Genomic DNA, 122,783 nt, shown 5'->3' with positions numbered 1-122,783 from the left:
GGTCTAATTTGCATCCACGCAAGTGTTGGTGTAAATTCATGGTGAGTTACAGGTGTGTCCACTTGAGTAAAAACATTCCTGTAACTGCACAGTCCTGCTCATGTAGCTCTTTATAGAAGCTGTTTTGTGATACACCCCAGGTAAATGTATTATATTATACTTTACATGGACTACAAGCCCTTCTTTTATACAGTCTATTCCAGTGGTCAAAATGGAAATTTAGAAGTGGTGGTATGGAAAATGTAGAGAAATGGAATTTGATCATTTTATAATAAAGGCAGCAGGAGAACTGGCTGTAGGACATACCACAGTGCAGTGAATCAGAAGTCAACCCAATATTTCCACCTACATGTACGTAGGTGTGGGTCAAGGGGGGGGGGGCAAGGGGACCTAGCCACACCACCCAAAACTGAATTTTTAGTTTTGATGGTTATTCTTTAAATGAACGCTTTCATGTGCTACTTATTTACATGCTATTATATAATTAAGAATACTGAGCTGTCACTGAGTGCTGCCACACGCCCAGTGGCCATCGGCACTGCCTTATATAACAATTACAGTTAGAGGGGATCTCTTATCTATAGAAATATACATTATGGCTTTATCCCATACTCCTTTTCTTCAGACTCACAGAGTGGAAAAAAGCCGACTGCTGGCTGAGCTCTATCAATTATGTATTGCAATATAGCAAGCACATTGTTACAGTACAACAATTGTAGATGTACATGTTGGCTGCACAGCTACCAAGATGATGGTTTCAAGGCTAAATCCTCTGAACTTATTAATAACAATGCATCAATGGAGAATATACCCTGTCTTGTAACATGCTGCCATCTGTTCACTACACTGACAGTGCTATAGTGTGAAGACAAACCATTGAAGTTCTCACCATCATTACCTTAGTTATGTAACACAAGAGAAGCGTGACTGGTATAAACAACTGTGGAATATATCCTTATTTTTGGTGAGTGATTTCAGAGCTTGACAACAATACTTATTTATTTCACTATGGTGTCTGTTTTATAGCATCAGTTGTACATGCCATAGAGAGACTAAATTATGAGTTATATTTACCATTAGATGGGGATAGCGCTGCTAAACGTAGTGGTGGAAAATCTTCTCTCGTCTCAACTTACCAATAACATTTTGCAGAGAGGATGAGTGATACTGGCTGGCATTGGTAGGAGGAGTCATTAGAGCATTTGCGCATGCATGACCCGACTTTGCTGCACATTGGAACTGGAAGCTGGGACTTCGCCACAAGGACCCAATGATAACTACTGATGGTGATAGCTGCCTCTGGCAGTAGACTTTGATAAATAGGGAGAAACTCTATCTTCTCTCTTTAACAAATAGTCCCCTATTGTATACACAATTTCACACCATACCCAAAGCTCCTCAGTCCTCTATCTTGGTGCAGAAATAACTTATTCCACCACAATACACCTTGGGACGAGTTGTTCACAGATGCTGGGACATCTACAGTGTTGTCAGGTCAGTTGGCCCATATCGCAGCGTTTGGCCCCAAACCAAACCCAATAACAACGTGATCCTAATAGATCAAATTATTATCCGATATGTTGGTAAAGGTGACCCCATCGATGCTGGAAGCGACACTCTGCCTGAGCTGGGGAATGAATATGGAGAGCACTAGCTGGTCCATTGTGCAATATGATGTAGCACATGCCCTTGTGTTTCAAACTCCCATTGTCCCATAGATTGTAAGCTTGCAAGCAGGGTTCTCTTACCTCTCTGTCTGTATGTATTACCCTGTATTGTCTTATTAATGTTTGTTCCCAATTGTAAAGCGCTACGGAATTTGCTGGCGCTATATAAATAAATGTTGATGATGATGATGATGATGATGATGATGATGATGATGATGATCACTAGTCTAATGACAGTGCTTGTAATAGTGATCATGGTTGAATTACTTGTATAACTTCATGGCATAAAGTGATGTAAGTAAAGTTGTGGCCATCTGTCCTTCACCACAAAACTAGTATTAGGCTCTCTTTTCTCCCCTCTTTCTCCATTCTACCCCCAGCTCTCTTTTCTTCCCACTTTCTCCATTCTATCCCCAAACTCACTCCGTTCTACCCCCGGCTCTCTATTTTCTCCAAACTCACTCCATTCTACCCCAGCTCTTTTCTCCCCACTTTCTCCATTCTACCCCAGCTCTCTCTTTTCTCCAAGCTCACTCCATTCTACCCCCAGCGCTCTCTTTTCTCCAAACTCACTCCATTCTACCCCAGCTCTTTTCTCACCACTTTCTCCATTCTACCCCAGCTCTCTCTTTTCTCCCCACTTTCTCCATTCTACCCCCAGCTCTCTCTTTTCTCCAAGCTCACTCCATTCTACCTCCAGCTCTCTCTTTTCTCCCCACTTTCTCCATTCTACCCCCAGCGCTCTCTTTTCTCCAAACTCACTCCATTCTACCCCAGCTCTTTTCTCACCACTTTCTCCATTCTACCCCAGCTCTCTCTTTTCTCCCCACTTTCTCCATTCTACCCCCAGCTCTCTCTTTTCTCCAAGCTCACTCCATTCTACCTCCAGCTCTCTCTTTTCTCCCCACTTTCTCCATTCTACCCCCAGCTCTCTCTTTTCTCCAAGCTCACTCCATTCTATCCCCAGCTCTCTCTTTTCTCCAAGCTCACTCCATTCTATCCCCAGCTCTCTCTTTTCTCCAAACTCACTCCATTCTACCCCCAGCGCTCTCTTTTCTCCAAGCTCACTCCATTCTATCCCCAGCTCTCTCTTTTCTCCAAACTCACTCCATTCTACCCCAGCTCTTTTCTCACCACTTTCTCCATTCTACCTAAGCTCTCTTTTCTCCCCACTTTCTCCATTCTACCCCCAGCTCTCTCTTTTCTCCAAGCTCACTCCATTCTACCTCCAGCTCTCTCTTTTCTCCCCACTTTCTCCATTCTACCCCCAGCTCTCTCTTTTCTCTTTTCTACTCCCAGCTCTCTCTTTTCTCCAAACTCACTCCATTCTACCCCCAGCGCTCTCTTTTCTCCAAGCTCACTCCATTCTATCCCCAGCTCTCTCTTTTCTCCAAACTCACTCCATTCTACCCCAGCTCTTTTCTCACCACTTTCTCCATTCTACCTAAGCTCTCTTTTCTCCCCACTTTCTCCATTCTACCCCCAGCTCTCTCTTTTCTCCAAGCTCACTCCATTCTACCTCCAGCTCTCTCTTTTCTCCCCACTTTCTCCATTCTACCCCCAGCTCTCTCTTTTCTCTTTTCTACTCCCAGCTCTCTCTTTTCTCCAAGCTCACTCCATTCTCCCTCCAGCTCTGTTTTCTCCCCACGTTCTCCATTCTACCCCCAGCTCTCTCTTTTCTCCAAACTCCCTTCTACCCCCAGCTCTCTCTTTTCTCCAAATTCACTCCATTCTACCCCCAGCATTCTTTTCTCCCACTCTCCATTCTATGACCAGCACTTTTTTCCCCCACTATCTCCATTCTACCCCAGTGCTCTCTTTTCTCTCACTCTGTCCATTCTACCCCAGCGCTCTCTTTTCTCCCCTCTTTCTCCATTCTACCCCCAGCTCTCTCTTTTCTCCAAATTCACTCCATTCTACCCCCAGCATTCTTTTCTCCCACTCTCCATTCTATGACCAGCACTTTTTCCACCCACTATCTCCATTCTACCCCAGTGCTCTCTTTTCTCCCACTCTGTCCATTCTACCCCAGCGCTCTCTTTTCTCCCCATTTTACCCCAGCTCTCTCTTTTCGCCCCACTTTCTCCATTCTACCCCCAGCTCTCTCTTTTCTACAAACTCACTCCATTCTACCACCAGCTCTCTTTTCTTCCCACTTTCTCCATTCTACCCCAGCTCTCTTTTCTCCCCACTTTCTCCATTTTACCCCCAGCTCTCTCTTTTCTCCAAACTCACTCCGTTCTACCCCCTGCTCTCTATTTTCTCCAAACTCCATTCTACCCCAGCTCTCTTCTCCAAATTCACTCCATTCTACCCACAGCATTCTCTTTTCTTCCACGCTCTCCATTCTACCCCCAGAACTCTCTTTTCTCCCGCTCTCCATTGTATGACCAGCACTCTTTTTCCCCCACTATCTCCATTCTACCCCAGTGCTCTTTTCTCCCACTCTGTCCATTCTACCCCAGCGCTCTTTTCTCCCACTCTCTCCATTCTACCCCAGTGCTTTCTTTTCTCCCACTCTGTCCATTCTAACCCCAGCTCTCTCTTTTCTCCAAACTCACTCCATTCTACCCCGGCTCTCTCTTTTCTCCCCATTGTCTCCATTCTACCCCCAGCTCTCTCTTTTTTCCCGCTAGCGCTGGTTTAGATTTTGCACAGCAATGGCTCATTACTAATGTCTGCACTGGGGCCCCCTACAGATGGAACAGACACGTACTTACCACTTATCAGTTACAGTTCCCACAGGCTGCAGTTAATTATGCATATGCTATTAGTGTAAAAGTATTTGTACATTAAATCATTCCTTCATTTCTGCCTGAAGCATAACGTCTTGTAGGCCAAGCCATTAGCCTTTTGTGACAGTCTGCAGTGATTTGTCTACTTCATTCTCCCTATAGTGCAGTTCTGCAGGAGACCTTGGCACATTATTACCAAAAGCTAATAGGGGATGTTTTGTATCCAGACATATGACATCAGCAGTGTGACCACTTTACTGGTTGTCGTCTCCATGGTATTTCAAGATACACTGTCAGATGGATGTTTAAAGCCGGGAGCAACAGAGGGAACTAAAGGTTCTGAATAAATCACTCCCTTCACAGCCAAAATAGCATTCTGTAGTATTTTATTTTGCACGGGAAGGGCTGTATATTACATAAATACCATTACACTATACCCTGTCATTATGAGACTTTATTTTACCAATATTCAAAGACATCAACCAGGAGAGGATTAAAAGTAGGGACATGTATATATGTTGGATCTCACCAGGACTGTTCAAGGACGGGAAGGCGATTAGGATTCGACTTCACCCCCCAAGATGCCTGGAGCAGAAGAGAGGAGGTAGGCAGCAATCTAGTCTTCCATCTACCAGTTTTGGATATTGGCAACACACTCTTAAGGCTAAGACCAATATAAACTATTTATCAACCACCGATGAGGTTAAAATTCCTGGAAAACTGCAGTTTTACGTGGATTATCACATTATCTAGTAATGAGGCAATTTATTATCATAGAATTACAGCAGATACCGGAGATATCTATTGCGGTCCCAGCCTCATACTTAGCAAATCCAGAACCCAAAGGTGTCTCTGAAATTCAGAGCTTGACCCCTACAGCTATCGCCATCTGTAGATGGCATTAGCCGTTCCAGTCTATTGGGAAGAGCATCGCAGGGCAGGGATCTTCAGAACCCTCCACAGCAGGCATCATGCTCCTCCTCATCACAAATTCTGCACTAGCCATTAGAACCTGTAAGTACAGTGGTAGCGTTTACCATGACTTTACTATTAACTATTCGGTACTATCAGAGCTGCTGTCCCAGCTGAACAAGGTGACTAAATAGGAGCGTTAGATCCTTTCTTATCAATGATGATTAACATGAAGAAAACATTATGGATCCTAAATAGCCCCCTAAGATTGTCCCAACCCCTCCTCTGCTTTGTAGGTCACTATTGAAGTCACTGGCGCAGAATACTCTGGCATGTCCCCTGAAGTCACATCCTCATGACGAAACGCGTTGGTGCCACTCCTCCAACTTACTACATGCGTTTGAGCGTGGAACTAACGCTGGTTTAAGATACACGCTGTCGAGCCCCCCCACCTTTTTATCATCAGAATTCAGAACACATGTCAAAGAAGTTTTGTGGTTTTCTAGAATCAGCAAAACACCTGGAGAATGCTGGCAACATCATTACTTCATTCAAATTAGGTAGTGATTTCGTATATATTAATCCACAGATGTTATCCAAGACAACAACCGCAATCTGGATGAAAGTCAATATTGAATAGAGTCAATAGTGTTGGAGATCAATGACTGATCATTTGGACTAATCTTTACAGACACTGCATTTGTTCCAATTGAGAGATGCAATCAGTTCGCACAATACTCTGTCACATACACTAATGTGCAGTAATTATTTAAAGTATTTATGTTATTAGTCTATAAATTGTTTGGCAAATAGCATAGCGCTGAATCTAATCTCACACAATGTCCCTCTGCTGCTCACACTAAAGTCCTGTCATCTGGATGGAGGACATCAGTCTTATGCAGGTATGTGGTTCAAACAGGACAGGTAGTTAATGCTGCCACTGTCCCTGTATGGCAAGTTCAGTAAATACTGGAGAAAAAAACATATTTCTAATCACACAAAAAAAAAGAGGAGTAAATGTTCTCCAGGACAAACCATGTTACAATGCAAGGTGTGCAAATTAGTTTATTATTTTACGCATAAGTTAAATACTGGCTGTTTTTTCATGTAGCACACAAATACTTGATAGTTTTATTTTTATACTGAAATTTAAAGTTAATCTAGGACATGCCCTACCCCAACTATAAATCTGTCCCCCCATTTTAAATTTACCTCCCCCTCCAATGCAACATGGTACTGCCCAGGTGCAAAGTTACTCCTCTTTTATGCTGTGCTCTCCTTAATGACTCCAGCCCATATGTGTTTATTCGGCAAACTCCATCAGGGGTGTGAGTGACCGCACCATACAATATGCTTTAATAGTTAAATGCCGTGCATAATCAAATGTGGACAGGGTTTGAGGGGTGTGTTAGGGGGCAAGACTAGAAGAGAAAAAATTGGAACATCAACCGGAATAGAGAGATTTTTGACACTGAAAGCACTGTAAGGAAATGACTGCCATCCTATTGACATTACATCGGAAGTGTAAGGATATATGTTTCAGGATTGTATAAGAAGTGTATATTACATTGTAAACTAGAGACTTTAATATATCCCCATTCACATTAGCCATCTACATATTATAATCCGGTAGACACAAAAGCAGTTGTGTTGCTCAGTTTACATGTGATCAGTTTTCTGGTAACATAGGTAGCAAAATACTTAAAGATTTGTACTACTATATGTAATTAAGTTTTTGAAGCATTGTAGGCAGCGCCAGACCTTCATCGTCATTCATACTGTGTCTACATTATTTGGTGAAGGAGGGGGTGGGGGACATTCCCCTGGACAAGGGTCTGAAGGAAGCAGCCTAGGAAAGTTCTTCTGTATCTAAAAGCACTAATCCCACTTGTATTATTATTACAATAATATACCAGCCAGGGGCCAATCTTGATTACATTGCAGTCATGCATTTAATATTTACACGATTGATTCAGTAATCCTCAAATGGTTCAAACCAGTGTGTCAGGACATGTTTTTGTATCATATCAGACTTAGGGATTCATTTTTGACCCCAGCATTAAACATTACTATGCCAGCCCGGCACTGGGAGCCACAGCATTGATTCCCCTCCCTTCTGGTCACCGACAGCCTAACAGTAAGAAAGTGCCAAGCTCATGCTCATATTGCTTTCTCCCAGCTGAGATCCAGCAGAGCCGGAGAGGCTTCAGCTGGACCCCACTGCAATAGACCAGTATTGCCATGCTGAGATGATGTTGAGTGCCAGTAATTAGGCTAATACCAGAGAAATCACCAGGTTTAACTCATTAAGGGAAAAAAAAAAAAAAAAAGGGTGAAAGACTTTTTGGCTGTGTTTTCCACCAGCATTTTGGCCATTGACTTAATGCATTTCAAGAGGTTACGGTCTGTAGGAATAAAAACCGCCTCAAAGAAAATTAAAATTATGTAATTTGACGACGTGAACTATATTTCCATTGCAAATTAATTTTTTTTAGTCAGTATTGCATTGTTTGGTTTACCAATATTTGTTCATGATTAAGGTGTACAGTACACAACACTGGCGTGTCACCATGTATCACAACATCAAAGAGATTGCCCAAGTATCACCTTGTGAGGAACAACCAGCCCAGTTTGCTCTTTAGGAACAACAGCTAGTGGGGGAATGCTAAGACTCCCAACTGCCCCTGTTCACTGTTTGTCGGGCCCTCGGTGGTGGACCTCAACTTCCCCATCCCTCCCTTCATTCCCCGCTTTTCCTTAAGATTTCAATACATAGCCTCACAGCACACAGGCTTGAGTGTTTATAGTTTACTTCTGCAACTTTACTTTACTGATGGCAAGGAAGCTGCTGCTTATTTCCTGTGGAATTATTCATGTATGTACCGAACGTCTGATGGATGGGTTATTTTTATTTTATACTTAAGTTAAATAGATGCCGGACATTGTGATGTTACCAGGCTTATGTGTAGTTCTTTGCCCGCTCACTGCTAGCTGGTGAACCCAAATGCAGCCTTTTGTCTTGGCTACCAGAACCTCTAGGAGTTCGAAATCACTGTATGCATCTATTATATATACACATACATACACAGAAATAATAAGTATAGGTAACAAAAGCCATGGGGGTTACCACACAGTCTACTACTTCACCCTACCCCAAAGGGGTTATATTCATTGTTCCCTTGGAGCACTGTCCTGAGCACTAAGCCACAGTATTTACTCCTATGCAGGTAAAACAGGGACCAAGTCCAATGTACTCCTGCTTTTGGTAGGTATAGAGCAGCCAAGCCAGAGCAGACTTCCACAAACTGAATGACCATCCTACTAATCTTCGTTTCTACATATTAGTCAAGTCCCAGGTGGTACTAATAAAGGTTAAGCCTAGGACCTCTCGTCAGTAAGAATGCCAGTGGGACTTACCCATATTTCTTAAATATTGTCACGGGTTTACCGTATTTCACATGTTCTGAGAATATAATATTTATATTAATTAGTTGTTAAAATAAGCCGCCTTCTCATATCCATGATAGTATTGAAAACTCAACTTTATTGGCCTTTTTGCAAATTCAAAACAGGTTTAATATAAATGTCCATGACTTTTAAAATAGTTAAAAAAAAAAAAGTCACTGGATTCAAGCTCACTACAAAAGGAATCTGGGGGTGGACTACTTCCTTCTTGGATCCTTTCTACATTATCTTTGATCACACAAAGGTGGTACCTCACCCTGGTACAACTAAATTCTCACTCCTAAAATCAACTAAATACATTTCAGAGTCAGTGCACCTAGGAAACAGTAAAAATACTCTCCTATTGTTGAGATAAAGACTTAACTCTAACTGGCATCATGTATGAACAGTGTTAAAAAAACTAGTCACACTAATACAGACTTCACCCGACTCCCCCTAAACTGCATAAAATTCAGACTGATAAATCTAAACTCTGCTGAAGAATTGTGGGAGTGTCCGGTAATTAAACCACTATGGTCTGTTCCAAGTCATTGGTAAGGATTTTGCACTAACTCCCGACCTAGCTCTACTTCATCACTTCTCCCCCAGAGATCCCCGCACAGAAGTTCAGGTCATGTCCCGATAGTGACCAGAATGGTAATTGCTCACCAGTGGACAGACCCTAACCTACCTCAAACCACTAAAACAGCTGAAGTGCAAAAAAAAGTTTTGAAATGGACTTTCACCTGCAAATATTCTACATCTGTTTCTTGCCCCTTACGCAAGTAGCACAACTGGCATGTATTCAGCACGGGGTGCTAGACCAACACCAACGTGATTGCTTACAATTGGTCCATAAATAATATACCACTATAATCTGCTCTAGGTGCTGTTGCACACTACTACTACTGTATATTCCCCTGTTAATTAGCTAGATTGAAACTTAAGCATCCATCTTTGTTCTCCAACATGTATCCTATTCTTGGAAAGTGTCTTGCAATGTTATTATCTGCTGTATTTCCACGTTATCTTTTCTCAAGTCCCCCACGCCCCATCCCTTATTTTTCTGAATCCCCTATACCATGTTTAAAATAAAAAATTTAATACGTAAAAAAAAAAACTGTCCCAATTGATCTGCGTGGTAATGGCTAAGATGGGCAGATTTTACTGAATATACTTCAACTAGGGTGAGACAGTGTCAAAAGCCCAAGAAGAAGTTAACTCTTGAAGGGGACAATGACAATCTGCATTTGAGAATAAAATTATGCCCGAGGGTAATGAGCAACATTGTTGGGACCCCTTATCTTCATACCATAAGAAGCCAGAGAGACTGGGGCAGAGACAGAAGCACCAAATCGACCTCTTAATAAGCTCCATCAATTGGGCAATGACAAATGCTGGGTTCCCCCGTGATCCTCAGCACCACATATCATGAGAACCAAAAGGAAGCATAGGCGGACTCCATAACCCTTGGGATATTTTTGGTAACAGTACTGGCTGGGGATTATGTACCAGACTGATATAGCAGAAAACTGAAAAGTGCCTTCAATCCATTTGTAGTGTGTGCCTAACAAAAGCAGGAAGACACTAGGCTAGACCACTGTCTTGCTGGCAGGTATGAGCCATTGCACTGTGTCCATCAGATCATACCCCAGGTATTAGCACCATTAGTTTGTATCTAGTCCACTGTATTCATTGACTGTTAAATTGTTTTGAGAGTTCTAGCTCTGCTTGTTAGTTAACCAGTGGTAAAGAAGTATTTTCATACACAAATATCTGAATATATATTTAAGAAAGTTTCACATGCCCCAATACCATGGATGTGATAAGTGGAAAGGTAGCCCTGTCAGTGCTTACTGGCGCGGGTTGATTAACTTTAGCCGAGTAGGCTGAGGCATGACAAACTTTCCATGCCTAATAGCAACATGCCATTTAAGTTCTGGGATCAGGCAATACAGAGGCTCATTTCCACAAGCATTCACCACTTGCGGTTACGTCGAGCTGAACATTTAATACAAACTAGTCAGCCGATTCTTAGCCCAGTGCTTGGTCTCTGTTCAAACTACAGTACAAGCACCAAAGACCACAGCACTGGGATCATGGGTGTAAGCTTAGTCAGCAGAGACGTGGTGAGGATATCAATGTAAAGTTGATGGAAAACCCTAATGTGAAGGAGCCTTTAGCCTAGGTAGCTGTGTATATACAGCAATACAATTTTATCTTGCTACTTTATTTACTGTGATTCACCAATTGTTTCAGATCCCCACTTTCCATTTCCTAGAAATCATGAGACCTGCTCACTGTATAGTCTTCATGGACACAGTTACTTAGGTGTTGTAGTTGCTATTGGTGACTGGACAATCCATGCAACAGTGTTCTCCTACAGCCATAGAAGTGTCTAGGTGATGAGTGGCCATTCACCAGGTAGTAAAAACATTGTACAGTGAACCATTAGACTCTTGTTCCAAGAGCTGTTTGAGGAGTGTAGGTGTGAGACATTGATGCTTTGATTTGTCCATTTTATATTTTGTAGTTCAATTTAAAAGTATATGTTGAGGATTATCTCCCCCCACAAATGTTTTTTTTTATATATAAAGTATGGCTTGTACAAACTGAACTTTTTTTTTTTTGGGGGAGGGGGGGGGGGGGGGAAATAATCCTCAACATATCCTTTAAATTGAACTAAAAAATATAAAGTGGACAAAGCAATTGACTCTTTGTGGTTAGTATTGTATCAATTAAGCAATACAATATTCTTATGTTTTGTGTCCAAGGCTGTTCTTTTCAGAATTCAGCTGGAAAGAGTCAAAGGTTGACATGGTTTGAACAGATGTATTCTTAGTGCAGAAGGACAATCTTATCTACCTACAGGTTTAAAAGAACAATGAGAAAGGTCAAGCTAAATAAAGTGTAATGACATTTGCGATCCCAACAATTATAACAATGTTGGTTTATGTAGTTTCTTTATCTCAAGGTAGACAATGTTTAATAGAAACTTCTTCACCATATTAGCAAACAGTAAATAAGGTTATAGATCACATTGTGTAACAGATGCTGTTAGAAGTGTAGACAAGTACAAGCTTTTATATATTTTCTCTGCTTGAGAGGTGTCCACATCGGATGTGAATGGAATAAAGACTTCATACTTCAAAAAACTTGGGATATAATGATAAAGCAAAAAGTATTTTGAAACTGAGCAATAAAAGTAAAAACAATTGAAATCAATACCACAAAAAAAAAAAAAAATAGCACAACACCATGCACTCAAGTCAGTGCCATGTATGACCGATTCTAAAAACAGTCCTTGTTATTTTTGCATAGACTGCTACACTGCATGCAGACTAGTTATGGGCCAACCACGAAGTTTACCCATTGCTTAGAGTGCAGGCAGCAATTCTGCAGGCCAAAATAAGCAGTCTATAAATTCATTAGGAACTAGTGTCACCAGTGAGACACAAGGAAAGGTCTTGACTTGTGTGTGCACAAGCAACAGATACAACTTCCTGTTCACTAAATGATCACAAATACAAAGTGAGGATTAAAAGCAGAATTTTATTGTTATCGTTAAGAGCAAAGTACTGTAGTCGTGCACAACAAAAAAAAAAAAAAACAACAACTTTAATTTTAGAAAAAAAAATTAAGACAAGATTTGGTTAACTGGAAGCAAACCAATTGGAATGGCCTTTGGTAGGTGAACCAGTTAGCAACCCAATGAAGCATCTCAGAACTAACCCAATCTCAGGACAACAATTGAAAACACTTAGACACTGAGGGAGAAGGGACAAGACCTCGCTAATCGGGAACCAACTTTTGCTGAAAGTGGATAAATAGAACCAGTACAAAGTTTTAGTGAGTCGACTAACAAGTAGTGGTTGCTTCTAAAGTAGAATAGATTTAGGTCTTTCCGGCAGATACATTTAATGGCGTTTTGCCATTTGAACGTGGCTTTTGCGTTTTATCATTGAAATATTTTCTTTTTACAACCTGGAAAATTCTCAATATGAGTATAGGGATTGTTAGGGAAGGGAATTAGAGGCTACTGAATTTACTCATCTGGATGCTCCATTAGGTCTCCTGCCCTCCCAAGCCATCTCAGAGATCCCTTACAACAGTTTAAGGTAAGGGTAACAAATGTAAACAAATACAGGGGGGGGACATGACAGCAAACAGGAGCATGTGGCATTAAAGCAGCCCTCCCAGGGCAGGGGATGGACCTAGACAAACTTGATATTAGCAGCTGTCTCCAAAATGAATATGGAATTTAAAAAAAAAAGTGCCAAGTTCACAACAGAGCTGCTCTCCAGCACGCCTGACCACCCCATCCCCGCTTTCCCCTTAATATGACCCAATGCACCCGTTCACACTTTGCCCCATCAGTGCCACAGGGGTTAATATGGCCATTGCATAAACTTGGAACCAGCTAAGCAAGACCCCCAAACCATAGCTGACCTGACCCCCTCAGTCACATGGGGAGAGGCTGTACATTAGACACGCACACAGAGGGTAAGGAGGGGGGTTTGGAATCAGGACAAGGGGGAAACAGTGGGTGGCAGATTAAGGCACAGACACATGGTAAGGGCTGCCTGGAATGTGCTCATCTCCCCACTTGACAACCAGGATGTAGTCCCCCTTGTCCTTCAGGAGGTACGTAACGTTGTACAGCCGGTTACCAAGATGCTTCACCACAATCTCTTCACATGGGGTTTTTGGTCCATGAACCCCAACAAGCAGCATATTGTTACCTGATTAAAAAAAATAATGAAAAATAATTAACCTTTGACTACACCCAGAGGACTACAGTACACTGCCAAACAGACAATGGGAGAGAGCTCTCCTGATTCACTGACCTCCAAGGCATATTCTACAAAACATGAACATGTGATATTTGACACCAAATTCAGAAACCATTCAGCAGATTCTCAAGTTTCCAAAAAAGAGTTTGGTAGTGAATTGTAAAGTTCTTAAATATACTATAACTACTATAGTCTATTCATACAAATTAACCAACACTTGAAGTAGTCACATATGTAAGTCTATACCCACTACCGCAAGCGCTTTCTCTGTTGACTTAAGGGAACTCACCAGCTTTGCTGCAGTCTACCGTGAAAGAGTTCTTCTGACCAACAAAGGCTTTGTTCAGACCAAGACCCTTGGCGACTACTTTACTTGCATCGGATGACACCCTAGGGAGAGCTCCTTGTTGGGTGAAGGCTTCTGATTTTGTGACAGAGTCCACAAAGACGGAGGATGACTCGTGGAGACTGTGGCTTGTCACCAGACGAGGCCCTGCAGAAACGAGACAAAATGGTGGAAGCTGTTAAAGGGCAGGGTCTTTAAAAAATATTGTAATACCGGGCAATGCTCCATTGGTCACTAACCAACACCAATGATACCTGGAATATGAATTACAAAAGTGCTAAAGCAGAAAACCAGTGGTCGGAGAGTTGCCAGAAAACGCGCATGTTGTAAGCGTTCACTCACCAGTGACCTTTGCTTTGAATGGGCTCCCAACAATGTGATAAGGACCTCCGTATTTTATGGAGATTAGATAGCTCCCAGGGGCCATTGGTTTGTATGTGACTTTGTAGCCCTCTGCACACTCTTGGCAATCCATTTGGACTTTTGAAGGTCCATCAATTGTGACAGTCAGAGCCCCAGCACCAGCATTTGTGGTGTTCACAATAAACTCTGCAGCATTTCCTGGGATGGGAGGATAAACAAAAAAGTTAAAAGATTAAGGATTCAACATTTAGGTTTCAGTATCACTTGCAGAGCAATTCTACAATAATTAAGGTCTAACATGTTTTAGGATGAAAGGATAACAGAGCAATCATAAGCTTACCAGTGGTGCCACCTTCTAACCCTGCCCCATATGCAGACACCATTCCAGGGTCTCCAGCCTGCCCTGGCTCTCCAACACGAATTTTAAAGGGACTACCAGGGATGTGGGAGCCATTGAACTTCACATCAACTAGATATAAGCCATTCTCACGGGGAATGAAACGCACAGCATATTTATCTGAAATAAAGAGATTGTACATAGCATCCAAAGTGAATAGGTCTTCAAAAAAGAAAAAAGAAAACCTGGTCAATTCATGTTAATCAATAAAACTATTCAATCACAAGGAGGACAACCAAAGGTCAAGAATGCACAATCAGAAAACTGGCCAATTTAGTCTCTCGATGTGCCCGATTGAACAGAGGGGTGGAGTGGAGCTTCTATTAATTATTCTGCTATCTAAACAGTATGGGAGAAAAATAAAACAAATATAATAGGTCCAGGTCTGGATTCCGTGCAGATATTGGGGATATCCAGTATTATGTCTAACCAACAAGCAGAGTGGGGAGACAAGCTTTCTCCAGAAAATGCAGTTATCCATCTTTTAGGTTCCGACGTTTGACTGCCTGCACAACTGTGCCCTTCCCCATAGGATAATTTAATATCAACGAGTAAAGGAGGCAATACCAAGACCATCCTATCCCACAAATGTCAGTGCTGCAAGACCCATGCTGTGGTTTGCCTGGTTACACTAGAAAGCTGTAGAGTAGGAATATTATTGCTTCATACCACAAATACAATAGTCCTTTCTATAGCCAACAAGAGTTTCTCCTATGATTACACACGGCTGCCTTAATGCTTCCAGCTTGTCCATTCATGGTTTCTAAAGTGATGGTCAGTGACATTCAATCCCACATAACTTGCGATTTAATTACACAAAATAAAGCCAAGAACCTTTTAAATCATGCCTCTGATACATGTGCCCAACGTGTTTTACCTACACTTCCCCACTAGTGGTCAGAGATTAAATTTAATGTGCAAAGCTCAGGCACCTAGAATAGATCACTATCTACTATCTCTCCCCTGCGTCTCTCTCTGTCCACCCCTCCCCTTAGATTGTACGCTCCTCTGAGCAGGGCCATCTCTCCTCCTGTTTCCACCACTTCTAACTCTGCTCTCCAGCTACTTAGCCCTCCTCCTCAAAGGTCCTCCACCCCACGTCCACTTTCGCTCCCTCCTCCCCCCTGGGGGGGTCTCCCTGTCTTCCGGGCCCCCCTTCTTGGGCCCCGTCGTTTTCGGATCCTCCCTCCCCCGCCCTCTCTAGCTGTGCATTGAGCGTACTGAGTTGCTGTGTTTACTGTACTGTGCTGTCTCCCATTGTATTGTGATTTTGTTTGTCTCTGTACGGCGCTGCGGATGCCTTGTAGCGCCTTATAAAATAATAATAATATATTTTCCCCATCTTCAGTAAAACACGCTCACCTTCATCGATCTCCGTCACACAGCACTCCTCCAATGCCCCCGACGGGCTGTGAACTTTGGCATCTAGAACTCCTTTGGCACCATTAAGACTTACTGCAAAAGAGGCTGGCTGATTGACCTTTAACCCTGACTCCTAAAAGCACATTAGATGGTTTAGAAACACTGCAATGAGGCACTAATACAAGCATCGCATAATGAACGTGCATGGCCTTCACAGGCTTCATACCTACCTGCCCCGGCTTGGTTTAATGAGGGAGAGGACCATCTTGAAGGAGAACCTGGCTGTGGCTTACGGTTTGTGCAAAGGAAGTAACAGCAGATGACAGCTCTATGATCCTATGGTCCAAGTATTGCAGAAGATGATTGACTGAATCAGGCTTCTACTGCTTCAGTTCCTTAATTACCACAGTCTAAGTGCAGGGCAGCAATAAATACTGCTTTCTAGCCAATAGAGAAACTACCATTCCAGATTATTATTGTCTGGTCTCATGTTCCAAATTAGGGGGGTATTGTAGAGTCAATTATGAAAAGCATGAATAAATCTTTTATCAATCATGTGCAGGTTTGTAAACTCTGCACATGCATTTTTCGCCAAGGTCAGGTGGCTGAGATTTGGTTCAGTCAACCATTATGGTACATTCCAGGTAGCGGATGAAATGATTGTTTGCAGTTAAGGGTGAAGAGATGGAAGAAAAGCAGGACACTGAATGCAGAGGTCAGAGTTTCCGTTCACACACCACAAGCCAGAACCACGGTTCAGATCCTTTATCCTTTCCCTCTTTAAACACTGGCAGGTTTTACTGCAGGAGTTCCGGTCCTGTTAGAAGCCTTTAAGAAAGACACGAGAAAAACACATGGAGAGCCTCCTGAGTCAGCTGGGAAACTCATTGCTGTTCCTGGATTAGACTGGTCCGTGAGAACCATTCCCTCTAGATGGCAGCAGTACTACTGCAATCAGTGAGTGAATGACTGGCGGATGCATTATTGTCAGCTATGCTCAGATCTCTTTAGAAATGTTAAAGCCATTTAGGAACTTTAACATGTAGCTTATGAATGGAACCAGCATTTTACTCTGCGGTGAAGTTTACTAGAATAACCACAGTACATGTAACCAATACATGCAAGACTGTGCCACAGCACGCCCTGGAGTTCGCTTTTACACACAATGGGTCAGGGTAATTGAAGGGAAGGGGGGATTCTTGTCAGCTGCTCAGGAGACAGATTCTCTGCCCAGCCATTGAGGGCATAGGTTTTTCCCAGTGCCTCACCTGAAGACTAGAAACAGTGAGTCTGCGAGCGTCGTCCGATGGAGATCCCACGGGAACCACAAATGGACTGTCTGGTATGTGCTCATCATTAAACTTCACAGAGACTTCATAATCTCCTACAAGAGAGCAGAGGAGAGAGGTTCAGCACAGAATGCAATTTCTACAGCTTGTTTAGAAGAGGACAACCTTTCTGGTACTTGCACAAACAGAGGTCTTTTTATACCATGTTCTAAGGTAGGATTTGTCAAGAGAAAAGCTTTAATTTATGGTGACCTAACCTAAAACAGCATGGCTAACAAAACGTTGAGAATCTGTACATTATAAGTACTTTGTATATACACAAACATACCAGGCTCCTGGACGATGTAGGACACCCCACAAGACCCATCTTTCCTGTCCTCAAATGCAATTTCTGCTTTGCTGGGTCCTTCCACTGCAATGGACAGACCTCCAGCACCAGCCTCTCTGGTCCAGATACTAAACTCCGCTGGGGAAGAAGATAAAGTACAGTCACAGCAAGTCACATGTAAACAGGGAAGCAGCTTACCAGACTTTAGTCATTCCTCCGAAGCTACAATGCTTAACCACTGATGGGCAAACTACACGTGGTATTCACTAGTAGCAGCGACCTGGCATAGCCCTTGTTTAGGGTGCCATAAATTATGCCTGGTATTGCCAGTTTCATTATAAACACTATAGCACAGAGGAACCAAAAGGTACCATTTAGCAAGTGTGGAACTTGGACTGATGTGCGCCATGGCTTTTTAGCACACTTGTGACGCCCACGATTTTCTGCACCAACGTGGTGTCTTTGATGCATCATAATAACCACCATGCAAGTCTGCACATGACCTTTAACAACCTGGTTCTAGAGTAGCATAGATGCATTTTATTGGTTTGGGAAGCTTCTGTACCTGGGGTTCCAACCTCTGCTTTCTCCAAGCCAGGTCCACCAGCTCGTACTTTGTGCGCTCCGCCTTCACCAAGGGGTCCTACTGTGAACTGGAAGGGGCTTCCTGGCACGTGCTGGCCCTTGTACTTGACACTGACCGTGTGAACGCCCATCTCCGTAGGGACAAATCTGATGCAATAGGTGTTGTTCTCGCCCTCCATTATTTCGGCGGCGTGAGTTTTGCCAGATGGGCTTGTGACCTGTGCAGTCATGTCGTGAATGCCGATTTCTGCAGTGGGGAGAAAAAAAAAAAAAAAAAAAAAAAAAAAAAAAAAAAAAAAGCCATCTTAATGAACAGCGCCAACTCCTACGCAGAGAGCGCAAGTATAGATTTTTGTGACCTGAAATTAGATCCCTGAACATTTTAGTGCTCAATACCCAGAAACTCAGTTCATGAGTAACTGAATTGTTGAACCTGGGAAAAGAACGTCAGAACGAAAGTAATGTAAAGCTCACGTTTACTCTTAAGTTGCAAGAACGCCCTTATGCAGGCCCATTGGTAAAGATTACATGGTGATCTGTGGCACTAGTGTTCGTTTCAACAGAACGCCAACGGTGAGCAGATTTAAGACCATACTAATTTGAAGGGGACAAGACACCGGCAACAAGGACTTCTGTCTGCTAGGATAAGTGTACAGTCCAAGAATCCTTTTGGGGCGACGCTGCACAAATACTGATTCGATATATGCACAGAGCTAATCAAGATGACCAACCAAACCCACATAAGCAAAGTAAACATCAGAGCACTGTAGCCATACGATTTAATGGCAAGAAAAATGTAAACTGAACAATGCAATAGTGAGTAAGATATGTTGTGCTGCCTTGAACAGACGTCAATACATTCCCAAGTCTTACATTATACCATAACACTAGAGCGTAAAACAAAAAGGCAGTAGGCAAACGTCTACAGAGACCTAGGGCTATATTTACTAAGCTGGGGGTTTGAAAAAGTGGGGATGTTGCCTATAGCAACCAATCAGATTCTAGCTGTCATTTATTTAGTACCTTCTACAAAATGACAGCTAGAATCTGATTGGTTGCTATAGGCAACATCCCCACTTTTTCAAACCCGCAGCTTAGTAAATCTAGCCCCTAGAATCTTTCTAGGCAAAACATGTATGAGGTGTAAATTACTTCTATCCAGTCAATTCATGCCACACCGTGCACAATGCTTTAGCAGCCAGCACATCCTAGTACAACAGTTTGCACCTGAGCTCAGCGACCTCATGCCTCTGGCCATAGAGGTCTACCTAGGAGTTTGACTTTTTCTGGCGGAGCTCTCCCAGACCTCTAGCATCAGATGATAGATTCTAATGAAAACTGTTCACATCTAGGCTGGTTAAATGGTCATTATGACCATAGGATCAGGTAGGCAACATTACAAGAATCATTAGCTATAAAACCCCTTTCAGAGCAATCTACCGTCACATCCCAGGACGCAGCAGACAAGTCTTTAGAGACGCATGTGCCAGAGTGGAAAGAGGACATTGTACACCTTTGGTTCTCTGCCAGGACGATGACGCCTCACAAACTTTTGCTTACATGAAAGTCTCCTGGCCTCAGCAAATAGAAGGAAAGCCTCCATTTGAATGTAATTTTGAGTCCTTACTTACCAGGTATTTTCAGGCTGAGGTCACACTGACTGCCGATGTTTGCAACAGACGGTGCAGTGCGTCTGCGTGTGATACTCTCCTTCATCCTTCCTTCACCTGTGACCTTGACCGAGAAGGGACTGCCTATAGAACATAAAGCTTAGTGTTACATAACCATGTCCTACTGCAGCAAGGGACAGCAATATAACTCCAAACACTTCTGATACAGGGTTTGTTTTTGTTTTTTTAACCGCTAGTCATTTAAACCGATAAGTTTATTACAGCCTACAAAGTTCAATACACAAAGATATACCTGGCACATGCTGGTCAGCAAACTTTATATTTATGATGTAGTTTCCAGGCTCTGTTGGACAGTAGGTCACTTTGCACGTTCCGTCTTCCAAGTCCTCCGTGTTAATATCCACTTTGCTGGGACCCTCAATGGACAGGCTGAGGCCACCGTAACCTGAAGAGGACATTCAAAGTCATCACATGCAGAGTCTAGTACAGGCTTCGCCAAACTGTAGCTCACCAGGTGTTGAGACTACAAGCCCCAACATACCCTGTAAGTTACTTAATGGCAAAGCATGCTGGGGCTCGTAGTGTCAACACCTGGAGAGCCACAGGTTGTCCAGGCCTGGACTAGTCCTTAGTCTACATCTTTATTATAAAACTATAGTGAAGTTGAACCACCTCATTGCTACAGTACTATAAAACAAAAGTTTAATAGCACATCATTTTTAGGGTGCTGACACACTGAACACCTACATTTTATGTATAGGATTTAACCTGTGATTAAAAGTTAAAGCTCCATTTAAAACAAAAACTATGACAACATTTATCAGTTTCCTCCACCAGTTCGTTATTGCAATAGTATTTCAGGTACTCTGTACAGTATTCCTCTAATACAAGTTCAAAAATAGTATTTGGCAAGGATTCTGCATTATCAGCTTCCATGTTCATTAGATAAACATTACTGACCTCAGCTCTGGCTGTTATCAAGCTCAGTAAGCCCTAAGCCACTTACGGTTTGATAAACTCCATGTATTATTGCACCTTTATCACAGTTTGAGGGCATGACAATTTAGTCCTAAGCCAACGTTTCATGAAGTTATCATTTATTTATATAGCGCCACTAATTCCACATTGCTGTACAAAGAACTCATTCACATCAGTCGTTGCCCCATTCAAGCTTACAATCTAAATTCCCTACCACACACATCGTCCGAGAGAGACCAAGGTCAATCTAATAGCAGCAAATTAACCTACTAGTATGTTTTTGGAATGTGGGAGGAAACCGGAGCACCCAGAGGAAACACACGAAAACACGCAGAGAACATACAAACTCCACACAAGCAAGGCCATGGTTGGGAATCAAACTCAATACATTTGATATTTAGAAGTTCTTACCAGCTTCTCTAGTGTCTATGATGAACTGTGAGGGCTCAAATGTTCGACCTTCTGTCAGACCCTCGCCAGAGACCACCACTCGACTGGCATCGCCAATCTCCGACTGGCTGATCATGACAGTGATGGGGCTGTTGGGGATATGTAGGCCATTCTTCTTGATGCTGACTATATGCTCTCCAGTCTCCTTGGGCACAAAAGATATACCTACAGAGAAACAGAGGAAAGGAGTGAACTAATCCGCGACAGTCATGCAGTCTTTATATTACCTAGATAAACTTCTTACCAATATGTCCATTTCGGAGCCTCTTAAGCAGGCATGGTTCTTCCCTTCCAGAAGGAGAGGTCACAGTGGCAGTCAACTGGCTCAAGTCAGTTTCTGTGATGTTTAGAGGTATATCGGCAGCAGATCCGACCTTCAGCTGGGACATACGCATGGTTTCGTCCCCTGAGAGTCAACAGTGATTGACATTAAGTTACTTTTCCATGGCAAGGAACAAAGCAAGATACTTGTATAGTGGCATTTTTGCCTGGAGGAACGTCTACCTGTGATTTTGGCAACAAAAGGACTGCCTGGGATGTGCTTGTTGTTGTACTTGACAAGGATATTGTAGTCTCCCGGAAGGACGGGGAGATAGGACACTGTACATGTCCCATCCTGGTTATCAGTACAGCTGATATCTGCTTTAGAAGGACCCTCGATGGCCAACGACAGACCACCTAGGTGACAAACATCTGTCAAGTCACAGTCGTAGCGCTTTCAGGACACTGCCCAATTGTTTGTTCTACTCACCTTCACCAGCATCCTTGGTGTTCACTGTAAACACAGCCGGCTTATTCACCGTGCCATGAATTAATCCTGGGCCGTAGGCAGTAACGTGGCCACTGTTCACATAATCCACGTAGAACTGCAGGGGGCTCCCTGGAAGTCAAGTAAAGGATGTTAACAAACCAAGCCATCAGTCCGGCACTCATCAGTATAGTTTAACTGAAGTTACTCAAAAAGTTTCTAGAGTTGTTTGGAAAGATCTTTGCCTAGTTCTACCAAAATTAAGTTGCATGTAGGACCTTCGTTCCCTATAAAGGTGCATCATTAGGTGTCTTAAACTTCCCACACGTGTGACATGAGCCCAACAACTACTCCATAGATTTGTGGATCCTGCTGCTTCCACTCTGTGATGCAAACAGCTTGGCCGCACATCAGAACAGAAAGTCCCACAAAACCATGTGTAGCAGCAAGGTAACAGTGTCCATTCCTTTACGCCTTCCTCTTAGGGGTGAAGCATCACCCACTGTCTATCCACCCACACTACAGAAGGGAAATGTAACTTATTAGGAGTTGCAGTATGGAAGCAGCTAATAAAGTAGAATCACATGAGTGAAGTGACAAGTGGTCACATTGACAGTCTGCCCTCACCTGGTCCTTTGTATAAATGTAACAAATACAACTTCTATACCTTCAAACCACCTCTACCGTTTATTTCACTGGCATTTAAATATTTAAGACCTTGATGGACAAGTCCTAGAAGGATTACCTGGAATGTGCATGCCGTCATACTTAATATCCATCTCATGAAGCCCGGCTTCTGTTGGTGCATATCTAACAGTGACTGTCCCGTCTTTGTTGTCTGTGATATCAGGCTTTGCCACTTTCCCAGAAGGCATGCGGACCTCTCCTAAACGGCACACAATCATTTACAAGAACTTTACAAACCGAAAATAAAACTATGAACGGATATGGAACATATTAAGCATCTTAAGTCAGGGGTCTGAGAGTGAACAGCAATTCTATGGCAAATACTTATACCTGTGATCTCTCCTTTTTTAATAGTGAAGGGAATAACCAAGTCAAAAGGTCTTAATCCTGCAACATCCAGTCCGTTCACTCCCATTACAGGGCGATCGGTAGCCTAAAAACAGAGATAAACCGCAAATGAGCAAGACAGTCCCAACGTTGGGAATGGGACAAATGGAAAAGGTGAAGAGGACATGCTTTATTGGGAGACAAATCCAGACTCCAATGCAAGTTCACTGCCAGAAGATCTCCAGGCTGAATTTTATCATGGTCATATTTTTAAGAGGGAATAACCCAGTACCTATACTATTCGTGATGCCGGTGTGGGGTTATATAGCTGTAGCAAGTTGTTCCGAGACCAAAAGGTAAATTCATCAAGCTGTGGAATTGAAAATAAAAAATTAAAATTGGTGTTGCCTACAGCAACCAGTTTCTAGCTGTCCTTTTGTAGAATGTACTCAATACATAACTAGAATCTGATTGGTTGCTAGGGGGAAACATATCCATATTTTCAAACCCACAACTTGAAGAATTTACCCCAGAATAGAAGTTCTAAAAACCCCATACAATAGTATGAAGTCCCCAAGTATTTCAATACAACATACATTTACTACATAAGAGGTAATGTAGATGGGAGGTCATCAATCTTGGTACATAGACATTCGCCCTGTAAAGAACCGTGATTCAATACCCGGGACCCACAAAGTTTAGCTTTGTTGACAAGCCGAAGCCCGTAAAAAAACAAAACAAAAAAACAAAACCAGATACTAGTGTTGGTGTGGCAAGACCATTTGGTGAACCAGCAGTGGAGTTTAGGATTAGAAACAGATGTAAAAACATTGCATGAAAACAAGTAAGTCTTTGCAGTTAGTTTATCCACAAATATGGCAAACCTGGAAACATGAATTCTGCAAGAGACCATTTGACATTTCTGAACAAATGGAAAATGGATGAGACCGACAAGCAGAGATACAGGATTAAATCCTTCCCGCCACCCACGTGGGGTGGCTGGCTGGAAAAATCGGACAGATGGAAAGGGCTTAATGGGAAGATGTTGGTAGGGATGAGAATGGGAAGGTATGGCAAACATCGGGAACTTACAGAGCAGACAGAGGTATGAGCCCAGCATTATAACCCCCCCACCCCACCCACTGCTACACAAGTTTAAAGGCCAGTGGAGACTGAGGAAAAGTCCATCTCTGGACCACTAAGAGCAGGGAAGGAAAGCTCCTTGGAATTCATTTGGTGTTGGATCACAGCAGAAGCAGAGACGTAGAAGTGAAGCATTTACGCCAAACTGTTCAGCTAGGTTAGGCCTGTTCCCAGCAACATGAAGAGTTTTGTTTTGTGCAACACTGCGGTGGGCATTGCAAGTGTTGTCAGTGTGATGGCACATGCAAAAAAAAAAAAAAAAAAAAAAAGCCACCCACAAGCAAAAAGCACTTTATGTGTAAAACTATAAGGAAAGCGAAGTGCACTGTATCTGACCCCATTTAACGCTGTGTATGCCAAGCACCCCCCTCCCCAACCGACTAGACCTCCCAGTGCAAGTACTTCTAAGACGAGGTGGTAAAGCTTTGAGCAGCAGGTAGTATGTTTTGCCAGTACTGAATTCCAGAACTCCTTCCCCTGCCCTTAGTGCCCCAGATAGGTTTTGTCCTCTATGAATGATACAGTTACTGTTCGAGGCAAGGTACCCAGGGTTGCTGCATGCCCGGGTATGCGTAAGGTGGGGCTAACTGCTGCTGAACCATCTGCTGTGGCATCATTTGCTCGCCGTCCAGAGCCTGCGTTGGGAGGTGTAAGCACATTAGTTATATTATACAACCTAGAAATCATTACGATACAGGCGGATGGTATGAAGATCTACAGAATATTGCAGCCACACATCCTATGTGTTTTGCAATAGTCCTACAATATCAGAGTCTTTAGGAAGTGATAAAAAAGCAAAATGAGTTCTATTTTAGATTGCAGTGCGAGGGCTTCTATCCGATTGTTAAACTGTTGCCTTGGCAGCTGTCAATCACGCCTATTTAAGGCTCATCTGGGTGTAGCTCACAAGCAAGACCTTGCCTTGATTTAAGCCCCCCACCCGATAACTGCATTTAATGGTGTTTGTAGCATACAGGTCAGTGTACACTGGGGTGCATGCTTAAATATGAACCAATACCGCATATTTTCATTTTGCTAGATCCAGATCTGCATTGTTAAGGACAAGCGCTGACAACAGTCTTTGTTTTGCATACATATAGGGCATTTATATTGCCATAAGGCTAGTATAATATGAGAATGACAGAGCGCAGGCTTTTGTCTGTTTTTAACAATGCTAAAGCCTGTGCGAACAGTTAGACTGTTCATGCTCCTTTATCATGCATGGGTAAGGAAGGCCAATCACCACCGTGGCCAACACTGATTAACAGGATAGAGAGTCTCTACAATGAAATGTAATTATCACTTTACAACACGGCAGGAAATTAGAAGTGATTTATTGCACCAATTAATAGGTTTGCAATTGATGCTTCCAATACAATAATCTATGTCCACAGTTCCTGTTTAATGAATGGTGACATTTGTCTCAATTTCAGGTTTGGTTTGCAAAAAAACCTACATTGCTTACACAATATTTTATCCAAAGCCAAAATCAAACATTGCATATAAAAGATTTATGGTAGAACCTCTACTTACCGTAACTTGGAATGGGCTGTTTGGGATGTGCTCCCCTCCGAATCGTACACAGATGACATATTTGCCAGGCTGAGGGGCAGTGTAGAAGATATCAAAAGTTCCATCTTCATTCTCCACTACATCTACATCTACCTCTGTGCCATCTGGTGTGCACACTGTACATGTCACTTTACCCTTCCCGGCTGCTTTGGCATCAACTGTTATAACCGTCTGTTCACCAATCTGGATAGTGGGTCCAATGCCCGCACCTGTGAGGAGCCAAGATTAGGGAAGAGAATGGGGCACAATGGAAAGGCCGTTAGGTTGTGAGAACAATCTAAGACTCGCAGTTACTTAACCAAACGCTTCAGCATTCACAGCCAAATGCCCCTCTGTCCTAATGGATTCAGTTTTCAGGAAATTTTTAGTCACATTCGGCAATTATGGTATCTGGTGCACAGTAAGGAAGTGGAATACAAGGCAGAGTGTTGTGCAACAATTAGCCCTGGTAGAAAGCTACAAAATCTTAAACTCCACATTTGATTGCCTAGAGACCAACAGATAAATGGAATTAAACCAAGTAGGTTCAATACATGGAAATCGACAACAAAATTAAGTCAATGAGCTCAATTCTGAGGCATGTTTACGTCAGTAAAAGCTTTACGTGCTGAAAGTAATTCTGTAGGCCAACTTGGTCTACTAAACTGTGACCTTTACCCACATTCGCTACCGAAATTAACAGAAGCCGAATTCGACTTTATATTGTAGCCTGAAAGTTTCGAGTGTGGAAGCAGAGGTAGCAGGTGTATCTCAAATAGTGACAGAAGGGAACGTCCAACTTCCCTTCACTACAACCAGAGACATGGTCACCAACATGATAACTCCCATGGTATTGCTTGTTGGATGGTTAAAAGTGCAAAGTCCACAATTTTAAGTTAACTAGGAGATTTCTGGGAAATTAAAAACATAAGAGGAAATACCTCAGAAATAGCATGAATAAGATACCTACTCTAGTTGGTGAAAGGGAAAATTAAAAATCAGTGTAGATCATGAAGCGTGTGGCAAATTTAAAAAGAAATGTAAAATGCTGAAGAGCAGAAACTCACTTCTCTATTGTGGGGGTCTTTCTATGTAGGAGAGGGTCCCTAGAACAGACTAGCAAAAGACATTTCCAAAATTTGTGCCCTAACCGTGAAGCAGTGTAAAAATTTCCTGAAGGACTGATTTCCATAAGAACATAATTGCTCAAAAGCAGCAGAAAGAGTGAAAAGGGTGAAGAGCCAGGTGGAATTAGAGCTGCAGCTAAATTTCAAAGAAAGATGGTTGTAGAGGAGCCATACAAAGCAGGCATGCAGTAACAAAAATAAGGGGAAGTGGTGCAACAAACCCCACCCCTATACATGGCCTGTCCAACCTGCGGCCCTCCAGATGTTGTGAAACTACAAGTCCCAGCATGCCCTTCCAGCTATCAACTGGTTGTTTCACAGCAAAGCATGCTGGGGCTTGTAGTTTCACAACATCTGGAGGGCCGCAGGTTGGACAGGCCTGGCCTATAGCTTCGTGTGTTAGGAAGTGTGGTCTAGTAATTGATTGCAGAGACCGGCTGCAGCCAAAGGAAGAACTGGGTACCTAAGTTTAGGTTCAATAAGAAAGTGACGTTCCAACTGGGCCAAACGATTTCACATTCTAGAACAATGGCTAACCAGTGCTGTTCACCATTTATAGCAAAGGATACATTTATATGTTAGACCACCGAATACTTCAGTGGTCTACTATGGCGGTTTGACTTTTTTTTTTAGTTAAATACATCATTCCAAATTCACCTGTCTATAAAAATGCTTATGTTGGGCACAAATCTCACAGGCAATAGCAGCAAGTAAGTCAGATATCGCCAAGTATGAATTGGGCAGGTCGGAATCTAACCAGTCTTGGACCAAAGAGGTCCAAGGCTTCAACAGCCCAATCAGTTGGTTACCTACCATCAGAACCACCACATTGCCAGTTTTAGTCTCAGAGATTTAAAGGTAAATCCCACTTAGTGGGATTTTTTGTACATAACTCCATAAGGTCTATTTCAGAAACAGATGTTTCTCTATAAATTCCAGTAGCCATGTATCCAGAACTTGCCTGCGCTGAAAGTGCCTGCCCTCCAAGTGGCCTTCCTGCAGTCCAACTGATAAGGCCTTGTAATTGGGGGACAATTACTAAGCCTTAATATAACCCCCCACCCCTCCCTAAAAGACTGACGCTTCAGGACAGGCAATATCTATATACGCCCACTACCTGTGATAAAGCTAGGGCTTTAAATGGCAACCAGTGAAATACAAGTCTTGGAGGGAAGCAAAAACACAAAAACACCATCCCACCAAAAAATAATGACTTGCACAAGTGCAGTTACACCACCACCCACATGCTGCTTGCAATGAAATAAAGCCAAAGGGGGCAGGGGGGGGGGGGGATGCTGGACTGGGAATACGCATGTAGTGTAGACACCCACCAGAATAAATTATGGTACACTAGGGGAATTGCACCAAGCATTTCAGAAGTCTTGCTGTTATGATGGAACAATAGCAACGTCATGCCTTAGAGATGTAGTAAGAGCAAAACAAACCTCAGCCCATTCCCCATATCTATATGATCGATTGGGTGTTCACAGCTGTTATAGAACCTGATATAACTACAAAATTCTATTCATCTTTAACCTCCTTAACTTCCGTTAGTTTGGTTCAGGTTTTTAAATAGACTATAAAAAGTTGGCAAAAAAAAAATAAAATATAAAAATAAAATGTAAAAAAAACAAAAAAAACAAAACACACCCAAAACAAACTAAAAAGTGTAAAATCCCCAAAGATAGCACAGTCACTGCACCTTGACTAAAATCAAACATGCAGTACAGAGTGCTTTATACTATGAACAGTTTAAATTGGCACACTTAGGGAAAGTGATTCCAGGCCAGAGATCAAATAGGCAGCACCACTACTTTCATAACAGCTGTAAAAACCCAGATAACAGCACCGACTGCCAGAGAGGCCAGCAAAATGCATTACAAACTTGAGGGAGAGAGGTAGACAAGAGCAGCAAGCGGCTTACCTAGCCCGTGACCTCCGATTGACACTGAGGTGAAAGGGCAAAGAGCAAGGAAAGGTCATGTGAGACAAGGTGACATTGTGAGGGCAAAGTGCATAACAATAAACATCAGCAGAGATAACTTTACATCATGACATGTTATGCCATAAACCGTGTGCAGCGTTGGGAAGTGTGGACGTAAAAAGCAGTGATGAGAGCAAGTCTTACAGGCATTCCACGCTCTACCCTGCACTACTCAAAGCTTTACAAAGTTGTACACAGTGAAAGCACCAACATATTCTAGGATGTTCGCTTGTTGAACTGTAGAACCTGACAAAGCCGCCAAACAGCTTAATGTCTGCCTGGCTAACCGTACACGGTGTTGAGTCTCACACAGTAGTTGGAGTATTCAGCGGATAAAACCCAACTGTCCACAAAATTGGTCAGATCAGTTTACGCTCCGTCAGAAAAAGTGGACACATGGACTTCTTAATCTATGGACTTTCAGAAGAGTGTGAACATCTTACACAACCAAGCAACCCAAAGACCACTTACCGGTCACTGTGCATTTGCTGGCATCGCCTGTTGGCACTGCACGGATGCGATAAGGTGAATATGGGATCTCATCACCCCCATACTTAATGAGAATAGTATAGCGCCCAGTCATATCAGGCACGTAGGACACTGTATAGGTACCATCTTGATTGTCACGAATAGAAGCCTTCTTGGGTTTACCCTCAGGATCCTGGAACACACCAAAAATGTATTTTTGTAATTGCTACAAAAGCATTAAGTGGCCATCTTCGTTAATGCAATGAACACAGACACTACAAGTTTGGTGATCAAGGAACAGACTGATAACCAATTTGGCTGTTTAGGATCCAAAGCTGCATAATAAACTAGACGATACATGAATCAGTATTGTGATCACAAGACGACTTACGGTGATCTGCACGGCCAGGAGACCTTCTCCAGCATCCTTGGCATCAATCGTAAATTCCACAGGCAGACTTGCAGGAACACCAGTAGTATTTAATCCTGGACCACTGGCCTTTACCTTACTGGCATCATGAGTGGGCAAAACTTTAACTTTAAATGGACTGAAAACAAACAGAGCAACACAGAACATTATATGTGCACCAGCCGCTTAATCTACCACCCAATCCCAATGCATGCAAACAGTGATCTATATTCCCACAAAAACCAGATTATGTCTTCTTGCTCGATACTGTATAACTGGCATGGTTTGTCAATTTGCAGTTTTCTGATTACGAACCTTCGTGGCACTTCCTCATCGCCATATAGTACAGCAATGTTGTATGGTCCCTCACGACTAGGTACATAATTGACAGTCTGAACTCCATCTCCATTATCCACAATGTCCACCGGTTCTACAATACCTAGGAGGAAGCCAAAGAAACCCAAGTGTATAGAACAGATTATAAAATAAACTAGGCAATTTATAGCGATGGGAAACATTTCAGTAGCAACTCACCCTTTGGCCCTTGCACTTTAACTTGCAATGGAGCAACACCAGCCTTGCTGGTGTCTACACTGAAGGATTGTGGGACATTGGACCTCACCAGCCCTGGGCTCAGTCCTGACCCAGAACACTTCACTTTGGTGCTATCAATGACGTCACTAACTGGAACCTTGAAAGGGCTACCTGCAGAGTTATAAAATAGTGAATTCAGTTAGGTGACCTCAAGAGTAACAGGTCTTTAAATGCCTTCTTACCGATTCCTACTTTTGAAATCAGATGTCTCACCTGGAACTTGATGTCCACCATATGTGACATTTAAGTTGTAAGTGCCAGGCTCATACGGGATGTATTCCACCGAGCAGCTGCCATCCTTGTTATCTGTGCAGGACATCTTTGCCTCAGATGGGCCTTCAACAGCCAATCCGAGGCCGCCAGTGCCGGCTCCCCTAGAGAACAAACCAGTCTAGGTTAAGAGAACTGAAATGTCACCACATTTAGCTTTTGCTTACAGGAGAGCATTAGAAAAGAGAATAAAAAGGTGTGCTATTTAAGTTGATCAGAAACAAATTACCTTGTTTCAACAGTGAACTTATTTGGCTTGTTGGTTGTGCCGCTCTGGATGCCAGGACCATGAACTCTGACCCTACTTGGGTCACAACCCTCTGTCACTGGTACCTTGAAAGGACTTTTGGGTGCAGGGCTTCCATCATAACTCACATCTACAGAATGAAGACCTGAGCAAACCAAACACCAGTAAATGAAAGCCATGTAACATTCGGCCATAACTACATGGCCAACAGATAGTCTTCTTGCAATGAAAGATTTGAGAAATGCCCTCACCTTCCTCATAAGGAGTGTATTCCACTTTGTACGTGCCATCCCCATTATCCTGCACAAAGGCATCTGTCAAATTGCCAGAAGGGTTAGATACCCTAGTTTTGACATATGGCCCTCCAGTTTTTGTTAGAGCCCGAGCATCCACATTGAATTCAGTAGTGGCTTCTCTGAACACACCTGAAAAGTACACATTGTTAAAGCCACCTGACTAGTCCACATATGCAACAACTACAGTACACATCATTACCACACCTTTTCCTTCCACTCCAGGTCCATAGACTTTAACACCAGATGTGTCCACTGCTGGTTTCACATGCAGCTTGCTGGGGAAGTTGGGCACCATTTGACCTCCATACTTTATCGTAATGGTGTAGATCCCAGGGTAGAGTGGGATGTAAGTGATAGTGTATGTGCCATCTCCATTGTCCTGGATATGTACTTCAGCTTGCATGCCAGTGTCAGAAATAATTTCTATAGTTAACTCGGCACTGCCAGCATTGGAGCAGTCAACATTAAACTTGCCGGATTCCCCAACCTGGGCATTTTCCAGGCCTGGGCCAGAACAAGTCACCTTTGAAGGATCGAAGCTAGGTTCAATCTTGGCCTTGAAAGGCGAGCCAGGTATATGAGTGTCGGCAAAGAGGATGTTTATGTTGTAGTCACCGGGTTCAGTAGGCATGTAGGCCACAGAGCAAGTTCCGTCTCCATTGTCCAGACATTCTATCTTGGCTTCACATGGGCCTTCTACAGTCAAACCAAGGCCTCCCTGGCCAGCCCCTTTAGTATCAATGGTGAATGGGGTAGATGCACCAACACTGCCTCCTTTCAGTCCAGGCCCATAAGCCTTAACCTACATGACAAGTTGAACACAATATAAAGATCAAATGGACAAACTGTAGGGGACAGGGCATTTCCTTTACCAAGATTTAAGAATATTCTTTACACACACTCCATGAAAAATAGCTTGGCAGATATCCTACCTTCCTAAAGCCACACTGCCCCAAAGCAGTCACAGTTAGTGCTAGAAATTGTGCACCAGAGTGATTATAGATGCATGATACACCTGTCCGTCTGAGCAGATGTCCATCTTTTTAAATAAGAATTACAGATGGCCTGTGAAGAGTCCAGGAAAACCAAAGTATTGCAGAAGAGCCTTTCAGATTTACATGAAAGCTACCTTTCATAAACTTGTTTCAAGGTATCTTGGCCCCCCCGACAAATCCTCATTATTTCCCCCCGTCCAAGAATCCCAAAGCCCAATAGACATCAGGTTGTGGGGAAGGTTCTTAGGACAAGTTTGCTCCATTTGCCTTCATAAAGGCCTAGAAAGGCATTTATGGTCTGAGCTAGCGTAATGTTACAATGGTGTTACTCATTGTAAACTGATGTGTATAGGTTAAGTAACCCTATAAGTATTGGGGAAGGGGGACCCAAAGACTTAATTTAACTTAAGTGATCCTTCTAGAAAGTACCTTTGATGGATTAGTTGGTGGAACAGCTTCTACAGGGAATGGGCTACCGGGCACTGGGACGCCATCATAGGTAACCTCCACTTCATACGGTCCTTCCTCACGAGGTATGAATTTGACTGTGCTATTATCTGAACTTAAGCCTGGTTCCACTTTGCAGTGAACAGGCTTGTTGGATGGGCCTGTAATTTTTGAAGCCACTTTGCCTTGTCCTCCAGCACCTTTGGATTTCACAGTAAACTCCTGATCCTTTCCAACTTCCACTTCTGGAGTGCAAAAAAAACACTGGTTAAGCAAAAGCTTCTTCTGCACAGAGCTTCATTTAATGCACACACAGAACTTGAAGACTTAAAACACGCATATTCAGGACTAGCATGGAAGGTCCAAGAGGACTACTGCCCACTAATGTCTTAAGGATTAGGTTTAAAATACGTACTGTCACCAAGTCCAGAAACCTTGATCTTGCTGAGGTCCAGAGTTGGAGCAATGTTGACTGGGAATGGGCTCTTGGGAATATGGTCTCCTCCGTAAGTCACATTCACACCCAAGTTACCCTGAAAGCATAGACAATGGCAAAACGTTAACCTCTGAACTTCATAAAGAGATACAATTTCCTACATTTTAACGGTTTACCTGTTGCACAGGTGTGTATTTGACAGTGTAAGAGTTGTCAAGGTTATCTATGATGTCCAAGTCCTTCACGGCATCTCCTTTGGCTGGACCAGTGAAGTTCACATCTAGTTTGGCCTTGCCTGCTGCCTTCGAGTTGACTGTGAAATGGGTAGGTTTTCCAATTTCCACACCTATAAAATAAACCCAAGAGCTGGACTGTAAAAGCCTATGCAAAGCAGATGCATGCCAAAGACCAGAAATCCCAACTTCAGCTTACCAGTCTTGTTCAGTCCTGGTCCTTCAGCTTTCACTTTACTAGCATCATGAGATGGGTCAACCTTGATACGGATGGGGCTCATGGGAGTGGCCTACAAAGAAGACACGCACAGTTTCATATGTGTCGAAGGAACAAAGCACACCCTGTCGTATATAGACATCAGCACAGATGCCATGTCAGAGGAGAGATCGTTAAAAACTCTCTACTATGGTAATATTCCAACCAGTTTCACTAGTCATTAACTGGGCATTTGCTTTTCACCGGAATGAAAGCTATTCGAAATACTACCCAATTTTCCCATGTGGTTGTCACATGGATCTGTTGAATCTTAAGGTATCCAAGAGTCAGAATTTGTTATTTGTTTGTAGAAAGTAGAGTAGTCACCTGGCCAGCAAACAGAACCATGATGGTATAGCTTCCAGCTCCTGGTGGCGTATATTTCACTGTAAATGTGTCATTGTCGTTGCGGATGATGTCAAAGTCTATGTCAGCTTCAGCTGGTCCTACTACGCCTGGAGCACATTTTATCCCAATGCTGACATCCCCTGAGGAGAGATTAGCACAGGACAGTCAATCACTACCCCAGTCTTGGCAGAAGGAAGTGGATCATTGACTAGGTGAAGACTAAAGATTTGTTCAAAAAACTAAAACAGAAATGTCTGCTGTATTACATAGAGCTACAGTAGGTGGCTGCCATTCAAATGAAAATATTGCTACAATAAGGCAGTTTGAAGTAAACGTTATCCACTTTTACTTGCTCTTCAAGTCTGAGAAAGCTGCATGTTTTATTTACACAGAAAAATCATTTGAATAAGATTGTCCACCTAGAGCACTAGAACACCAATGTTCAAATTGAAGACTGGTCAGTAATCCCAGCAAGGCAGCATGCTATACTCCTACATATCAGTAACCGTGAACTGTGTCTTCGTGCTGTAGATGTAACTACATGTGAAGGTGACAGCATTAAAACCATCATATCATGCTCATGGCTACACTAAAGTTGGGACAATCTTAAAACCGCTAAAAGTTCATCTTCACATTCTGTTACCTCACCTTGTCCAGCTTCCGTACAGTCCACAGTAAAGTATGTGGGTTCATGAGCTTTCAAACCGGTTTTAGCAACACCAGGTCCATAAACTTTCACTTTGTTGGGGTAGCTGCCAGCACCAATAGTCATCTAGAATAGATCATACACAATTTTTAGCAAGTCTTTAAACCTCACCTTCCCCCCCCAATATTTCCTATTGGGAAGTCCCATGATTAAGTGAGATGTTGTTCAGGGCATTATTTAAAATTAGATTCTAGCTGTTCTAGTTTGAAAACCTTCTATGAAAAAGCCATCACTTATTTCATTTTGCCTTTATGGTGACCCCATCTATAATGGCTTTCAGATCATATTTCCCAGGCATTGTAGTAGTTAAATGGTCTCAAATTAATGAGGACATGAATGAAGGTGCAGTGCTATGCTTACCCTGAAGGGGCTATTGGGGATGTTCACTCCACCCCAAGACACCACCGCTGTGTGTTTCAATGGTTTCTTTGGCAGGTAACTGCAGCTGTATGTTCCGTTGCCATTATCCTTGGTGGTGACATCCACTGGGTTTCCTTCAGAATCCTGAAAGAATTGATCGTTTCAGGGTTATGAGCTCTAGCCACACCTTCAAAACCAGGACAGAGCCTTACCTGCACGGACACCTTCAGGGGAGCCTTCCCTCCTTGTTTGGCATCAACAGTGAATTCTGCTGGTTTATTGATAGCCAATCCAGTCTTCTCCAGCCCAGGGCCATAGGCCTTCACCTTTAGCAAAGGAAATGGGAAAAAAAGTCAGACTTTAGGACTTCCCCTCCAGGTCACATCTCAGCTAATCAATAAACGCTAGCAGAAAGCCATCCAGAGATATCCTGTCCTTGGTGCACAAGGAGCCGTCCAACAGTCTTTCATCAATCAAATAAAATCTACTTGTGTAACAGCTTTTTACGTTTGCCTCTACCATGAAATGCTTACCTTCTCTGGATAGAAATCTTTGGGGGCAGGTTTGATTTCTGCCATGTAAGGGCTCAGCTTGATGTCTTCATTGTTGCACAGTACATGCACAGCATATTCCCCAGCCTCCAACGGCCAGTAGCGCACGTCACATGACCCGTCTCCTTTATCGTCGCACTCAATCTTGGCTTGAGAAGGACCTTCCACGGAAAACCCTGCAAAGTGATTAGACATGACATTTACTTAATGGACCTCCTATGTCAGATAGAGACACATATCCATCTCAGTTTGAAGCACCTCCATTGTTCTGGTAGGCCAGAAACAGAAGAAATTCCCACCCCACCATCTCTATCTGCACCACATTCCTTCCATACTACAAGTACAAGTATTTTGTGTATGCACTGTCATGGCTTCATCTCTACAAAGGTCTGACAAACTGCCTCCTACATCAATATCATAAATCGGAAACTGTAAAAAGCAGTTTCTCTAAACAGAACGGAGACCCACCTAGAGTTCCCACATCATCGCCAATAGCTTCAACCACAAAGTCAGCGGATTTTCCAACAACGCCACCTTCTAGTCCAGGGCCCCATGCACGTACTTTCTGATGCCCACATTCTGTGCCAACCTTCACCTCAAATGGACTGCAGAGGAAGGAAACAGGTTGTTCAGATTAAATATCTTACGTCAAGCCATTAACATGCTCCGAGATAATACTGGCCTTGTATTATCCGTCTCTGATTTTACAAGATTAAACTCCTGCATCAAATAACTGTGGGAAGAGGTTTGATCACACAGCAACAGGGTTTTCTATTCACCTTCTTGGAATGTTCTGTCCTCCCCAAGTGATAGTAACTATATAGTTCCCAGGGGCGGTCGGATAGTATTCAAAACTATAGACGCCGTCTCCCAAGTCCTTCTGCTTAACACGTTCCTCGGTTCCCTCTGTAGGCAAAAACAAGTTAATGATCCAAGTATGGTTTACTTCTAAAATAAAAAAAACATACCCCATCAAGGCAATTAGCGTTAATGCTCATTGAACATTTAGTTCCTAAGGATATGTTGGCAAATCAACCAAGAAGCAAAATGACCACATGTACTATAATAGCCAGAATGTTAAAGAAACTGCATAAAGACTATGGCAAAAAAAAAAAAAACAAAAAAAAAAAAACCAAAAAAAAAACCCCCATGACAGCTGTGGGCACACTGCCAAAAAGACAACTTCTTATTCTGTGTTCTGTCCCTGGAGTGTATGTTATACATGTACAGATTACAAACCTTCACTAACCAGAGGAAACAGCAGGCACATGTCCCAACATTTACTCACTTGGTCCCTTGACCACAACTTTCAGTTCTCCGCTTCCAGCTCCTTTGGTGTAGACCTTGAAGTCTGCAGTCTCCTTCACACGCACCCCCTTTGGCTGCAAGCCACGGCCCACAGCACGGCAGACAGTGGGATTTGAAGCTAAACATCAAACAGGCACGTTACACAAGTCAAAATTAAATTTCAGAGTCGTAAAACATCCAAAACAAGTCTAAAGGACACGAACATGTAACAAAACAGATTACACAACTCCATGCTTCTATATGTATCAGTTTGCACCCTCCTAGACAAATGACATTTTAATGCAGGCAATGCCCAAGACACACAACTGTTCATTTTACATAATGGATTCAGCATCGCTGGTAGAACAAGTGTGATCACAAACTGAGTGTAGCACACGTTTAGAACCTTGAGAAACCACAACACACTGCATGCAGAAGTACCGTATGGCCTTCACATCCCCCAAGCAAGCAGAGGAGACAGGAGAGATCCAGCAGGTTGACCACCTTCCCAGGTGAAGGCATGAGGGGGAGAGAGAAGAGAAAGATACAAGTTTCTACAGCAAGAGGAACTTTGAGACAGTAGCAGACTGGAGAGACAGACAAGTAAACAGGCTTCGCTTAGATAACAGGCATCTTCCCAGCCTTATTATATTGCGATTGTTAGAAAACAAGGCTAATCTGGATGGACGCTGGCACTGCCAACTACAAGCATAACAAACTGGCAGGTGCCCAAAAACATCTATACAGCAGAGCTGGATGTTCAAAATGTTATATAATAAAAACAAGATAAATCTTTGGTTCTATAAAATGTTCTAAAAGGTTTTCCCGTATTCAAGAGTCACAATGGATTATACAATTGCCCAATAAAGCACCTATACAGCTCTTGTTTAGTAGATCAACCAAACTAGTACCCACTAGTGCTTATCCCCTTTACGTCACTTTTCCGATACATGTCGCCAACCATTTATTTTACACCCCAATTTTGTATTTCCTTTCAAAGTGGCTGCTCTTGGTAGATACACAATACATGAATTGCATTTGAACAATCTCATTAAGTGTCTAAATCCAGGGTCATGCATTACCATGCACAATACCCATGAAATGGTTATAACGAGAAGCCAATATGTAAACATTTATTATTTTCATAAAACGCTAGTGCTAGGTTCATTGCTCGACAGTCGACTCAAGAACCAAACATCTGTCCAACAAGGGATCCATTCGGGCAACGCACAACATTAGCTTGTTGCATTTAGAGTGTAGGCCGCCCAAAGCTGTGCTCAAGACACTTTATACCGCGATTTATAAGAGGTTCCCACCTTGACCAATGGTGACCGTGTAAGGGCTCTTGGGAATCTGCACTCCAGCAAAGGTTATGAAAATGGTATAGACCCCCTCAATGGTGGGTTTGTAGGTGCAGCGATATGTACTGCTACCCTTATCCTCTATCTGAACATCTGCAGTATCCTTCTTCCCATTAGGGTCCTGGATGATCACTTCCACTTCACCAAGCCCAGCACCTACAAAAAAAAGTGTTAGCCATTATAAACACCAGTATGCAAGTATTCTAGATTTCCATGTCAACCAGTCACATGATACAGCAAGCAGAGAGGCTTTGGAACACCACTCTGAGCTCTGTCTGCAATGTGACACCTCCACCACAGTGTGTGGGTTGGCAGCACTTCCATGCAGACTTCCAAACTAGACCCTTATCAGGAATTTGTGTCATTTTCAACTTTGAACTAACATGTGGTCTCAATTGTCTAAGAAACTTGTTCTACATCAATCAGGGAGTAAAGTTTGTCAACTACATAGCCAATCTGAGGGCTGGAACAGTTTATTAAAATGTAGCCCATCAAATCACTACCAGCTCCACACACAACGGCAGCCTCACAAACATATGTGCAAAGGTATTTCCCTAAACACCATTTGTGCAGAGCTGCAATAAAGACCAATCTATTGCAGCTGCCAGCACTCTAGAGATTAGGGCTGAATAGGACACCCATCCATTAGAAGTGTGTTTAGGGAGGTTGATTAGTGGTTTGGAGAATCTGATTATGACCTGTGAACCTGAAGGTGAACTCTAAACTGCATTCTGCACCAAAAACACAATCCTGTAAAATTTTGCCTAACACGACCAAATATATTTAAAAGTACGCTTATACTACAATATTAGGGGACAGATAGCCCTTAACCAGAGCCAGTGGCAGACAATTTTTCTCCAAGAGGAGACAGCTGGTTTAAATAGGATGTCCAAGATTAGGATATCAAATTGGCTGCTATAGACTACAGGATTAGCAGCTTTCAACAGTGCCATGTGCACCAAGACACAGCACAGACTACAGCTGCTGGAACGGACACACAAGCAGCAGACAAGCTGCCGTCCTTATCCAGAGAACCGGTCACCGGCACAATCCTTCCTACCTGCCGTGAAGATCTCAAAGTAGGTGGTCTTGTTGGCAATGTTTCCTGAGGGCTCCAGACCAGGTCCCTGTGCAGTTACTTTACTGGCATCCCCATGAGATTTGTCCACAGTCACCTCAAACGGGCTCTTTGCAATGTGCTGCCCAGCAAACAGGACAGTAACCTGAGATAGGAAGGAGATGGTAAGAAAACCGCTTTAGAAAAGCGGAAAGAATCTCATGAAGTCTAGTACGGACATGTAATATAGCAGTAAACGCCTTACCTTGTGCAACCCAGTCACTTTAGGAATATAGTAAACTGAGAAGGTTCTGTTCTTGTCATTGTTAGCGGTTACTTTAGCCTGAAAAGACAGATATGACAATGAGCCCTTTGCATGCATGGACAAGATAAAGTTGTATCAGTTTCTCCAGTCTACCACAAACTACTGAAATAATGGCTGTCACCTGTTCATTGTGCCCTCCCAGACTTCACATTGCAGCTTATAACGGGATTTAACAGTCAATAAACAAGGCTAATAAACAATGCACTTAGGTTCTGTGCAAATTTTATATGGCAATGCACATAGTATTGAGCCTTACTTACCTCTTCTCTGTGTCCTGCAGGATCCTCCACATAGACAAGGACCTCGCCAAGTCCAGCACTGATGGTTTCTACTGTGAACTCTGCACGTTTTTTCACCATGTTACCAGTTGGCTCAATACCTGCGGAAAGTCAAATCAATGATTGGTACACTGAGAAAGCGCTACACGGGATCAGGAACACCGGGCAGTCAGTCAAACCAGGAAGTGCAAAGTAGGAAGAGCAAACCCACCTGGCCCGTAAGCTCTGGCTTTCTTGGGGTTCAGTTTGGGTCTGAGGGGAGCTCCAGGCTTCAGTTTTGCTTTAGGGAACTGGGACAGATAGGTCATGACAGAGTGCTCATCTACATTGGGGTCCACAATTTCCTCAGGAGTGATCACCTGTAGAAGACAAGTCATTTACACATCTATAGAGAAAACATTAACCCACTAAAGAGGAATGAAGAAGACACATCAGGCGATACAAAGCCACATTAGCAGCATTGACAGTTTAAAAATACAGCACAGATCGTCAAAACGGAAGAAACTAAGAACCGTTTGCTAGTCAGCTGTATCTACAGCAATGACATTACAGATTGTCTTCAATACTGCCATAAGTCATTGCAAATTTAGACTAATAGCTTTCATGAGAAAGTCAGTTTAATGGACCGCCCAAGGTTCAGATGGTGTTTGGTAAGCTGTAGGAGTAACTTCCTATAGCGGTAGTGATTAGTTCACAGTGCTACATTACATACACTGAAAGGCCAACATAAAGCCAACCCCAACAAGTCTTGGCCAACATAAAGCCAACCCCAACAGGTCTTGGCCAACATAAAGCCAACCCCAACAGGTCTTGGCCAACATAAAGCCAACCCCAACAGGTCTTGGCATTTGCAATGACTAGATCTAAAAAGAGTGGCGAGGTGAAATTTAAGGTAGAGACACGATAGCTCCCTTCAGAGTTGACCTTAGAGGGACTGTTTAACATTTGAGTCATTTGGGGAGCCAGGGAGAATAGTGGTGGCGAGTCAGCTAATGGCACAGTTGAGCAGTGAATTGGCTAATGGCACAGTTGAGCATGCAGTATTTGTTCAATGTTGCCTACCTGTGGGATTCCCAACCAGTCATCAGCCTGCTGCATGGCTTCACGTGCGTTATCCACAGGTTTGCTGGTGTCCCAAGAGTCCCAGTCAGGGCACAGACCTGGCAGAAAACAAAAGCAATCAGGCAACAAATCTCAATCATTCCTGCCTAGTCCTAGGTCTGGAGTGGTTACCATGACAGCCTAAGACAAGTCCATTGGCTGCGGGTGCACATACCTACTAAAGGAAGCTAGCAGATGAAACAGACCCGTTTCCCAGTCTCTAATCTACATTCAGGCCATAGGTGAAGCAGATGCTATAAACAAGTCATGGTACCTACCAGGAGCACAGCTATCAACCAGGGCACCCAGGGCTCGGCCGCTTTGCCAATCTCTGCTGAAGTTCGTGACCGGCAGCTGTGGCAGCTTGTTCTGGATCCATCCCAGTAGTCTCTGCTTGGGCGTCTGCTTCTTAACTTCCTCATCCTCCTCTTCATCCCACATTGGCATGGAGATGGAATAGTGCAGAATAAGGGTCCAGATGAGACCCAGGATGAGTTTGAGGTTTCCATCAACAATAGCTTTGCTGTCTGTGGAAGAGGAAGGGGGAGGGGGGTTAGTCATGTATACAATGTTACAGAAGAAACTAGCTTTGGGTTTGCACTGTGCAGTGCAATTTTAGAGTATAACATTTAATCACAGCTGTAAAAGCCTTAAGTAGACCCTGTATTAAAGTGAGAATTTGTCAGCCTGCCATTCACGACTACAAATATTTGCAGTTTCAGCATGTGAACAGCAGTATGTATCCTCAAGGCTGTATGCAGAGCTCAGACAGTGTTTAGTCTGAGTCAACAAGATTTCCTTAAATATCAACATGATAAATCCAGTGTAAGACCACGGCTAACAGCAGATATTGATGTATTAACGAGGACCATACCGGACCTTGACCAGCTCTGAGATCACCCTTAACATACTAATCTAGTCAGTCTCAATAGAAAATTGCGTCTACAGAAAAAAAATGTTAAAGCCATTCTTCAACTGAAAACGTCCAACTAGAACGGTCGCATGACTCCAATATCCAAGTGCATCTTGTGACTTCCTACCATATGCTGCAAAGAATATGGATGTCAGTCTTACAAGTATATATACTGTTCACTGTATACAACTCCACTTTAAAAAGGTCCTCTGAGCTATAGAGAAAGTAGTTGTGTTATGTCAGTTTTTTAGATTTCTGGCCAACTACATGGCTACTGCCAATCCGCAAGATAGCTCTTGATATGAACTTAACAAGTTCATACAAGTAGGAGCTGGCAATTTTTTGGTTTTAAAGTTTTGACTACAAGCAGTTTTCACAGAGCTTTGAGAAGAGTTGAGGAAGCACATTTAGCTGCACAAGACAAGGGCCACCAAAATCAATGCCCACTAAGGCAAAATGAGGAACAAATCTTTGGCATAACCAAGCAGTTTCCTTTTCTAATCTTCCAATTCTAACCCATAACATTGGTGATGCCAGGGAGCTGCCCATGAGCACAGGCTGTATAGGACCTCAACATCTGCCACACACAACTCTTGAAGCATGCGTTCCCATTCCGATTAGACTATACACTGCCAGACCTCAAGAAGGGAGGGGGGAGAAGAGCCAGTTGTCCAACATCCACATTTAAAGACCTAGCTGTTTCCAGCTAGGCAGGGAAGGTGCTTGCTTCTAAAGTTTGCCTGCATCTCATTACTGTAACCAATACAGAAAGAAGCCACAAGAACCTTGGCTTAATACATTTAACACATGCACATTTGTAAGCCAATAAAGGTTTGAGTTTTCAATGAGAGGGAAAAAAAAAAAAAAAAAAAAAAGGGACATGGGAGGTGGGGGGGAATCATGTCTTCCAAGAGTCTGCTGCTCAAAAAGTCACAACTGGGATGCTGACCAAACTCTCCAAAACAAGCAAAGTTACAAAGCAAAATCCTTAAATGGAGCCAAAATGCTGATCAGAAGCAGCAGAGTGGATGGATTTCAAGGTGGCCACAGAACAAACAGCAAGAGCTCTGCTCCCAACATGTAGGGCTGGATGCTAGTCTGGAATTTATAAGAACAGATAAAATCTGTCGACTCGACAACAGTTAATAGGTGGCGGTTCCTCCAACAGTTCACACTGGTCAGTAACACGGCTAAATACAATCCAAATCTGTTCATTGGCTTTGCAGTGGCAGTTTCCTCTGGCTTTATCTTCTATAGTGGAAGTACAGACACGTTCAACTTTTCGGTTCCCAAAAACCTCAAGTAAGTTGCCACACAGTTTAATATGTTCTTATTTTGAATGGCACAGTTTTGAGGGACAATTGCACCATTGGACTGAAATAAGTTGCTTCGCCTACAAGCAGGTAGGGCTTTTGAGTGAGTCCCTGGTACCATCATTACCCTTTGATGTGAGTTCTCTGTACAGTGCTGTGGAATTAGTGGCGCTATATAAATAACTAATACAATCAGCCTTGTGACAAGCTCTTACGGTTGAAGATCATCTGCATAACAATAAAATGAAGCCAATGCACAAGTTGCACCATGACTGCTTTCAACTAAACCCAAAAGAAATTAAGTTAATTACACTTAAATGACTATAGCACAATTCTACAAACCACATTAATAATGTTATGTAAAAGGCTTTTGAAGCCAAGCAAGCTACTGTTTGACTGTTCAATTAGGCAAATCCATTTATTTTTTAGGACAGATATTTAAAGCATACCATCTACAGAGGAAGTAGCCTTTTTTACTTTTTTTTTTAAAGTGACCAGTATTCATGGGAATGCAGCTTATTTAATAGGCACCAGTGATCGCATCGAGGCACCAATAAACATTTATGAAAATTCAGTTTATATACAAATGACATGGGCAAGAGTTGTCAGAGGGGGTTTTACAGAGAAGTATTTCAACAATTATGAGAAGTTCACCAATAAAGATGGAGGACAAGCTGTAAGTTACTTATGTCAACCAGTGAAGCCATTTACATCACAGGAGAAATGGTCCAGAAAAGCTGGGCCACATGTTCTCTATAGCCTACAGATGTCCCCCACTGAACTAGATCTGTCCAGTTGTAACGAATATTAGTTTAGCCCACAAACTTTTTGCATCCATTCAATCCGTTCAATGTTGACAGCAAATTAACACTTTAGATGAGCCAACTGTATCGAAGTTCTTGCTCATGCTAGTACTGGTATGGGAGCCATTGTTCAGAAACATGAAATGCAGGAACTAAATGGTTGCCCTTTGGTAGTCACTAAATGAAGTTTAGTATATTTTTTAAAACGTGCCAATTTATACTGGTACGCCATTGCTGTATTTCATGGAATTTTGCAGTGACTCTGCAAACAGATCCGATTGGTGATGGAACACTGAAGTTAGCCACTAATTTGGCCTCCCCATGATCTTCAGGACCAAAATATAGTATCTACCATTGCCCAACGAATGAGGATGGCAACACAATTGGGCACCTTGTCAAACCAGCCATTTCAGATTTATCTAGCACGTATTCTTCCATTCTGGCACATTTTGACCTTTATATTTCAGTTTCCATATCAATTTGCAATATCCAGAGGCCCAGTAGACCCAGATTAGGCACGTTAACTGTTCCACTAGTAAAGACGGACGGCTTACTTGCCGCTCAAGGCTCTAGTCTGCTGTCAGGTTAATAGTAGCATTGTCTTTAAAGCCCCATAGTACAGGCAGGTATCAGGTACACTGAACATTTGGCCAACACAAACTGGTTACCATCAACACCCAACATTGGTGTACATTACATTGTTGGACAATGGACACCATGGCCAAAAAAAGTAATGGTGCCTTTAAAGAAAGTTGAGGAGGTTTGTGCTTTCTATATAAGCCATTACAACAGTATCCATCTATGACTGACCCATAAACAATTACTGAGCAAATGTCATCCTCACTGCCTGAAAGGAATTCCCACAGACCTCCTCCCACTGTCCCAATGCACAGAGCCCACAAATGTTATAGAAGGGGGTTTATGTCAAGGGTCACTGCGAGTAGAAGACAAGAGGAAACACATGAGATGTCTGACTTGTGAGTCAATGTGACTGCAGAATGGATATTTTCCCGTATATGGACCTGTGCTACTGGATTACATGTTTTCCTGCTGCTCCTTGTTCACTGGATTTAGCCCAAAGTGCTGCTCCCGACAGGACAAATACCAACACTGTTTCGGAGGGTAAAAAGCAACTCAAAACAAATGTAGTACAAGACAAGCATCCACTTGGACTGAAAGCAGAAGTACTTTCTTTAGCAGACACATCAATCCAACATTAGGTTTGATCAGCCCTATATCTAGTCTAAAATACTTCTTGTTTTCAGCAGTCAGTCCAGAGTACCACTGTAGCCGCAGACCCCATGTTCTGTGATAAATGAAAAATGTTCCATTGTCAGAAATTTTGACAGGCATAGGGCATCTTTAAATACAAATAAGTCTTGCAGTCTACAAGTCTGTTTGTCTTTGAAAATGCAACATTTTAGGTTTTAAATTACAAATGCTACATCTAGCTTTATGATCTTGCTGCTTTTACATTAAAAATGTGTGCATGTATAAAGCTCTTCCCCAATAAACTTAAAGTTTATGTAATTGTTAAAAAACTACAATCATGAAATGTTCTCTTGTATTAACACTCGCTGGCAGTATAGTGGAATGTATTTTTAATACGCGGACCAGCATACACATCAGAAGGCACTTTGAAAACTTTTTTGCATTAAACACACGTTTCATACATATCGTGACATTCCCAGTGTATGTGTCAATAAGTCTTTATTGCTGCATACTATAGGCATATGACATCAGCAGAATGTAACCTGCAATGTAATACTTGGGTGCTATCTTAAGGATAACTTACTATGGGTAGGCCGATTATACATTATAATTAACATCCTAAAAATTTCAAGAGGCACAAGCTGCCCCAATAACCTGTTATTGGATAGGTGGCTAAGAGGGAAGAGGGTGGAGTGAGGCACAAGGCAAAAACAATGGTTGGCCATGTGTTAGACATTGACTAGTTCCAAAACAGCAGTATGCTGGGACTTGCAGTTCCACCACTGTGGGACAGCCACAAGGCTGCCTCTGATGCTTGCCTTAGAGCAGTGTTGGCTAACCTGCAGCACTCCTGGTGTTTGGGGAAACTACAAGTCCCAGCATGCTTTGCCAATATATAGCAGCTTATTGCTGGAAGGGTATGCTGGGACTTTTAGTTTCACAACGCCTGGAGTGTCACAGGTTAGCCAATACTGCCATAGAGCAAGAACAAGCCTTTCTATTCTATGCCAGGGTTTCCCAAACCCGGTCCTCAGGGCTCCCTAACAGTGCAGGTTTTCCATATCTCCTTGCTGGAGCACAGGAGTATTCATTACTGACTGACACTAACAGATCCACAGGTGGTCCTAATTATGTCGCATGTGATCCAGAAAACCTGCACTGTTGGGGAGCCCTGAGGACTGGGTTTGGGAAACCCTGCTCTAAGCATTGGAGGATGCTGGTTAAACTCCCCAGAATATCCTTATTGTAAAAGAATCACATTATGTCAATGTATTTTCTCCCACCAGGCACTCCATTAAGTACAGTACTAGTCTTCAATTCACAAAACAAAGCTTAAACAATTGCTAAGAAATCTAATCTTACAGCCGGCGCCCTGTGGTAGGATCATGCAGGTAACCCGGCATTTTTCAGAACCACTGAAAAATAATCCGATCAGATGTTTTCGGAACATACCACCACTTTCTATGTAAAGATTAGAGCATTGCAACAAGGGATTTCACAGTGTAAATGCAATCGGCAACAGTCATGGTAGTTCAGCCACATTCAGCATTACAAGTGTTAAATTTTGCCAACAAAAAGTGTAATGAAGAAATGATCAGTAGACTGAGTCAGAGGGTCTGAGGCACAGCCCCCAAATGCCCACACCCCTTTTGAAGCCACTTCCATGGTTAGCAGACTTCTCCGCTAATCGCTGCAGTTTCCAACATTTTTTGGCCTTATATGGCAAACACAAGCAACAAGCAGCCTGCCAGGAATCTCCTCTCCCGCCCCTCCCTCCTTTACAGTTTGGGGGATGGAGGAGCAGGGAAGGAGATGGGGGGGCAGATTAATGGGTTGGTCACAGCCCCACTACTTCCTTGCAGAACAAGGGCCTCCAAAACAAGCCTAGTGAATACTGAGTGAAATCATATGTTTCCCTAGCAAAGGTTTGTTCTGCTACACAGCAGCCCTGATCACCGCTCCCAAACCAGATCCGTGCCAAGCAATATACATGTCTGTTATTACTAAGCAGTGCCCATGCATGGCCCGTTATAGATAGTAGCCTTCTACAGGTCAGAACAGTAGTGTTTGGAGTTAACCATATCCTTACCTCTAGTTAAAGTACCCACATGTATAATTTACCAGCATATTTGCATTGTGCAGAGAACAAAACAGTTAGTTGCTCAACAGAACTTACGTGTAAGATGGTAAAAGTTTGCCTACAAATTTAAGTTTTTACTTTAACGTGTACCAAGTTTTATTGAACAGCACATTCTAGATTCTAAACACTACAGTCACTGCGGTTTGCTTTGCCCACTAAAGTGTACAGCTGGGTACACACCTATCCAGTTATTGTGCAGATCACACAGCTCACTGCAATATGCAGGCCCGGCGCTCCCATTAGGCAACCTTAGGCAGTTGCCTAGGGCGCCGGGACCTGCAGGGCGCCGCTGACTAGATTTTCTAATCTAGTCAGCGGTTCAGCGGCACGAGAGAGATGCACAGCAGCGGCGGCGGGGCGGCCGCCGCTGTTTTTTAATGTCCGCATGATCACTGACGTCAGTCAGTGATCATGTGATAGTCTGTCCGGCGCCTCTGAGGTATCACACTGTCTGTCACTGACAGACAGTGTGAATAAAGTTATTCCCCCCTCCTCTCCCCTCAGCATGCATCGCGAGGAGCAGCTAGAGGAAGATAAGGTAAGTGAAATCTAATTTTTTTTTTATTTAGTGTGTTCGGGGGGCGGGGGCGGCTTGCCTAGGGCGCCGAGAACCCTTGCACCGCCCCTGGCAATATGGTCAATATTGCACGAGTGCGTACACTCCCACGATCATGTTTTGTTGCATCAAAACACATCGCATCTGTTGGTTTTGTAAATTTCTGAAAAATCCCAACAATGAAACGATTTCAGGCAGATGTGGAAGTGTGTATGCACTCACTAGCAGCATAGGCCGATATCTGGAGTGTGTACAGAGTCATGGTCTTTTCAGCAGACGGTTATGACAGATGAAGATCACAGATCTGAAGGTAAATTTGGTACGCATGAATCTGCATGCTCATCAGGACTTTTAATTGATGCTGAAACTGTATTAAGCTGGGTACACACCTATGCAATCTCTAACTATTGGCAGGACATTAGGCAGTGATACCTAGTAGCCACATAACACACTTGTTAATACCTTGAATAATCTGCATATAACAGGTTGTGAACCTTCAGGATGGGACATCTGGTCTCCAAGTTTTACCAGAAATTTCTACAGCAGCATGAAATGTGCGAGTCCATTCACTGAAATAAGGTCATTCATAGTGAATTGCTCTCAAGAACCAGAAGCATAGCAGGAATTTCTGGCTATGTCAACCGCTCAAATTTAGCCCATTCAGATCCCCCTATCCCACTGATCAATCCAAGTGTTCCGATAGGAAATGTAGGTCAGGGGCACGTCTTGTGCAACAGTGATCTGTAGCGAGGGATTAACATCTGCAATAAGCTTCCTGTCAACCTTGTGCAATGCCCAGCATTCCACACATACACCAAGATACTACACAGTAGGGATGGAGGAATGTTTCTGCAGGACTGTACGGGTTACAGAGACAATAAAACAGCAATGCCGCCCGCAGGAAATACTTACAGAGTAGCACACAAAACCAGCATGTATGACCATCCTTAAATTACTGCAGTGTTGAAGTGTATTCTGCAAGAACATTAGGAGGTACCATAGGCTAATGAGAGAACTTGCACATGGCACATAAATATGGTGCAATATAAGTAGTATGTAGACTCTTTTAGAAGAATTATGTTTTGGAGCATGTTCTTACAAGATTTGGGAGTGGCATTAAAGGGACTACATCTAATAAAACATGCACCACAACAGATGCTCCATGTAGTGTTGCAGGAACAGATCAAACTTGCGTTTCTCAAGGAGGGATATTTTTCTTTTTCCATTCAAAGTATAAAAGCATGGAGCACTTGTGTTCTCCAACTGAATAGGGTGTTAGGGAGTTTCTCATATTCGGAATACAAGGGCTGGTTCATGGACTACCAATCTTTGTGGATGCATGAGAGTACACCAGGGGGTATATTGACTAAACTGCAGGTTTGAAAAAGTGGAGATGTTGCCTATAGCAACCAGATTCTAGTTATCATTTAGTACATTCTACAAAATGACAGCTGGAATATGATTGGTTGCTATAGGCAACATCTCCACTTTCTCAAACCTGCAGTTTAGTCAATATACCCCCAAGATTCCACCACACTGGGCACCAATGTTTCCAGCAGTCGCTGAATTAAGCAAAGTAATGTTTCACTAGAGGGCAGTCAGATTACTCCAAATTGGATGGGAAGCATCACAGTCAATCACTATATATTGATTACAAGCGAGTAATTTACTTTGTAGCATCATAGAGACTGGCAGAGTAATGCTTAGAGAGGTGGTAGGTACACTACACACTGGTACATATTAAGCTGCACTACAGCTGTCATTTGCTTTATATTATGCAGAAATTTATTGGGAGAGGAAAAAAAAAAAAAAACTATAGGTACAAACTTTACACACACACACATATATATATATATATATATATATATATATATATATATATATATATATATATATATATATATATATATATATATATCACACAGACTTTGTAGCCATAAGTTGCTGGAACACACTTAAAGTGACTGGGGCCAGTTTGCAGTTGCAAAACCACTGTACAGAGGCCAACAACAGTTCAATAATCCAATCTATTTCAGATTAACCAGCTGCTATATGGTGCCAACTCATGTTTAGTGGCCCAAAACAAATGATTTTCATTCCTCTGAAAGGAGTTCAGCTGCCATCAATACACAGTAGCTGCACAATAAGAAAGGAAGCCATATAGAGGCTCATGGGATTAATTTCCATTCTGTGTATTACCTTTGTGTGAGGACCTCATCCTGTTGCAAGGCCAGCAATGGCATCCAAGACTACCTTTCCTGCATCCTTCCCGTTAACTAGTTCTGTCCCCGATCACCCAGGTTTAGTCGCCCTTCCTTCATAATCACGTGACCGAGTCACATGGCGATTTGTGGAGCGTTCTGCCCTTTGGTAAAGAGCTACAGACATGTGAACATTTCAGGGGATTATCAGAATGGAAGATTATCTAGATATAGTCCACAGTATCCGAGAAGGCATGTGCTTAAGTGTACTACAAATACCAGAATGCTCTATAGCAGCGTTTCCAAAATCCAGTTCTTAGCGCAGGTTTTCCAGATCACAAGCGATATTGGCATCAGCCAGTAACGAATATCCCTGTGCTCTAGTAAGGAGATATGGAAAACATGCACCGTTGAAGCTTCCCAAGGACTGGATTTGGGAAACTAAGGTTACAGCTTGCGTTAAGGAATTTTGTGATTCTACAATTCTAACTAAATTGTATCCAACATGTAAAGGCAATGTGCTTTGGGGAATACTTACAGTAAGCATACTGACAGCATTTGATATGTAGGATAATGCACTCACCCTGGCCAATTATACGGATATTAAGTCAATAAGGTCTGTAGGTATTTGGCTTTTATACAGCTAACAAATCAGACTACCTCAAATAGTAATTCATAGTAAGTGAATTATTCCTTGCAATATATATTTCCCTGATTAACATGTGTTCAAAATCCACTTTTCCTATATTACAGGAGTTTATACATAAACATTACTGGTATTACAGCTGCTAAGCAAAAGCTATAATTAACCATATAATACAATCTAGCAGAACATTTATTTATTTTCATATTGGATCAAACTTTCAAGCTTGGAGGACTTGAAGTTTGTGTTGATATAGCACCTTTAAACAATATATGAACATACATCTAAAATATATTAATGTTTGAACTGTTTCTCAGAAGAATTTACTGAACCTTTTAAAAGAGGAGATGTGGAGGTGTTGCCCATAGCAACCAGATTCCATCATTTATCTAGTGCACACAATGATGCCTATAGCAACCAATCAGATTGAAGCTATCATTGCGTGCACTAGATAAATGATGGAATCTGGTTGCTATGGGCAACACCGCCAATATTCCTTTTTAGAATGTTTATTAGATTTACCCCCAACATTTGAGAACGTAGCACACCTTATTTCTTATGTGTTAATGAGCGATATATGAATAAAATGTATTGTTACAATATGTTTTGTTTTTTTTGTTTTTAAATGAATAAGACAAGAAATAGCCAAGGAACCAGATAAGTTTACAGACATATGTTCTTTTTGTGGATACATTAGTAGGGAGACTTCTGAGCCATGAGCAAGTGACTCACTTGGTAGGAATTGATGGTAGGGTCAGCAACTTAACAGACAATCTTCAGACTAATCAATATTTGTAATCTTTTCCATGTTTAGTGATAACCTACAAACAGTGATTCCTGGCTTCTGTCCTGTGACTATTTGTATATTGTGCCTCTACATTTTCCTGCTTCTTGACATTTCCCAGTGCTATAACTAAAGCCAGGTCCTCATTCAGCACAGGATAAAAAAAAATAAAAAAAAAAAAATACACAAAGGTTTCCATTCAGGATGCAACTGTACAGCCCTCAGGGCTCCAGAACAAGTTTGCTCAGCCCTCACTCTGCAGAAATGCCAGAGATCCAGGCAAGGGGCTGCCAAACAGAGGCCAACACTACCAGGAAACCGCTCTGTAGTACAATGCGGAAACTGCTAAACTGTTGTATAGGAATGTGCTGTAACCCATAGCAACCAGATACTTGCTTTTAATTTTTTAGGGTGCACTAGAAGAGGCCACCGCTTACTTTGGGCAACATCTCCTTCAGCAGTTACCTGTGGAAGAGCGTTTTTCCCAATAGCCTGCCTAATATCGTGTAAAGTCATATTGGTGCTTCCAGTTTCAGAGAGCACTTTATCAGTATGTATTGCACCATTTTGAGAATAGCAGAAACTGCTATAACCCCACACCTATGGACAATCAGATGCTTACAGGCTAAACACCATAAGGACACTACATTCTGAACCCTGAACACCGCCATGGAATTTTACACACTAGCACAAACTAAAACCTGACAAATGGTGTTTCTAATAAGTTTTGCCCATTCTCCCCAATTCTACCCCCATTTATGCTGCTCCCTTGGAAAAAAAAAAAAAAAAAAAGTGTAGCAATTTAGATGCATCTTTTACACACTTGAAATTTGTGATGAAGTCTCCCTTAAAACCACATATCAACCTGACTGCTGGGGGAAATACAATACAGTGACAATATGCAGGCTCATTTCACAAGACTTACTGGGCAACTAGCGGTAGGACCAATTTCTGGAGACAGCCTTTATTCCCAACCTTTACCACCAAAACCGGTGGCGTTTGCCTATAAACAGATCCAGTGAAGCAAAACGTTACAGGTGGGGAACAAATTCCTGCCCATAAACATGACCTTGGCTTATGAAAGCTTGTGATTTGGAGGAGGGGGAAGAATGTCTGGAGAAGTTTAAAATTTAGAGCAAACTAAAGCCACCAATTGGAGGATCATCATTGCCCAGCATGAATACTGTTCCTTTAATGTAAGACAACTGAATGTGGCAAGTGTGCACCCCATCTCGTGTGTTATTTGTCCTGGCTGTTGAACACCAAGGGCTAGATTTACTAAGCTGCGGGTTTGAAAAAGTGGGGATGTTGCCTATAGCAACCAATCAGATTCTAGCTGTCATTTTGCAGAAGGTACTAAATAAATGAAAGCTAGAATCTGATTGGTTGCTATAGGCAACATCCCCACTTTTTCAAACCCGCAGCTTAGTAAATCTAGCCCCAAGCCTTTGAGGTGTATAAAAGGAATTGTAGGACTGTCATTGTATGTTAGACACCATTCCTGCCTGTCGCTTAAAGTCTGCATTGGATAAATAAACTTCTTGGTTCATTAAGTGGGCAACCCAGTGTAACAGGATAAAGACAGACACACCCCCCCCCCCCCCCCCCCCCAAGATCATAACACAAATAGCATATCCGACAGAATCTGTGCCGTCTTTCCTCCCAAGAAATAGGGGGCAGATCAGAAACAACAGTTTCAGACATTATACCGTTCCTGCAATAGCCTGACTGACAAGTTGGCTCAACTGGCAGACACAAATCAATCAAGATGTGTTATGGCTAAACAAATAGGGGGGTTATTTACTTGGACTATAAGGAGGTTTGTATTTCGACTTGGTCTGAAAGGAGAAGGAGTGCAAGAACTAAACTTAATATTTTGCAACGATACAAGACTAGCAGAGGGTCAGAATTAAGTTATATAACAATATTAGGGACTTGCCCTCCCTAAGCCTTGCTTATATCTGATAAAGAGACACCTACAGCAGCTGCAAGACTAGGTTCAGGGACCATTTATCCAGGAGCCAAACCGATTTTACACTGTGATCCAGCCAAATGCAATTATCAGACATAACCGGCCACCTTCTACTAAAGTTTTGGGCACAAGCACCTGTTGAATCTCAGATTTTACCTTCCTAACAGGGAGTTTCATTTGCAAATTAAACTTTGCTACCACAATAGAGGATAGCAGAGATTTGTGGCCACCTCAAAGTAGTAAGCACAAAAAGCCATTTTTGGGATCCGGCCGTAGTGTAAATTAAGTTTTATATGTTCTGCAGTCATTTTTCTATTTGTTTCTTCGCTGAAAGGGTGTAGAATACTGGTGATCTTGCCATGCTCACATTCCTGTGGTTACAGGATGTGTACGATATGCTTACACTGTTGTATGTTCTCAGCAGAGGAAATATTGATACGCTCTGGATTACATAAATATCTATCTCTATTATGACTTGGCAAAGCCAACTGTAAATTTGTTCTGCAACTTCGACCCAAGACATTGTCCATATCCAATATGCAGTTTTATATTTCTGTATGGCCAGGCAGATGTCAGGTCACATGGGTGTAGTTTCCAAATTATGGGACCCCTTACTTTAAGCACCTGCCATCTTATCTACCCAACAGTGGCTCCTTGATTGGATTTATCATGTCTATAAACATGTTTACAGGTCATTATAGAGCAAGATTTTCACCAAAACTCCGGTAAGACTAAACACGGATCAATACAGCAAAAGGATCTTTTCCTCCCAGCTAATCTCCTCCATCATGGATTTCCTGTATATACAAGCGAGCCCACAGCAAGACTTAGTCTGGAGCACTTTAGTCATTGCACCACGTGAAAGGTAGAGAACTGGAAGACTGGAGAAGTCTGCCAAGAGTATGAGAACATGCACAAGATAAGCCAGAACAGGGACAAGAGAAATGCCAGAAAGTTGTAAGCTAGTGTTCCAGCACAAAATCAGTTACTTGACCCCATGAAATTAATGCATTATAGTGGAAGGAAGCTTAAACCATACTTGCAAACATTTGGCAAGTGTTATCCGGGAGAGGGGTGTGTCTAGAGGTCGGGAGGGAGCGGGGCACAGCCAATCTCGTCATTTTGGCCCCGCTTCTCGCGACAAATGCTGTTTTGTCTTGGGGCGGGGCCAAAATGACGCGATTCGCATCATTTTAGCCCTGCAATTACGGGATGCGGGAGATTTGCCATCTCTCCTGGGAGTCCGTGAGACTGACCCGAATTTCGGGAGTCTGCCGGACATTCCAGGAGAGTTGGCAAGTATGGCTTAAATAGAGTAATGCCAACAAGTTTTCTGTGCTTAGTTGTGCATCGCACTGGGGATGCATATAAAAGGACATCATAGATCTGCGTTACTCTGCACCTTCCCTGAGCCTGGCAAGGCGCCCCCCCCATTCTCAACAGCATCATATCCCACCCCAGTGGGACAACCATGGGCACCCCAAAGCTAAAGTACTGTGGGAAGAGCAAACTTCAATTTCTGGGAGGAGCTAAACAGACTATGGGGAGGGATATAGGGACAAAGGCAAACAATGAAACTGTACTGACATGCGAGAACTGCAAGCAGGCTTACTCGCATCAGAAAATAGAATATTCTGACAGTGATCCCAAAACTACAGAGAGGTGAAAGATATTGCCATACCCCAGAAATGCCTACAGACCCCTCTTTTGGGAGCCTTGTCTTTAGCTGTTCAATGGATACATATCTTCCCTGGCTTCTTAATTTGTCGTACTTGTGAATTTTACATTTTGCCTGTCCCTGCTTTACCCTACCACACAGGTCATAGTGTTCACCAGCTCCCATTTCAATGACAATCCATGACATAGAAGTCTACCATAAGCTGGATAGAGGTTTGTGGCAGTAAGTTTTACCAAACAAACTTCTCTTGTTTTCTGCAGTATTAACAACAAGAGGACAGAAAAAAAAAGTCTCTACCAGCCACACCCTGCAGAGTCTGTGGAGCCAGCTATCCCTCCAGAACACTGAGGTCTGACAATGCTTTCTGTAGTCTGCACCAAGAATCTTGTACACTGACAAATCTGCACTGAAAGTTTTTAAACTGATGAATATCTGTTTGTCTGAACAGTTGACATCACTACCTGGGATAAGCCACAGCCTCTATCTAGTTAGTATACTGCAGATCAACATTGTTTCCAAAATGCGACCATTTGTACATTTTATTTTGTTCAATAGGAAACCAGATTACGGTTTTGCAACAAGTCAAGCTACAAGTAATACAAGTAACCCATGGTTCATGTCAAAAGGAGCAAATATGCACTCAATCCATGACTGCCCATCTCGAAGAATAAGCCTATCCAAAGTTCTTGTAGCAGAGAAAGCTGCTAATTTGCATCATTACAATGAAGCAGGACATTACTTTATGCTTCCAGCTTTCCAGAAAGAGGGGGGGGTGGGGGCTTTCTAACCAGACTGCCTGTGGGTCCAGACTGGGGGGGAAAGGGGACGCCAGAGGCTGCTGTTGCCATGACATTGGGATAAAACGACCCACTCAGCAGATTATTCGGCAGCTGCTGCACTTGAAATTATGCCAAGATTCTCTGGTGTGTATGAAAACCTAGACTGGCACAAGATCAGAATCACAGATCCAAAAAAAAGGGGGTAGACACAGACTGTTGCCATAGAAGAGCAGAGGGCGATTCAGCCTCCCAATTACTAGAGTCATTTTAACCACAAGTAAGCTGCTGACATTATGCCACTTAAACCGTTTTCTGCTCTCACATTGCAAGTAGGAGCCTTGTGTAATATCATCCTGACCGGCCAAATGAATGAAGACAAATTCCAATAAACAGAAATGGGTTAAAACTTTATATTTACATTTAATGCCTGGTCCAGGTTAAACATTAGAGAACCAACACTTAACATGGAGAGTTCTGAATATGGGCTGAGCCCACATATGTTCTAGGCAATGGGCTGGTACACCAACTAGCAGCCAATGGGCTGTTATCTATTGCAAAAGGACCCAGATAGGTCATATTGGCTACAATAAAATCATGCATTAGTGTTTACAATCCACCCATTAAACTGCGTCTTTTAACATGAACTGTAGGATATATTTGCTTGACTTGTACTAAATTCTCCCATGTTACACTGTGTGCTGAACACAGACACCAGCCATAAAACAGGGCTGAACTTTTTATCCTATGCATTAAAGTCAGACTCCCGAAACCCAGGTCGGTCTCCCAGACTCCCAGGAGAGCAGGCAGTTCTCCCGATTCCCGGCCGAATATGCAAGTTAAATGGAGGGGGCGGGGCTTGGTGGTGCCGTGTACGCGTCATCGTGGCCCCTCCCCCTCCCCTATTTTTATTGGCCAAAAAAAGTGATGCTGGCTTTGGGGGCAGGGCCAACGAAAATTCTTCGAGCCCTGCCTCCACTCGGGACACAAGTTGCCAATGATGGCATCTATGATTAAAGTTCCATCCGAATACACACGTATTAGAGGGGTGTTTCTTTACTCCAGTCCTCAACCACCACCAATGGCTCATGGTTTGAGGCTTTCAATCTGAAAACAGGCAAGATAACTGACAGAGCCAAGAAAACCAAGGGCTAGATTTACTAAGCTGCGGGTTTGAAAAAGTGGGGATGTTTCCTATAGCAACCAATCAGATTCTAGCTGTCATTTTGTAGAAAGCACCAAATAAATGAAAGCTATAATCTGATTGGTTGCTATAGGCAACATCCCCACTTTTTAAAACCTGCAGCTTAGTAAATCTAGCCCCAAGTCTCTTGCACATGATTAAAGAAATCCTGAAAACATGACCTGCTTGGTGTGAGGACACTGCATTAGAGGATCATTAAACACCTTGTGACATTAAGTGTAGCTGTTATATAACGCAGCATGTATTTATAGTGTGTTTGCCATTAAACTACTAAGGAGCAAGAGAAATGCATTTGGCTTAAGCGTTTTGAGATCTTTTCTTACATTACCCATCAATGCACCAAATATATAAAGGGTTTTAACAAGGTGCAGGAGGGAAGCATTCTTCAAAGGAAGAGAAGTATTAGAACACGAGGACATGCACTGACACTGGAGGGAAGTAGGTTCAGAGGATATTTGAGGAAACATTACCTCACAGAAGGGGAAGTACATAAGTGGAACAGCCTCTCAGATGTGGTAGAGGCTAATACAGTAGAGAAAATTAGACATGCTTGGGATAGACATAAGGATATCCTCAAAAAAAAAACAAAAAAAAAAAAAACAGACTAGGGATCAAATGGAGTTTGAAGTTACCATAAGTAAAAAACAAAAAAATAAAAAAAAATTAGGCCAGGTGGTTCTTATCTGCCGCCAAAGTCTAGTTTTCTTGTCTGAAATGACAAACAGAATACCTTGCACACAACCACACAGCAAAATTTAACAAAGTAAACTAAAGTTCTTCTTTGGTATTGGGGACTATCCCATGTAATAGTGAATTTGCAGCTTCCATACAAGGCCGTTTGCATTTGAGCAGTAGCTGTCCTTTCATAATTTCAGGTCCCTGAGCAGCTGCCATTTAAGGGGGAACTAAATATGGTTATAAGTTTAGTCTGAAAGTTGAATTCCAGCAGCAAGCCCTCGGAATTCCAAGGAAACAGACTTCCTGACGGAGCAGGATGTTACCTCATAATTATACAGCTTCAATAGGAGCATGTCAGACCCTCAAATTTCAGGGAACGCCGCTGCGGTTAACCCTTTACCTGCCGTGGAACATTTACCCGGCCCAAGACTTCATGCTAAGAGCAAAGTGTAAAAGTAAACAGTAGCTGTTTAAGAGCTAAACCTAATGCAAAGTTTACCTTGGCTATGTTCACAAGACATCCTATAGTCCAGGCCTGTAATGGGGACTAACCACATTCATATACATAAAACAGCAGTAAAGGGTTGAGGCATTGTGACTGAGCATCAAAAGTAATAGCGTTCAGGGTAAATGGACACAGACACCCTTTTAATTTTGGGCAAGCATCCAGTTCATGCTTTGTGGGCTTTTAATATGAAGCCCTTTACAGGCATTTACCTACAGAGGAGTGCACTAGTCCCCATTTGTCTTGTGTTCTTACATTTTAGGGTTATTTTTATTAGTTTTGCCTCTCTGAAGTAACCCACTTTTACGGATGCACTCACCAACACTTCTAAAGACCATACTTGCCAACTCTCCCGGACTGTCCGGGAGACTCCCGAAATTCAGGTCGGTCTCACGGACTCCTGGGGAGAGCTGGCAAGTCTCCCGCATCCTGCAATTGCGGGGCTAAAATGATGCGATTGGGGTGGGGTGGGGCCAAAATGAGGCATTTGGCCGCACCCCACCCCCTCCTGCCCTCTAGACACGCCCCTCTCCTGAACAGACCTTGCCAGAAGTTGGCAAGTATGCTAAAGACTATTCCTTTCCAGACTATATGGCAACTAGTATACCACTGTTCATTATAACCATGTGTTCAGGGACCAACAGGAACTCATAACCATGTTAAAAATGTGTACAAAAGGCTTGTAATAAAGTCCTAAGATTTGGAATTACAAAGGCTTCCTAGATTTCAGATGCAGAGAACATTAGTAGTATTAACAGGGTTTAAACTGGTAGACAAATTCTGTTTGTACATAGCCCCTGTGACTTTTTACAGAACACATTGCTTAATCTTTCCAACTGTGTTTTATATCTTTATATTGAACCAAAGTGGTTCATTCTCTGCTTCATTTGGATATAAAAGTTTAGATGTAAGATGCAGAGATGGAAGGACAACAAACCGCATTGCTTAATCATATAAAGTAGAGAAGCCTAAACTCAGGCCTCAAGAGCTACCAACAGTTCAGGTTTTCAGGATCTCTTTAATCATGCACAGGCGAGTTAATCCATTTGGCTGGGTCAGTAATTATCCCATCTGTTGTTACAGACAGACATCGTGAAAACATCACCTGTTGGTAGCGCGAGGACTAGATTTCAGCACTTCTGATAAAGTCTTACGTGAAAATAGAGGCAAACGTTACAGGCCCTAATGCCGAGATGGAGGCCAAACTATTCATCAGCAACGCATATACACTTGTGAAATCAATGTTCCTATAAAGAGAAAAACAATTTAATTGAGGGACTGGAACTATAATAAAATAAAGAGTTACCAGATTTGTACCAGTGCTGTTTTTCCTGTGTACCAAAAGTGGTCTATGGTCTGCAGTGTTCCAAAAGACTGCATATTGTAGCAGATTTCTCTTTTTGTTTCTACATGTTTATCTTTCTGCAATCTACAATACAAACTAATCAGATTGCCTGCGGGCAAGTGTACACTCCGCATCTGGATCATGGGAAAAGCAACCCAATGCAAGATAATAAGACATTGCAGGGTAACCAGGGGTTAAACACATTGTACTGCGCTAGTCCCAGCATTTCTTAGTGGTAAGCACAATGCACAGGAATGTGGAGTAGTGGTTGCTCAAGTAGAGGTTTTAAAGAACAGACTGGGTGTGGCACTGCCAGTCACTCACTTCCCAATCTGCCCTCTAGAATCAGAGCAGCGCAGTCAATCAGTTTAAGGAGCTGGCTGTGCATACCACCAGGAGGATCCAGAGGAAGTGTGTAACAAGGGGGGGGGATATTTGCAGTAGGAGATGGGTAAAGCAGATGTTTAGCAGAAAAGCTGAGCTCACCGATTGGGCTGCCTTATAGTAAACTATGTAGAGCAGTTGATGTGGAGTTTAATGTAGAAACAGACAGCAACTTCCACTGCTGACAACTAGATCTCCCACAATGCATGTGGGTTTAGAAGTTGCATATACCTACCTACCTTAAGAGGGTTAATATAGGCTCCAGCAGATCTCAGTACCTACATCCTCAGCTTGTGGTATGCATACCACACGTGGTACATCAAAAGTTAAGAGGTACTTCAGTATGTTAAATATAAACAAAGCTTTATTAGTACTGAATAAAACACACGAGATTAGAAGGGCTATTAAGAGACATTTAAACGCATAATAAGTGCATGGCTATAATGTAACTCAGATTAGTGGCAACTGAATACATTTATACCCATTAGTGCAGAGGTGCTCAAACCTAGTCCTCAAAAGCTACCAACAGGTCATGTTTTCAGGATATCTGTCTGTAGAAACAGTTGGAAAAACCATCCATATGGATTAAAGAAATCCTGAAAACATGAACTGTTGGTAGCTTTGGGGACTGAGTTTGGGCACCGCTGCATTAGTGGATAACTGGAATAAACCCTTTAAGGGACACTTTGTAATTTACAATTCTCTGGATACATCTTAAAATAAGGAATACCAGCCACAGCAAAACACTTTGTTTTATACAAACCAGTTTAGAGAAAATAAGCCACCAGTACTAACTAGCAGGTAACTGCTTAGGCAAAGGGCACATTCTCATGCATTAACTGCAGAGACTTTACATTCCTATGCCAAAGGGGATAATATTTAAGTGGCACCCCTCAAAGGCTATTAAAACACTTGCGTTTTTTTTTTCTCTTGACACTTGTCTCATCATGTTTCACAATTTTATTTAGAGGAAACACTTGACACTCCCAAAATCCACCCACCCTTTATGGGTTTGTATGATTAAGCCTGTCCGTTCCAAGAAAACAGTGACAGCAGAAAGCGCTCCCTCAAGGCACGGATTGCCAGAGGTGCAGGCATGTTGTGAGACTAGGCCAGTGAATCACAGGTTCCCGCTACTGTGATACACAAGTTAGACAAGGGATCAAGGAGCAGATACACTGAATTCCAGGGCAGGGCCCAAGTTTGGATAGGTCTTTAAATATGGTGCTTTACTTTAGAAATTTTCCCAAATAAAAACAAATAAAGTTAGTTATGATTGTAAAAGGAGGTGACCAGAGCAGTATTCTGCAGACAAGCAACAGCCTAATATTACCTTTGGGAAAGTCGCATGATGGTTCTTGAACAGGTACTAGTAGTCTATGGGTTAATATACAGACAGCATCTTTGCCTTGGTCAAGAAGGGAAAACATAAGTGTAATATTTCCTGTCCAGAAATGCCTGATCTGAGGGGATCCTGAGGAAATACCATAGCAACCACATTCCACATGTCTGCTGGGATCACCAAGGGCACAACCCTACAGCCACCCTCATTGCGGGCAACTTCCAAAAGAATTTCCACAATTCCCCAAAAAAAAAAAACGACCATATCAAGGCCAACAGTTTCCAGCCAGACATACTGTCAGTGATACCAACCAATTAAACAAGACTAGATTACATCTGTATATTAACACCATGCCTGTCACAGCAACAGCTAGGAAGGAACATGTGCAACAATATTCTGTAATTAAAAACACCACAAAATTGCACAGACTAGAAAAAAAATGCCACATGACAGAATCAAACATGCTCTGGCATATCAGCACAAAACAGGTTCCTACACAAACAAACAAAACCATAGATCAAAAAACTATGTAAGGATTGCTGCCAGAAATCTTATCATCTAAAACAGGCATGCAACACAGCTCCCCTGCAGCTGTAGAACTACATGTACCAGGATGTAGTGTCTGCTTTAAGGTCATGCTGGGACTTTTAGTTCCACAATGAACACAAAATATAGTTTCTTATGGAAAGAGGAGAGACATAGGTTGTAAGTGGAGATGGCTGCATTAGATTTAATGCTATGCAGGGAATACAGGACAATCAGCCAGCAATATAGCAATTATTTTCTAAACATACCAATTTATTTTATAAATATACCAATTTTATAGCCAATTTCTGCAGCTAGAAGTTTACATAGAGAATGCACGTTGTATCTACACACAAGGCAGGTATCCCACATAGAGAATGCCTGTTGTATCTACACACAAGGCAGGTATCCCACATAGAGAATGCACGCTGTATCTACACACAAGGCAGGTATCCCACATAGAGAATGCATGTTGTATCTACACACAAGGCAGGTATCCCACATAGAGAATGCACGTTGTATCTACACACAAGGCAGGTATCCCACATAGAGAATGCATGCTGTATCTACACACAAGGCAGGTATATCCCACATAGAGAATGCACGTTGTATCTACACACAAGGTAGGTATCCCACATAGAGAATGCACGTTGTATCTACACACAAGGCAGGTATCCCACATAGAGAATGCATGTTGTATCTACACACAAGGCAGGTATCCCACATAGAGAATGCCTGTTGTATCTACACACAAGGCAGGTATCCCACATAGAGAATGCATGCTGTATCTACACACAAGGCAGGTATCCCACATAGAGAATGCATGTTGTATCTACACACAAGGCAGGTATCCCACATAGAGAATGCATGTTGTATCTACACACAAGGCAGGTATCCCACATAGAGAATGCATGTTGTATCTACACACAAGGCAGGTATCCCACATAGAGAATGCATGTTGTATCTACACACAAGGCAGGTATCCCACATAGAGAATGCATGTTGTATCTACACACAAGGCAGGTATCCCACATAGAGAATGCACGTTGTATCTACACACAAGGCAGGTATCCCACATAGAGAATGCATGTTGTATCTACACACAAGGCAGGTAGGTTACCTGTACAGCATTAGACCCCATGCACACCTGGATCCCTGGTCCCGTTACACAGCACATGCTGACCCCCAGCCTTACCTATGGACACCAGCTTGATGTTCTCCCGGTCCAGGAACTCCAGGGCCACGGACACGTTCTCCAGCTGCATCTGACGGAAGTTGGGTCTCTGGTTGTACTTGCGGTACATCTTCTTCTGGCTCAGCACCTCCAGCAGCGCGATCAGCCGCAGCCCGTCGCTCAGGTCCGCCTGCAGGTTGGCGATGCGCTTGTTGACGCATTTGAGGTGCTCGTTGCACCAGCGGGTGAAGGTGTTCTGCTGGATCTTCTTCCATGGCGCGTCCTCCGCCAAGTCCTTCTCTGTGGCCGGCATCTCTGCTGGGTCCGCCCCGGGCACTGCTCCTGCTGCTGCTGCCGCGGCTCCGCTCTGGGTGAGCCTCGGGTGGGCGCTGCTCATTTTATGGCTGGGATGGAGGAGGCGGAGGAATGAATGGGGTGGGCTGGGCTTCAAAACACAGAGAACACAAGAGTGCAGTCAGGAAAAGTGTGGATGTCATGAGTAAATGCACTATACACACTATAGTATATACACACACTATACAAAGTATATACACACACTATGCACAGTATACACACTATACACAGTATACACAGTATACACACTATACACAGTATACACACTATACACACACACACTGAACACAAGAGATCAGTCAGGAAAAGTGTGGATGTCATGAGTAAATGCACTATACACACTATAGTACACAAACACACAGTATACACACTATACACACTATACTATATATACACACACACTATACACTTACTATACACACACTATATACACACTATACATACACACTATACACATGCTGCTGTATCAAATAGATAACATCCTATTTCATTATTGTATTTTATATCCTTCTATCTTGAATGCACCACACACACACTATATACACACACTATACACACACACTATATACACACACTATATACACACACACACACACTATATAAACACTATACATACACACACACACACACACTATATACACACACTATACATACACACACTATATACACACTATACATACACACACTATATACACACACTGTACACATGCTGCTGTCTCAGATATATAGCATCCTATTTCATTACTGTGTTTTATATCCTTCTGTCTTGAATGCACCACATACACACACACTATATACACACACTATACATACACACACCACACACACACACACACTATATACACACTATACATACACACACACACTTTATACACACACTATACATACACACACTATATACACACTATACATACACACACACACACACACTATATACACACACACACTATACATACACACACTATACACATGCTGCTGTCTCAGATAGATAGCATCCTATTTCATTACTGTGTTTTATATCCTTCTGTCTTGAATGCACCACATACACACACACTATATACACACACTATATACACACTATACATACACACACTATATACACACAAACTATACACATGCTGCTGTATCAGATAGATAGCATCCTATTTCATTACTTATTTTATATCCTTCTGTCTTGGAAGGGTTAAATCAATGTTCAGAGTATGTGTACACTTACCAGTTACAATTAAATAATGCAACATAGTTATTATTTTCTTTTAACACCAATTATTTACCTTTGCATTTCACATAATCATTGTTTACATTGCAATACAGCTGTCAACCTACTCTGACATACCAGTGTGCTACTTGCTAATATTAAAAAGTGTAATGGAGCTGTTATATACATGGGATGATGTGTTTACAATGTAAAAACAACTGATTCTGTTCAATAGTACAATTTGTTCATTTCAGTCATGTCAGGGAAGTTATGTGAATCATAGTCAGTTCTGCAAGAACATTATTTTTAGGTACTCTTTGGACCCTCCCAAAGTTCCTCAGTTCATATTACAATATTAGTTTATCCTAAATCTGCAGAATTTTGATCAGTTCCCTTTTGTTATTGACAGATCAATATTTATAGACACTACCATAAGGTTTGTGGCCTTCTCAACATACAAATCCCCTTATAAAAAAAGCTAATGCATTTATATTTATATATATATATATATATATATATATATATATATATATCGTGGGGGCAAAGATTTTTCCTATGCACAACAAACTACCTATAAGTAAATCTATGGACACAGTAGACAGAGTAATACTTTAGGTACTATATGGCTGACAACAGAGAACAACAACACTGATCTACTGAGCAACAGTAAATACAATGTCAATCAAACATAACATGTTCTGTCACGGTAAAGGAACGTTTACATATATGTGAGCTATGAGATGTCTTTTTCTATTGCATCAAATTGTGTTTTATGTTTAATAAGCCAATGTCTAATAATATCTCCAGTTTGCAGCGGATTTAGTGGACTAATAAGGGATTTAAAGACCAATTAAAGAGTAAAGAAACATTAGGTATAATTCTATATATAATTACAGGATCTGGTTTGAGCATAGTTTGGATATAATTATTCCCTTGTGGGTATAGTGGCTGAGGAAAGTGTCCCCTATCTGATGATTATCTGTACACAGAGAATCACAGGATGTGACTAAGGGTACTGTAACAACTGATACAAAGAAATAGCATAACCTGTCTATGCACACAGATCTCTGAGTCACTAGCGGAGGAGACACAAAGGATATCTAACTTCAGTTACTATCTCTGATATGTGCAGTAGTCTGCATCTGACTTATACAACATTTAGGGGTATATTTACTAAACTGCAGGCTTGAAAAAGTGGAGATGTTGCCTATAGCAACCAATCAGATTCTAGTTATCATGTAGTTAGTACATTCTACAATGGGGGATAGGTCAAAATGACACTATCTGCCACGCCCCGCCCACTTCCGCCGCCCTCCCACCACACAACCCTCCGGAATCTCCCAGAGGCCAACAACACAGAGTTGGCAAGTATGGCTAAGTTGTGTGCTACTCACAGTACAGCCGCAGAGGCGTTAGTGTATGGACGCATTTTTGCTTGTAAGCAAAAGTCGCCATTTTATTTTAGCTTGGGGGGCTGCTTCATGCGTCCCTTTTCCCCCGTTTTCCGTGTCTTTAATCTTACAGCCCTGGCTGAAAATCGTCCTGCGTGGAGGGCGATGTGAGCGGGACCAATGAGAAGCCGCAATCACGGACTTAGCGGCTTCCCATTGGTCCTCACACCCCCGTTCTGCAGACATTTTAATTTGGTAAACAAAAATGTTCCCCACGTTAGGTGAAAATACAGCTTTAAAAAAAACAAAAAACAAAAACAAAATGCCAGCATGTTGCAGGCATAATAAAAGTAAAAATGAGCACATTACTGTGTTTTAGATGGTTTTACTATGTAAATATATCATGTGTGAAATTTGTTTCACTAATGCTTTCTATACCATGGTGGCAGTGGTCATTTTCTGTGATGTTACCTTTCTACAAAAAATGCTCATCGGTTTTAATAAACCAGTTGTAAGGCAGTGACCTAGTGCCTGTTAAATTACACCATACTTGCCAACTCTCCCGGAATGTCCGGGAGACTCCTGAAATTCGGGTAGGTCTCCCGGGAGAGCAGGCAAATATCCCGCATATGGCATCTTGCTCCTCAAAATGACGCGATTCGCGGTGAATTGCGTCATTTTGGCCCCGCCCCCCGCAACAAAAACTGCATTTTGACGCGGGGGCAGAGCCAAAATGATGCAAATTACCGCGCCCCGCCCCTCCCGCCCTCCAACCACGCCCCCCTGCCTGGGATCTCCCGAAATTAACTTACCAAAGGTTGGCAAGTATGAATTACACATTCACTTTTCCGTGGTGTTTGTTGCCAAGTTAATGAATACGTTTATAGGGTTTTATGGGCAATTCATTGCAAGAAATCAGGAGAAGATCAGTTTATTGAGGGATTAATGAGGCGGGACGTCTACATGGAAATGAAGGCAACGCTTTCACCTGAGTTTTCGTCTATGCATCTAATGCAGACCTGGCCAACCTATGGCTCTCCAGGTGTGGTGAAACTACAAGCCCCAGCATGCTTTGCTTGCTGATAGCCTACCGATAGCAAGCAGGGCGTGCTGTGAGTTGTAGTTTCACCTGGAGAGCCACAGGTTGGCCAGGCCTGGTCTGATACAAAGCCATGCACAGCATTAATGTAACACCTGAGTGCAATGTGGTCATAAATCATATGGACATAACAGACAACCTTGTGCTGCACAAGGAATATGGCAGAAACCTGCTAGACAAAATGTCTAACTTTTCACTTTTGAAACCCTCAGGGTTTCTTTCCTGCCCGGTGACGTGGTTAATATGCAAGTTTTTGGTATCTCATAATTATTTCGGCCTGAGGGTGCCTTTCCAGACCTGACCTCTGGCATTAACACAACGCAGGCAGATTTGTCCTGAGAAGCCCCATTTCTCAGCGATGGGGGATGAGTCATGTGACTGGCTGACCGCAGGGCTTACTAATGTCTTACAGAAGGTCGGAATTTGTTTCAGTTCAAAATTTCCTTAAAATGGAAGTAGTGGAGGGGTTTGGTTACACATGCCTCTGCTTTGTTGTTTGAGAGTGTAGTCTGTCAGCTTGGTACATGCTATTCCCTCATTCTGCCAGCACATATATTAAGCATTTGTGCTCAAAATAGATGGCAGACACCTCATGCAGTGAATTATTCAGGGGGGAAAAAAAAGATTTTCCCTTTATTCAGTGAACATGAGAGAAGATATTTCTGATACACATTGCTGTATACTGCAAAGATATTACAAGTCACAGAGGATAATTGTCCATATACGGACACAGAGATGCAGGCAGATTGTAGCTTTGGTTAGCCATTAAAAGGTATCTTATTCATGCCACTTATTTATGTTTCTTTCACTCGAGGACTAAGCCACTATAAAAGGCTTTGATTTTAACAACAGCTCAAAGCTGTTTACAATTAGGTTAATTGCTTTCTTTAATACATCAGTGTTTTTTTGGTATTACAAACCCCATTTATGGCATTTTAAATAAAGACAGACCTAATGTTCTCTTAATCATAACCACTAACATTTAGACATGCAAAATCGGGACACATTAAGCCCCACCCCGATCTGCCCAAATACCCACCCAAAACCATACTTGCCAACTCTCCCACTCACGAAATTTGGGTAGATCTCCCGGACTCCCGGGAGAGCAGGCAAATATCCCGCAAAGGGCCTCCTGCTGTCAAAATGACCCGATTCACAGTGAATCGCGTCATTTTGGCCCCGCCCCCAGCGACAAAAACAGCATTTGGTCGCGGGGGGGGAAATTACGCAATTCGCCCCGCCCTACACCCACACCCCCCTGCCTGGGATCTCCCGGATAGAACTTTAAAAAGGTTGGTAAGTATGCCCAAAACGCCAACTTTTGGTATAAACTCCGACCACTTTCATGCAAGCCCCTCCCTCTTTTGAGTACTGCAAAATCAGGACAGTTCTAGGCAGGGCTGTTAGTAGGGTTGTGCAGTAAGGTCGACCAGCCAGGGCACAACGCTAAAGGGGGGCGAGGTTTATAAATATTTTCGATTTATTTGGTTAAAATTGAGGCCGAGGGGGGCGGCATTTGTGTTTCTCACCCCAGGCGCTAAAATTTTAAGTTCCGGATCTGGTGGAGGTAAGTATTAATGACATGAGTTATCTTATATCCTGAATGAGGGTTAAACAGGGGGTACTTTGGAACATACTTGCCTACTCTACCGGAATTTCCAGGAGGCTCCTGAATTTCGGAATAGAGTAGACAACCCTCCCGGATCCTAAGAAATGCCGAAAGTCAAGGCATTGAATATTGGGGGTGGGGCTTAATGACTTAAAGCTTAAAGCCCCGCCCCCGATATTCAATGCCATGAATTTAGGCATTTTATAGAGGGGGCGTGGCTATGGTGACGCAAAGACGTCACCACGCCTCCTACCTCTATCATGTGACCTGTCCTCCTGGAGGACAGAGTCACAGTCGGCAACTATGCTTTGGAATAAATCTGTAAAATGTAACTTTATATAATATTATAATACGTTTAAGTATGCTCTTTTTTATCTGGACTTTACACCTTTGCAGGTTGGTTAGCACAGTTGCCTCACACTGCTGCAGCCTTTAGTCCAATCCCAAACAGAGTGCTACCTGCATGGACCCTGTATGTTCTTGCCATGTCTGCATTGGGTCCTTTTGAGCACTTTTGTTCCTGGCAAGGTCCAAAAACAACCTGGTAGCTTGACTGGCTTAGTCCTAGCATGTCGTTGTATGTGTACCTGTGGCAGGGAATTAGATTGTGCCCAGTGAGGCAGAGAGTGAGGCGGATTTGTAAAATTATTCCTAAACTATTATTTGTATATCACCAACATATAACAGTACATTACAGAGAAAGTTTACTAATTTATATTGGTCCTCGTCCCAACAGAGCTCACAGCCTATATGATCTCCCACACAGACACACACACCCTAGGGTCAACCTACACAGAGCTGGATTATCTGTAAGGCAACCAAGGCTTCTGCATAGGGACCAGTGGGCTTTGAGGGACATGGATTACGCTATTCATTTTTTATGCAATTTTTTTTTTTTTTACAAACGGATGAGGGAGGGGTACCCAAATTAGTATCTTCCCTAGTGTCCCTTAATCAGGCCCTCAACATTCAAGAATATTTTGTGGGACTATGGGAGGAAACCCACTTGAATCCAGCAAAAACTTACAAACTGCCAACAGATTGTGCCCTGTTTGGGATCAAAGGTCTATGTTGGCATTATTGTATGAGCAGCAATGCAGTGGTATATTTAGGGGAAGCGCTAGACAGGGGCCCAGGGGGGTGTGGTACATACCTACCAACATGTAGAATCCTAAAAGTGGGACATAATAAGCCACAGCCCCATTCTGACTAAACTATGCCCACAAATGGGCATATTTGGGAAAAAATTCACCCATATTCCTATTAAGCCCCAATCCTTTTGCAGCCTACAAATCTAGATGTTGTGCCAAAATCAGGACAGTTGGGGGATATGGGTATGCTCCCACATGGATCGATCCACCATGACCCTCTATCATGGTGGTATGTGCACATTGTCACAAGGAGGTATACCATGCCCGAGTAATGCAGAATAGAGCAACTGCACCCATATACCCAGCGTTAACCAGATCAGTGTTCAAAGGGTTGAGAGTTAAGTTTCAGGTAAGTATTAATCTATAGATTGTATGCAGCTCCCTCTCACCTCTTTAATACCCAGACTTGTTTATTACCTTGTTGATTTATTAATCATGGGGCAGCACGGTGGCTCAGTGATTAGCACTTCTGCCTCACAGCACTGGGGCCATGAGTTTGATTCCTGACCATGGCCTTATCTGTGTGGAGTTTGTATGTTCTCCCCGTGTTTGCGTGGGTTTCCTCCAGGTGCTCCGGTTTCCTCCCACACTCCAAAAACATAGCAGTAGGTTAATTGGCTGCTATCAAATTGACGTGTGTGTGTCTGTGTGTGTATATTAGGGAATTTAGACTGTAAGCTCCATTGGGGCAGGGACTGATGTGAATGAGTTCTCTGTACAGCGCTGCAGAATTAGTGGCGCTATATAAATAAATGATGATGATAATATATTACACAGGGCTTTACAGAGAATGTTTACAATGTAAATGATTAATTAGCATCAAATGTAAATTTTCTAAAACACAAACACTCATATACAAATGTTAACCTACCAGTATGATTTTAGACCGTGGGAAGAAACCAGAATACTTGCAAACACGGGGAGAACATACAAACTACACACAGAGAGCCTGATTCAGCGTGAGTATTACGCCAATTTCTCTACCGTATATTGCTTGAAGCTGTTTGGAGCATGCCCAGAATAGTGGCCACGCGCATATACACTTAGCCAGATTTCTGTGGTTCTGGCACTCATGTCTGCTTGCGTCTGGAGGTGCAGGAAGGGGGCGATCTAAGAGTGGGATACAGACACATACATGCCTGTACATATACATATACACTGTTCCAGAGTTGTCTCCTGTATTAGGGAGGTCAATTAAGACTTATTGATGCCGAATAGCGTACGTTCCAACACCTTCTATCTGATGTTCCAGGACGAGGGGGAATTTGGGGGCGTAGTGCGTGAATGGCGTCATTAAACCACGCCCAACCGGCTGCACCATAGAAGTGGCCCGATGCGGGAGGTGGCATTGCTCTCTTGGAGATCTCCTAGAAGTTCATGAGTCTCCCAGACATTCCCGGGAGACCAGGCGACTGTGCCTAATAGTGAATACGTATGTTACAAACAAAAGAAATGGTTATGAAGGTAAGTGTATGTGACGTATGCCTGGCGCAATCCAGGACATATCCTTCTGGTGCAGACCTGCATGTATCTTGCAGCTCTGCATGTGCCCGCAACTGCGGCTGTGACATTGGCTGGAATAGAGTCCGTGGCCCGAGCACAGTGAGGCAATGCACTATCTCACTGTGTATTAGTACCACTACTGTGCAGTATGCTGGTGATAAATAAATAAATAAATGTTAATAATAATGTCAATTTTATATATATATATATATATATATATATATATATAAAAATATATATATATAAATATACACATAAATAAATATATATATGTATATATATATATATATATATATATATATATATATATATTTATATTTATACATACACATACATATAGGACAAGAGACCAGGGGCCTGGGGAGATGGGAGGACATTGGCACCATCATCCCATACACTTCAATGGGATGACCCTAGATCACCTACCAGTATTGTATCCTGTTATTTATTCTGTCCCAGCAATGTATGTACAATAGGGGAATTAACACATGCACAGTAGAGTACACTGATACGCACTAAGGATGAGAGGGTCCGGTGACAACAGGAGATGACAGATTGTAGACAGACAGTCACATTAATATAATGATAAAAGATACATACGAATGGATGAAGTGCCTTTGAATTGCATGTTAAAGAAAAATGTTATTTTATTATTATTATTTAAATATTTGCTTTGTTTGTTCTTTAAGGGCCAGCAGACTGTATGATTATATGTCAGATTGCCCCAAAGAAAACTTTTTTTTGCTACTATATTTAACTTTTGTTTTACAATTAACATTGTGCATCCTATTATGCAAGCAGACCTCCCAATTGCGTAAGGGAGCATAACATAACCACATTCGCTTGCATTGTGACCACACCGGGACTGTCCCAGCTAAAGCGCACCTCTCCACTACTCCGTATTTAGCCAGGGGCTCTCATTCCATCCAGCTCCTCTCATTGGCTGGGACCCCTCCGCCTTCTTGTTCTACAAACCGATGCCTTTCGGAGGAAATCTGGGTGCACTAAGCTCTGCAAATGAAACTATGTATTTCTTTGCATCCTTTAAATTATATATTTTTTTTTGGGTACCTGCATATTTGCTGTGCTGTCCTGCAAGACAGCAAATGGACAATAGCAACAATGCCATCTAGTGGCCAATTGTACATGAAAAATGGTAACTTTAGCTAAAAGTAACATGCCATAATTATTTAAATGAGCATCTTATAGTTGATATATTGCAAGAATGTTTCCCGCACATACTTAGAAAGAAGCAATGGTGGGAAGTATACCGTATAGTCTATTTTTGCTGATAAGAGAGGTGTAACTGTTAGAATGGCACCAACACACAGCATGTTAACCACTAGTTTGGTGGTTCTGTTACGTTTCCTGTGGTTATAATGATACTCAGAGTGGTGGTTGCTTGTTCATTCAGCACTAACACACCCTGCTATGTAGTTTTCATTCTTTCCGTTACAGCCCATGATTTCCTCACAGCCCCACACCCTCTACCCTCTGCTTCCCTCCTGTTAGCTGTAAGTTCTCCGCTGATTACCAGTTCTGCATTGCTGCTCAGTACAGACCCACCCTCGTCTCACTGTCCTATTCTTTGCTGTGTTTCTGCAACAGATAACTAGAGAAATGACTGATATCACAATGTTCATTACAGACACACACAACTGTGGTGACCGACGCTGCTAGTGTGGTATCTAGCTGACAGCATTAGTCATCAGGAGAGTCCTAGGATAAATACAGCTGGGTTATTCTGCTCCTGACACCCACCAATAATGGAACATATGAGACATGGCACTTTCTTCACTACACAAAGCCTGGTAATATTGTTTTGTATTCAATTAATTGAAGTGTAGGGTCTGGTGCTGCGGGGTGCGGACAGGGCTGGATTTAGATAATTGGAGCCTGCAGGCAAACAACCTTTATGTCCTAAACCTTTCCCCATCCACTGTTAACACATGCATACTTCCCAACTTGTAGATGTCCCCAATTGGGACAGTGTGCATGGGTGTCAACACCGTGCACAAACAGGGGCGTTGTCATGCTACATTAAAGCTTGGCAACTTTTTTTTTGCCCCTCCCGGAAATCCTGGAGCGGAGGTGAAGGGTAGATGCAGAAGGAGGCGTGGTGGACAAATCCCATCATTTTGGTCCTGAGATGCAATGCCATGATCATGCCATTTCGCACAGGACAGGGCCAAAATGACGCGTTTCACTGCGAATTGCGTCATGAAGCTCTGTCACACCACCTTCAGTAGGAAGTGGGCACTACATCTGTTGATTTTTTCATTGCCTAAGTCAGGATTTCCCAAACCCAGTCCTCAGGGCTGCCCAACAGTGCAGGTTTTCCGGATCACATGTGACATAATTAGGACCACCTGTGGATCTGTTACAATGTGTCAGTCAGTAATGAATACACCTGTGCTCCAGCAAGAGGATATGGAAAACCTGCTCTGTTAGGGAGCTCTGAGGACCGGGTTTGGGAGCCCTGGCCTAAGTCTTTGTTGATGGGAAAAAAAGTTTAACATATGTGCAGAGAAAGTACAGTCTCTCCTAGGCACAGGTCCACTTTCTCTGATGGTCAATTCAGCTCACGTCACACATTGTAATATAGTATTATTCTGGTCCACTCTTTGTAGGTCTACGTAACTTATTTCTGTAGGCAATGTCTGTCCACATGCACACAGAACAAAGTCTAGAGTGTTTCAGTACTCCAGGGTTTACTGAGCTCAGTTGTTATTATTATTATTATTATTATTTTTTATTTATAGGGCATCACTAGGTATCAGTTACCCATGATGCTCAGCAAGGTCGGGAAATGGAGATCCAGCTGCTGTTCGCCAACCAATTTCAGTGCTGGTTCATACCTATTCGCTGTTTTACCACTTACCAAACCCTGAAACCACATTAAAAATATCATAAATGGCTTCTTATAGGGTTGTTTCCCCCATGGCGTTCTAAAATGTTAATGACTTTTAAAACAGTAGAACATGGTATAACCTATTACTTATTTGTTAACTCGTACTACCAGTGCCATAGATTTAATTAGTAAAACCACAATGTATCCAAAGTGCACGGAAATGTAATTCGTGTGTTAGCTTTCATACGTTATACCCAACGCATAGGTGTGAATGATCCCTTATTACATACTGGTGAGGGACCGGTGTTTTTATTATAACATCATACAGTGGCACCCAATCCCTCCCAAGTAGAACACAATGGTAATCACATACATCTAAGATAAACAGAGTCACTCCTATAATAGACCTGGGATAAACCTATTATTAAATCGATAAAACAGGTTTGGGTGCTCCAGCTGAATTACATCTTTCATGTCATGATGCTTAGCCGGAATGAACAAATGCTCCCATATCTACATAGGCTAATACAATGCAAAGAAAATAAACAGGCCCCATTGTCAGGCCCAAGGAAAAATTTTGGGGGTGGATCCCAGGGGCAAACGCAGGATTTATAATGGGGGGTTTCCACACCACGCCACCAGTGGGCGTGACCATGATGCATGGGAGCGTGGCTATAATATTAGACAGTGCTTGGCTGCTCTCCAACTCTTCCTATGCCTATAATATACATGGGCAATGCTGTGTGCACTACTGTTAGGTGCACGCAGCTCTCCCTTTTCAAGCAGAGCCGTGTGAAGCAGGAGCAGGGTCCAGCCACCTCGATTATACAGTGCCCCAGGCTTGGAGGGGGGTTTCCAGGCAATAGGAACGCCCCCCCCCCCCCCCCCCCCCCCCCTCGGTTTGCCTATGGGTCCAGCAATGTATGTTTAGTCCCTCCATGGGGGTAACTGCTCTCCGTTTTAAAAATGATGCATCATGCGAGTGATCCGTCACTACCAGCCCCCCTGTAACTTCAGGCCCCATAGATGCTGCACTACCTGCAGTGTCGGTGCTCCCTATGTATTGGTATATACGAACTTGCACACAGATGCAGGCCAGAAGATCTGGTAATTATATGACTGATGAATAAAGATGATTAACGTCTCTGAGAGTGAGAGAGAGAAGATCAGTTGGGTGTGACATGAAGTGAAACTAGATTTCAATACATATTGCTCTTATATGTAACTATCTCAGTAAAAGAAAACCTCAAACTATCTTTACAGCTATTGCAGATTCCTCGTAAAGCTTTTAATTTTAATACTTGAAATCTAAAGCTTGATTTTTATTTTATTTATCAAGTAGCCCATCAGTAGATGGTGTCATCAGTAACTAACATTTTATAATAAAAGTGCTAATTAAATATCAGGTTATTGGTCTGACCCATCAAATCTTCGTTTTTATTTATCGCTGTAACGATTCCTCTCCTGTGTCACAGATACTGCATATAAGCAGGAGTGAGCAGCCTTCAAGTAGTGGAAAATAAAGACGGTATTAATCACTGTGGCTTCTGCAATAGGAATGAAATTGTAACTGCAAAACACACTTACTCACAAGGTCATTTGGGAAATTGAAATAATGTGGATGCAAAGCACATATCCCATTTTATGGTACACTATTTTTCTATAAAGGCACAGATTTGTACAGGAATACAACTGGATTGGTTGTCAAGATAGTGGTGACTTAATGGGTACAACATTTGCTCCTTTTGATGGCAGGAGTTGGGCATCTGTGGCTGTTTCTTGCTGAATATGGCAGCAGCAATGTCCCTCGTATTATGTCTACATGCAAAAACAAAATATTGTGTCTCTCTGTCTGTCTGTGTGTGTTAGGGAATTTAGACTGTAAGCTCCAATGGAGCAGGGACTGATGTGAGTGAGTTCTCTGTACAGCGCTGTGGAATCAGTGGCGCTATATAAATAAATGGTGATGATGATGATGATGATGTGTTGCGAGACAAGATGTTTTCAAGGTGTGGAGACTGCACACTGAGGTGGGGTCTTCTCGGATCAGTGGCCGGCTGCCCCTTTTAAGGAAAACAAATTGCATCCTGAAAAGAGTCGGGATCAGGAATTGAACCTTTACTTTCCATACAATGTTATTTTCCCATTTATAGGTTTACAATGACCAGTGTCATACAACCATTAGAAATATTTTATTCAGAGATTACTATTAGTAAAGTTTTTACTCTTTTGCAAAGATTATCCTTAGTGAGAACATCTACACCACATTACTGTATAATACGTAATAGCAAACATTAGAATGTACGAGTATGAAGTATGAAATGGACGGCTCCAAGGTCATCTTATTTAAGACATACAGCAGTTTCAGAACTCCTAACTTTCATCACCCATTCATTGCCGCGGGCACCAGTGGCAAGTGTGTGTGGCATTCATTCACCGCTGCTCACCTATGCAGGGCAACGTTGAACGGGAAATACTTCCAGGGGCGCACACAGGGGGTGTTTCTGGGTCTCCAGAAACCCCTCCCCTCCGCTAACGAAGTGCCCCACATAGCGGCACTGTACTATATAGTAGCCGCGGCGCTGTCAAAGAAGCGTTCGCGGCTGCACGCATGCGCACCAGCTCTCTCGCTGTGTTTTTTTTTTGGGGTGGGCCCCTGACTTCCTAACCTGTGTGGCAAAGCTGTTCCAATCAGAACGGTGGGCCATAGCCCTCAAATCGGGACTGTTCCACCTATATTGGGACAGTCAGAAGGTACGCTGCTGTGATGCCAATTAGCAGCTTTTTAGGAGAAAAATTTAATAACTTAAATGAATTGAGGGAGTCGTTCAAAAGTGATAGAAGGCCGGACTCAGACCACTACTCCACAAATTACTGCAAAAGCACCATTGCATTCTAGTGAAAGGGGACATGTCCCTATGTATTCACACAGAGGTCAAATAGACACATATGTATTAAAATATATGTTCTATCTATCTATCTATCTATTATTTCATCTCTTGCCTTGGTTGAAATAAGCAGTAACATATAAAAGAATCACGTTCAGGTGCATCCATTTATTGTTACAGTATGTTGCTGTGTAAGAGAGGTATAGTAAATCAGTTTTCCAATCCAGTTTCCTGTTCATCGGGATTCCACAAGGTGGCAGTAGAGTAGCGAGAAGGAATATGAATGCCATAACGGGCAGCACAGGGAGAAGCACTGTGAGTATCCCCTTCCTAATAACTCAAGTTTCTTCTTACATAAAGTATCTCTGCTCCAGCCAATGGTGACATTGAAATTGAATTTACTAAGGCTGTCGAGCTCCTATTCTATATTGCATTGCTTAAATGACGACCAAAACACATATGTCAAATACAACACTGTATATATAGTATTGGAAGAGCAGTTTTCAGGAAGGGAATTCTGCAATATGTGTTCATTTTCCTTTTCCAGCTTCCCAGCTTACAATTAGTGAGGTGTTCCTATAAATTTAGTATCTTCCGATGGGAGGAGCTGTGCAGAAAGTGGGCGTCCCTTACGGGCAGATCTAGACATTTCTTTCTTGGGGGGGGGGGGGGGGGGGTCACTTTGATTGTTGGGCCCCGCTCCCCCCTTAAATCCTAGCAGGGGCGAGCTGCTTGCTCACATTTTTACACAGCTTTTCAACTTATCTTTTGTATAATATAACTTATAAGAACTAACTAAATAAGAAGTAACACATTTTGGGGGGAAAATGCTCATGTGCACTAATAACAGCCAAGTGTTTATATTCTTGAGGGATTTGTCTCCTCAAAAAGTATTTTTGTTATATATACTAGGAGATATATAATATATATACATATATTTACCACCTTCATATATACACACACATATATATATATATATTCCATGACCTTATGTATCTATTATTCCCAATACCTCTTAGATTGTAAGCTCACCTGGACAGGGCCTACTTGCATACTCTTTACACCCCCCCTCCAGGAGATCCCGGAGGTGAGGGGAGGAGCAAGGGGCAAGTGTGGGGGTCATGACAACGTGATTTACATCATCAAGTCCTCGCCCCGCCCACTTCTCAAGAAGAGAAGCGGGATACAATAGGGTGGTCTAGTCTCCCAGGAGTCCGGGAGACATCCCCAAAATTCGTGAGTCTACAGGAATTCCCTTAGTACTGCTCAATTTGTTGGTGCTTTATAAATAAGAGATAATAATAGCAATAATAATAATGACCTATGTTTGCACATCATTGTACAAACAACGCATTTTTCTTGTCTTAGATTGTAAGCCCATGTAGGCAGGGCCATCTTTACTCCCGTTTCATGTCATTGTAACTAATTTGTTTGTGTGATATCATAATCCCCTCAATGTATAGTGCTGCGGAATATGTCAGTGCATTATATATAGAAAAATAATAATAATAATAATAATAATAATATCTCCAGCCGGGACTATTAGTGATGTCACTATTGCATCAGGTAAGAGAACAGCTTCAGATAGACGTATATAACAACTCCAAACAGGATGAGGAGATTGTGAAAACACAGACTAGTATTTGCGTTGTGTTACTGTTGCCTAGCAACCTTTCTGCTGAGTGCGCCTGTGGGAATGACAGGCTTTGGCACGTCGCCTGCATTTCTTCTCCTCCGGCAAATTGCTGTAAATTGTAGGTGAAGGTTGTTCCTACTACATTCTTGAATATATATTTTAGTGATGCAGAAATCAATGATACAATCTCAAAACATAACATTTCAATCTTCATTGAAACTAGCGTCACACAAATAGCATGACATGATTTGCACTATGATGTCACGGGTGTCACCCTGAAAAGGGCGACTGTCATGGTAATTACACTTATTCAGTAAGCCATACACCAAAATGCTCACCCGCTGCGGTCAATCGCTGGGTCTGATGGTGCATTTTTGTAACTAGAGGGGATATTTATGAAAATTAGTGTATAGGAAAAAGAATGTGTCCCCTTGACAACCTGTATGATTCTAGCTGTCCCTTTTATAGCACGATATAGAGAATCAAGGCTACCATCTGATTAGTTACCGAAATATTTTGATTAGCCAGTGTTGCAATTTCTGTCAATCAAGAGGTTTGGGGAGAACTGTATCAAACTGTGGTTTATTATGCAATATTAAAATCTCCATCAATCCAATGCAGTTCTCAAAACCAACCAAAGTATTTATTCATCTGCAGTTTGCACAAAATCTCATTCAAAGCGCTCTAGTTTTACAAGAAGCATCCCGCATGCGGTCTGCAAACTGAACAACAATGAAAAATAATTCGCTCCTGATTTATCCCTTTATGATGTGGCCAATATTGTCGAAAATGTATTGTTAAGATATGCCCCACCGTCACTCTGGAGGCATCTGTCTGGGTGTCATAAGATTTGAGAAACCTATTTTTGCATTTAAATCAGGCACCTTTTAATAGGTATGATAAAACACGGCTTGATGTGCGATGTTAATTCAATTAAAGTGCGCAGTTTGAAAACCATAAGCATTTGCACTGTTCAAAATAGTGTAATTTAACACGTTTAAAAATGTAGATGGATTATCACTGCCTTTAGTTTAAACATAAATAGTAATATGTCATCTTTCTAATTACATTGTAAAGCTCATTTATAATTGTTTTCACCCATTAATGCCTGACGCTATGTATCTATTTAGTTATGATTTACCACCTGAGGGGCGTATTCAATTGTTAGCGGTAACGCTGATAAACGAGCGCTCAAAAAATCTTAGCGTTAATACGGTAATTACTCGCGGAATTTCAGCTCGCTGCTCCCTGAGCTGCGAGCTGAAATTTCGCGAGTGAACTACCGTATTAACGCTTTTCTATTACCGTATAATCTGTAATATTTTTGGAGCGCTCGTTTTTCAGCGTTAACGCTAACAATTGAATACGCCCCTCAGAGTACTATAATTTATTGGCTTGTACCTACCTCTTTGCAACATTTACTAAATCCATTGTTTTTTTTTGTTTGACTTAAGCTGGTTACACACTACAGGTTTTTCACCCGAATATTGTGCCGATCACATGATAAATGACCTTTAGGTCCGATATTGCAATAGTGTGTACACTCCAACGATCATGTTATATCATTCCAAAGCACATCCTATCGTTTGATTTGATTTTGTAAAAGGACTAAAAGTCACTATGAAGGATGGAACGATGTTGGGCAAATTCTGCAGTGTGTATGCACTCAGAATCGGCAGAGACCATAGATATCCATAGAGCACAGATCTGAAGGTAAATCTTGTGTGTACACATGATTCGACATGCTGGGTCTTTCAGTCGTTGGTAAAATCTTTGAGATATGACATCGGAAGAAATTTTCTTTAGTGTGTACCCAGCTTTACGTTTGTGCTCTTTCATCCAGGCCTCTATATTATCAGGCAGATTTATTTTTCTTTCTTGCCCCTTTAACGACCACAAGGGTTTTTTTGCACCGTTATGATCAGACCATTTTGTGATGCATCGATTCAAATGGGCATAACATTTTCATTTCATAGTCCACACAAAATAATTTATTTATCCGGGTGCTCCTGTTTCCTCCCACACTCAAAAAACATACGGGTAGGTTAATTGGCTGCTATCAAAATTGACCATAGTCTCTCCCTCTCTTTCTGTCTGTCTGTCTGTGTGTATGTCTATAGTAGGGAATTTAGACTGTAAGCTCCAATGGGGCAGGGACTGATGTGAGCGAGCTCTCTGTACAGCGCCGCGGAATCAGTGGCGCTATATAAATGATGATGATGATTTATTGTTTTTGCTTCCAGATCAGACAGGGCTTCTTCAATAGTACATTAGAATAAATATTAGGAAAAAATTTACTTTTTTTTTAATATTTAGGGAATGTCGGCTGATGTCATCATGCTCCAGGTTAACTAGAATTCTCCCCCTCTGTGGAAGTACATTTAAATGTCGATTGAAGGGTTACTGACAGCTGAAGAGGCACTTGAGCTCTCAGTGACCTTTTACAACAATAGCCGTAGTGTGCACAGCGTCATTACTGGCCACAGTAAATAAACATCAGAAGAAGGTAGAAAAAAACCTTCAATATATTTTGTAAAAGTTGCAAGAGAGCATGAAAGAGACAGTGGGGATATTTACTAAACTGCAGGTTTGAAAAAGTGGAGATGTTGCCTATAGCAACCAATCATATTCTAACTGTCATTTTGTAGAGTGCACTAAATAAATGACAGCTAGAATCTGATTGGTTGCTATAGGCAACATCTCCACTTTTTCAAACCCGCAGTTTAGTAAATCTAGCCCAGTATGTTAAAGTTATCTGAAGGTGGGCATTCTTTTTAAGGGCAAGGATTTACTTTGCTTTTTAAAGCTTAGCTGTATAGGACATTAGTTTCAATCATCAGTGATAATCCAACACGCCATCAATTGGCTTCTCTCCTTCAGTTTTGACTCTCTTTTGTGCACGGATTCTTTCTGTACATAGTTTAGTGTTATACTTGGCTGCATTGCAAGGCTTAGAGCAGTCATGTCCCGGACAAGGAAATAATATGAGTCATAGGATTGTTTAGCGAGCGACTGCTTGTTCTGCTCTCTGTAAGCAAGACACTGGGCTCTGGGACAGTAGTGAATCTCACCAGCAGACAACGACGTTCCATTTTGTTATCTAGACTTTCTCTTAAGAGTTTGGAATGAATTGCGCCTGCTATCTATTATGCCCCAGGCACAAATGGAAGAGATTTTAAACCGCCTTGGGAATCGGCTAATAGAGAACAGAGATGGTTCCAGCAGTTATCTCTGCAGGGAAACCAGGCGCAGCTACACTGGATTCCGTGTGTATGTTAACTTAATAAACATGCAAGAAAAAAAAAAAGAACAACACAGAATGAAGCATGAGCTCATGATGAAGAGACAATTAAAACAGAATATAAACTGAATACCCACGCTAAGTGTTATAAAAACATTAAGCACTGCATACATGTTTCTGGCAGGTCTGGCTGTAAATAGAGAATAAACGATGTGCTAGGCCATTTCTAGGACCTAATGGTAGAAATCTAGAAAATGTGTCTGAAGTCCTCCGCAGGAGGGCATTACAGTTGCCTATTATCCCATATTGTTGGGAGACCTCTTGGACTTACAGGGAGCAGAAAATTGGTCGAGCGCCAGCCTGTGAAGTGGATGAACAGGGGCGCGCTGATACAATGTGACTCGCCACGCCCACTTGATAACACAAATTGCATTACTAAGCCACATCTACTTTCCATACCTTCTCTCAGAAGGTAGCTAAGTATGCTTAAAGTGTACCCATTGCCTACACAAATTGTGAACTCAACTAATATTCATTAGAATGCATGAATATTAGTGATGTCACTGAGGTGTGAGGCACATTCAGGGGTTGGCTGGCAGATATTAGCCCGGGGGGTGGGAGACTCGGCTCAGCAGCCTATAAGGAACATTTTAAAGGAAAGAAAATGCAGGTGGCACAGAAACCCAATGTAAGGTAGCCCACTCTAGGATCGGCCCAGGGGCAGATGCCCCTCGGCCCAGGAGCAGATGAACCTCGGCCCAGGAGCAGGTGCCTCTCGGCCCAGGGCAGATGCCCCTCGGCCCAGGAGCAGATGAATCTCGGCCCAGGAGCAGATGAACCTCTGCCCAGGAGCAGTTGAACCTCGGTCCAGGAGCAGATGAACCTCGGACCATTGCAGATTCCCCCCAGCCCAGCCAGCCCATTGGCACATTGTTTGAATATTGGTATCTAGTGAATTGATTGTCTGGATTCTCATGAATGTAGATTCAACCACGGTCTGTAACTGAAGGGTGCACTCTCCCGCCATGGTGAAATATACCCAAATACATTACTTGAAAATGTTCAATACAAAATAATATAATGCTATATTAGAGCTAATTTGGATTGCACCTCCGTGGCTCCTAGTGGCTTGTGCCCACTGCCATGCCTTCCACACCTATCTAGATACATCCCTGACAGTGGATTGGTTTATTGCAGAATGGACCTACGATACATTGTACAGACTATGCTATGTACTATGGTAAGTACATGACAAACCTTGCAGGGCTCTGGAAAAATAAGACGTGACATGAAATTGATAATATAGGTTTTATTTTCCATTCAATATACAGTGAAGGATATGTACACAGTTTATTATGTGCAGTGAATTGGTGTCTCTTGCATATCACAATTTATTTTATAAACATCAGACATATATGTAGTATAGCCAAGTATCTTATATGACTTTCAAAGTAAAAAAAATCCTGATGTCATTTTCAGACAATTTTCAGTCCAGTCAATCTGCACCAGGTGTCAATATGAGGACTGGTGATAAGAGGAATGAGGGGTTGGTATTTTTAAATCAGGTTCAGATTTATTTATTTTTTGATGATTTTACAGAAACCAAAAGAAGAACAAGATTTCACATTGTTCATCCTCAGGAGATACAACATTTTGACATCAGTGGCAGTACTACCATGGGTGCAGGGAAGGGCTGGTGACACCCCTCCAAGGTTAAGGGAGGGCTGGCAAATTTTAGCCTGGGGGGGGCAAGACATGGCTCAGCAGCCTATTAGGAATATTTTAAAGGACAAAAATGCAGGTGGCCCAGCCCAAGGTAGCCCACTATGGGACCAGCCTAGGGGGCAGATGCCCCCCCAGCCCAGCCTACCCCTGTCCAAGGCCCCCATGAGAGACCCACACTTTTACCCCCAACCTACTGCTCTGCATCCTCTTCTGACTGGCGTATATGCCAATACGGCCACGCATGCCCAGAACAGTGCTGCTGTTTTCAGAGTAGAACAGGGGGCCTTGGAAGATACATTGGCATCTCCGGGCACCCTACAAAAACTTTTTTATGGGGCCCGGTGATGCCCATTTCTGCCCCTTGTTTGACGTTATCAGGACAAAGTAGGAAACACCTCCTAACCAACCAAACCACACCCATTTCAAACAAGGTCACACCCCTTTAGGATTTTGACATTTCTTTCGCCGTTCAGACATGTTGTTATTTCCATGTTATAAAGATCACTGTGCCTTGTACAGTGCAGACTAATATACCTCTCCTGCTGGACACACAGTGATGTACCATGTGTCAGGGTAGGAGGGACAGGGAGGCGGAGGGACCATTTTTGGCTACCTGCAATATGAAAACAAATGGACTGTCTTATACAGAAATGTTCAAACAGACAGTATTTTAACCTTTAACATCATGCTCACAACTCCTTTAATACGATGTCTTTTTATGTGACATGGTGTTTTGCTCTATATTACATACTTGCCAACTTTGGAGATCACTCCACCGGGAGATTTCTAAAGTTGGCCGTGTCTTGGAGGTGTGGCCATGCTACTTGCATCATTAGGCCACGCCCCTGCTATATCATACCAATTACGGCCTATTATAGCAAGGAGCCAGGATGGCACAATTAGCCCCGCCCCCACCCACTTCACCAACGAAGTGGGCAGGATGCAGGAGGTTGCCCTGATCTCCCGGGAGTCCAGAAGAGCTGCCAAAAATTTAGGAGTCTCCTGGACATTCCGGTAGAGTAGGCAACTATGTTATATTATAAGGCACAAAAAGTATAGTCCACCTATTTGGGGCATAAATTGTGTAAAAAAACGATGCAACCAAAGATGATACTATAAAATAATATGTTAATAATAGAAACAGTTTTAGAATAACAATTCAACAGCACCTCAGGCACTGCAAGACCATGTCATGTATCATCTCTGCGTATGTAGGGAGTAAATAGGGATTAGACCTGGCACGTAGCATGCTTAGCAAGCTGTACAGCGCAAAAACAACACAATGACATAATATATCAAAAATTCAAAGCTTCAACTAGCAACTATGGATTTAAAGAAAAGAAGCCAAGGAATGTGAACCTGAATAAGGATGGTCACAAGTTTAGAATTACATTTCTTTCTTTACATAGCAGTTATTTGTTTCCTTCATTTACTGTGTGCGTTTTTTACCAAATAAATCCTAAGTGCCTGTTTTGTGGCATCATTATACCATAGAGTACAGATGGGTAGAAGTCCTGTCCCTCAAACCAATGGTGCTCACACCTCCCACTGGCGGAGGTTTCCATAATGCGCCGCTATCGAATCCCGCATAGATCTCCGCCAAAGCGCACAGTTTTGTGGAGCAAACTGGCGGCATTTTCAGAGAAACAGAAGCGGATTGAGGGCATTCCTAGCAAAGCCCAGAGTAGGTGCATCGGTTCTCCTAGTTCTGCAGAGAGCTGCGAATATTAGTTTTCATTTTTCAGAGATTGATCATTGAAATGAGATAAAGAGGCATACTTGCCGACTTTGTGACTCTGTCCTCCAGGAGATCCTGGAAGACAGGTCCTGTGACAGGCGTGGTGATATCTTTGCATCACCATAGCTCCGCCCCACTATAAAATGCCGAAATTCACGGCACTGAATAGCGGAGGCGGGGCTTACTGGCACGATTATGCCCCGCCCCCGATATTCAATGCCGTGAATTTCGCCATTTTTTAGGATCCTGGAGGTTTGCCTACTCTTCCGGTAGGACTCCCCGAAATTCAGGAGCCTCCCGGAAATTCCGGGAGCGTAGGCAAGTATTTTAAAAGAGGTGAAGAATGAGCATTTTTAGGAAGGAGCATTTTGAATACTGAGAATTGACTTTTGCACCAGCTCACAGCTTCACTCTCATCATTAATTGAATACACAAATGAGGTTAAACGTAAAAATATTATTTTTTTTACAAGAAAAACTGAACGTATTATTTAATGAAAGGGGTGGTTATGCAGGTGGGGGTTGATCTTGCATGTGACTGTTACAGTATTGCGCAGTTCAGATCTTAAGATTATTCCGCTTCTCCGGCAACTAGACGCGCTTGTAGTTTGTAGGGGCATCTTTTGTGGGTGAAGAATACACAAGAAACTTTGAGGTATATTTACTAAACTGCGGGTTTGTAAAAGTGGTGATGTTGCCTATAGCAACCAATCAGATTCTAGCTGTCATTTTGTAGAATGCATTAAATAAATGAAAACTAGAATCTGATTGGTTGCTATAGACACCATCTCCACTTTTTCAAACTCACAGTTTAGTAAATCTAGCCCTTGATGTGTACTAGACAAACCATCAAGGCACATCGGTGCATAAACACTGTTGACTACTCTCCCAAATTTCTCTGAGAGTAGGTTACCCTCCCAGATTGCGCCTGTCTTTTTTGAGAATGAGCAAGGGGGGGTTTGAGGACGCAGCATTGATCAGCAGGGGGTATGATTAGGTAAAATGTGTCTCTTGCCTCTTATGCATAAACAAAGTGTTTTGCTGTGCGCTTTCAGTGGTCTTTATAAATTATGCCCAATAATTAGGGATGTGTGACAGTTTCACATCAATATGGCAACATCCACTGAGCAAACTACCAGAAGTTGACATTCAAGAAAAAGCAGGACAATTCAGCTCATATATATAGCTGCTGCTGCTGATGATCCTAATATACATAATACAAACATATTTTTACAATTTTTCCAGTTCAGAGCAAATTCTTCTGCCCTAAAGAAAATCAAGCCTGGCCTAGGCTAATTCTAGTCGCACATCTATTGATTTTTTTCATTTTTGTACAATCTGTTTCACTGCTGGGTCAGCACTCTGTGCCTCATGCCTCATTGAGGTCACCAGTTCCTAGTGAATTAAAACACTGGATATGGGTTTAGGCCACAAAGTGGCTGCTTCCACTGTGTGCAGGTGACAGGTGTTTTGAAACTTTCAAAGAGATCCGAATGAAATCTATACTGCCTGGAAGAAGAGTTGATTCATTATTGAATGGGTTAAACTTTGCTGTGTCTACAATTCCATGTGTTCAATGGTGACAGGAAAAAAAACCCAGCAACAGCAGAAAGTTATGTAGAACTATTTCCTTTTAAATGTTCTATCAATGCACCTTATATTAACTACGTGTGGCTAATTTAAAACACAAACAGCAATGATGTGCTGTAGCCCACAGCAGCCAATCAGAGATCTGCTTTTAGTATTGTAGTGTATTATGACCAATGAAAGCAATTTTCTCATTGGTTGCTATAAATTAAAGCACATGTGTTGAATTTGCACCATGTAAGCAGGGGTCATTTATTGAACGACTAATTGGTGTGCATTAAATGGCTTTTAATAAGGGTATAACTCAGTTTTAGTTTCCGCTGATGATCAAGCAAATCATATTAACATGGGCTTGATCTTTCTCTGCATACTTACAGTGAGAATTACAATATCTGTCAATGTGCTGAGATAACATGGAATATCATCGATAGACCGCACATGATCAGTGCCATCTAGAGGCCATAATAACATGAAAAAGAAAAAAAAATCACCTCTTGGGTATCAACAATTAATATGCATTCCAGAGACATGGTAGTAACCGATACGCAACATCAAAAATGAGCTTGTTTACCTGCAAGTTATCAGATAGTCTAATATATAATATAACATATTGAAATATTGCTGATAGTTTGCTTAAGCAGGACTAATAGTTAATTCATACTTGTCCACTCTACCGGAATGTACGGGGTTGCTACCGAATTCCAGGTAGGTCTCCCGGACTCCCGGGAGTGCAGGCCACTCTCCCACATCCCACATCCTGCCCACTTGTGGGCATGATGGCAGCCTCCATGATGCAATTCGCTGTGAATCACATCATTTTGGTACAGCCCCCGCAAAATGAGGCTTTTGCGTCATGGGGTGGGCCAAAATTACGAAGATCGCCGTGCCCCGCCCCCCTCACCTCCCCAAGAGTAAAAAGTTGGTAAGTATGAGTTTGTTTCTATTGTTTGCATAAGAAAAAACACTCAAACCCGGTCCTCAGGGGGCCCTAACAGTGCAGGTTTTCCACATCTCCTTGCTGGAGCACAGGTGTAATCATTACTGACTGACACATTGTAACAGATCCACAGGTGGTACTAATTATATCACTGGTCACCTGGAAAACCTGCACTGTTAGTGCTCTCTGCAGACTGGATTAGGGAAACTGCTGTACACCCTTTATTCAAGAACTATCAATTTGAAAATCTTAAACAACAACTATAGCTTGATTTAAATAACAAATCATAGCAACCAATTAACTCGAAAATGCTTATTTGGTCATTCCAACTGTGTTATACTGTTCAGTTCCTGCCTGGGGATATTATTTAATTGATGTTCTGCAGAGAAACCAATATGGCATGTCACATTATAAATATCAATTTCTGCACATTGTAATCAATGCTATTTTTTTACTGAACATTTATGGATTGAGGTAAAATAGGGTATATACCTCCTTAAAGGACAGCAAGCACACAATGGAGGCAGCCATTTTATGGGCACATCAAACATTCATGAGAATTGAGCCTATCAATGCAGGGGCAAATGCAGGATTTATAGAGGAGGGTTTTCACACCACGCCGCCAGTGGGCGTGACCAGCATGCATGGGGGCGGGGCTATAATTTATACAGTGCTTGGCTGCTCTCCAACTCTTCCTATCCCCATAATATACATGGACAATGCTGCATGCACTACTGTTAGGTGCACACAGCTCTCCCTTTTCAAGCAGAGCTGTGTGCAGTGGGAGCAGGGTTCAGCCACCTCAATTATAAAGTGCCCCAGACTTGGAGGTTTTGCCTATGCAATTCACTAGGACCTTTAACAAAACTGAAGCACTTTGGTTGCATTTTCATGAATATTGGTTCAATGCAAAGGACCTCAGTGATGTAACTAATTCCTAGTGAATGGCCAGACTGCATTTCAACCGTGACGCTTCATCGTTAGCTGTACAGAAATGCCAGTCACCATTGACTGTTTTATTCTTGATAATGCTACTGCCTTACAGCATACTTGCCCACTTTTAAAACTGCCCCTGATACCAGGGGAGATCATGTGACAAGTGAGGGGCGTGGTGACTCCATTGCATCATCAAGCCCCGCCCCCACTGTGAAATGCCAATTCACAGCATTGCGTGGTGGGGGCGGGGCTTGATTATGCAAATTATGCTTAATTAAACTCTGCCTCTACCACAGCCAGGTGGGATGCCCACCCTCCTTCGGGAGTCCGGGAGGATGTCCCAAAATTTGGGAGCCTCCCAGAAATTCCGGGAGAGTAGGCAAGTATGACTTGCAGTAGCCACACACACTTTCTCCACCTGCAATTACAATTATGATTACATTACATTATGTATCAAGTGTTCCCCACACCCCTTAGATTGTAAGCTCATGTGGGCTGCGCCATCTTTACCTTTCATGCCTCTGTATGCCACTTGCTGGAGTCACGATTCCCTCAGTTTATAGCACTGCATAACATGCCTGTGCTTTATTAAAAAAATAATAATACATAGTTGTCTACACTCCCGGAATGTCCGGGAGACTCCTGATATTTCTGGAGTCGGAGCACCCTCCCGGGTTCCCGGACACTTCGTTAGTTAAGTGATGTAGGCGGGGCTTAGAGACGCAATTCACACGTCATCGCAACCTGGCTGTAATAGGTTAAAATGGTTGTGAAAGTTTAGGGGCAGGGCCAAATGGCGTGTTCCGCTTGACCATGCCTCCAAAAATCCCCAGCGAGATTTCCCCTCCCCGAAGGTAGATCTCATAAGTTCCCATGTATGAGATAATAACCTCATGTATATTGGCTTGGCCCACAAAATGGCTGCCACCACTAGGCAATGGGTTCACTTTAAATGTTTACAAATGGATGAGTGTTATATTTAGGTAGCTTTTTCATAAGTTACTTTTTTCTTTTTACACAGATCAAAAACTCCCATAATTCTGTAGTATACAATATGGACACTTTAGCAGATGGTGAATATTTTGCGTCCTTCGTGTTTTCCACAACAGCTCGGCTTAATGTTGCCATAAGAATGATTAGGAGATGCTTGGATTTTACACTCCAATCAAACATGTATTCCTTCCAAGCAGAAAGGCAGAAAAGACTAGTAACACTTAGCGTCATGTGGAGCGCCTGAGACACAGACCTCAAACTAATTGCTGAATATTATTAGAGTACCATAACATTTCCTTCAGGAAAATGCTGACCTCATCACTCTGACAGGACCCAGAAGAGGTCAGGCCTGGGTGCAGCCAGAACATGGAATTTTGGGGAGGAAACTGAGAAGAGAACAAGGGTGCTGAAATGTTCTCGTTGCAACCAGACAGCAGGCTATTTAAAGTCAGGAATGTATTTTTTTTTTTAAATGACTATTGCTCTTTATTCTACAGATATGCAGTAGGGAGAGTTTAGTATAAAAAAATAATAATACGAGTGTTAAAAGATTAAACCATTAATAACTTAAGTGGCCTTGAACTTAGAGGCACTTGCAAACTTAGTTTTGGAGACTTTAATGGAGGCAAACCACCTCCTGCTCCCTAGCTGTGGTGGAACTACAAGTCCCAGAATTTCATGTGAGCCATTACGTACCAGTTACAATTGGATAATCACATTTACCAATCTACAGAAATTTTGAGTACCATGTGGTATCATGTAGCACACAAATACTTGATAGCTTATTTGTACACTAAAAGTTGATATTTGTGTGCTACATGAAAAAACAGTCAGTATTTACCTTATGTGCAAAACAGAATACTAATTTGCACCCCTTGTATTGTAACATGGTTTTGGCCAGGAGACTGAAATAATAAGTTTCTCAAGTTAGGATCCCTAATGAATCAGGCCCCATATCATCATTTAAAAGGGAACGACTCCTTCAAAGTTCTATATTGTCAGATAGACTTCTCTTTTTTTGTTGACTTTGGATATGGCAACAGATAAAATCTAACCTCTGAGTTCAATATTTATCTACACAAGAAATCTATTGTTGTATCCAACAAAAATAACAAGTCTTCTGGAATAGAATAGGATTCTCTGAAGGTTAAAATGTAACGTCACTCAAAATATTGTTGCTTAACTAAAAAACATGAGGCAGACGAGTACAACTTATTATAATAATCACTGATACCATACTTGCCTACTTTCAATAGGCGACGTCCACCAGAGGGGCGTGACTAATGGGCGTGAGGGGACAGGCGCCTCGAATCGCGGTATTTTGGCTACGCCCCCACGAGTAAAATGCCGTTTAGTTGCGGAGGCGCGGCCAAAATGACGCGATTCTTGGTGAATCACATCATTTTACAAGGGAATTCCGGGATGCGGGAGAAATGCCAGCTCTCGCGGGAGCCTGGGAGACTGACCCGAATTTCGGGAGTCTCCCGGACTTGCCGGGAGAGTTGGCAAGTATCACTGATACTCTTCAAATCAGGAGAGACTGTGACAGGGGGTGTGAACATATCTTGATCGGGATGTGTCTAGTGCTTCTGAAGAGCCAGGACACACCTAACCCTCCTCCCCAAAACACCCGTTCATTGCCACGCACACCAGTGACAAGTGTATATGGAACCTGTTTACCGATGCTCTGCTATGCAGAGCGTCAATGAATGGGACATACCTCACAACTTACCGATTTGCGGGAGAAAAGTGTCCGCAGTCAGGACTGTCCCGACTAAATCGGGAGGTATGTCCTTAGAATAGGACATCTGCCTGAAAACATCTGTTGTGAACTTTGTTTGAGAAAAACACTGTAATTTCACAAATTTGGCAGTTGTGTAGGATTGACCTTCCTTAGCTGCCATATTGTAACCATGGAAACAAACCGTGGACTGCACCACTGAATGTTCCATGGTTGTAGATCAATAACGAACAAAATATCTGTGAAGTGGTAGCAACAGTGTGTTCTTGAGTTTGCAGCAAAAGATTTCAGGTAGAAGCCCCTTAACTTATGAAACTTAGAAATAGTGTGAAAAATGTAAGTGAATGGAATTTAGTAGGTTTACAAAGAAAGCAGTATTAGAATGTATATAAATATATATATAAATATATATACAGCCACAACATTAAAACCACTGATAAGTAAATTGAATAACATTGATTATCTTGTTACAATGGCACATGTCAAGAGGTGGGTTATATAGGGCAGCAAGTGAACATTCAGTTCATGAAGCTTATGTGTTGGAAGCTGGAAAAATGGGCAAGTGTAAGGATCTGAGTGACTTTGACAAGGGTCAAATTGTGATGGCTAGAGGACTGGGTCGGAGCATCTCCGAAATGACAAGTCTCGTGGGGTGTTCCCGGTATGCAGTGGTTGGCATCTACCAAAAGTGGTCTAAGGAAGGACAACCAGTGAACTGGTGACCGGTTGACCTTCCTTGGACCACTTGATGTGCATGGGAGCGAATAGTTAGCCCGTTAGGTCCAATTCCACAGAAGAGCTACTGTAGCACAAATGACTGAAAAAAGTTAATGCTGGCTAAGATAGAAAGGTGTCAGAACACACAGTGCATCGTAGCTTGCTGCGTATGGGCTGCATAGTAGCAGAACGGTCAGAGTGCCCATGTTGACCACTGTCCACAGCCGAAAGCATCTACAATGGGTACGTGAGCGCCAGAAATGGACCATGGAGCAATAGAAGAAGGTGGCCTGGTCTGAGGAATCACGTTTTTTTTACATCATGTAGACAGCCAGGGCGTGTGCGTTGTTTACCTGGGGAAGAGCTGGCACCTGGATGAACTATGGGAAGAAAGGAAGCCAGCGGAGGCTGTGTGATGCTCTGGGCAATGTTTTGCCGAGAATCCTTAGGTCGTGCAATTCATGTGGATGTTACTTTGACACGTACCACCTACATAAACAATGTTGCAGACCAGGGGGTAAAAGTTTCAAGCTGCAAGTTTCTGACGTGTTTTAAAAGTGGGGATGTTGCCTATAGCAACCAATCAGATTCAAGCTCTTGTTTAGTTAGTATATTCCACAAAATGACAGCTAGAATCTGATTGGTTGCTATAGGCAACATCTCCACTTTCAAACACGCCTGCAAACTCCCCAGATCTCAATCTGATCGAGCATCTGTGGGTTGTTCAGGGAAAAAAAGTCAGAGGCCCCACCTCGCAACTTACAGGACTTAAAGGATCTGCTGTGAACGTCTTGGTGCCAGACACCATAGGACACCTTCAGAGGTCTTGTGAGGTCCATGCCTCAATGGGTCAGAGCTGTTCTGATGGCATGAGGGGGCCCTACACAATATTAGGAAGGTGGTTTTAATGTTGTGACTGATCAGTGTATATGTCAAAATTATTAAAGGAACTGTGTTGCTGAGGGTTTCATGGTCCAATATCAAAAGAGGGGTAGGTCGGGAACCATCAGCATAATTGAAAATCCAATGTGGCCAGTATTGATACCAGGGATGTTTCTCTTGCTAGTCTTAATTTAATTCTATGTCAACTACTAATACTAATACTTAGTCATAAATCTTGCTCTAACATTGGCTCATGCCCTACCCCAAAATATAAATCAAGCTTTAACGCTAGTTCTAACCCCTCGTTCATGGCCCATCTTAATCTGACACTGCCTCTACCTACAAATGAGTGTTGGGCCTACTGTCTTAAGCTGGGTACACACTACACAGTTTTCATCCAATAATCGGCTAAATCAGCCGACATACGACCGCTCGATCAAAAGTCGGGTCAGTGTGTGAAGTGACACGATGGTCCAAAGTCTGCCCAAATGGACGATTGTCGCCTCATTTGGTTGGTCGTACCGTTTAATATTTTCGTTCCAATCTCGTTTCCGCTGTGTAGTGTGTATAAACTTCCGACCGATCCACAACAGTGAGTACGAAATTACAGTCATTGCTCACGACAACGTGGTAAAAAGTCGCTAAAGGGACGTCCGCTCTTCCCTTTATCGTCCTAAACAAGGCTAGTGTGTATGCAGTCCATGGACCGAGCGATCGGAACATCGATCGCATGTAAAATCGCTCGGCATAAAAGGTTGGTTGAAATTTCTGTAGTGTGTACCCAGCTTAACACACATGACAACATCTAGTGATTCAGGTGATTGGACTGTACAAACAGATCTGTGTTCAACCGAACTGGGCAAATATGGTCATTTGTCAAAAAATGGATTACAATTGACAGCCAACCAACACACGCACAGACCAATGTGGTCACCATCCAACAAAATTTTCATCCCTGTGTGATCAAATTAGGAACAATTTGGATTGCTTATTACACCATGAGATTTAAATGCTTTGGAGGCCACACAAATTGACGTTTTGGTCTGCAATCACATTACCAGCTCCAAGTGGTGTTATAAAATTAAAGAGTCACCATAATGTCAAATAAAATATTTAGCAAATAAAGTTCCTGGCTTCCACAGATATATTGTGAAACATAGAAGCACCAGAGAGAAGTACATTATAGGAACATGTCTTTTCACCATTTGCCAACCATTTATCCCCAAAGATACTTCATAAATTGTAAATGACTAAAAAACTGTTTACATGCATGAAATCCAACATTTATTATCAATCAAGACTTACAACCTATAAATAACACATTACAAATGAATTGATGTTATGCTGTAATAATGTATCTCCTTTACTGTATTTAGATATAGAAACAAAGTACAACCTACAAGTCCTCTCTTCCCTATCTGTGAGTCTTTTCACCATGATGTCATTGTGACTTATTCAGAAGGGTTATACAATTACACATAAGTATAAACAATGGCTTTTAGTTGGGTTTACAGTAAAATAAGCTAATCTGCCTTATATTTAGTTTAACACAACAATACCCTTGGACGCCAGCGGGGGATGCAATGTATAGTTCTATAGTGCATTGTAGGGGTCCCGGTGCTGAAAGGGTTAAGCACGTCTTTAGGACTTGCTTCATTAGACATATGGGAACAGTCCAGCATGAACCTATGTGTGAGCATATTTATATTAGGGTGCTCTGTGTAGAAGACTTTTAAAGTGGTTGAGGTAAAGGTCAGAGGAGACAAGTGAGGATTTAAGATGTTTACTTTATATGACAATATAATTAACTATTTATCTGCTTCATATGTTGGGTTTACAGTAAGATATGCAAGTTTCGTCTGATTGAGCTGGCAGATGACAGATAAGTGCGATTGTAGTGATCCTTGTTAGTACAGTTTATATAGTGCCTGCATATTCTGCAGTGTTGTTTATTAAGATAGCAATAAAGTAACCCACGGTAACTGCCACAAATGGTACGGAGCGCGCTGACCTGAAGAGCTTACAATCTAAAACGGTGCCAACATTTTTCTGACGGATAACTATGTCTTCAAAAATAGGTGTATCCCTGATTTTAGAGTAAGAGCCTACTAGGAAAATGAAATGCTGTTACGAAATTGAATGAACGGTCTATAGCCAAGATAATAGTGGAAATGCAGAACAATTTTAAAAAAGCGACTCATGTTTCAGCCACTGTAAGCTAAACCCCACTGCAAACAGATCTAAGTACACGAGAAAAGTAAGTAAAGTATTTATGTTAGAGTTATCAACAAACGTCCAGTGACCAGAAACCCTTTTAACTGTTTCAATGCAAGACGAGAACACGGTATATTGTAGACTTTGGTCAGGCTGCGGTGCTCCCATCTCATGTACGACAGAAGTAGGAATCCTGCGGCTCTCTAGTTATTGTGGAACTACAAGTCCCTGCATGCTCCAAGGTTGGCAAAACACATTGGAGAGCCAGTTGCCTACTCCTGTATTACATTGGAGCAGAAAGCACTAGTCACCTCCAGCATTTTAGGGGTTAAGGGAGGAGCCACAGGATGCTCTGTTATAACATAATCTCTCTAAAAGTGAATGGCATCATAATCACTCACTCTTGTTTCTATCCCCAATGGAACAGTCTACTGATGACCATAGTAGTGTCCATACTAAACATTGAAGTATTAATTGAATTTAAATTCCAAAATGAGAAAGAAAGAAAATACAGTACATACTAAAAAGTTAAATATTTCATTGCATTTCCTATGTATGTCTCCCCACTGGCACATGAATTGGACGCATTAAATGTCCCTACTGGCACATATAGTATTGGGCACATTAGGTTGTTCCCATTGGAGCATCTCTGTCACTCAAACACTTAAACACTATCTAACATGGAGTTAAAGGGAATGGAGCAAGATAAATTACACCACAGTGACCCAATGTAGACTGACCGATGAGAGGTGTTCCCTGTCAGTGACATTGTACAATCTTGCCATCACTGTCAGACCGCATTACTATCATAACTAAACATAGTATTCTGTCAGTTTTTCAAATGCCTGAGAATGATTGTAGTTTTAAAACCTAGTAACCACATAAATAAATCCTTTCCCACAAAGATTGGTGGATGTTTAGTGACAGCTTGCGTTTAGGTTATGTACACATCCTTGGTGGCACAGGGCGCAGAACGCAAGCGCTGCGTTAAGACGCATGTTCATGCAACTCTGTAAAAATCTTCTTTTCATACACAGTGAAGGCTGAGGCAGAATGTTAGAAATGCCTAGCAGGGATCCTGCCAGGGGTCAGGAGACCGGACGAGACATCATACAGTATCCAGGATAATCAAGCTTACCTTGTCCTTCAGCAACTTCCAAACTAGACCAAGCAGTGAAGCTGGAGAGTGCTGCTGCTGGTCTGTCTGCGCTTCCCTGTTTCCTCTCCTCCGCACAGGGGGGAATGCCTCACAGTTGCCCTGTCAATAGAATTACACCCCCTTGATCTCTCCTCTCTCTCTCTACGAGATTGAGAAAGCCTTAATTGGTAAAATAGCAAAGTGAAAAAAAAAAAGGGGGGAGTTTATGGCAGCCTACAGTTTAGTTGGGAACCCCGCCCCCTTGAGCTTTGGGATGAGGTCAGCCTTCATTTTCTCAGAAGCCTGAATTTCTGCACAGCCTCAAGGCAAAAAAATGGGATGCCTGCTCCCAAGGAATTTAACCCCTTCAGGAGTAAAGAGGGATAGTGGGCACGTAGAATTGGTCACACTCCTGCGCTGCAGGGGATGAATTGGCTGAGGTTGAGAAGAGGCACTGCACATATTAATGCAATGACAAGCAACGAAACAGGGACACTGCAAAGTACAGGATCCGAGGATATGTTGGGAGATTACATGCAGGGGCTGGAGCCATTCCTGAGCTGATATTGTTTAATCATGTTAGGAGCAATGGAAATCTATTATTTAACACGTAGAGTCCACTAACATAAGTTACATGTTTTTGTTTAGGACACATTAGTAGATGCTTCTATAATAATAATAATAATAATAATAATAATAATAATAATAATAATAATAATAAAAAAGGCAAATTGTGTTTAAGACCCCATGGAGCTCAAGGCAACGTACCGTTTTGGACAGGAGGTAATATCACACAACCACTATGCATTATTATAGTAATATCTTACTATCACAGGTAACACTGGGGTCAAAGTTTTTATCCCATTCCCAAAAATCCGATTATATTTTTTATTACTTTTTATAGAAAATCAATGTACCAAACTGTAAACTTTTACTTTACAGAAGCAACTTATCTCACTACCTTAACTCCTTATACTTGTAATACAAGACAGTTTATTAACCTAGATAGAAATGTGTTAAGCGTTCCTTAGGAAATATAGGCTGATATGTTTTGCAGAGCATCTGGTACTTAAAAACAACGAACAACACAAACATCATGTTATATATACCCCTTGGGTCCCCAATAGCTGCAATTCTCAATAGATCTCCATAACTGCATACAATTTCCTACAGGAAATGAGTTCCCGTCCCTTTACTGTTATTTGCACCAATGTTGATTTTTTTAAGGCTTCTCACTATCAGAGGAACCATCAGCAATGCAGAGAATATGTGCCAACAAACTTAATATGAATATTAATAGAATATGTGCCAACAAACTGTTAATGCATATACAGTTATCATTGAACTGTCTGTGCTGTAGTTTCTGCAGACCAGAATTGTCTGGCATACCCCAGGATGCCTAAAATGTTTAAATGTGACTAATAGGTGTTGTTTGTTTCCTATGGAAACCAAAGCATTATTTTTAACTGAGCCGTAGCAGGGAGATTCCTATGCCATCCATTATCCCTGAAAGTCAGGAAAGAAGCTCAGCTCTGAAATAAGTTGTCAGGCAGCACATGGAAGTACAGTCTTGAGGCTGATGAGTCAAAGAATTGTGGTTTCTTTAGCAGCATGGCATCCATAATTTTATTGGCAGCACTGCAATATAAGTGCAGTATTCTGTTAAGGATCATCATCATCATCAGTTATTTATATAGCTCCACTAATTCCCAGCAGTGCTGTACAGAGAACTCACTCACATCAGTCCCTGCCCCATTGGAGCTTACAGTCTAAATTCCCTGACACACACACACACAGACTAGGGTCAATTTTGATAGCAGCCAATTAACCTACCAGTATGTTTTTGGAGTGTGGGAGGAAACCAGAGCACCCGGAGGAAACCCACACAAACACGGGGAGAAAATACAAACTCCACACAGATAAGGCCATGGTCAGGAATTGAACTCATGACCCCAGTGCAGTGAGGCAGAAGTGCTAGCCACTGAGCCACTGTGCTGCTCCAATAAGGATCAGGGTTATCAGCAGTGAGATCTATAATGAGCCACTCTGCACTGAGACCTGGCATATGGTTTAAGGTTATCTGACTATAGATATAGCTTGGTGATGTCAGGCCATATAAAATGCCACACAGTGCCCTGTATGTATACGTTTATAGGGGCGAGTTGTACATTTAGGGGGAGATTTACTTCGAGATGCCACCGAACATCTCCTCGATCTTCGGATGTACATATTTACGCTGATTACGGTAAGGAATCTCCGCTCACATTTCTGTGCACCTCTATGGGACGGGATGAGCAGAGATTCCATCCTCAACATAGGGGGGTATTCAATTGTTGCCGTTAACGCGCTAAAATAAAAAAAACGAGCGCTCTAAAAATCTTAGCGTTAATACGGTAATTAATCGCTAAATTTCATCTCGCAGCTCCCTGAGCTGCGAGATGAAATTCAGCGAGTAAACTACCGTATTAACGGTATTTACGCGCATATTACCGTATTAACGCTAATATTTTTAGAGCGCTCGTTTTTTTTGGGTTTTAGCGCGTTAACGGCAACAATTGAATACCCCCCCATAGTGTCCATATATTCCGGAGTCACATTGCGGTGAATTGAGTCTCCCCCTTCATGTTTAACTTCATTACCAGCCCCCCCAAAAATTGTGCTATGAGGCCCGGCCATGCGGAGTTCCACCCCTGCCTCCAGGCATAAGCATCTTGGACAAGTTTGAAAGTCTTTAATCTGCCAAACTTGTACTTCTTTATGGTGCCAAAGTATATCTATCATTGGAATATGACTATGCCTACAATAGGAGGCAAAATATAAATGGACACAACTGTGTAAATAAGAGATACAAAGGACATTGAATGAAAGGACATCCACATGGGTGTGGCTGATCTGGTGATTGCAGCTCTGTTTCCTATAGTTATAGTAACAAGATCTCAGCAGCTGTGAAAGAGGACATAATATGACTTGTCTCACAGGAGCTTCAATGCCACAATTAGCATTTGTTTGTCTTTTTAAGTACGTAAATACTATTCTTCAATTCAATTGTATAATCAACAATCGTTTCCAAAGTGCCGATTGTCGTTTCATTTGGTTGGTTGTACTGTTTAGTAATCTCGTTCTAATCACCTTCCGATCATGCAGTGTGTATGCACTCACGATCAGGATCTCCATAGAGTTACAGAGTCATGGTCCTTTCAGCCGATGCCGGCAATGAACATGTCCTGGTGACTAAATGTAGAGAGTGCTGTAGATGGATTAGTTTGTTTGTTCATTCTGAGACTGAATATTTTGCCTCAGAGCTACAGAAGCTAACACAGTTCGTAAGGATATGTGTATAGCTATAACAAGGTGGTTTTAATCAGTGTGACAGGAATGAATGAATGACTATTGTGCTGTCATTCTCAAAACGATGAGAGGACCAGATAAAGAGCACAGATCTGAAGGTAAGACGTGTGTAGTGGGTACGCATGAATCACCCGACCGGTCGGTTATTCAGATGTAGGTACAATCGTTGTAGATAACAGATTGGTTGGAAAATTCACCAGTGTGTACCTACCCTTATGTACCTTTAGTATTACATTAGCCATCCCATACCTCCCAACCGTCCCAATTTAGGTGGAACAGTCCTGCTTTGAGGGCTCTGTTCCGCAGTCCCGATCCGGACAGCTTTGTCCCGATTGGGAGGGAAGGTTGGGGGAGATTTTGTCCAGGGCAGAGCAGCAGTCAACGGTTTCTGTGCGTACTCAATGAATTGGTTTAGAGCGGAAGGGAGGGGAGAACAGGGCAGCCTAGCACTTCTAAAGTGCTAGAGCCCCCCCAGTGGTGTGGCCATACCCACATCAGGCATGGCCCCATCCCGCTACTGTAGAGACCAACGTTGGGAGGTATGCCATCCATATATAAATAAGGATGGCAGTATCCCCTTATGAGATGCCACCTGTGCTAGAAATCTTTGCCACACTCTCCTGCTACCACCCTGCTTTCCTCACAACCCTCTAAGGCTTACAGCCCACTTCTATGTGCTTCTCTATCAGGTCCTGGAAGGTGGGTTGGTAATGCTCAATCGATAGCCAGCTTCAGAGAGCATCACTGATAGTCAGGGGCATGAAAAACTCACATGGTATTTGACAGGGAACACGGGTCCCTCAGCTGTGGGCCCCTTAGCAGCAACACCCCCTGCATCTATGGCAGTTATTCTCATGCTGATAGTCAAACTCCAGCAGGAGATCTAAGGAAGCATTGGCTACCCATCTCCAGAAGTCTCACTTCTGTCATTTAAGTGGAAGCTGTGGATTGGCAAACGAAGGTGGGGGTTCCAGAGACAAACACAGAATTCTAGATGGGGCATCCAAATGCTTGGTTTCAGAAAACCCCCCAAAAAACACTAAAATAAAAATAGAAAAGTACAATGTATATAAATGTAATACCGTATGTTAAATAAAAATTAGGCATAACATAAACTGTACATTAATAATAATCACCTTTAATCTTACCAAACTAATATAATGTAATACCTTGTAAAGTTATGCAAAAAATAAAATACTAATCTTCCACTCACATCCAATTAAAAAAACAAAAATACATTTAGTTTTACAGTTACTCACCTAGTGCTTCACATCACTGTCAGCAGCCAAGAAACTGCAGAATATCACAGGTAACTTAATCTTATTGCATTTTCCTTTTCTCTAAAATCACAGAAACATTAGAGCCAATCACAGTGGCCATTTTGTTGAAGCCAAAGTTCATTGAAATATAAGCAGTACCTCACAAAACAGGTCTTAGACTGCAGACTGTAATAGTTTTTTTTAGTGCAGACCGGAGGTGGTTCCTCCTTCTAAACCACAAAAAAATGTGATTGAAGTGTAGGGGGGTTTCTGGGCAACTGTGAACCCACCCTAATGATGCCCCTGACCCTCAGGCTAAACCAAGTTATATTCTAAGTCATTCACCCAGAACAGAAGGGATTTCTGCCTAATCTCAGACACCTCTATGACCATCTGCAGATGTCACATTACATGGATGATAAGGCAACATTCTTGATGCAGCTAAGGCCTTTGACTTGGTGGAGTGGTCATACCTGTGGGATGTTATGAGAAGTTTTGCAATGGATCCCAGATTTATTTAATGGATTAGGTTATTAATCGTATATTTTGAAGAATTGGTTGGCAATTCCTCAGGAGGAACTTTTGGGTGGCACAGGTGTAAAACTGGATACACCTTTATGGAACAATGGAAAAATTAGCGAACTGGCCAAAATGAGGAAGCATCAATCTGGCATAGGCTTGGAATCATCTCAATTGACCAGTTAAACATAGACATTCTTTTAAGTTTCTTTTTAATTTCCGCTAGACATTTGCAGAGCCAATAAACTGCAGTACTTCCTTTTCATTCTTAGGTACAGGCCAACTGCATCAATCTTACTAGGATCCATGCTCAGACCATCAGGGGAAATTATATATCCTAAGAATTGAATTTGAGCTTGTTCAAATTCATACTTTTCTAATTTAATATACAGTTGTTATTTCAGAACTCTTTCAAGTGCAGTACAGACATGTTTGAAATGTTCCTCCAGATTATCAGAAAATATAAGACTGTCATCCGAATAGGTGACAACAAATTGAACTAGTTTATCTCTAAAGACGTAATTGATGAAATGCTGGAAAGTTTCGGGGCCATTAAATAGACCGAAAGGCATAACCAAAGACTCAGAATGTCCTTACCTTGTCCTGAAGGCAGGTTTCCACTCATCTCCAGGTCGAACACGATCAAGCTTTGTCTTCTGTAGCCTCTCAAACAATTCAGGAATATAGGGGAGTGGATAACGGTTCTTGAACGTAATCTTGTTTAGGTTCCTATAGTCAATACAGGGGCGTAGAGTAGAATCTTTCTTTTCTTTTCAACAAAGAATAAAGCTACTCCAGCAGGAGAAGTAGAATGGCAAATAAAGCCATTTTTGAAGTTTTCATCCAGAAATTTCGGCAGAACTTTTAACTCTGGTTCGGACAGAGGATAAAGCTGCCCACAACGTATTGATAATCCCATAACAGCTCAATGGTATAGGATCGATGGGGAGGTAATATATCTGCATTCTTTTTAGCACATACATCCCAAATGTCTCTGTAACATGTTGACAATTTTTTCAAATCTATAGAAGAAAGTTCAGTGACCTGCTTGACTTCAGATACCAAAGATCCTAAAAGGCAGTTTAATTTACAATGGTAAGAGGAGAAGGATAAGTGAGTATCTCAGTTGACAGAAGGATTATGAGTAGGCAGCCAGGGGATTCCCAAAGTTATGGGAAATTTAGGTGAAGCAATCAAGTGGAAACTTATAGTTTCATGATGTCCTGGTTCTATAGCTATTTGGAGCTAGATGGTTCCATGAGTAAGGCTGGGTACACACTACAGGGGTTTCAGCCGATAATCGGGCCAATCACATGATAAAAGACTGTTTGGCATAATAATTCATTAGTGTGTGTGCTCCAACGATGGATGATTATCATTCCACAGCACATCGTATCGTTCAATTTGATTTTTAACCTGGACTAAAAAGCTCATTCAACGATGGAACAATGTCGTTCCAATTCTGCAGTGTGTATGCACTCAGGACCGGCAGTGTCCATAGATCTCTATGGAGTGTGCAGAGTCACGATCTTTTCAGCCGATGGTTATGACAGATGAAGTGCGCAGATCTGACTGTAAATCTTGTAAAACGTGTATAATGTGTACACATCATCGGCATGCTGATCGGGACTTTCGTTTTTTCTTTCAGTCGTTGGTAAAATCGTTCAGGAAATCGCATTGGGAGAAATTTTGTATAGTGTGTACCCAGTATACAAGCCCAGAAGATAAAGACGATCCATCTACAGTGTCCAAATTCACAGGAGCTTGGTTACTCTTTGGCTCAATATGGTTTTCCTGTGAAAGGTGAAATCCAAGAAATTGCCACCAGCACCAGAATCGAGCATGGCCAGACGGCCAATTAGAAGAGACCCAGAGGAAAGGGTTATTGGGAGAACAAAATGGGATTGTTGAGGCAGAGGGTCTTCTTTTCTGTGAGCCAGGGGATTTAGTGGTTGTGAGATGGAATCTATTTGACTAGACTGTTTGGAATCCACTTGTCTAAAGTCTGTCATAGCAATGGATTGACAAACCTTATTTGGGCAACTGAATGTATAATGTCCTTGACCACCACAATATAAACAAAGATTCTCAACACGACAGCTTTGTTTTTCATTAAAGCTGAGTGATTTCCTAATGGCATCAATTTGCATTGGTTCAGGTCAGACTTTAGGACTGTCTAATGGTCGGGCCTTAAAAGCTGTAAACTGATGCGTTTTATTGCCCACTCCAAAAGATCCTAATCTCTCATTTTCCCTCTCACATAGTCTTTGATCAATCCGAATGCATAGTTGGATAAATGCATCAAGACCATCAGGGGTGTCCATTCTGGCCACTTCATCTTCTACTCAGGAAGACCACCATGGAACTGGCTTTTTTGGACAGAAACATTCCACGTGGTGTCTGAATTCAACATCGGGATTCAGCAGTATGCTCAGCCACAGAGCATTTTCCTTGGCACAGTCCATGGAGTTTAGCTTCAGCTGTGGCACATTGATTAATATCATCAAAAGCTTGACCCATAGCAGAAGTAAAAGAGTCCATATCTTGCAGGAGATCGCTATCTTGTTCTACATAAAGAGAAACCCAGGTAAGAGTTTCCTCAGTCAAAAGATTAATGATGAAGATTCATCTTATTATTATTGAACTGTGCAGGTTGCATCTGAAAATAAATGCGGCACTGATTTAGAAAAACCTGTATAAGCGATGATCACCACTAAATGTTAAAGGCGATGGTGGACACGAAGTGTGTGCAGCAGCATCATCATTATTTTTTAAATCTTCTTGCAATTTAGCTATTCTTGCTTGGTGTTAACAAGAGTTTCTAGTTCCCTGATCTTGTTCTGATAAATGTAAGCAAACTCTTGCAACTCCTTTATTGGTTCTTCAGAGTATTTAGTAGAGTTCCTCCTGCGGACTCCATTTTTGGGGCAGATTATTCTGTAACTGTCCAGACACTGAACTGGAGTCCAGTGGCAGGAAGGAAGGCAGGACACAAGAGGATAGTATAATAAAGAATGGTCAGTGGTAGCCGGGTTTGGTAGATGAAGCAAATAAGACAAAGGGTACAGGCAGAGGCGTAGATGAGGACAATCCAAGGTCGGTACATGACTAGAAGATAACAGGAGAACTAGATTACTGGCAGGAGCACAATAATCGGGCAAGGAAGACAGGAACAGGCAAGGCTTATATAGGAAGACAAGGGGTGGAGCTAGAACATGCAGGAACATCAGGAGATCAGTGAAACTGAGATAGAACACAGAGTAAAGGCCGGGAGCTGTCCAACAGGCAGAATAGCTCAGTCAGCAGAGCAGCAGTCTCAAGGGACAGAAACTCTGGGTTTGAATCCTGACAGTTCATCTAATGTGTGCATATTTTGAGATATCTTTGTAAGAGAGTCTGGGTAAACATACATATAGGTACATATTTAATTTGATGACGTTGACCAAGGTCATCATAGCAAGGACCTGGACAACAGGAGTAAGTCCGTCTCTGCAATTGGGTGGGCTTGATCAATGATACAGTTGGCCACGAATGGTCAACTTATTGTACAGGAATTCTTTACATAAATATAATAAAATCAGGTTGCATTGTCCAATTGAAGGTTTGCTCTGCGACCTCAGGAACATTAATCAGGGGTATCTAGTCCCATGCATAAATGACATGCCTTGTATACTATTTAAAGTTATATTGCTTTTCTCATACATAAAGAATTTGATCAGTTATGTCATTTAGGATAATACTCATAATTCAAAAAAACAAACAAACTCGTAGATTAATTGTCGGCTATCAAATTGACCTTAGTCTGTGTGTGTGTATGATAGGTAATTTAGACTGTAAGCTTTAATGTAGCAGGGATTGAGGTGAGTAACAAATATTCTCTAAAGGGCTGTGAAATTAATGGCGCTATATAAATAACTACATATATAACTGATGATAATTGATGGAGTTAGTCATGATCTCTAACAATTGACTGAAATGTTACTGCTTTGAAGAGCTGTGAACTTTTATATTGGAATCTCGGTATCATTTTATAGGTTAAGTAGGGGGAATTGCTTTTGTTATTGATATTGTTATGTAAGTACGTTTTACGTTGTATGTTTGTTTATGTTTTAACATGTTAAAACCTTTCAATAAATACACTTGATTTAAAAAAACAAAGGAAAAAGGAAGGCAATAAATTTAAAGCATTAGTGAGGTCGGGTACTAATGTTGGGTGATAAGGCCAAGCTCGCAGTAGGCGTTCTGATTCATCCCAATGGTGTTCAGTGGGGTTGAGGCCAAGGTTCTGTGCAGGCCAGTCAAGTTCTTCAACACCAAACTCATTTTTTGATGGATTTCACTTTGTGCACGGGTGCATTGTTATCCTGAAACACGAAATGGCCTTCCCCAAACTGTCGCCATAAAACCACTTTGCATTGGTTTCATCTCAATTGGTACAGGGATGTCTAAATGCAGGCTCAGAATAGGCTTTCTGGGTCAAAGTTCTGCCCAGCGTACACCAACGGGAGGTTCGGACGGGACCCTAACCCACCCTAAAACCTGGCCTGAATCTAACTAGACTACCTCGCGTTGGTTTCATCCCATTTGATGCAGGTGTGTCCGAATGCATAACCGGGCAGACAAACAGACCAATGTTTTTTTTATATAAGATGCATACAATGGTCGAAATGGAAATTTAAAAGTGGTATTTATAATGTATCCGAGTGTCTGGGGGCACCTAGCCCCAGAAGCTCCAGGGAATTTGATAGGTTTAAATGCACCTTAGCCTTAATTTTAGATGCATTTTAATACTAGTTAGTAAAATACAAAGGCACAATAATGCACAGCTATCTGCTCTGAGTCTCCTCCCATTACCTTATCTCGTATACACACACATGTAGTGAGAAACACAGACCCACATAAACGGGGATCAGAGATCTGGCTCTATTACTAAAGCAGTAAAATGTTTACCTGCCCCAGTCATGAGATGAACGCTGAGCACGGCATTGACTAATGTAGAAGAAATAAACATGAGAACTTCAGGCTGTCATCACTCTGCTGATAAGTTCCTAAATAGACATTTCCCCAGAAAATCAGTTTAATGGGAATTAACTGTTATCTTACAATGTGTCTGTATCACCAACTGATTTACATCAGGTAACAGCCATGTTTTGTTTTCACACAGTTTGCTGCTTTAGTGTTTTTAGACCTTTTTGTCAGATGTTGCTATGGTATACTGAAGTAAAATTACAAAGACTTTTATTGACAATTACATTAAGTTTATGCAAAGAGTCAATATTTGCAGTGTTGACCCTTCTTTTTGAAGACCTCAGCAATTCGCCCTGGCAGCTGTCAATCAACTTCTGGGCCACATACTGACTGATGGCCGCCCATTCTTGCCTGATCAGTGCTTGGAGTTTGTCAGAATTTGTGGGTTTTTGTTTGTCCACCCACCTCTTGAGGATTGACCACAAGTTCTTAATGAGATTAAGGTCAGAGGAGTTTCCTGGCCATGGACCCAAAATTTCAATGATTTCATCCCCAAGCCACTTAGTTATCACTTTTGCCTTATGGCAAGGTGCTCCATCATGCTAGAAAAGGCATTGTTAGTCACCAAACTGTTCTTGGATGGTTGGAAGAAGTTGTTCTTGGAGGATGTTTTAGTTCCATTCTTTATTCATGGCTGTGTTCTTAGGCAAAATTGTGAGTGAGCCCACTCCCTTGGCTGAGAAGCAACCCCACACATGAATGGTCTCAGGATGCTTTACTGTTGGCATGACACAGGACTGATAGTAGCGCTCAACTTTCCTTCTCCAGACAAGCGTTTTTTCAGATGCCCCAAACAATCTGAATGGGGATTCATCAGAGAAAATGACTTTACCCCAGTCCTCAGCAGTCCAATCCCTGTACCTTTTGCAGAATATCAGTCAGTCCCTGATGTTTTTCCTGGAGAGAAGTGGCTTCTTTTCTGGCCTTCTTGACACCAGGCCATCCTCCAAAAGTCTTCGCCTCACTGTGCATGCAGATGCACTCACACCTGCCTGCTGCCATTCCTGAGCAAGCTCTGCACTGGTTGTGCCCCGTTCCCACAGCTGAATCAACTTTAGGAGACGTCCTGGTGCTTGCTGGACGTTCTTGGGCGCCCTGAAGCCTTCTTCAGAACTATTGATCAACTCTCCTTGAAGTTCCTGATGATCTGATAAATGGTTGATTTAGGTACAATCTTACTAGCAGCAATATCCTTGCCTGTGAAGCTCTTTTTGTGCAAAGCAATAATGACTGCACATGTTTCCTTGCAGATAACCATGGTTTAACAGAGGAAGAACAATGATTTCAACCACCACCCTCCTTTTAAAGCTTCCAGTCTGTTATTCTAACTCAATCAGCATGACAGAGTGATCTCCAGGCTTGTCCTCAATAACACTCTAACCTGTGTTAACAAGAGAATAACTGACCTGATGTCAGCTGGTCCTTTTGTGGCAGGACTGAAATGCAGTGGAAATGTTGTTTTGGGGATAAAGTTCATTGTCATGGCAAAGAGGGACTTTGAAATTAATTAGAATTCCTCTGATCACTCTTCATGACATTCTGGAGTATATGCAAATTGCCATCATAAAGACTGAGGCAGACTTTGTGAAAAAAAATATTTGTGTCACTCTCAAAACTTTTGGCCATGACTGTATAAGGATTATGTTATAGGTCAATAATATAAAGCAGGTAATCTACATTTACAAATGCTGTGACTTGCTTTGGACATTAGAATATTATGATGTTTCAAATATTTATAAAAACAATATTTTTCAAAATGTATTTACGAAAACCTGTTGTTTGTTTTATATGCTCCCAGTTTTTTAACTCTGCCTGGTGGTTTGGTTGGAAGAAATTCCCTAAAATATTTGCTTATCTTTTGTGTATTGATTGTTCTTTAAAAAAAATGTTTAAGCGTTTGTCTCTAATATTTTACTTCACTGATATCACATTTGTAAATCTGACAATGAATCTTATTTTAAAAGTAAATGTGTGTCTCAAGGACAGTGAGAGCACCAACAGGTCTGCTGGTAGGTAGGAATATGGGGCCTGATTCATTAAGGATCTTAAATAAAGAGGATCCTTATTTCAGTCTCCTGGACAAAACCATGTTACAATACAAGGGGTGCAAATGACTGTTCTGTTTTGCACATACCGTATATACTCGAGTATAAGTCGACCCGAATATAAGCCAAGGCACCTAATTTTACCACATAAAACTGGGAAAACTTATTGACTCGAGTATAAGCCTAGGGTGGAAAAGAGCGCTAATTTAAAAACCTAAATAAAAATGATAGGTTCAATCTATGAAATCATTTTTAGCTAAACCATAAATAACAGTACATGACAAAGAACATTCATAAATGCTTATAAAATCTTTGGGTACAACCTAACCTAAATAAATCAAAGATAATGTAAGCAATACCCTAGGGTGCTCTTTTGTGATGTAAATTGATGGGTTTGTAAAAAAATGAAAAGTACAGTTTTGACAGGTGGCATCCCTGTATATATGAGAGAGAGTTGTAAAATTTGACTTACCTTGAAGCAAAGTAGATAGTTTTGAAGTGTAACCTTATTTTGAAAATTTACAGTGCACCGTAAATTAAAAAAAAAAAAGAGAGAGAGAGAGAGAGAGAGAGAGTTTTTCACTTACCCCGCAGTGGAACGCATATGCGTTCCAACAACAGGAAGTTCGGCATTTGGAACGCAAGTTTGCGTTCCAAATGCCGAACTTCCTGTTGTTGGAACGCATATGCAGAAGTTAACAGCCGAGGGACCGGACACCAGGTAAGTTCACCCGTATATAAGCTGAGTGGCCTTTTTCAGCATACAAAAATGTGCTGAAAAACTCGGCTTATACTCGAGTATATACGGTAAGTTAAATACTGACTGTTTTTTCATGTAACACACAAATATCAACTTTAAATTTCAGTGTACAAATAATCTATCAAGTATTTGTGTGCTACATGAAAAAACAGTCAGTATTTAACTTATGTGCAAAACAGAACACTAATTTGCACCCCTTGCAATGTAACATGGTTTTGTCCAGGAGACTAAAATAAGGATCCTCTTCATTTAAGATCCTTAATGAATCAGGCCCATAGTTCCTAGCCCAATGCCCACCACCATCTCTCAGTTAGAGGCGGTAGTATATCCCCTCTTTAGACCGCATGGCCCCCAATCTTGCTGTTTAATTTCACAATAAAAAACACAACACATTTGTTGTTACACAGAATATATCCGTTTTCTTTTATACTTTAATGTCTTTTCTCTGCATGCAGATGTGAGGCCCATTTTCTAAGTTTATGTATAAATGTATCGTGATGACGTCTGGGCAGAACATTTATCCAAAATACTTTAGTAGTTTTTCAGATCTTTTGTACAGACCAGGAGAACCTTATTGACTTTTTGTATACAATTCAATGAGGAAAATCCTAATGAAGTGTATGAGATGAAGTCTACAAAGATGGCAAAAAAAATAACTTATCATTTATATTTTATGCTCAGATAAATTGGGTGGGATCTTTGAATGTTCTGTTTTGTTTAAAGTATACTAACGTTTTCTCTATATATGGACATAATTAAAGATCACGATTTTTTTTAAAGCAGATTTCCGGTGACCAAAAATGACACTGTCCCGGGGAAACCGGACACAAGTATTCAACCTAAAAAAAAATATTTATTGGTTAATGTAGGTGGTTAAAGCTGGAGAACTTTAATACAAGTAAAGCGTAAGGACAAACCACTTATTTGCTTATATTTTAGATGGACTGTTATTATTAATATTATCTTTTATTTATAAGGCGTCACAAAGGGGTCCATAGGACCGCAAACAACAAACAACAAAATGACATAACTACAAACATCTAAATTTACATAACAACCGCAAAGTTACATAATTATGTAAAAAAAATAAGGGAGAAGTCTTACAATCTAAAATTGAGGGGTGGACACAAAGATGGAGAAGCTGAGTGGGGACAGAGGCAGGTGGCAGAGTTAGGCAGAGGGCTGGTAGCTTTGAATGAAGAGGTGAGTTTTTAGGGCACAGTTTGAAGACTTGAAGACTGATGGATAGTTTAATTGGCCTTGGGAGTGTGTTCCAAAGGTTGGGAGCAGAAAAATCCTGAAGTGGGAAGAGATAATCAGTGGGGAGGTGAGGTGGGATTGTTGGCAGAGAGGAGTGGGCTGGTGGGAGAGTATCTAGAAATGAGGTTGGAGATGTAGGGTGGAGAGGAGTGGTTGAGGTCTTTGTAGGTGATATTGAAGTGGATTCTGTAGGGGATAGAGAGCTAGTGTAGTGTCTGGCAGAGAGGGTGGAAGTAGAAAGGAGAGAGAGAAAAATGAAACATACAGCAGCATTCAGGATGGATTGAAATAGTAGAGCAGCTGTACCTAATAAAGTGGTTACTGAATGTATGTAGGGGATTTCAGCATTTATTTGGGTCTCACATGCTACAAAATTGACAGCTATATATTGGCAATTGGCCTAAAATTTTAGTGTGTGTTGCCAGAAAACAACGGCGATGCCTGATAGTATTGGTGAATCAGTTCTGTAGATGAACGCTATTGGCTTGTGTGTGCAGTAATCTTTCAACTGCACTGACAGACCCAAGTTATACTGGAAGTGATTGAAGTGGCTGAATGCCTGGAACTTGTCCAACCTGGGGGTAAATGTATGAATCTCCGGATTCTTCATCTCCGGCGTGTTCAGCCTCTTCAGTGCTTAAATTTAAATTTAAGCGCTGAAGAAGCTGAACACGCCAGAGATGAAGAATCCGGAGATTCATACATTTACCCCCTGGCCTCCTATGTGTACGGCAAAACTTTGACATTGATCTTGGTGCTCCGTCTCCGGATCGATACGTGTGTGATTACTTAGCTGTAGGCTAGGAGATCATTGTATGGGTCACATGAATTATTGCTTCTGGCAGGCAGAAAAGTAATTTACTTTCTTCCTAGTAATTGTAATAGCGCAGCAAGCACAGCGCAGTCAAAGAGCCCATGTAGCAGGTTATGCCATAGTTAACTGGTAATGTGTTCTCACCAGCAAGACTTAGCAGCTATAAGTTAAACTCCCGTTTGGGTTGTGCAAACAATTCACGCTAGTGCTCTCATCTCACAATGTCATCTAATGCTTCTCCAGAGAGGTAATATGCAGACCTCTAGTGGGAACAAGGACCACATATGAGGTCCCTGATACATAGCATTCTGCCCACCATTGCTCCAACTGTTTCATGATAGGAGTAGTAGTTCAGTAATCAGTGTAGATCCTCAGATTACTTTACACTAAATACTGGCTCTCATTGACCACCTACAAGGACAGGATTTATAGATCCTACCAGTATATTGGTGAGGCAAAAGTGCAAGTAATTAATGTTGTTATTCTTACCAGTGGCGGAGTGTAAAATGTTTTTGATGAAGGTAGGGGTTACCCTACCTGACCATCAGATGACTAGTCGCCAACTTCTAGATTGGTGCCAGCTTCTCATGTACACTACCATTTGTCCTAGTACTTGTGCACTTCTTCCTGTGTCTGATCTGATTTCTCTGTGTCTGTAGCAATCAGCCAAGCAAGTCAAAGGATGATGTACAAGTTACTCTGATTGACTGCTTAGCTATTTAGACCTCACCATCATGGACGTTGGAACAAGAGCAGCACTGCCTGGAGAGGAAGCAGTGCCTGGCAGGTGTCACGCACCAGGCTCTCAGGCAGGGGCAGGCTGGGCTGGGGGGTATCTGCCCACTGGACCAGTCCCATAGTGGGCTACCTTGGGCTGGGTCACTGGGCCACCTGCATTTTGGTTCCTTTAAAATGTTCCTAATAGGCTGCTGAGTCGAGTCTTCCCCCCCGGGTTAAAATTCGCCAGCCCTCCCCTGCTCTCAGGTCCTGTTACTTACTCCTTCGCTGTTTTTCTAAGCTGTCCCTGTGGTCCACAGGCTCTGCTGGTCTCAGCTTTCTATGGAGGATGCTGTCCAGTTTGTCTCCACACCAGAGATGCCTCCAAAACCAGGGCATTGGCGCTGTCAACTTGGATCCAGTCACCTAATCCCTCTCATCCAGTCTGAGTGATGCTTCAGCTCAGCTGACCGCAGCCTCCAATCAGGTGACAACAGTTAGTATACAAAGATTTCCTGGAGCTCTAACCTGTTGCCAATGCAACGTTGATTCTTCAGACGCCAACCTGGTTTCCAGCAGTCTGCGGTCTACTCAGTTATTTCTTCTCAGACAGTGCAGTCAGCATTCTAGTTCCAGTCTGGTCCAACATTCTGGTTCCAGTCCAGTCCAGCAATCCAATGCAGCATTCTGGTTCCAGTCTGGTTCAGCATTCCAGTTCCTGTCTAGTCCAGCATTCCGGTTCCAATCTGGTTCAGCATTCCGGTTCCAGTCTGGTCCAGCAATCCGGTCCCATTCTGTTCTCCTTTGCTAAATCTGACCAGCGTCTTGCTATTCTTCTTACTTGTCAGTCTCCAATGCCATTCATATACTCTAGATTCCTGAACTGACAGCAACAAACATCTGTACCAGTCCTTCCTCTTCCATGCAAAGGAACCTAATAAAGCCACCCACCTTTTGCATATAGTCACCAGTTCTGCTCCAGAGACACAACCCAGCCCGGATACAGACAGATCCTCAGGCATGACAGCAGGCCAGATGTTATGGAAAGATGTGCATTTCCATATACATGTGGCCCATCCCTGCTGTAATTATGCAGTAGTGATGTGCCCAAGAGACTACTATGTGTGAATTATATTAGCTGATGCATTCAATTTAAATTCACATGATTATCTGTGGTCCATGTTCTGGGCTCTTTTGCATTGTTTCAAGTCATTACAATGACAGGAGCGACAATGGGCTAAAAAATCAGAATAAATTAATTGTAATAATAAGTAAGCCACAGGAAAGTTTGTACTCCTTTCAAATTGTTCAAGACTGCAGTGGCTTTAAAAGAGTCCATTTCATCTATGCTTTGAACTTTCTGAAGGCAAGTTATCACATTTTCCCCACAATAAATGCATAGACCATGGCTCCATCAAAATGTTCCTCAGTAGTGAGACACATGCTACCAACATGTATCATTTCCTAAAACTGAGGTAGATTTGACGCTGAGTTGGGAAGATCTGAAGTCGATGAGGTAGCCAAAAAAAGTCCTGGGGGTATATTTACTAAACTGTGGGTTTGAAAAAGTGGAGATGTTGTCTATAGAAACTAATCAGATTCTAGCTGTCATTTATTTAGTACATTCTACAAAATGACAGCTAGAATCTGATTGGTTGCTATATTGGTTGTCCAGCACAGTACTACCTCTCCAAGAAAATACAATGATGCCATGTGTATGTGTCTTTGCCTTGCCCTGCCACTGCCATGGTTGTCACAACTTTGTGTAAAGTCTGTGATAGTCTGTGACCTATTGTAATGCAATCACGGTAATAAAATTGCACTCCCCCGAGAACCAGATTTTCTAACGCTGTCGTGGGAAAATCCCTTATACTATAAATAGACCTTGCGCATGAGTTAAGTTCATGGCGTATCGGAGCTTCTACAGTGTGGAAGCTGTTTGCGGTGTCTGTTCTTTTTTAAAAAAAAATTAACCAAGCATGTTCCGGATTGGATTACAAATATGGGGCCCTTCTGGCTGAAGACTGCAAGCAACTAGGGGGCCCTTCTGACCAAGAAGAAATGAAGACTGCAAGCAACAAGGGGGCTTTTTGCCCAAGAAAAACAGAAGACATTTACAAGCAGGACTTTTTAATTACAAATATATTTGGGACATGTACAAGCAGGACTTTGGAATTACAAATACCTTTGGACATTTCAAGCAGAGACTTTGGATACAAATTTATATGGACATGGTTTTCAAGCATTTTTGGATTTAAAGCTGCTGACGAAAGAAGAAGAAATCTGATTGGTAAGTATTTTTGGGTTTTCTTATTTTTAATAAATGTATGTGGTATTAAAGAGGGTGATTAATGTCTTTATTGGGGTTTTATTATTTTTATTAAAAGTATGTGGTTGTTGAGAGGGTGTTGTGGTTTATTTAACATTTTTTTTTCGTGGAACTACAGGTCTCAGCCAGCCCTGGGTATCAGGGCATGTTGGTACTTGTGGTTCTCCAAGCGCCAGCATGCCCTGGCTGCCATGGGTATGCTGGTGCTTGTAGTTATACAAGCATCAGCATGCCCAGACTGTTTAGGGCAGCCCGGGCTGGCTGTGACAAAACAAAATGACGTCTGTTTGTTTTTTTAACATTCTATCGCCGTTATAACCCTACACCCAACGCCCAAGGGTGTAGGAAGAGCCCTAGTGCTCTCAGCACTGGACTGGGTGTCCCTAGAGGGTGGGGCCCGCTCGTTTTTTTCAGCGGACCCCACTCCCTAGGGAATCCAGCCCAGCGCTGAACATCCTGGGGTTGGTTGTCATTATGGCTGGGGGACCCCTGCTCTGTGTCCACCTGCTATAGTGCCACCAACCCCCGGCTGGTTTGCCTAGTGCTGGTTGTATGAAAATTAGTAGGACCCCACGCAAAATTGGCAGCACTAGGGTTAATAGTGCTCGAGCGGGGGGACCCCTCGCTTTATTTTTTTTTAAAAAAAAACTTTTATCTATTTTAAAACATTTGACAGCTTCCGGACTTCCAGCTGTATAGACAGAACAGTGTAACAGTGATGTGTTTAGTAATCACGCAAGAAACACAGAGGCGACAAATCGCCAGAGATGACCAGCATTTTTAAGATCAGAGTAAAAATCGCAATTTAATACATCTGGCAACTTGGGTATTAAAATTGCGGGTTATCACCCGCGATTTGCTGCGATTTTAAAATACTGAAAAAATTGGACCTTGATACGTTTACCCCCTGGTCGTAACTGCATATACACTGCAGAATTGGAACGACAATGTTCCATTGTTGAATGAGATTTTTTAGTTTGTTTATAAAATCAAATCATATGATACGATGTGCTTAGGAATGATAATCGTTCATTGTTGAAGCGTACACACTAATGCGATATCGGGCTGAACGGTCGACTAATGTGTGATTGGCTCCATAATCGGGTGAAAACCTTGTAGTGTGTACCCAGCCTTAGTGTGGAGCGGAAGGGATTAATCTATTGTAATCTATCTGTTACAGACCTAATTAGTATGACTTACTTTATGTTGATATAGCTAAAAGAATATACCAGAGTATTGGGGGAAAATACATTATTTAAAGGTGACGTGGAGGCCTTTATATTTACTGGTATAGTCTGATTTTGAATGAATGGTCATTGTTTCAGTGTTTGATACTGAATCCTTGGTCTGATCTGAATAATTGTTAGTAGTTCTGGACGGACGGGATACAGTAGTATATAAATCATCAAGCTACGGGGAGCAGTAATATACTGATTATCCTGTCCGAGGAGCCTGCAGATGATGCATTCCATGAACTGGAAACATTCCAGGAATCCTGGAAATAAGGAAAGTCACAAGACATGTTACTGAGACATTTGCCATGATGAAACCTAATACTGTACACTCTTCATGAATTTAATGTCTGGGGCTCATACTTTTTATAGCTCGCCGTAACTTGCAGATCTTGTAGGTTTTCTGAAAGATTAATCTCTTCTGCGGCTTAAGTACTGTATCCAGGTTTGCGGTCACTGTTCCCCATTCTTACCCTCCTTTCAAATTTTTCATTAAAACATTCAGGATAGTTTCTGATGTTGAGTTGAACTTACGCCAGTTTGCGTAGCGTAAATTACAAAAATGTTCCCTGTGCACGCCCACAAAGAGAGCGCACGTATGTGCACGCATCTGACACTCATGCTTCCTAACCACTGGAGAGGTGGAACAGGAGCGAGAAGGGGCGGCCTAATGTAGACCGAGTAAAGAAAGGCGCATTAGCGCATATGTAGCTGAGGCTGACCAGCACGGAGACGCGTATAAGCCTGTCAGGAGAATTGCTGGCCTGCTAGCCACTTCTGATTGGCTGATTGTGAATTCACCTCTGAAACCGATAGGTGCTTTCAGACCTGTATATGTTATAGGGTTTTGCAGGCATATTTTTTTTCTTGCTACTTACATTCACATACGAGAAGGAATATTATAAACAAGCAGGGTCACCCGGCGTTGCGCGGGTCCGATAAGTAATGTGTAGCAGTTTTTATATCTGTCACGTTCTGGTTACTAGCTGGTATTTGTACAGCTTAACAAGGAGGCACGGAGTCTAACGCACCGCTAGTATTCACCAGGGACCCCCGCAAGGTAGTTTGGGCTTCGCTGCAGAGGGTGCGCAGGTTGCTGTTCTCCAAGACGGTCACCAGCGTAGTATTAGAGTAGAAAGCATAGTCAATCAAACCAGACCGGAATCAAACGGACAGCGAGGTACAAAGGAGAATCCAAAGAATCGTCAAATGCAGGCCAAATGTCAGGAAACCGGAGCAGGAGATAAGGTACCAAGAGATATCCAAATGCAAGGTCAGAGATAAGCCGAGTCAGGATAATTGTTTTGGTAGCATGTTGAGTAAGAAAAGGCGTATTCTGGCAATTTTTTTAAGGTGGAATTGACAGAACTGGGGGAGAGTCTGGATGTGAGGAATAAAGAAGAGGGCGGAGACAAGGCAGCTGGCTTGGGGGACTGAGGAAATTGTGGTGTTATTAACAGTGAGGGAGATTTGAGGGCTGGTGGTGACTCTGGCAGGAGGGAAGATAATAAATCTCTGTTTTGGACATGTTGAGCTTTAGGTAGCATTGGGACATCTATGTGGAGATAGCAGAAAGACAGTTCATTACACAAGATAGTACAGAAGGGGAGAGGTCAGGGGAAGAGATATAGATTTGGGTGTCATCAGCGTAGAGGTGATATTAGAGGCCAAATGAGCAAATTAGTGCCCCAAGATAAGAGGGTACAATGAAGAGGTGCACAATGAAAAAAGTAAAGGGTCAAGAATAGAGCCTTGTGGGACCCCAAAAGATAGTGGGAGTGGAGGGCAGGGCCATCTTTACCATTGGGCATGATGGGCAGGTGCCCGGGGGCCCCACAGGCAAGGGGGCCCCATAGGCAAGGCTCTTAATAAGAATAAATAATCCTGCAAAAAAAAAATCCTGCAAAAGAAAAACTTCAAGGGTCACTGAGCGAGTACATTTAAAAAAAGCAGTGCATCGGGCCCCATATATATATATATATATATATATATATATATATATATATATATATATATAGGGTCCCCGATGCACTGCTTTGCCCGGGGGCCTGTAATGTTGTTAAGATGGCCCTGTTCGAGGGGAGGATGTACCAGAGGTAAAAACACTAAAGGAGCGGTGCAATAGGTAGGAAGTGAACCAGGAACGAACTGTGTCACAAAGGCCTCAATGTCTCTTAATACCATTTTATATTTGTTTTTCTCCTAATGGATTCAAACTACAACCCCCCCTCCCCCCTCCTTCCCCGGCAATCACCAGTAGATAAAATGATATATATGTAGTTAGACTTCTGAAAGTTCTTTTCCAAGTCAGCAAAAGTGACAGATAAGAATAAGAAAGGACGCAGTGGCTGATGAGATCTGGCACATACACATGTACCTTCCTTTACATAGCCGGGATTAGCATTTGCAGAGCAGTGTGAAACATTCAACATGTAATGTAATCTAACTTCTCCACCCCTAACAAGTCCCTGCAATGCTCCTGCACTCCTTAAGAAATCCAGCTATGGATGTTTTTTCTTTCATTTATGTTGTCATCCACGTTTCTTGTTTTATTGCTGGTCACTTGTATCTTCATGTAACCACACAGCAAGTTTGGACATAATTTGTCTTCTCTCCATAAATCATTACATAACCAAGTTTTGCTTTGAGCAAGGCACCCTGGTCATTGTTCTGGGACTCAGCTTTTGCTATTGACAAGCCAGCGGGATTTTTTGACGTATGCATGGTTTTGCTGGTTGTGTATTTAGACAGGGGGGTAAATGTATCAAGCTGAGAGTTTTCCAGCGGGTTTGAAAAGTGGAGATGTTGCCTATAGCAACCAATCAGATTCTAGCTGTCATTTTGTAGAATGTTCTAAATAAATGATAGCTAGAATCTGATTGGTTTTTCAAACCCGCTGAAAAACTCTCAGCTTGATACATTTACCCCATGGTCTGGAAAGATAAGTGACGTGAACTAATATGTCCTTTATATCGCTGGGACCTTACCTAACTTTTGCAGTGGTCATCATCATCATCATCATTTATTTATATAGCGCCACTGATTCTGCAGCGCTGTACAGAGAACTCATTCACATCAGTCCCTGCCCCATTGGAGCTTACAGTCTAAATTCCCTCACACACACAGACAGAGAGAGAGACTAGGGTCAATTTTGAGAGCAGCTAATTAACCTACTGCTATGTTTTTGGTGTGTGGGAGGAAACCGGAGCACCCGGAGGAAACTCACGCAAACACGGGGAGAAAATACAAACTCCACGCAGATAAGGCCATGGTTGGGAATTGAACTCATGACCCCAGTGCTGTGAGGCAGAAGTGCTAACCACTAAGCCATCGTGCTGCCCCCTAGGTGATGAATTGTTATGCCAATATACTTACTTATCCTATTAATTGATCCTATTGATTTAACACATTTGTTCAAATGTTCTTTGAAATAAACCCCAAAGACTTTGATATAAGCCCTAGCTGAGCTCTCGTGCAAAAATAAATTCATCCACGCTTTTGGTGATCACCCTGCTGGGAATGAAAACCAAAAAGAAGGACCACAACGTCTTGAAGGCAACGTCCATCACTTCTCAAAACTTTGAATAAACTAAATGTTTATAAGCAAAAATGATTGAAGAATCTGAAGTAAAAATGAATTCCTAAAATAGATTAATTTAATTTTGCTGCCTCTATCAAAATCACAGTGATATAATATACAATTTATGGCTGAGCATGCTTCTACTTTTCCAACATATTTTCAAACCATACTTTTATGGGCCAATCTAATTAACTACAGTTAAAACATTGTAGAACAGATTGACTAAGTCATTTGGAATGGGAAAAGTAGAAATGGGTATTATCACACTGTGAAAAGGAGCCAGACTGTGAGATATCTGTGATAGTTTTATGATTGACTGGAAAAGGAAACAATCACAATAGGTTTAGCAGGAAGTCTCTATGACTTAATAAATATCTCATATGACTTTTTAGCGGCATGAAACGAGTGGAACGTGGTTGACGTTTCACATACTTTAGAACGTTATTATGAGCTATTTGATGTCTTTTTCTCTCGGTTCTAGATTAGAAAAAATAGAGTAATGTAGTTATTCCAGTTTTATTTGGCATTAAGCTATGACATTATTAATCTTGAATTTTGAAGCCTGTGAGAACTTGCCTAGGGAAAAAAATGTGTATTTTTCTTGTAACAGCTGCACTCCATTGTGTCGCAGCAATAAAGGGGTACGGGAACCGAATTGTGGCAGGAGGTGAAAAGATGTAAAAATGTAATTTATGGTATCACATTATAGCTATAAAATGTAATTAAAACTGATGCATATAAATGTTATGCGGTGCACATGCGCTGTTCCTGCTGCTGCTAAGCAATCAACACTTTTGCATGCATTTACAAATACCTCCTGATGCAGGCAGCATGGAGTTTATTCCATTCATTTTAATAGCCTGTGTGTGTCAATGTGGAGGCAGGTGTGTAGAGACCCCATTGAAATGAATGGGCCATTGAAATGAATGGGCCATCGAAAGGTATTGGAGAAACACCACTAATAAATATATATATATATCCCAAACAGTAACACAAAAGTGTCAAAATACTACAGAGTTGTATGTAAGCAGTCCCAAATAACGGTACCAATTTCTTTCTCAATGTCAACTGGAGGGACCACACAGGGGAGTAAGATACATTAGCAGCGCTGGGAATGATAGTCAGTCGTCTGATTTTATTACCAGCTTGTCTGGGTTTTTACTCCCCACAGCATTCAGAAATGGAACAATAATAATGAAAACAGGGATTAGGATGGCAAACAATACCTCTCATGAGAAAACATGAAACATGGCAGAGCCGGTTGTTGCTCTCCGCAATAGCCAAACACAGGTCCAGGGAACAAAATAAACACTAGGTTGCTCGACATTTATTCAGTTTCCTTAAACTTAAACAGTTTCCTTATTCAATAAATAATTTAAAGCATTAAATCAAAGTAAAAGCATGTGACATTATTACATACATGTCTAATAATATACATTGGAACCTTGGAACATCCTTTTTCCGGGTGTTCCTCAGATTCTGGAGGCTCAGGGCACATACCCTCTACGTCATGCCCTAGAAATGGCCCTACCCAGACAGGGCCCGGGGAGAAACAATCATCTGAATTCAGACCAGGAGCCATCTACAAAGTATGGTGTCATTTCAAGGACAGCCTTAAGTACATCATTGCTGCATGAAAACAGTAAGGCACATTTACAGACGTGGCGGGCCAGCAGGACAAACGCCATTTTGTAATGTCAAGCAATTTTTTTCCCATGATTGCAACTGTTTTTGTGAAGATCCGGTAGAATCAGAGCTAGGAGCATGAATGCTTATAGTTATACGCCCAGATACACATTTTGTGTTGCAGGTTGAAGGATCTGCATCTTCCAAGCACACTTTATATGGGAAAGTCCTGGTGGTAGAATGGACTGTGAAATGCTAGCCCTTTGCATCATGTACATTTTCAGGCAGACCTGGAAAGGTTGCACAGGGCAGATCCTATATCTGGAAAGACGACATGCCGTGGGCGTGGCCTGTGTCATGTGCAAGTTGGATAATTAGATGTATTTCTGTATTAAGTAGTAATGTATTGCATATCGCCATCTGTAAATGACCTTTCGTGATCGTAATACTGTTTTGTTCTTGCTTGTAGACGTAAAGATTATAGTGTATTAAATTAAATGTTATCTAAACAAAATACTACTTACTTGCTGAGCTTAAGCAGTCTTATGAGCACATGAGATTTCTGTGTGAGTCTGAGATGTAAAATTCGAGTTTTTATAGAAAGATTTATATTTTTCTGTAATGTTTATTATTATTATTAACGTGGGAAGTCAAATTGCGCTCTCAGGAGTAAATGTATCACATACTTGGCAACTTTTCCACGTTGACTTCAGGGAGATCCCGTCGGAGGTGGGCGTTCGGGGGCGGGGCTTGACGAATCGTATTATTTTGGCCCCGACCCCTAGACGATTGTCACAATTTTGACCCCAGGGGTTGGGGCTAAGATGACGCGATATTTGCGTCATTAAGCCACTTATCTATTGCGGGGGCGAGAACTGGGAGGTTGCCCTGCCCTCCCGGGAACCCAGGAGGTCTCCCAGAAATGCGGGAGTCTCCCGGACATTCCGGGACAGTAGGCAACTATGCGTTACAGAAAAGCAGCTAATTAATCTCTAGAGACTGAAGTGTATTTTACATTTCTGTCTCCATTACTGAAGTCATGTTGTCTTACTTGTAAGTCTTTGATTAAATCTTGGTCTCCATGAAAATGGCCACCTCCACAGGCATCAATACATGGACATAGGACACAATTTCTGAACTGTGTCATCATGCCACAGATTGCGAAGCCAACCACGTCTTGTACTGGCTCAGCATCAGGGAGAATGCCAGACTCTTCAGGGAGTGAGGGAGATCACACCTATTACAGGGAGTCATCCTGACATTCAGGGAGAGTTGGCAAGTATGATGTATCAATCTGAGAGCTGTCGGGTTTGAATAACCAATCAGATTCTAGTTATCATTTATTTAGTACATTCTACAAAATAACAGCTAGAATCTGATTGGTTGCTGTAGACAACATCTCAACTTTCTAACCCGCCGGATAACTCTCAGGTTGATACACTTACCCCTCAGTCTGGTTTTAGGACTTTTGCCACCAGTCCTTACATATGGCATCTATTGAATTTAACAATTTCCACCTGATTTAATAACAGTGATCTAAAAATTCCTAGAAGTGCTGAAAATATTCCAGCCTCATAATAAATCCAGAAATGTGGGGACTGATTTAGGGTTAGGATCAAATCCAGCTAAAGGGGTCACAATTTATACCTGGAAATACCATTCTGTAGTTCAGTGGGGGGGGTTGTATAAAATCAATAAAAATTTCATGGCTCTGTCCA

At 42.1% G+C, this 122,783-nt stretch overlaps 1 protein-coding gene across 4 annotated transcripts; it reads right to left on the bottom strand.

The window, feature by feature from the left end:
• Nucleotides 1-12,290: 12,290 nt before the first annotated feature.
• On the bottom strand, nucleotides 12,291-63,465 carry FLNA (filamin A). 4 transcript variants are annotated; one of them, XM_075184872.1, is made up of 47 exons: nucleotides 63,042-63,465; nucleotides 41,151-41,399; nucleotides 40,834-40,931; nucleotides 39,983-40,130; nucleotides 39,754-39,872; nucleotides 39,434-39,511; nucleotides 39,172-39,334; nucleotides 38,067-38,267; nucleotides 36,752-36,889; nucleotides 36,243-36,369; nucleotides 35,932-36,068; nucleotides 35,446-35,639; nucleotides 35,125-35,238; nucleotides 34,913-35,056; nucleotides 34,495-34,618; nucleotides 33,826-33,986; nucleotides 33,442-33,532; nucleotides 33,186-33,355; nucleotides 32,989-33,106; nucleotides 32,556-32,818; nucleotides 31,336-31,933; nucleotides 31,087-31,260; nucleotides 30,818-30,980; nucleotides 30,532-30,692; nucleotides 30,259-30,429; nucleotides 30,040-30,163; nucleotides 29,707-29,863; nucleotides 29,319-29,508; nucleotides 28,788-28,811; nucleotides 25,719-25,966; nucleotides 24,731-24,820; nucleotides 23,046-23,148; nucleotides 22,774-22,914; nucleotides 22,032-22,160; nucleotides 21,785-21,958; nucleotides 21,525-21,686; nucleotides 21,242-21,445; nucleotides 20,145-20,297; nucleotides 19,853-19,975; nucleotides 18,202-18,468; nucleotides 17,637-17,774; nucleotides 17,288-17,403; nucleotides 16,020-16,152; nucleotides 14,601-14,777; nucleotides 14,240-14,458; nucleotides 13,841-14,044; nucleotides 12,291-13,500 (listed from the first exon to the last, which is right to left on the bottom strand). In XM_075184872.1, exons 1-47 carry the CDS (start codon nucleotides 63,415-63,417, stop codon nucleotides 13,313-13,315), a joined length of 7,944 nt encoding a protein of 2,647 aa, XP_075040973.1. In that variant the 5' UTR covers nucleotides 63,418-63,465; the 3' UTR covers nucleotides 12,291-13,312. The 4 variants fall into 4 exon arrangements, with proteins under 4 accessions (XP_075040973.1, XP_075040975.1, XP_075040974.1 ...); XM_075184874.1 differs by lacking the exon at nucleotides 24,731-24,820; XM_075184873.1 differs by lacking the exon at nucleotides 28,788-28,811.
• Nucleotides 63,466-122,783: the final 59,318 nt, after the last annotated feature.

This window comes from Mixophyes fleayi, chromosome 9 (genome assembly GCF_038048845.1).
Source record: "Mixophyes fleayi isolate aMixFle1 chromosome 9, aMixFle1.hap1, whole genome shotgun sequence".
Lineage (NCBI taxonomy): Eukaryota > Metazoa > Chordata > Amphibia > Anura > Limnodynastidae > Mixophyes > Mixophyes fleayi.
This window is presented reverse-complemented; position numbering and strand designations above follow the sequence as displayed.

Bases quoted from the DNA above. Each gene is read 5' to 3' on its own strand.
- FLNA (XM_075184872.1), bottom strand. From the start codon at position 63,417: ATGAGCAGCGCCCACCCGAGGCTCACCCAGAGCGGAGCCGCGGCAGCA. The intron at 33,533-33,825 runs GTGACTACTCTA...TCTTCTTTGTAG, and splicing joins TGGTTCTGTTTGCTGGCCAG to GCCACTCCCATGAGCCCCAT. The intron at 14,459-14,600 runs GTAAGCTTATGA...CTCCCATCCCAG, and splicing joins GTTAGAAGGTGGCACCACTG to GAAATGCTGCAGAGTTTATT.